This window comes from Staurois parvus, unplaced genomic scaffold, assembly GCF_062004578.1.
Source record: "Staurois parvus isolate SC_StPar_1 unplaced genomic scaffold, SC_StPar_1.0 ptg000392l, whole genome shotgun sequence".
In the NCBI taxonomy this organism is placed as follows: Eukaryota; Metazoa; Chordata; class Amphibia; order Anura; family Ranidae; genus Staurois; species Staurois parvus.
In genome coordinates this window covers 6,739,218-6,871,875 of record NW_028318188.1, presented here as the reverse complement: position 1 = coordinate 6,871,875, position 132,658 = coordinate 6,739,218, and the positions used below count along the sequence as shown (strand labels likewise).

At 42.1% G+C, this 132,658-nt stretch overlaps 1 protein-coding gene across 1 annotated transcript; it reads left to right on the top strand.

Moving 5' to 3' along the window:
* Positions 1-18,669: 18,669 nt before the first annotated feature.
* FCHO2 (FCH and mu domain containing endocytic adaptor 2) lies at positions 18,670-92,044 on the top strand (the record flags this gene model as incomplete). The annotated part of the gene is made up of 21 exons (XM_089686188.1): positions 18,670-18,768; positions 20,873-20,969; positions 27,346-27,390; positions 27,500-27,572; positions 32,413-32,437; positions 43,483-43,543; positions 44,368-44,540; positions 47,318-47,329; positions 53,589-53,613; positions 53,710-53,749; positions 56,768-56,853; positions 58,071-58,538; positions 61,748-61,863; positions 64,368-64,497; positions 69,949-70,060; positions 70,181-70,336; positions 72,062-72,194; positions 77,604-77,803; positions 79,448-79,512; positions 82,503-82,667; positions 83,758-92,044. Coding segments are annotated over 21 exons (2,304 nt in total), but the record flags the coding sequence as incomplete, so codon positions are not given.
* Between the last annotated feature and the right edge of the window lie 40,614 nt (positions 92,045-132,658).

The following is a 132,658-nucleotide window of genomic DNA, read 5'->3' as shown; positions in this document are numbered from 1 at the left end:
GAAGAAAAAAAAACTGTTAGCTTTAGTAGATTCAAAGATGAAACACATGTAAAATGATGTGTAATTGTCAACTTTCTTTAAAAATTAGGTATAGTCCCACCCCTTTTACATACCAGGGCTGGTATTGTGTAAGTCTTAGTGCTGCCAAAATCACAAACAGAAAAATCCCTTGTGTTGGTACCTCCATCTTACCTTCCCTCCCCCCCACCCTACTTTACTTCACTGCCACAGACTCTTATCAAGAGAGCCTGACTATGTTCGCTTTTACTGCCCAGCTGCATGGAGGATTGGAAGGTCTGCTCCTCCATTCATAGATTGTGTTTTCACACATAGCTTTGGTACTGCTTCTGTGAATTGAGTAGCTAGGTGAAAAGGGCAGGCATAATCATGATTTCTTGATGAGAGCCTGTGACAGCCCATTACTTGTATTAACGCCCAATGTATCGGAAGGTTACGATGGCAGAGGGAGATGAGGGTTGAGGCATGTGAGAGTACAGAATTTAGAAAGATTTTCATCAGCAGAAAGCACTGTTGTGGTGGTTTATGTAAGGATATATATTATTTATAAAGGGCGTGTCCCTTTCCCTTAGATGAAATATTACAGTGCCTCCAGCCGTTAAAATACGGCAAATATTTAGTAAACCAATAATTTGGACACCTTGATAATTTGATCACCACTTATTATTATACCTTGAATTCTTCTAGCCAATATGATTTCGTACCATACACACAAAATTTGCCTTATAATAGATAAATATAAAAATTTATTTATGTACAAAAATTATATATATATTAACACAAAACACAAAAGACTGGTGATAAATGAATATTGGTACACACAATCAAAAATATATCCTACCAATGTAAGACACACTAATAATGTCTCTAACTAATTACATCAATCACAAATTTAAATGATATGATATTTATTAAATTTATTAATAATTAATAATTTCGAATATCTCAAAGGTTATATTCTTACATGCCGTGGCCATAGGCTTGCAAGAAGTAAGCCCTTGATATATGATACTCTGGTTATTAATATTCAATAAATTATGAAATATGGAAAAAATTTATAATATGGCAATAAAACAATTTTTTTAACAGTAACACAGTATCTGACTACATATATCTAACTATCCAATATTGTTGTAATACACTAAGGTAATTTTATGATTCTACACAACAGAGAAAGTAATTAATACAAATCAAATAAACATCTCACCACACCCGGACGTCAGACTAGGCAACTCTCCCGTGGATTTAGCTGGCAGTGGAACGCCTTTAGACTGATATATAGGCAAGTGAGAGATTCAATAGGGGAGAATGTAGGAAGTTATAAGTTTAGAGGTTTAAAGTTTTAGGAAGTTTGAAAAGATGGAAGAGTAGTTATTTCAGCAGAGATCTTCTTCAGATGTCAGGTCTTTCCATGAGGTCTTATGAGGGTTCTTCTTTTTCATGAGGTTTTTTTTTTTTTGTTACAGCACATGGGCTTTTTATATCCACTAGTCCATTGTTCTAAGATACCTTCCCACCAGGCTTCCTGATTGGCTAGTTGAGAAATGTGTGTACATAAGCTATTTCTCACCTGCCCGCCAGGTGGCGGTCATGTATCACAGAACAATGTGAGTATTTGAGATGACTCATACCTTGGGTGGAATCTTCAGGTAATTTCAGGAATAAAATATACAGCACTTTCCAGATATAGCAGTGATCATACCTATGATATTCTAAATAGGGACCATGGAATATAGGTGTATATTCGGTTATTCCTCCTTGAAGTACCATCCTGTTTGTTTCCTGATAAGACATGTAACTAATGCTAGTTTATAATACATCTTACTTCCCATCATCTCAATACTCAAGTTAGTGATATATATAGTTCCCATTGCTGAGTATTTAATGGTGTTTTAAAGTCTATGACATCTTATTTATAATCTGTTTTTGTAGTACATTTTTGTAATGATATACAGTGAACTTTTAGACTTAAATGTCCTGAATTTCACCTCTTGGTTTCAGCATCAACATTTCCTCTGTGTAGGGGAAAAAATTCTCTGTTTGCCTAGCCCTTGTATTGGACTCATGGTAAACAATTGTTAATGCTTTCACCCTTGGTGAACAATAGTAGATGGTAATAGTTTCAGAGGTTTGTTGGTTCATCACACTCTACAGGTTTTGGTTAAGCTTTCAAACAGTTGAGTTCCCGTCTCATTATTGTTGAAATGTTTACAAGTCAGAATCCTATGTGTTTGACTTTCTGTAGATGCATTCTTCTCACTTCCATATACAAATAGTCTTTGTTGACAGTTTAAACAGTCCCATTGTCTTGGAAAAGTCTTAATTCCCTGTTCTCTTCAGTTCTTTAACTAGAATTCTTGAAGGTTCAATCAAGACAAAATTAACTCTTAACATACGGTTCTGCTGAGCTGTTTGCTATATAACATTATGTCTTGATAAAAGTCATATTCTTGAGACATGATTCAAAAGCCCACAACAAAATCCCCCTTTGTTTTTGGGGTATAGGCACGCGTAGAGGGGTGTCTGTATCGAAAAACATGAGTGAGGCTTTTAGCTAGAGTGATTGTTCGTCTTCTCCGGTGAAGGGAATGAAATAATAAAAAAAAAATTTCCGATAATAAAATGGCAGCGGTCATGCTGGTTGTTCCTCAACTTGACTCGGCGTCTTTAGATGGACACTTCCGATGACGATCCTGGTCTTGTGATGAGGCCGGCCTGGCCTGACACATCCACCTTGGGGTCCATGGGTCCTCCGCACGACAGGTCTCTTAGACGGTCTCCTAGGCGGGTCTTTTCCTCTGGACTGGCCCTTGGTGGCCTGGGACATCAGGTTATCGTCTCCGGATCGATCTCTGGCATCTGGTCTTTCCCACAGGACATTATAGCTTCCTTCTAGGGTCCGGCCATTGACACCTCCGATCGCCGGTCTGGTCATAGTCTGGGCCTTCCTTTCTAAATTATTAAAATGAACAGTTTGAGTAATGGATATACATAAAATTATGTTACTGGATCCTGTAAGGCAACAGATGAATTATATGTTTAAAGGAAGTTTAAGAATGATCTCAATATCTCCAGATAGGAATTGGTGGGTTTAGTCTTCCAACAACTGCAATTGAGACTTCGGATGGCAAGCACGTAATTGATTGATGTGCACCCATCTATCACTGATTTCACCATACCGTGTCACCTGCAATTTATATGCGACCGGAGAGATTTTATCAATGATAGAGAACGGACCTTTCCAAGATGGAAGGAATTTCCGTTCCTTGATCTGGTCTCTTGCAAAGTTGTATAGATAGACCTTGTCACCAATCTCATATTCCTTCTTGGAGGTTTTGAGATCATAGTATGTCTTAGCACTAGTTGCAGCTCTTTCCAAATTTCGCTGGGCAAAGGCAAAAGCATATTGCAGATGTTTACGTAAATCCTCTATGTACTGGTGTGTGGTGGTAGCATTGATCAAATTTTGATCTGTAGTGCGATACAATAAGTGCTGGGGCAGTACCATCCGTCTACCTGTCATCAGTTCAAAAGATGACATTTTTGTAACTGTATTCGGAGTAGCCCTCAACGCCATCAGGACCAGTGGCAGTTTGACATCCCAATCTTTGCCTGTTTCCTTAACAAATTTCTTAAGGACATTAACGATGGTCTGATTGTATCGTTCTACACCACCACTAGAGGCTGGCCGATAGGCGATATGCAATTTCCTTTTAACCCCCAAAATTTTCCACAATTTGGCCATCACTTCGCTAGTGAAGTGCGATCCTCTATCAGACTCTATCCTCTGAGGTAAACCAAAACGTGAAAATACATGATTCATTAACAATGCAGCACATGTCTCGGAGCTATTATTTGGTGCTGGTATACATTCGACATACTTGGTGAATAAACATGTAACTGTTAACATATACCGATTTCCTCGTGAAGATTTTGTTACTGGCCCAATAAAATCCATCTGAAGGTCTGACCAAGGCATACATATCCCCCTCTTCTGGAGAGGTGCTCTGTGAGTTGGCTTGGTAGGTTGAAATTGGGGACATATTAGGCAACCTTGGCAGTATTCCTTCACATCACGTAACATATGAGGCCAGTAGGCATAATCCCGCAGGATCTCATACGTGATCTTCTCTCCACGATGACCGGAAGTGGGAGCATCATGGGCATGCTGTAGCATCAAACCTCTAAATTTAAGTGGGACGACCCATTGTTGTACGCCACCCTTTGAGGTTCGTATCAACAATCCCTGGTATAAGGAAAATTGGGATTTGGATTTCATTAAGATACGTAAATCCTCCTTCCCACTACATACTTCCTTATTTATGGGATTTTGGTTGGGATCTTCTATATGACTATAAAACAAGCCAATTATTGGGTCTTCTTTTTGGGCAGTAATTAAATCCTCACTAGGAGAATCGTGACTCCACTGTATTGCATTTGGATCACCAGCTGTTCTGGCCTGTTGCCTGGTGACAGCTTCAACCTGTACGGTACCTAAAAATTGGTCAATGTCTATCAGTTCACCGGTGATTGCCCCTTCCTTGGCTAGAGAATCGGCCAGATCGTTCCCTTCTTTCTCGGCACCTAGAACCTTGGAGTGGCCTTTGGTCTTCTTGAAGTGCAGGGTGAGATCATTGGACCTTACCAGTTCATCGATGTGACAAAAGAGCTTACCATGTTTCACGGGTTTGTGATTACTCTTGTTCATGTTGTTTCGCTTCCACCTAGGAAAATACTCCACAAAACTATTCCTGACATAATTGGAATCGGTTATGATGGCACACTCTCTGATGTTGAACTCTATAGCCATCTCAACTGCTCTAAGAATTGCAGTAAGTTCAGCAACCTGACTGCTTTTTGGTCCAAGTTTGTATCCCACAGAAATTGGGGTGACACCTTGGGTCCAAACGATTCCAATACCTGCCACTAGTTGGAGCTGTTCCCCATCCTTGTGATGAAAAGCACAACCATCCACATATACACACGGCAGCTGTTTACAGTATTCTTCATCATAAACCTTGTAGGGAGAGAACAGTTGTTCTTCCAGAAAGTCAGTGTCCGGGGCCTCCATAGCAGGCGTAGTTGCGGAACAATCATGGAGCTCGGCTAGGCCCTGGGCTACTGGACTTTCCTTGTTCTGTTTGTACCGAATTTCAAGAGGCCACCCTTGCAAAGACAAAGTCCAAGCAGTGATGCGGCTATTAGACACATTTCCTCCCTTGATACGTTCACTCTTTAAATACTGTAAAGGCTGGTGTGCCGTTTCAACAATGATTCTCTCTCCCTGAATGTAACTGCGAAAATTCTGTAATGCCCACACGGTGGACAATAGAGCTTTTTCACAGTCACTGAACTTTACTTCAACCGGGGACAAAGTTTTACTGGCATAGGCAATCACCTTACTGACATCATCACGTTTCTGGTAAAGAACAGAACTCATACTTACCTGCGTAAACCCTGTCTCTAGATAGAAATTTTTACCCCCTTCGGGATATCCGAGACACGGCGCTTGTGTGAGACGTTCCTTTAATTCCTTCATGGCGTCCTCCTGTTTCTTACCCCACGACCATTCGACATCCTTCTTCAGTAGGTGAAGCAGTGGCTTGCTTATCTCGGCGTAATTGTCAATAAACTTACGCGAGTAGTTTACCATACCTAGGAATGATCTCAATTCTTTAAGGTTAGTAGGGACTTTACAGTTCAGAACCGCCTCAACTTTCTTCTTTTGTGGGTTCAAACCTTCAGCAGTAACTTCATGGCCTAGGAAGTTTACCTTCGTGCGACACCACTGGGCTTTTTGTAAGGACAGTTTAACTCCTGCTGCTTTTAATTGGCCCAGGACATGCCGAAGTTCTGTAATATGTTTGGTCATATCTGTACTTTTGATCAGGATATCGTCCACATATGCCAACGTCCCCCTTTCAAAGGCGTCTGGCATGGCCTTGTGCATGAACACAGCAAATTCATGTCCGGAATTTATGAATCCGAAAGGCATTCGTACCCAACAATATTGTCGATTCCCAAAACTGAAGGCCAGTTTGTATTGGTCTTCCTCACTCACCTTTATGGTCCAATACCCCTGTGCACAATCTAAAGCTGTGAAAACTTGGGATCCTTGGAGCTGGGCGAGACACTGGTCTATGTATGGGACAGGCCATCCTGACATGTACACACGTTTGTTTAGCTGACGGAGATCAGCGCACAAACGCCATTGTCCATTGGGTTTTAAGATACCCAGGATCGGGTGGTTGTAGGAGCTGTGGATGGGCCTAATTATACCCCTTTCATGTAACTTCCTGATAATCTCAGCTAGAGATTCATAGGAAGCTAATGGTAACCTATACTGTCTTACGAATACTGGTGGGGCATCTGGATCTGTTTGGATCCTAGCGATGTGTAGGTCAGTAGTCCCACAATCGTAAGAATCCTTGGCAAAGATCTCTTGGAATTCAAGGAGAAGCTCTCGGAGCAATTGTCGGTCGAGATCACTGGCACACGCGTCGGCGAGGGCCACCATCTCTTCCACTAACTCCTTGAATCCAGGAAAGCTTTCCGGCTGACCTATCTCATATGCCTCTTCAAGTTTCGTGGTGAGGTCATTGGGTATGTGATGTGTGTGTGTGTTCTCCTGCCATCCAGGTTCTTTGGGGTACTCTTGTTCTTTGATTGGGTGATCAAAGACAATTGATGTCTCTTCGATTCGACAGGTGCCATCTTTAGAATCGAATGGATAAATGGACTCTATGGTGAAAATACCCTCTGGTAATGAATGGAATGTTTGTTCAATTAATTGTTCCTCCGACAAATATTCATCGGGGATGAGTCCAATCACCTGGTTAGTAACCCCAAAGGTATAATATTCAGTCTCTACCGCTAGACCAATAAGGGTCTCTTTGGGTAAGACGATGTCCTGATTGGACAGATTATGTACGTAAATGTACATCGGGGATTGATGTGTGTTGACTAGGGGCGTGTGTGTAATGTTCAGTCCCTCCCCCTGCATTTTATGGGAGAGGCATACTAATGCATCTGACCCCTTCAGTCTATGTCCCTTTTTAACTTGGATGGGGAGTATGAAATTATTTATGCCCTTAGGAATTGTAATCTTTTGGGCTACCTGGACTTCAACAGCATAAGGCATCTGTTGCTGGGATTTTAAAGCTAAGTCCAGATTTTGGTATTTTTCGGGGTCCCCCTTTAGTCGACTCCATAAACAGTCATTAATTAGGTCGACTTGCATTGCAAAGCGATGTAATATATCGTTGCCAAAATCAATTTTAGTTTGGGAATTATCCAAGACTAGGAACACATGGGCGGCTGTTTTGTTTCCTACAGTGACGTTTAAGAGACACCTAGCCATTGAATTGTGATCATCAGAGTCATCAAGGGAGTCTGAAATCCAATGACGCTGAGGTGTGGAGAAACGGATCATTTCCATTTCGGTCAGGTGTTTTATCAACCCATGGCTTACAAAGCTGTGTTCCTGTCTCAAATCTAGTTTGGCATATTTTGACCTATTAAGACCATTTATCCGGATGGGGATAAACAAGTCGCTGTTAACCCTTTCAATACCTGTCAAGAATTGGGTGTGATCTCCCCCTTTTCTTGATTTATCCTCCTGATGAAAAGATATCGTAAGGATGTCATCTTGGAGGGAAATATCTTTGATTTTATCTTGGGGAATTCTAAAAATGTGTTCCTCATCTCTTCTGATAGGGTTACAGTCATCAGGTTTGATAACCGTTACATCAGGAAGTTGGCTGTTCCTGAAATGGATTTCTAATGATCCAGGCCTTTCTTCCACCAGGTGGCAGTGTTGTCGGGAATGGGGAGTTTTAAGTTTCCCATATTTAATTGGGGTATTTACCTGTGACCACAGGACTTGGTTCACACAGTCAACTATGGTGTTCAGCCTTTTTAGGAAGTCCATCCCAATTATCATGTGGTGCTGGGAGATGCTAGCAATGATGATGGGGTGTCTCAGTTCCTTATTACCCAGTTTTAGTTTAAGCCAGGCGGTACCCATGACCTGTAAAGGGTCTCCACCTACACCAATCAATGAGCTGTCAAAGCTTTTAAGTCTCGGCTTGGTGGGCATGACATTCGCCACTTTGTCAAAATGTTCCTGTGACATGATGGTTGCTTGGGATCCAGTGTCTATTAAGCCGACAATCGAAAGATCACTGGCATCCTGCACCTGCACCGTGGCATAATATCTCCCATCAGATTCAGTCAGCTCACACATGAAATTAGTGTGGTTGAAGATCCGTGGGCCCTTCAATAACATATGACTGGCTCTTATCTCACCGCATGTGGTGGACACATTACCCTTATCCTCCCTGGTGGGATTCTTGGACTGTCTCAAGACAGAAGCACAACTAGAAGTTGGTGCTCCGTCTGGCTTGTCAATCCCGACGACTTCCGATGCCGCGACTATATTAGGGGCAATAGATGGACACTGAAAAACAGGAGAATCATTAATAACCAACAACTGGTCCCCCTTTGCCTGAGAACTAGCTTCTCCATTAGTAGGCGTGTCAGGGACGGGGCACACATCTCCTGTCATTTGACTCAGTGTCCTCCCCTGTTGGTTTAAGGCTTGGTTGCCTGTTAATTCTGTGACCCTTGGTTGGTCACAGGAGCTGCTCCTAAAAAAGGATTGGATGGAAATTGAGTGACAAGCCTGTCCATCTGTTCAGCCATTTTGCTGACCTGTGCCTCTATTTGTCCAATACGCTCAGAGGAGTCATTCTGTTGATTCTCCCTCTTCTTATACTTGCGCTTGTATTTTGGACGAGACTGGTAATGAGACTCAGAGTCAGAACTACTGCTCTGGTCCCGACGCCATTGTTCTCTCTGAGGTTTTGGGGTCTCCCTGTTATTAAAGGGAGCCTGGGGTACTGTATCCCCCCTTTGAGCCTGAGGGTGTTCTTGGCGTGGAGGAAATCTTTGGAAATCGGAGTTTTTATTAAAATTGGGATTCTTATTGTAATTATGGTTCCTGTTGAAATTGGGGTTCCCATAAAAATTCCCATGTTGGTTTTGGCGAGGATAATAGAACCTCTGAGGATACCATTGCCTCCTTTGATTTTCATCACTGTACTGGCCCTTACCATACTTTTTATTCTTCTCACTTCCACTACCGTAGTTCCCTGGCTTTTGCCTATCCTTTCTCACCCACTGGTTTTGGGGTGCAAAGTTATGGACCTCCTTCACTTGCTGGGTTTGAGGTGCAAATCTAGGGGAACCATTGGTTTTACCCCCACGGACTACTTCCGCATATGATTTCTTCTCTGCCTGCACATTTGGATTTGGAGGGGAAACGGTAGTGGCTGCTACTATCTTGGGGCTATTTTTAGGTTCTCTTTTTATCCCGCCCTCACTGGACTGTTGGATCGAGAATAAATAGTCACTCTCTCTCACCAACCAATCAAGAGAGCATCCCTTTCTGTAATCCTTTGCAAGTCCCAATTTTATGTAAGCAGGTAATGCTTCATAGAATAGTGTCTTGAATTCTGGCTGGTTAGGATTGGGATCCTTTTCAGCCAGGAAATAGGCATTTCTGAGGACAGCCAGAAATTCTGCAGGGCTTTGGTGAGGACCACACTTTAAATTGTAGGCCGCAGCCTTGGCAGAGGTTACAGTTTTATAAGGCCCAAATTCCATGTGGCACTTATGTTTAACCTCTCTCCAGGACTGATTGGAATAGGCCCTCAAGGTCTCAAAGAATTGCCGGTATTTCTCTTCAAACACCCATGGCAACAATTCTATTTTGGTGTGGTCATCTCTAATGCCCAGAATCTCTAACGTCTGTTCATATGTTCTCATGTGTTCGGTGATCTCAAGGGACCCTTTCTTAGAAAACATAGGAACAGTGTCCTTCAGGAACTTAATGACCTTTGGGGTGTCATATCTCCTGAATGACCCCTGGGATTTCCCTTCCTGCCTATATGAAACCTCATATTTTTCTTCTGAGCGCTCTGGAGTGTATCTTGAAAGCCTAGGAGGTGACCTATATTCTGACCCTGACTCACTATCAGATACTTCGCTGTGATGCGGGTATCTCCGCTCATCAGCCTCTGGCTTGACTGGGTTGGTCCGTCTTTGGACCCCAGAATTTATTTGGGCCGTCAACCTTATAATCTGCTCCTCCAGAGTTTTCTGCTCAGATTTTATCAAGGTAAGTTCTGACTGGTCATGCTTATCCCCTGGGTGAACTTTAATTTTGACAGGAGATAACCTCTCTGATCTGAAGTACTCCACCTCATCTTTCAAGTTCTGATACTTCTTTTGAAGTTGTTTTAATTCCTGAAAGTTTCTTTCATACAGGTCCTGAGCACTTCGAAAGTCTCCGACCAATCTATCATAATGTTTCTCGGATTCGTCTAAACGAATACCGGCATGACCAAGCTTCCCTTTCAAAGACTCAATGTCCTGATTTTTGCTTTCTAACAAGAGGCGGGCCTCTGACAACTCTTCCCTTATAGTCATGGTCCGCTGGGCAGCTCCAGCGGTCATGAACCATAACATGGGCCAAGCTTCTAGGAGAAGTCTGTCACGGCCTCTATCACTTTCTGTTCCAGCAAATGCCATTAAAAACCCAACAACCTGGCCCTTTTGGTTAAACAGGTCCTCAAAGGTGCTCATGGCCTGCTCTTTTTCTTCATCCACAAATTCATTATTACTATCCCCCAAATTCAATCTCTTGCGGAGATAATTTATTACTTCATTTTCAACATACTTCTGCCAAGCACCGGCAGCTTTCCGAGCTGGCTTCATAACTTCCTGCTCAATGCCTTGAGCCGCCATATTTTCCTCGTTATGCTTGGAAGAGGTGGATCCGTGATTACTGGATGCCATTTTGATACAAAATATATGTTTGATAACGTGTACAAATATACAATCACCAGTGCGTTTTGTGTTATGGTACGATTTCTATGGATCTCAGCAGTGCCTCCAAATTTATGTTGTGGTGGTTTATGTAAGGATATATATTATTTATAAAGGGCGTGTCCCTTTCCCTTAGATGAAATATTACAGTGCCTCCAGCCGTTAAAATACGGCAAATATTTAGTAAACCAATAATTTGGACACCTTGATAATTTGATCACCACTTATTATTATACCTTGAATTCTTCTAGCCAATATGATTTCGTACCATACACACAAAATTTGCCTTATAATAGATAAATATAAAAATTTATTTATGTACAAAAATTATATATATATTAACACAAAACACAAAAGACTGGTGATAAATGAATATTGGTACACACAATCAAAAATATATCCTACCAATGTAAGACACACTAATAATGTCTCTAACTAATTACATCAATCACAAATTTAAATGATATGATATTTATTAAATTTATTAATAATTAATAATTTCGAATATCTCAAAGGTTATATTCTTACATGCCGTGGCCATAGGCTTGCAAGAAGTAAGCCCTTGATATATGATACTCTGGTTATTAATATTCAATAAATTATGAAATATGGAAAAATTTATAATATGGCAATAAACAATTTTTTTAACAGTAACACAGTATCTGACTACATATATCTAACTATCCAATATTGTTGTAATACACTAAGGTAATTTTATGATTCTACACAACAGAGAAAGTAATTAATACAAATCAAATAAACATCTCACCACACCCGGACGTCAGACTAGGCAACTCTCCCGTGGATTTAGCTGGCAGTGGAACGCCTTTAGACTGATATATAGGCAAGTGAGAGATTCAATAGGGGAGAATGTAGGAAGTTATAAGTTTAGAGGTTTAAAGTTTTAGGAAGTTTGAAAAGATGGAAGAGTAGTTATTTCAGCAGAGATCTTCTTCAGATGTCAGGTCTTTCCATGAGGTCTTATGAGGGTTCTTCTTTTTCATGAGGTTTTTTTTTTTTGTTACAGCACATGGGCTTTTTATATCCACTAGTCCATTGTTCTAAGATACCTTCCCACCAGGCTTCCTGATTGGCTAGTTGAGAAATGTGTGTACATAAGCTATTTCTCACCTGCCCGCCAGGTGGCGGTCATGTATCACAGAACAATGTGAGTATTTGAGATGACTCATACCTTGGGTGGAATCTTCAGGTAATTTCAGGAATAAAATATACAGCACTTTCCAGATATAGCAGTGATCATACCTATGATATTCTAAATAGGGACCATGGAATATAGGTGTATATTCGGTTATTCCTCCTTGAAGTACCATCCTGTTTGTTTCCTGATAAGACATGTAACTAATGCTAGTTTATAATACATCTTACTTCCCATCATCTCAATACTCAAGTTAGTGATATATATAGTTCCCATTGCTGAGTATTTAATGGTGTTTTAAAGTCTATGACATCTTATTTATAATCTGTTTTTGTAGTACATTTTTGTAATGATATACAGTGAACTTTTAGACTTAAATGTCCTGAATTTCACCTCTTGGTTTCAGCATCAACATTTCCTCTGTGTAGGGGAAAAAAATTCTCTGTTTGCCTAGCCCTTGTATTGGACTCATGGTAAACAATTGTTAATGCTTTCACCCTTGGTGAACAATAGTAGATGGTAATAGTTTCAGAGGTTTGTTGGTTCATCACACTCTACAGGTTTTGGTTAAGCTTTCAAACAGTTGAGTTCCCGTCTCATTATTGTTGAAATGTTTACAAGTCAGAATCCTATGTGTTTGACTTTCTGTAGATGCATTCTTCTCACTTCCATATACAAATAGTCTTTGTTGACAGTTTAAACAGTCCCATTGTCTTGGAAAAGTCTTAATTCCCTGTTCTCTTCAGTTCTTTAACTAGAATTCTTGAAGGTTCAATCAAGACAAAATTAACTCTTAACATACGGTTCTGCTGAGCTGTTTGCTATATAACATTATGTCTTGATAAAAGTCATATTCTTGAGACATGATTCAAAAGCCCACAACAGCACACATCCTACTGACTATAACTTATGTCCCTTAACTTATGCAGATTTTTCTGTTTTTAGTGTTTGGGCTACATTTAGGCTTTAAAAGGTGCCTCCGTTATCAACAAAGAAGTTTTGAGTCAGGTTTGAGATTTTCAGGAAAAGTTGAGATTTTCTTAGAACTTTAATTTCCTTTGTTAGAATCTAATTATCATTTTGAGATGCGGTTCTGACCTCCTTGTAATGCTTTTTGTTCCCCTTTTATGTACTTTTCTCAAACCTCAAATGATTGTGATATTAATCATTTTCTTTACCTCCATTTTACTAACATATAGGTATTAGTTTATGATGTAAGTTCATGTGTTGATGCATACCTCTGTTTACCCTATAAGCACACATAAACATGTACTGTGTGAGTCCCAGCCTCTCCAGTCTCGGTATGATCTGGGCAGTGCTTTGCTAGATTCTGTTGTCATATCTGCTGATGTTGTACAATTCCTCTCACCCATCACATGTTTCCTGCAGACCTTTTCCTGTTTGCTAAGCTTGCATTTATTTATTTATCTGCAGTTGGCTCCCATCAGTGTTCGCTGTACAGTACAGACCTTTCAGTGCTTTCCTTTTTTATTCCGTATGAAGTTGCAGGATTTCCCTTATTACAACACTTGCTGTGAACATTTGCAGACGCAGAAACATATAGGCAGTTGTGTGCACATTATAGTGCTTATTTCAAACGTACAATAGTAAGACAAAACGTTAGCATTGAGCTCAGATTGGGGCCAATGACAGCTTGATGGGTGGCCTGTGGTAATCAGAGAAGTAGATATCGAACCGTTTCCTGTAGATTTGTTCTCCTGATCTTATAGTGTGAGAGTTGAAAAAGGATTCTGAACAGTTGCTGTGGGCAATGCTTTTACTTTCCTTTGCTCCAGTGTTCAGAAATTGGCCCCTATGTCAGCCATTGTTTTTTGTAGAATACTTTGACAGTGACAGTCATTTAAAAAGAACTGCTGCTGTTAAAAAAAAAAAAAAAAAAAATTTCAACCAGTTAATGCCTGTAATGTCTCCAAAATCTATCATTAAGGTTTCTAATCTGATTTGTAAATATTAACACTCCATTCCATATGTTCAGTTTCTCATCAACAAGCTGAGCAGAATAATATATTATTACATACTACTGAAGGAGGGTTAGGCTACGTTCACACTAGCCTTGTTTGCAAGCGGCAGACAGGCGTTTGGGAAGCGTTTTTACCGCTTCCCAAAGCCTAGGAAAATTCTGCACATTGCAGCACATGGTGCTGTTCACACGGGAGCGTTAGCGTCGTGGAAAACGGACGCCTCTGGTCGAGTCAGGAGGAGTTGAAGCCTCCTATTCAAGTCTATGGTACCGCTCCACAAACGCCCGGCCGGCGGTTGCGACGCAGTTGCGGGGCGTTTGCGGAGCAGGAACACCATTCAAACTTCATTATAGGCATTTGTGGGGCGTTTTTAATGCTTTGCAAACGCCTAGCAACCGCCGCTAAACTGCGCATGCGGCGTTTGCAGAGCATTAAAAAACACTCCGCAAACGCCGGACCAACGCTTGTCAAATGCTATAGGGGCGTTTGACAAGAGTTGGAAAAACAGTCAAGTGTGAACGAGCCCTTAGTTGGTTACAGGGCAATCCGATTACAATATTATGTGTGGACTTTCAGCTAATACCAAACCATTCCCAACTGTGAACAAATACTGCCATTGATTATCAATTAGCAATAAGATGAAACTGACATAAAATGTTCAATGAGAATTTGTTAGGAAGCTGTTTAGTTTCCATGAATTTATTGTAGAACATGCCACAGTCTCTCTGCTAATAATGTAGGGGTGACCGTTTCCTCTGTACAGATTACATAATAAACATTCACAGGGGCACATGAATGAACTTGAATGAAGTTCAGAGCAAGTGTAGTAATGGGGGAAATAACTGCTCTTCGTCTTGCAACATGTATGACACATTCACCAGCGTCAGAGCCGGGGGGGGGGCGGAGTTTAGATCATTGCTAGAAGTATAAAATACTGCAGAGGAGCAGTGTCAGTTTACAAGCTCTACACTAGGAAGAAAATTTACCAGCACCATAGCACACAGAATCTGAAGCAGCTGTGCAGGTCAACCAATCAGATTCTGTCTTTCATTTTCAGAGCTTGAAGTAATTGTAAACGCATATTTTTTTAAAAAATAACAACTATGTTATATTTATCTGCTCTGTGCAAAGGTTTTGTACAAAGCAGCCCCAATCCTCCTCTTCAGGCATCCCCCCACTGAAACTCCTGGCTCCTCACTCCGCTGAGTGCCATTCATAGCAAACCGCTTGCTATGGGGGCACTCATGTGTGCTCGCTCACTAGGCAAAGCCTGGCTCGGCCCGCACCCTGCTCCTTCCTCACTGACTGAGATTGACAGCAGCAGGAGCCAATGGCTTCCACTGTTGTCTCTGAGCCTATGAGCTAAAGTTCTGGGGCCCAGTGCTGGAGATCAAGCTCAGGTAGGTATGGGGGGGGGGGGGAGTCTGGGGAGGCAGCTGCACTTAGAAGGTTTTTACCTTAAAGCAGTAGTAAACTGCGATCTGCAAGACAATGGCATAATGTGCTAGTGTGCGCTCCATACTAGTATGGATCGCATACTAGCACTTTATGTGAATCTTACCTTGAAACGAAGCCCTCCAGTGGCTCGCTGTCACTGCTGACAGAGCTTCCATCTTCACTCGGTCCTTCTTCCAGGTTCACGAGCTCCAGCAGCTTGAATGGCCGAGCCGCGATGGCGTCATTCCCACGCATGTGCATGGGAGTCACTTTCTACAAATTTCATGAGGCATTGCAAAACTGACAGCTACAGGCATGAATGTTGAAGGCAGAGGTAAGATGGGATTTGTAGTTTCCCCACAGCTGGAGTGTCAAGGATGCCTTACCCTGCACAACACTAAGCTTGTCATCCAATCTCTAAATTATTTTATTTAATTTAAAGAGGCAGTATAAAAGAATAGTGGTGAAAAAAGTCCTAGTGGGTTAAAGGATAAGTTCACCTTCAGTAATATGTTAAATGTTACACCCATATGTGTAACATTTAACATATTGTAACATGTTACTAAATCATGTGCCACCACCTGTTCTGATCCCCATTATGACAGCGGGAAGGGGATCCTCTCCCTGCACCCGCTCTCACAGTTCAAATGCACTGCGGGGCCCCACAAGTTGATGGCTTGTAGTTCTCAATGAACTATGAGGGTGATGGTGAGCGCTCTTGTAGTTCATTGATCTGCCTGCCTGTATTGGAGGTATGGGCAGACAGCTCTACTGACAGTCTGATGGTCTTGGGTTCAATACTTTACAGGAAGAAACCAAATAATAATAAATGCACATTTTTTTTTCACCTGCAAAAAAAAAATGTGCATTTTTTTTTTTCTTTCTTTAAGTGAACTTTAAGCAGTGGTGAAAGGTGAGCCTTTAAGCAGTCATTTTTGCATATGCATTCTTTGAGATCCTGTGTAACTGGTGCATGGCAGCGGTGTGTTCTTTGCCTACATACTTTGCACTTTTGAAGGTGTCCTTTTTCTTCATGTTTAAAGATAGGTAGTTGTAATGTCTGTTGGTTTCAGTAAAAGGATGAGGTTCTCAGTAGTCGGGCTGTATAAGATGACTTGACACATCTTGTGTGCCATCTAGTGTTTCCAGACCATACTGCACTTATACAAATTTGAGTACGCTAACACTTTTATTGACTGTTATACTGTATTCTAGTTTTAGTGGATCATGATTATCTTTTCAAGCTTGACAGCATTTTCAAACAATGTAACAAAATATGTATACGCATTTAGGCTCTGTGCACACTGAGCAGCTCGGTGTTATCCTATCTGTCCATGCACATGCCAATGTTTAGAGGCATAGTTTACCTCAGAATTTAGAGGTAGTAAAAACCCTTCTGGTTTACATTTTTGAGAGAAGTTTTCTGGCAGAAAAAAACGCTAAATGCTCCTAAACACATGTATAAAAACGCTCTAAGTATTTTTTTTCTGCCAAGGGAACTGGTGTTTTTCTAAGCCCAGTGTGCATGCAGCCTTACAATTTAACTATATTAGTTTAAAAAAGGCCCTTTCTCCTACATCTGCAGTTGGCCACCAGATGCCATTGTTTAAATCTGTCCATAAGCTAGTAGTTTTTGTAGGGATGCACCGAAATTTTGGTGGCCGAAACGTTTTGGCCGAAAACACCCCTTTTTGGGTGTCAGCCCATCGCCGCCGCCCGCGGTTCAAACCACACATGTGAGGTATCGCCACAAACGTCAGAGCAAGAGCAATAATTCTCGCACTAGACCTCTTCTGTAACTTTACATTGCTAACCTGTAGAAATTATTAAAGCATCACCCATGGAGATTAGGTACCACAGTTTCACGCCATTCCTCGAGCGTGCGCAATTTCAAAGTGTGATTTGTTGGGTATTTATTTACTCGCCATAACATTCTCTTTCATATTTTATCAAACAATTGGGGTATATATTGTTTTTTTTGTTTTGTTTTTTTTTAATCAAACTTTTTTTCCAAAAAATATATATATTCATTTTTAAAAACTGCGCATTTCAGTTTTAGGCCAAGTCCATATTGTACACTTATTATGCATAAGTGCATACCACTCCATCCCCCACAGCCACTTCCTCCTGTACCACTATCCCCTCCCTCGATTGTAGGCTCGAAAGAGCAGGGCCCTCGAACCCCTCGTGTATTGTTTTGTTACTGTATTGTCTCATGTACTGTCCCCCACTATAATATACAGCGCTGAGCAAACCTTTGGCGCTATATAAATACTGTATAATAATAGTAATAATAATATTGAATTTTTGGTTTCGGCACCAGAATTTTCAGTTCGGTGCACCACTAGTTTTTTTAACTAAACATTAGTACGAAAATTCTCAATACATTTAAGATATATGAAGAAAGTACTTAAAAATTGTATTTGCTATCACCATTTGATTTTGGAATAAACGGACTTTCCCAAACGAAAACCACACACATTGGGTGTGGTAGCATTTTTCAAGCTACAGTGTTTAGGAGCAGAAAAAAAAATTTTTGTAGAGTTTTTGGAAGCATTTTTCCGGCAGAAAAAAAAACGCTACTAAAATGCTCCTAACCTTCTTTCTAGGGTTTTTTTTTCCCCCTACATGTGCTGTAAAAACGCTAACGCTTTTAAAACGCTACTAAAACAATTCTATTGCCAGCAGTTTTTTTCCAGCATTTTCTTTTTTTTTAGCTTAAAAAAAAAAACCGCTAGTGTGCATGAGTCTAAATCCTGCATTTTGCATTGCTACATTTTTGCCTGCGATAAGCTGTTCAGCTGATAAACATGTTGGCGCAGCTTGTGTATCCTGTTTCTCTGGCTGTGAAAAATGTCAATCCATTACTACAGTAATAGTCACCACGCCCAGGATGTGGGTCATTACGAGATTTTAAGTATTTCATTGGTTTGCTTCAGTCAAGAAAAAAAGAATTGGCATGCTTTTTTTTTTATTCTCATAATTTGTGTGGATTGTTGAGCTACATTTCTTGGTTACTTTGTAACTTTTTTAGTATGAAAGCGTATTCAAGTGGTATAGCCAAAGATACCACACGTTTAGTATGCTTAGGGCTTTAGAAGGCCTGCTCTATCTAAAATAAAAACAAGAATTTGTTTTCTTTTTTTTTTAATATGTTTTATTGCTACTGTGTTTTCTTATTTTCAGAAATTCCAAGACATCGAAAAGGCACATCTCATTCGGATTAAAGATATCATTGGTTGCTTTTCTCATTCTATCAGTGAGGTTCATATTCAGATTGGCCAGGTATGTTTTGACTATTTAATTTTTTTTTTCACTGTCCCCATTACACTCAGATCTCCCTGTGGATATCCAGCTTTACTATGTAGTAGACACATCCCCTGATTCACAGCTGGAGCTCTCCAATCAGCAAGAACCGCAAACTTTGCTGATTGCAGAGCTGTAACTCTGACTAGGGAGCATGTCAGACCTCTGCAGAAACACTACTGTTGCCATTGGGAGAGAAACATTGTTTTTTCTGTACAACATGCTGGCAGAATGGCAGGCTTTTCTTACTATTCCTACTATTTAAAGATGATGGACTGGAAGACTTTGGAGAATGTTTGTTTTGATGAACCTGGAATGCATTAAGCTGACTTAAACTGAAATATCAGCTGGGCATTAAAGTGCTGATACATGTTGACACCGCAGACCTGGTCTAAAAGGTGTTTCTGTGTATATGTATTTGGGCATTTGTATGAGCTGCTTATCCCAGTACCTTGGGATGGGATACATTAGGTGAAGCTACAAGAGACTACACAGAAAACTCATTCATTTTCTGACATTAGCACAGAGTGTTTACCAGATAGGATTCGTAGGTCACTGATGTATAAAATTGCTGTTCAAGTAATAATGCTTATAATGATTTTGCTGAATCTTAAAGTTTTGTGGGGATTACAGAGATCACTTATGTCTGTGAGTATTTATTAATTTCTGAAATGTAAATACATTTTCTAAAAGACCTTGTGCCTCTCTTCCCAGTCCCCTAAATTCACTAAGCTGACGATTCCCCACCATGTTTTTACTTCTCTCCTCTGACGGGAAAACAGTTAGAAGGCTCGACGCCTGCACACTAATGTCCTTTAGACTTAAATGGGACATTAGTCCTACTATACAACTGCATACAATTTATTTCTCTGGGATGTTAATGTTCAAGTATCTGCAGCCCGGCACTGGATTTTTATGGCCCAGACTTCTGGAAGGATGTTGCTGGAGGTAACTATGCACCTAGGCATGGGAATACACCTAGTGTATTTATGAGGTTAGAGAGAGAGAGATTTCCTAAACTTGACCCTTATTGGTGGTGGGGATGGCTGGGTTTTTTCCTTCCCTGAAGGGTTTGCTTCAAGAGAATTTTGTTCCCAACACTGTAAAGTGACAATCTTGAAAGTTGCAATGTTTTAGAGACTTGGTGGAAGAAAAACAAGGATTAGGCATTTATTAATCGATTGCTGCTCAGGCATTTTGGGTCACAGACCCAGAATAGGTGGCAGATTAGATAAAAAAAAAGTCCTTATCTGCAGAATTGTTTTGAGTCTGTGAGTCAAATTAATGAAGAAAGAGGTTCAGCCGTACAGCCAGGCACCAAGCATTTTCTAGCATAAACAGTATTAGCCACCCTATTTCTCTAGCTACAGCTTTCCTTTATGCTACACTGATGTATTGTGTTTTGTGGAGTGACACCCATCTTGAGCGAAATAATATGACTGCCATTGCTGTAGTATGTAATATAATATACGTCTGAGTCACAAACGTAAAACAAGCATGCAGGGTGTAAGTCAGAGAAAGTTAGCATTTTTATCCTTTCCTATTGGTCATTGACTCAGAAAATACTAAAGCTACAGCATCAGCTTGACAGACAGACAGCTGTCATTTTCAAAAAGAGGGTGTAGCAGTCTTCATATTTCTTTCATGACAAGTTTCTGTTGGCTTAGCTCAGTCCACAGGGAAAAAATAATTAAATAACTTTTCCAACCAAATGGGAAAGACTGGTGTGTCCTTCTAGGGCATATTGAACACAGATTGCATATCAGACTTCTAAAGATAGAGTTGTTTTTACAAACCGTTTTCACAGCTGCTATCCTGGAATTGCTAGTGGTCTTTAATGCATAAGAAATGTCAGTTAAGACCATAATGCTTTGGCACTGTTGGATGGGAAGGACTGAGAACCCCAGATAGAACAGCGAGGATCACTTCCAAGTTAAAACAATAATACAATTAGTATTAGTGCCACTGCGGTTTCCATTTTTTTGTGATGTATGAAGATGTCTCCTTTAAATGTCATTCATAAAATGTCTGCAGAGAATATTGGAATTCACAGAAAATAATTGTTTGCGTTGTTTCTTTTCAGGTTCATGAAGAGTTTATAAACAACATGGCAAACATCACAGTAGAAAGCTTACTAGAACAGTTTGCGGAGTCTAAAGGCACTGGAAAAGAAAGGCCTGGTGAGTAATATGGTTCAGCAGTGGGCTTCTGGTTTATCAGTTTGTACAGGTCATGCTTACCACTTACTGCTGTGTGACAGGTCACGTTGAGTCAATTGAAATTGTGTACATGCTGGTTGTTTTTATTCCCTTATGGGCATAGTGCCTGGCAGATGTAATGTGCTTTGTAACACATTGATTTGGAACTGCTTGGTGCCTCCGTCCCTCAGCCCCTCACTGCTTTGCACATCCTCTGCCATGCCCAGTCAAGCTGCTCATATCATGGCGATCACGGAAATGTCAAAAAACGTTTAGCTCTGATTTGCAAACATTGCTCATGTCGAAATAGTCTTTTAAGCGTCATTAAGATTCATCCCTAGAAAGGCCTCTGTAAAACTTGCAGGAATCACTTTTCTTGGCTCCAAGAGGATCTAGTATACTTTAGATCAGCTTAATGTACATGATGCCACTGTGCATGATTCAGATTGGAAGAGAACTGGGCAGTACTGTAAGCTGTAAGGCTTTGCACGTTGCACTGGACACCAGTAGCTGGTTAACAGGAGGGGAGTGCACAAGACTAACCTCATAAATGTGTTTCTACTCTGTCACAGGCTTTGACCAATCTGTATTGCTGTAACTGCAGTACAGAAAAAGGAGATCGGAGCTTGACAGTGATGGTCTTAGTAGCTCAATTGCCCTAATCAAGCCTATTATGCCATTGAAGAGTTTGCTGTTACCAGCAGCTAGTAGCCAGTTTTGCAGCAGGTCTGGCTTTATATGTGGTTACATGTGACAAATATTGGGATCTGTACAAAATGTTACATATTTGGTTTGAATTCTACTTTAACAAGTTGGAAGGACTGTTTACAGGCTGGTTATTGGCAAAAACAGCCTAAACCAAGTTTTGCAGGCAGCCTACACATGCATGAGCACCATTAGTAGTAAGCAAGTAGTAGTCTTTGTTTCAGTGGCGTGCAAGGTACATCACTGGTTGTACAATTAACAGCTGCTAAATTGTTGTTTTCTATTATATTTTTGAACCAGTAGCCTTCGCACTCGGTGCAACCCGTTTGGGTAGAATGCTGAAAAATAGCTTGATTGTGTACTCACAGGCATGACCTTTGTTGACCTAGCTTTAACATTGTAGAGCTAAGAGCAGCCATTTGTTTTGACAGCAGAATTAATTGAGGCTAAAACATTTGAAATTCCACTTGTATCAAGCTGTTCATTAGGAATTGCTCTGTGGCTTTAGTGCTGTCAGAAAAATAAAATGTCCCACTCTGATTAAATAGCAGAATGATGGCCGGTCCACTGAATTTCCAGAGAGAGGTTGAATAAACTTTCTACTGCGGAAACGATTGCGAAGTGACACGCCGCAGGAGGGAGGTCACGATGTGCACTGATATCCTGCTGGGCTGTCAACTGGCACCATGCCAGGCACGCAAAGCCTTGCCACTCACTGTGGCATGGGAAGCTCATGCAAGAGATGCAAAAAGAACCTCAAAATCCCTCTGTGGGATAATCCTGTTGCAAAATTAACTTTTTGTTTTTCTAATTCTCTCATACATTTTTAAAAGAGTTGGAAGTAGTTTTCTGTTGTTTTCTATAAAAAGATGATTAATTCAGATTGTATAGCAGCACGGTACAGTGTATCTGTTTTTTTGGCCAAAAAGCTTGCTTTCCACGTTGCGTAGTATAATTGCATTGCAAAACACACATAAACATTAGGCTATTACCTGCCTATATGTGTATCCAGTCATATAACTGCTACAAAAATGTTCAGACCGCCAGTATGAATTATACAGAAATCCTTTGGTTATGACTACTAATAAAAAAAAAAACACATTAAATAAATTCTGTACTGAAAAAATTATTTGCACTACCATTACCAAGCTTCTTATTGAAACGCTAGTTACCTGGCTGTCTCAGTACTCCAGTGATTCAGAACAAGTATGTAGCCAGAGAAGTCACCGTACTGATTTGCATACTTCTTGTCAATTTTTCAAAAATGATTAAAATAAGCGGATCAGTATGACAGCCCATCAACTAGCATTTTCACAAAGTGATCAACAATGGCAGCCATCACTTTTCTCTCATGTGAGATTCCAATAAAAGAGATATGTGGGTTTATAAAATAACAATCAATCACACTCTGCTAGATGGCTACAGCTTGGATCTGAGCTGCAGCAGTCCCCTGCCAGCTCTACACCAAGAACTGAGTGATCAAACAAATTGCTCATTTTTTGGTCTTCAGTGAGCAGAGAGCCAGATTTTTCATAGAAATGTGATCTCCGTTTGCCATGAGGTCTTCATCCAAATGAGGCTGGAGCCGGGGTGAAGGGATGACATGAGCAACGATTCAGTTTTAAGCTGTCCCTACACTGTAGGTTTTTGTTTAAACCTGCAGGCTGAACGAAAAAAAACTAATAGGTTCCTCCATACACACAAATGAGTTGGATGGAGGAATTCTCCCATCTGGGACATTTTATTCTGAAAGCGGCACCCTACCCATTTCAGGAATCATCGATCAACGGCTCCAGCTGAAAATGTGAGAAATTTTTCAAACATATAACTTTGATAGAGGTCAATTAAATGATCAACTTCTGTCAAATGGGGACTGACATGCACTGATTGGGATTTGGCTTGTCCATGCTGAACGGGAGAAATTTTAATCAGGTTATGGCTAGCTTTACAGATCTCTTAACCATTTTTCTTGGCTAAAGGTCTTCTGTCTGTGATCATCCTAGTACCATCAGACAAGTGGGAAAAGCCTTCATATCAGCACAGCACTCAAGTTACTTTCCAATAAATGTTTTAATGTCTTTGTTTACAGACATGCAGTGGTGAAATACGAGGCACTCAACAAGTGGGAAAAGTGGGAAATAAATACAAGGCACTCAATAATAGTTGCTAATTCTCTGCCCACTGTTTATCCTACAAAACATTTAGTTTACTGTTAACTGCATTTTTGTATTTTAGGTTTTTCTTGCAATGAAGCCTGCAGAGTGCATCACATGTGCAATTCACAGGCTTGTATTGCAGAATGGGGAGAAGAAGAAGGGTTCATAAGACAAGGTTATGGGAATGATGTATCATATCACTTTTCATGCTAGACCCTAATTATGAGTGTAACATGAAACATGGTGTAACATGGACTTGATCTTTAAATCAAACCTATTATTGATAACTCAAAGATAAAATAACTCCATTCTCTTATTGTAAGGGTCATTGCACACTGGCTTTAAAAAAATCGCCAGTTCTTTTGGTTGAAAAAAGCTCACGTAGAACATTTTTGTACAAGCATTTAGGAGCATTTAGAAGATTTTTTTTTTTTTTTGTCAGAAAACTCTTTTCAAAAACGTAAACCAGAACGTTTTTTGTTTTTCTGCCTCTAAAAGCTGAGCGTAATATATGCCTCCTAGTGTGCATGGACACATAGAATAACACTGAGCTGCATCTACAGGAAAAGCGCCAAACTCCGGTGGAAGCAGCAACTTTTAGACCAGTGTGCATGAACCCTTACTTGCTATCTGCAATTAAGTATGCCTCCCCAGTCTGCACTGCAGTCTGACTCTGAAAGTCCTGGTACTTCTGGGTATGGGTCACACATACATGCTACTCCTGGCCTTCCACAATTCAGTGTATTTAACAGTTAGGTCTAAGCAATGTCATATGGGATGTGGGGAGTGCTTAGTATTAGTTATTGACTTACAGAATTTCACTTTTAGATAATGTTTGTAATGGACCAGGGAAAGGATAGGAGTGCTAGTGGTAAAACACGAAAACCTAGGGTGCCTGCAGTTGGGTAGGGGGTATCATTTTATTTCATTTGCTTATGATAAATATATACTCCAAAGAAACCAGTAAAAACACAGAAATGATCATACCATTTACCAGCCAAAGGATTTGTAAGTCTGTATAGTCAGTCTTATGATTCAAATGTGTATTAAGCTTTTTGCCATGTAACTAAGGCTGGTAGTATGCAGACAATGTTTTTGGAAGAATTATTGAAACTTTGACTATGGGGAGGTATAATTGAATTATTATTCAATAATTATGCTGCAAATGGAATCACTGACAAAAAAAAAACTAAATCATAAATACTGGTCAGAATAATTTTCCAACTTCTTAGAAAATCATTCTTTGCAAACAATTGTTTTTACAAAATGTTATTGTTGTAAATGATCACTTAGGCTTCAATTCCCAGTTATGCAATGTGGGAACATTGGTGATATTGCATGTGTTCTCACAGCACATGAATATTAGCTGTTTCCTGGCAGATGCTCTTAGGTGCCTTTCTCTCTCAATCATACTCCAATTGCACACACACTAAATTTTACTGCAACAAATGGTAACTTGCTAGGCGCTGTAGTGTGATGCAATTTAAGAAAAAAAGGTGTCTGTACTTTTGTGCGATTGTTGTGTGTAGGGCAGCCCATTGATATGAATAGGTTGCCCTAAATGCATAGTTGCACTTGTGTAAGTGTTGTATTTAAATCACTCCCGATTAGAAATCTCACTCTAAAATTTAAAGATTTTGGTTTATTATAAAATATATTACATATTTTGTATAAAATATATAATATAATTCAATAAAGAATATTTGTACTTCCCGAGAAACATTACATGTGTGGCTAGGAAAATGTTGCCTACAGTGTTCTTTCCCGAGATTTACTGGTTAAGAAGTTGGTTATTCAGGATACATTTAGGTGCTGTGTTTTTTTAAAATCTTATAAATGTTTGATGCCTTCATTTTGTCACTGTTTTCATTAACTTTTGGGTTGACTGGCACTTCAGCCAGTTTTTTTTCTTGTACATTCAGTGGCTTGCACCTAATGTGCAGTAGGGGGCAGACACAACATGTGTAATGCGTCATAAAGAGCTTCCATTGGTATAGCCTTGGTTATATGTGTTCTACATAGATCCACATTTATTATGTATTTACCGCCAATGTTAGGCAACATGTGTCAGTGCATGTAATTCTTTTCTATTATAATTTTGCATGAAATGGATATTGGTGAATATGGTTATAGTTAGTGAGCTCATTTAACTCTATGGATGCTTTAGCTCAAAAAAAAAAAAATCCAATTCAAAAGTACAGTTTAAGCCTATGGACAATTTGTCATATCAATTGTTGAAGTCAGAGCATAGTATGATTATTCATAATTAATGCTTGTATCTGACTAAAAAAAAATCTATGCTCTAGCACCAGCTTTACTTTAAAGCCCAACTTCGGACAACTAAAGAAATCTCTCTTGCAGTAGGGCTGAGCCCATGCTTCAAGGGTTAATAGCTTGTTTTGTCATGTTTACTTGATCCTCCATGCACCTGGCAGATGGGGCTCCCACACTCTTCAGAAGTAAACTGTACCTTAGCATCATTGTGTCCAGTGCAAGGCTATGGCCCCTTCTTTGGTTTGTTGACATTAGGGCACTAGACTGCTGTAGTGTGGGGGAGAAGAAGCTGTGGGGACCTGTCTAGCTGCAGGAAGGACCAGAGGATCAGGTAAGTACATTTTTTTTTCTTCTTCCCCTAGACCAAAATGAGCAACAGCGAGATTTCAAAGGATATACCATTACTTACTCTTGCTCATTAAGATGTTTCCTCAGTCCTGCTGGGTAAGCTTCCTTCCACGCCTCCAAAACAGTGCATTACCAACATACATATATTGAAGTACATAAATCCAGTAAGAAATATTTGGGTCCTTGGACAGGAAAGTGGGTGGCTTTTGGTTATACTGAATATCATTTCGTTATGTACAGTCATCCCACATGAAAAGGACGTGATGCTATTGAATGAGCTCTTGGGAGAACAGGGGCTTTGCAAACAGGGGCTTTGCAAAAAAAAAAAAAACTGCATGATTTTATTGTGGATGCAGTTTTTTATATTGAAGCACAACAGTTTTGTGTAGCCAAAGCCTTCTTTTAACCGAAGATTGGTCTTGCCATGGGATGGGTGAAAGGAAAGAAAATTACTTGATTCCTCTATCAAGACAGTCAGTTTGGATGGGTAAAGCCTCACACAGCTCTGTTGTGTTCTGCTGGCTGGGAGCCTTCCGTGCAGATAGATCACAATGATTACTGCCAGGGGCTATAGCTGCTGGCAGTGATCACATACAAAATATAGAAGAATTGCTAGAGTGTTCATTAATCAGGTTTTTACTGAGCTTAGTGTGGTTGTTGGAATAATTGTAGTACATTCAGAAAGAAAACCAGGAAACAGGGCAAAGGTACCTCCAATAGTGTTGTCACCTTGTTTATGTTGGGCAACCTTTCAACACAGCAAGGGTGATTACATCATGATCCACCGAATATTTGGTTTCATTAAACAGTGCCTGTATGCTTTTCTGCTTTTCAAGAGTTTCCATGTTAAAAAATGTTTTTTTCATTTCCTTAAGGTCCCATCGAGTTTGAAACATGCAACACAGCCATTGCAGTAGAAGGTGAGTTATTCTGAGTTTGATTGTGCATTGAAGCATGTGGTTCTGTAACACACATAGGCTTTCATGCCAGATCCACCACAACTGAAATTTTATCCCGTTTTTTTCACAGGATTGAGGCCGAAGAAAAGAAAGCCATTTGGACTTCCAACGATAATAAAGAAGGAGAAGGATGCAGAATCTGTGTAAGTATTGTGTTGTGAGGTCATTTCAGCAAGAAATTAAGACCTTTGTCATAGTTGCATAGGCTACGAAATGTTTACATGGAAAGTAGGTTTTTACTATACTTCTGACACAGTTTAACTTTCATATCTTGAGTACTGATCTATGAAAGATCTTCCATGTCTCCCAGAAACTTTGTAGCAATAAAGCTTATCTCAGTGATGATATACATTCAATGTTTTCCAGAAACAAAGTGCAAAACCTCAATTGGATTAATGCCCAGCAGTGGGATAAGGGCCCCTAGCCCTTCACCAGTAATTAACTGATACGAATGAACATGTTGCTTTTGGTGGGGGATAAATACAGGTACTGGGGTTGATATACAAAAACTGTAGAGTGCAAAATCGTGTGCATAGAAACCAGTCAGCTTCCATTTTTTTTTTTTCTTCCAAAGTTTAAATGAACAAGCTGAAGTTAGAAGCTGATTGGCTACCATGCAGAGCTGCACCAGATTTTGCACTCTCCAGTTTTAGTAAATCAACCCCAATGTGTCTGCATTCTTGTTCATCAGAGGCAGACAGCTTTAAATGTCCAGGTCTAGTGGTGGGTTTCAGTCTACTGATTATTAGTAACTGGAGCCACAGAAGAAAAGATAAGCAAAATGCTTGTTTGGATTGTAAAAACATTTAGCTGGTATTAAAGATATTTAGATTTTTTTGTACTATAAACTCTCTTCCATATCATCATCACCATCAGAGGCAGCTTTTTATTATGTTACTCCACTCAAAATGATTTAGATTAAAAATGGAGTTTGAATTTTTATGTCAATATTCTAGTAATTAATTCTTGTAGCCATAATTCCCCACTCTATTCCAGTACTCATTCAACACATACTCATACAACAACTGACTTGGGGTCAACAGACCCACAAATAAACTATAGTGCTGTGAAGCATGAAGAGTTCCACATGTAAGGTGGCACTTTGGTTGGGGAAATGTCCCTCCAAACTGCATTCGAATTCGGCCTCTTTCACCCTAGTGCACCAATCAGGTCCGCCAGTACGTTTTTCAGATGGACCCCATCAGGCCTGCCATTCTCCTCTATGGAGCTGCAGGTGTAAACGGACATGTGTTCCTTTACACCCAACTACATTCAATTTGATCCACTAAAAACAAACGGTTTGGGATATGTCCCCCTCCATCTGACTGTTTCCAATCAGATGACAGTGTTAATGGACAGGCGGTCCATTTATATCCGACCGCCCATACAGAAGAGCAGGCGGTGTCCTTTATTTAAAAAAAAAAAAAGGGTGAACGTGGCCTTTAGGCTGCATGATTCATGCATTCCAGCCACAAGCTGCAAATCTAATGAAATTTCCTCACCATGAATGACTATGTAATATGAAGTCCTAATCTATCCATTTAATTTGGATTCACTCAGCCACACCCTTGAACTGCATAATTGTTGGTGATGTAAAGGAGATTGTACAATCATATTGTAATGTGTGTGTGGTAAGCTTTAGGTGAATCAATTTGTATGGTTAGCACGTTCGCCTGGCAGTACTAGGGTCATTGGTTCGAATCCCGGCCACGCCACCACCTGCCTGGAGTTTACATGTTCTCCCTGTGACTGCGTGGATTTCCTCCGGGTACTCCGGTTTCCTTCCACACTCCAAAGACATGCTGGTAGGTTAATTGGATCCTGTCTAAATTGGCCCTAGTATGTTTATGGATGAATGTGAGTTAGGGACTATACAATATATGTATATAAAGCGCTGCAAAAATTTATGGCGCTATATAAGTACCTGAAATAAATACATTTTGGTAACACTTCATTGAGAAACCTCAAAAAAGTGGCACATGAAGGGGGGATGATTAAACCCCCCCCCCCCCATCCTTTATGAAGGAGAGTGGATAAGTGAATAACATTGATCATCACATTACAATAGCATTTGAAAGTCAGTGGGATATATTAGGCAGCAAGTGAACATGTTATCCATAAAGTTGATGTGTTGAAAGCAGAAAAATGGGCATCACAGGTTATGTGTGGGGCTGCCTATCCAGCCACAACTAAAAGCACCTACAATGGGCTCATGAGCTGCAGAACTGGACCACTGAGCAATAGAAGAAGGTGGGCCTGGTCTGATGAAATCAAGTTTTTTTGTTTTTTTTTTACATCATATGGATAACCGGTGGATGTACAGTCAGGTCCATAAATATTGGGACATCGACACAATTCTAACATTTTTGGCTCTATACACCACCACAATGGATTTGAAATGAAACAAACAAGATGTGCTTTAACTGCAGACTGTCAGCTTTAATTTGAGGGTATTTACATCCAAATCAGGTGAGCGGTGTAGGAATTACAACAGTTTGCATATGTGCCTCCCACTTGTTAAGGGACCAAAAGTAATGGGACAGAATAATAATCATAAATCAAACTTTCACTTTTTAATACTTGGTTGCAAATCCTTTGCAGTCAATTACAGCCTGAAGTCTGGAACACATAGACATCACCAGACGCTGGGTTTCATCCCTGATGATGCTCTGCCAGGCCTCTACTGCAACTGTCTTCAGTTCCTGCTTGTTTTTGGGGCATTGTCCCTTCAGTTTTGTCTTCAGCAAGTGAAATGCATGCTCAATCGGATTCAGGTCAGGTGATTGACTTGGCCATTGCATAACATTCCACTTCTTTCCCTTAAAAAACTCTTTGGTTGCTTTTGCGGTATGCTTTGGGTCATTGTCCATCTGCACTGTGAAGCGTCCAATGAGTTGTGAAGCATTTGGCTGAATATGAGCAGATAATATTGCCCGAAACACTTCAGAATTCATCCTGCTGCTTTTGTCAGCAGTCACATCATCAATAAATACAAGAGAACCAGTTCCATACATGCCCACGCCATGACACTACCACCACCATGCTTCACTGATGAGGTGGTATGCTTAGGATCATGAGCAGTTCCTTTCCTTCTCCATACTCTTCTCTTCCCATCACTCTGGTACAAGTTGATCTTGGTCTCATCTGTTCATAGGATGTTGTTCCAGAACTGTGAAGGCTTTTTTACATGTCGTTTGGCAAACTCTAATCTGGCCTTCCTGTTTTTGAGGCTCACCAATGGTTTCCATCTTGTGGTGAACCCTCTGTATTCACTCTGGTGAAGTCTTCTCTTGATTGTTGACTTTGACACACATACACCTACCTCCTGGAGAGTGTTCTTGATCTGGCCAACTGTTGTGAAGGGTGTTTTCTTCACCAGGGAAAGAATTCTTCGCTCATCCACCACAGTTGTTTTCCGTGATCTTCCAGGTCTTTTGGTGTTGCTGAGCTCACCGGTGCGTTCCTTGTTTTTAAGAATGTTCCAAACAGTTGTTTTGGCCACGCCTAATGTTTTTGCTATCTCTCTGATGGGTTTGTTTTGTTTTTTCAGCCTAATGATGGCTTGCTTCACTGATAGTGACAGCTCTTTGGATCTCATCTTGAGAGTTGACAGCAACAAATTCCAAATGCAAATAGCACATGTGAAATGAACTCTGGACCTTTTATCTGCTCGTAATTGGGATAATGAGGGAATAACACACATCTGGCCATGGAACAGCTGAGAAGCCAAATGTCCCATTAATTTTGGTCCCTTAACAAGTGGGAGGCAGATATGCAAACTGTTGTAATTCCTACACCGTTCACCTTATTTGGATGTAAATACCCTCAAATTAAAGCTGACAGTCTACAGTTAAAACACATTTTGTTTGTTTCATTTCAAATCCATTGTGGTGGTGTATAGAGCCAAAAATGTTAGAATTGTGTCGATGTCCCAATATTTATGGACCTGACTGTATTTTGATTACCTGGGAAGAGATGACACTAGGATGATGTATTGGAAGAATGCAAGCCGGCAGAGACCGTGTGATGCTTTGGGCAATGTTTTGCTGAGAAACCTTGGTAATGCCATTCATGTGGATGTTACTTGACACGTACCACCTACTTAAACATTGTTGCTCATCAAGTACACCCCTTCATTGCAATGGTATTCCCTGATGGCAGCGGCCTCTTTCTTCAGGATAATGTGCCCCCCCTACACTGCAAAGTGGTTCAAGAATGGTTTGAGGAATACAACAAACCTGAGGTTTTGACTTGACCACCAAATTCTCCACATCTCAATTCATCGAACATCTGTTGGATGTGCTGGGAAACCAAGGCTGTGACCATAGATGCCCCACCTCACAACCTACAGGACTTGCAGTATCTGCTAACAGACACCAATTATGGAGCACTATTCCTCCCACTGTCACAATGATGGGGCACTATTCCTCCCACTGACACCAGTGATGGGGCACTATTCCTCCCATTGTCACCAATGATGGGACACTATTCCTCCCACTGACACCAATGATGGGGCACTATTCCTCCCACTGACACCAATGATGGGGCACTATTCCTCCCACTGACACCAATGATGGGACACTATTCCTCCCACTGACACCAATGATGGGGCATGATTCCTCCCACTGACACCAATGATGGGGCACTATTCATCCCACTGACACCAATGATGGGACACTATTCCTCCCACTAATACCAATGACTGGACACTATTCCTCCTTCCACTGACTACAGCAGTATGTCACTTGTTTTTACTCCTCCTGACACTGGAACATTCTCTACTCCCACTGGTCACTCTGGCCCTCCTAAAGTCTGAAGGACAGTAAACTGGCCCTTTGTTTAGAAAGCTTGGAGACCCTGATATATATTGTGTTCTACAAGATTTAACCTACCAGCTAAATTAGATAAATAAGAGTAGTGTGTTATTGCATTATGTGTTTGAATCTAATCTAAATATCTTTTTTGTTCTTTTTTTTTTTTCAGAGAGAATGCAGATTCTGATTCAATAGTAAGTACTGTTTTTTCATATGGTAAAGCTCCTTTGTTTCAATAGCTGTGCCTTCACCAAGTGTTGCAGCTAGTTTCAAATGACAGACATTCAGCTATGCCTAAAAGTGATATTAGAGACTTGGTATCCATTTAAAAATCAGCAATATGGCCTTGCTGCAGCCATATCTCTGCTTTGAAAAACAGCAAATGTATAATTCACAGAGAGGTGTGTTACAGTTTGTGCTTTCCTACTCCAAAGTACAACAGTGCTGATACAGTGGGGCAAAAAAGTATTTAGCCACCAATTGTGCACGTTCTCCCACTTAAAAAGATGAGAGAGGCCTGTAATTGGCATCATAGGTAGACCTCAACTATGAGAGACAAAATGAGAAAACAAATCCAGACAATCACATTGGCTGATTTGGAAAGAATTTATTTGCAAATAATGATGGAAAATAAGTATTTGGTCACCTACAAACAAGCAAGATTTCTGGCTCTCACAGACCTGTACCTTCTTCTTTAAGAGGCTCCTCTGTCCTGCACTCATTACCTGTATCAGTGGCACCTGTTTGAACTTGTTATCCGTATAGAAGACACCTTTCCACAACCTCAAACAGTCACACTCCAAACTCCACTATGGTGAAGACCAAAGAGCTGTCGAAGGACACCAGAAACAAAATTGTAGACCTGCACCAGGCTGGGAAGACTGAATCTGCAATAGGCAAGCAGCTTGGTGTGAACAAATCAACTGTGGGAGCAATAATTAGAAAATGGAAGACATACAAGACCACTGATAATCTCCCTCGATCTGGGGCTCTATGCAAGATCTCACCCCGTGGGGTCAAAATGATCACAAGAACGGTGAGCAAAAATCCCAGGACCACATGGGAGGACCTAGTGAATGACCTGCAGAGAGCAGGGACCAACGTAACAAAGGCTACCATCAGTAACACACTACGCCGCCAGGGACTCAGATCCTGCAGTACCAGACGTGTCCCCCTGCTTAAGCCAGTACATGTCCGGGCCCGTCTGAAGTTTGCTAGAGAGCATTTGGATGATCCAGAAGAGGATTAGGAGGATGTCATATGGTCAGATGAAACCAAAATAGAACTGTTTGGCAGAAACACAACTCGTCGTGTTTGGAGGAGAGAGAATGCTGAGTTGCATCCAAAGAACACCATACCTACTGTGAAGCATGGGGGTGGCAACATCATGCTTTGGGGCCGTTTCTCCGCAAAGGGACCAGGACGACTGATCCATGTACAGGACAGAATGAATGGGGCCATGTATCGTGAAATTTTGAGTGCAAACCTCCTTCCATCAACAAGGGCATTGAAGATGAAACGTGGCTGGGTCTTCCAACATGACAATGATCCCAAACATACCGCCCGGGCAACGAAGGAGTTGCTCCGTAAGAAGCATTTCAAGGTCCTGGAGTAGCCTAGCCAGTCCCCAGATCTCAACCCCATAGAAAACCTTTGGAGGGAGTTGAAAGTCTGTGTTGCCCAGCGACAGCCCCAAAACATCACTGCTCTAGAGGAGATCTACATGGAGGAATGGGCCAACATACCAGCAACAGTGTGTGCCAACCTTGTGAAGACTTACAGGAAACGACTGACCTCTGTCATTGCCAACAAAGGATATATAACAAAGTATTGAGATGAACTTTTGATATTGACCAAATACCTATTTTCCACCATAATTTGCAAATAAATTCTTTCCAAATCAGCCAATGTGATTGTCTGGATTTTTTTTTTCTCAATTTGTCTCTCATAGTTGAGGTCTACCTATGATGCCAATTACAGGCCTCTCTCATCTTTTTAAGTGGGAGAACTTGCACAATTGGTGGCTGACTAAATACTTTTTTGCCCCACTGTACAACTAATCATACTATTATACATGATGTGAATTAAGTAAACATGAAAACCAAGCCTTTTCCTTTTCAGGTATACTCTGCTCATTTACATTGAGAGAATGCAGGTGAAGGGACGCGTGCAATGACCTTTATGAAAATGTAGTCATGCTTAGTCAATGTATTTGCCTGCCTTCCTGGGTCATGCCGAGTTGTGGTTTATTGCACACTTCTGTTTGTAGATAATAAGCAAAAGAACGCATGACATGGAAAGATCACTAATTACCTGGTTTTGATTGTATTTTTTAAGGGAAATTATAAATTTTTGTTACCTATTATATGTGAAATTAATCAGTTTAATGTAAATAATCTTATCAGTGAGTTAATGTTTTAAAACCAGTGTGTGTGGGTGTCTGTCCGCACGCCTAGTGCTGTCAATATTTGCTCATTACGTACACAGGCTCTGTTTTCAGATTAGTAGTTCTGCCTAATGGCTGGCTTCGCATCTTTCAGTGCAAGTCCATGGGTCAAGCTCCAACTATTTTTTTTTTTCTTGCTTTGGGTGTATTGTATCAGGCTTTTGTTGTTTATTAGCTCTTGTTCTTATTGTTGTGTATTAAATCTTGGGAGATTCACTCTTTCTTTTTTTTCGTCTTGAAAATGAGGTAAATCCAAGCATTTTACAGACTTAGGCTGACCATAGATAGCTCAGTTTTTGTTTAGCCAGTGGGCTGAGCAAAATAAAACGTAACCAATTCCCCCATCCATACAGTTGAGGTGGATGGGGGAGTCCTCCCCATTGCGCTATTGTATTCTAACAGTAGGGTAACCCCTAAAACCTTTAGCTTTTAACCTCTTTACGACATCTCCCTATAATTCTTATCCATAGTCCCTTAATGGATAAGTTCACCTTAAAAATCAAGTGCACATTTTTTTTTTACCTGCAAAAAAGGGTCATTTTATTTATTTTTTTAACCCATAAAGCATTGCACCTACAATCAACAGAATACAGGTGCAATGCAGGGATCCTGCAGACTGTCAGTGTAAGGAAGATTCATCAATGTAGTCATTGAATAACATAAAGATCAATAAACTACCAGAGTTCTCGTCAGCTCCCTGGTAGTTCATTGAGAACAACAAGCCATCAGCCGCAATGGATGACAGTACGTTTAGTTCAGTCATTCACGGAACTCTGTGAATGAAAGATGTGGCCTTGTGGGGGGAGCCACACTCTTTTTTTTGAATTGTGACAATGGGTGCTGGAAGAAGATACCGTGCCTGCTGTCACAGGAGGTGGGGTGAAGTGGAGGCAGATGCTGAACATGTTACATGTGACACCCTAAATATGGGTGTAACACATAACATATTCACAAAGGTAAACTTATCCTTTAAACCTTACCATAACACTTAAAGCAAAATCAATTTTTGTTTTTCTTTTTATGGTCCTGTAGTGCTATACGCTATGGTTTTTGAAGAGGAACGTCACCTTCAACACACACACTCTCTCTCTCTCTCCCCCCCCTCTCTCTCTCCCCCTCTCTCTCCCCCCCCTCTCTCTCTCCCCCTCTCTCTCCCCCTCCCCCTCTCTCTCTCCCCCTCTCTCTCCCCCTCCCCCTCCCCCTCTCTCTCTCCCCCTCCCCCCTCCCCCCTCCCCCTCCCCCCCTCCCTCTCTCCCCCTCTCTCTCTCCCCCTCCCTCTCTCCCCCTCTCCCCCTCCCTCTCTCCCCCTCTCCCCCTCCCTCTCTCCCCCTCTCCCCCTCCCTCTCTCCCCCTCCCCCTCCCTCTCTCCCCCTCCCCCTCTCTCTCTCCCCCTCTCTCTCTCCCTCTCTCTCTCTCCCTCTCTCTCTCTCTCCCTCTCTCTCTCTCCCTCTCTCCTGTGTTGGCACTTTTTGGGGGGAAGGGGCACCTGGATTTGACAGGTACCCACTTCCAGTCAGATTGCCTCTAAGTCCACCCCCCAAACTTTGTGGGGAGTCTATCCTTTGTCCCATGTTATAATGTACAGATTGTGATATTACAGACCCTTATTGTTCACCTTCCCCTATGGGGTTCGGTTTCTCTGCCACACACAACAGTTTTATTGGATCATAAAATACTTAACTAAGTGGGCTTGTTATAACAACAGTGAGCATGCCATAATGTTGGCAATGATTACCTGAACTTGTTACCACTGCTCTGAATTCTTTGTCCTAAAATGATCCACGAGGAACCATGAAGGGTAGTATACTTTACATTCAAACTATGCCACCCTCTCTTTCACTTTAAAATATATTGTGTGAAAAGAAAAATTCCTGGGAGCGTTCGTTAACTCAGAACAGTCGCATTAATGAAGTGCGAGTTCTCGATAGCTGCAAGGTTAAATCGGTGAAGCAGGTCTTAATTGGGTTTGACTTACAATGTTTACTTTCTGGTTTGCTTGTTGTGGTGCTCAGAGTTAATAATTTATGAGGCACACTGAACTGGAAAGTTGTCTGTCTTTCGTGCAAAAACTAGAAAGTATTCAGTGTTTTACAGAGGTGCACTTAAAGCTACCTTCTCTTTTGTAGTACTTTGAGGAGTGTTATATAACAACACGTTAAAACATATTGTAACCCTTACCCACCGCCCAAAATTATGCCCACATTGTCAGAGGTAACCTATCTTTTTCCACACTTGATAAACACAGGTCACTGATAGGGCTCATAGAAAACGGTTGCTTTCTATGTGTCCTGGTCACGTCACAACACTGGTGTGATTTGCAGAGCAGTGTGTGAAAAATGCAGCAACACACCGCACCATGCAGTGACATGAATGAAGTGTCACTAAAGTATTTCAACAATAATTTTTCCATAAGAATATGCACATTTCATACCCGAAAAGCGCTCCATGCTCCTCTCTTACTTACACAAACAGAAAGCAGATGTGGTCTTTTTACAAGAAACGCATTTTCGCCAAGACTCCATTCCAAAGCTTTACAATTTCTGCTTCCCCACGGTCCTCCACGCCACCAACCCCCTGGCTAAATCTAAGGGGGTTGCGATACTGTTCGCCAGACACCTCCAGTTTCATATAACAGATTCCATGGTGGATCCTGAGGGTAGATACCTGTTTATAAAGGGAGTATTCGCTAACAGACCTATCACATTCGCCAATGTCTATGCCCCCAATGTTCAACAGGTCTCCTTCCTGCGTTCAATCGTCTCTGCCCTAGCCGCTTTCCAGGAAGGGTTACTGGTACTTGGAGGCGATCTGAATGTCCCTTTGAGCCTTCTGCTAGACTCCTCCTCGGGTAGTTCTTTTTTACCCTACAAGGCTCTCAGGCAAATACATATACAATTACAGCTTCTACAATTACATGACACCTGGCGTACACTTTACCCCACTGTTAAAGATTATACTTTTTTTTTCCCCACCACACAATAAGTATTCTAGGATAGACTATTTTTTTTTTGTCGCAACCAGATCTCCCTCTCCTCCATGCTGCTACCATAGAACCGATGGTCCTTTCCGATCATCATCCCATCACCATGACGCTACGGTTCCCCATCTCGCACCCGTGCTCCAAATACTGGCGTTTGGATGCTTCCCTTCTTGCAGATGCCGTTATTGTTCAAGAGCTCCGCTTTAATATGGCTGAATATTTTTCCTTGAATAGCTCGTCAGACACCTCACCCATCACGCGATGGGAGGCCCACAAGTGTGTCATTCGGGGCAGCCTCATAGCCATTGCGACGAGACGTAAGAAAGCCAAACAGGAGCGTCTGAAGCTCCTCTCAGATAGGATCCGCTCTTTGGAAAGAGTGCACAAACAGACTCTGGCTGCGTCGACCCTTTCGGAACTCACGCGTACACGCACACAGCTTCTCACGGAACTGGGTAAGGTGGTTAGAAAAAGATACATTCTTTCACATAAGCTGTATTACGAGTTCGCAAATAAGAGCGGGAAATTTCTAGCCAGAGCTCTTCGTGAGAAACGGGCTAGTATGACGGTACATAAAATCAGAGGCTCTGATGGCATTGAGGCTACATCCAACCCCGATATTGCCGCCCATTTTGAACGCTACTATAAATTTTTGTACAACCTCCCTCCGGAACGTCCCCCTATACATTCGGACAAATCTAGAACTGCCTTGATCTCTGAATTTCTCCATCTCTACGGTTCACCCGCCCTCTCCGAGGATCTGGTGCACGCTTTGGAAAATGATCTCACCTTACTTGAACTGCAATCCGCAGTAAAACAGATGAAACCGGGGAAGAGCCCGGGCCCTGATGGTTTTTCAGTAGCCTATTATAAATCTTTTTTAGATATACTGGGTATTCCATTTCTTGCTGCTTTTAACACTCTCGCTCAACCTTCAGGGCCGCCTAACCACCTGTTGGAGGCTCACATCACAGTTATCCCCAAAGACGGGAAGGACACCACCCAGGTCTCCAATTATAGACCCATTTCCTTGCTGAACGTGGACGTCAAACTATTCGCGAAGATCATTGCTAATCGTCTTCTTCCCTTGCTTCCCTCCCTGGTTGATTTGGACCAAGTAGGATTTATCCCTGGTAGAGAAGCAAGGGACAACACTATCAAGGCCCCTAATCTCCACCACTGGCTTCGCAGGTCTAACACTCTGGGTTTTCTCCTCTCCTTGGATGCAGAAAAGGCCTTTGACAGGATTGCCTGGGATTACTTGAACGCGTCTTTAGTGGCACTGGGTCTGGGTGAGAAGATGCTTAACTATATAATGGCCCTCTATTCTGCACCTACTGCCCGGGTCCGGGTGAACGGCCATCTGTCAAACTCCTTTCATCTACGGAACGGTACACGTCAGGGATGCCCCCTCTCCCCGCTTTTGTTTGTCCTATCCCTTGAGCCCCTGTTGCGGAAAATTCGTTTAAACCCTGATGTTAAAGGAATCACGGTGGCAGACAAGGAATATAAGCTTGCAGCTTATGCGGATGATATTCTCTTGTTCCTGGCGGACCCTCACATCACCCTCCCAAACCTACTGAAAGACTTTGCCCTTTTCAGATATTTGTCGAATTTTAAAATTAATTTTTCCAAATCTGCCGCCCTTAACATTACCTTGTCTGCTGAGCTAGTCTCTGCTTGTGAGGCCCAATTCCCATTTCACTGGGAAAGGGATTCCCTAACTTATCTCGGTATCCAGCTCACTAGTAACCTTGATGACCTTTATGTGAAAAAGTATCTTACCGCTCTTCGCTCTATGCAAGAAGACCTCAATAAATGGCGCCGTCCCTGTTTCTCGTGGTTTGGAAGGGCAGCGATCATTAAAATGAATGTACTTCCCCGTCTCCTGTATCTCTTCCAAACATTACCAATTCACTTACCTCTTGCTTTCTTTGCTTCTTGCAAAAGACTGTGTTCACTGTTCCTTTGGAGCCACAAACGTCCGCGTATTGCCTACTCCCAATTAACCCTCTCTAAACTTAAAGGGGGTATAGGATTTCCTGATCTTTACCGCTACTATTGGGCTTGTCATCTTTCCCGGATAGTTGATTGGCACGTTCACACTGCCTCTAAAGACTGGATATCTATAGAGAATGCTTGCTCGCCCTTCCCCCTGGCATCGATTCCTTGGCTTTCGCCGAAACACACGCCACAAGCTCTTCTCACCCATCCTTTGGTGGGACCTACGTTAAAAAGTTTCTGTTCGGCTTGTAGATCTGCAGCCATTTCTGACACACCCAACCCCCTGACCCCCATACGCCTCAACCCTGACTTCCCCCCTGGAATGCATAAAGACTTTTTAATGAAACACTGGCCACACAAACAGATCTTAGTGAAACATTTTCTCCACAAGGGCAAGGTGAAAACACTCCGAGAATTGCAGGAAAGCCTGGGTATTCGCGAATTCCCTTTCTGGGTTTATTTCCAGATCAGACATTATCTGCTCTCTCATAAACCCCCTCATAACTGGCATCGCTCTCTTACCCCATTTGAATCTGCATGCGCGAAGGCTGAACCGCGGAAACATCTGATCTCGGAGATCTACCCACTTCTAGTGGAGAGCCGGTCTTATGACTCCCTCCCCGCATTTCGGGCTTGGAAGAGAGATCTTAATGCTGAGCTGTCGGACTCAGACTGGGACCTGGTCTTCCAATACTCTCATAAATGTTCCCTCAATGTCTCGACACAGGAAAACAGCTACAAATTAGCCTCTAGATGGTACCGAACTCCCTCCAGAATTCATCATTTTAACCACGTCTTCCCCAACAGCTGCTGGAGATGCGGGACCCCAGACGGGTCCTTTCTTCACATATGGTGGTCTTGCCCGATTCTTCAACCATTTTGGCAGGAGGTCCATAGGTTAGTAGTGTCTATAACTACCTTACCCTTAGCTCTCTCTCCTGCTCAATTCCTCCTCCATCACTCTTCCCTTCCCAGGGCTCAGTACTTTAAATCATTAGCCATGCACATGATCAACGCAGCCAGACTCTGTATTCCGGTTCTGTGGGGCTCTACACGCTCTCCCTCTATACGTGAATGGCTCACCCGAGTGGGTAAAACGGCGGACATGGAAGAACTGGTTGCGACTGCCCTCGACACTCCTACGAAATTCTCTCATGTATGGGCTTGCTGGACCCATTTTCTGACTACCCCGGAGTATCGATCCCTCATGGACCAATCTGTCTAAACCTAATTTGGTCTTCCTGATAGTGTTATTTAGTGATATTTGACCTGAGGGTGCCATCATACTCCCCCCGTGTTACACACGCATTCTTTTGACGCCGATGATAGCTTAGGTTCCACCCACTCCCGCTACTGTTTGTATTGAGGATAAGATATTTTTGACGGTTGTCCCTTCTCTTATTTTACCCTCCCCATTTGCTTCCCTTCCCCCCCTCCCCCCCCCTTTTTTTTTCTCTTCTCTCTCTCCTCCTCCTTTCTCTTTTTTTTCCTTTTTTCTCGCCTTCTCTTTTCTTTTCTTTTCATATGCTTACACACGTTTCGGACAATTTTTCCAATAGAACACTGAGTATTCTGTCAGCATCACCTCCCGCAATTCGTTAGCGGTTCCCACGACAATTACTTCTACATTCGCACAATTCCACCATCGTATTCTGTAGTATTGACTCTCACATAGGCATCGTATTTGCTCTTCTCCCCCCTACAGATTTTTACCGCAAGACATTTATGGTGGGAGGCCAGACGTCTCTTTATTTTTAGCACTTGACAAGCATACCTAAATATTACAGGCACAACCCTGTCATGGCCTAGTTCATCCACACTGTTTGATCTTGCGTTGGACCTCATTTGCCTTTGTATGATATATGCTTTGCTGTATGTCCTAAGTGCACTTCATCTGTACATTTTCGTGTGATAATTTGTATCTTGTTTTCAATAAACTTTGTTTTTTGGAATAAAAAAAGAATATGCACATTTAACTTATTTTAGGCATGTTATTTACCCGTAAAAGCCTTGCTTGTGTAGATATCCAAATGCCTGCTGTTGGGCACTGCCATCTTGATGTGATGTAAGCAGCCCGAGCAGACTTGAAGCTGTCACTCTGTTGACACTCTGTAGTATTCCCCTTCACTGCCCACCAACAGGTACATAAAAGGTCATATACAGAAAGATAAGCTGGTGGAGCTGTGCCAGCACCGACTGTAATTTGACACTGTTGGAAGGGGAAGGAGGGAGAGGGAATTGTGGTTGTGCTTGGGTAGTAATTTCCAAACTGAGGCCCATGGGCCGTATGTGGCCTTTCTCTTGGCTTTATCTGGCCCTTAGAGCACTATTCCTCCTTCTGACACCAGTGATGTTTCACAATTCCTTCCAGTGACACCAAGGTTGTGGCATAATGTTTCCCAATGAGACATACAGTGTTTCTTCCTATTGACACTAAAAATTAGGCATTATTCCTCCCATTGATACTAACACTAATACCAGTGATGGGGCACTATTCTGCTTTCTGCTCACCACCAAGCCTGGGGCATTGTTCCAGTGATGGCATGGCATTTTCTACTCCCTCTGACCGCAGTCCAGCCCCCCTAAAGTCTGAAGGACAGTAAACTGGCCCTTGGTTTAGAAAGTTTGAAGACCCTGTGCTAGAGAATTGACTCTTCCTGGGCTGGTCATATTCCCTAGCAAGTAAATAAATTACTTCAAGAAAGAAAAACAGCACTGTTTTACTGCATTTTTTTAAGTTGCAGAGAGTTTCTCTGGTAGCTAAATGAGACCTTCATCTAAAGTCCTGCTGTCCAACCCACGTCCCATGGGCCCTTTGTATGCAGGTAGAGGAGTGCTGGGAACTGTGACACTCTGTGTGTGATAGAGACTGCACTGTTTGTGGCATTATTGTTGCCCACAGCACAGGTAAAGTCCTGGCCTGTTGGGGGGGGGGGGGGGGAGCATATGATAAGATAAGTGATCCACAGTGGGTTGGGAGGATGTAATGGGGTGGTTAACATTCACTGCCACGAGCACCAATGCAGGAAGTGGGGGGGATACGGGAGTTAACTTTTTCCGCTATGACTACCAGTGCAGTCAGTAGGGGGTGGAGCCAGAAATCACCACAATGCATCTAGAAGTTCAGCATGATAGCCAAGCAGCTTGCATTTGAAAAAAATAAGTCATGAGTGAATTTACCATTTTTCTATTGGGAAGTTTTCCTTTCAGTACTCCAAGGGACATCTCTACTCTACCTAGAGTATTGCTCTTACTCATTGAAAGGTTTTAAGAATATCTGTTTCGTCTTTCCAGAATGATCTATCCAATGCTCCAGGACTCTTCCACAGTACTTGTGCTACTGTGTTAGCACTAGCAATTAAAGGAGATGTCTAAAGTTGGCTATACTTAGATCAAAATTTGACGGTTCAGCACAGACTTGCTGAATTTCCATCCATGTGTGGCCACAGTGGTTGAACAGCAGGTGATCTACTGATCAACTTTGGTTCAACTGCCCTGTTGGTATTTTCCTCTTGATCAGTGCTGCAGGCAATAGGTTGCAATGCCGATCAGTGTATTCTGATGGCAGGGAAGTCTGCTTGCTGTCAAAATAGAAAGACACAGCAGGGAAGATTCCCACCATCCCCACATTCATCCAGTTTTTTTTTTCCGTTCATCCCATTGTTCTTGAGCAAAGGATATATGCAACCAGAGGAAGAATTTTGCATTGGCCTTAGACGCAAGGATTTTTTTTGTCTGTGTATAGAATGTTGTACTTCTATTACTGTGTAGTACAGTCTTTACATACATTTTTAATCACTCTTTTTCAGAATGTTCCTGCAGTTGATGATGAAGGGTACAGTATAAAACCAGAAGATAACCAGAATTATATCCTTTTTCTAGCATCATTTCTTACATTTTAAGCTAATAAGGTTTACTTTGTAACTGCTCAAGATCCTCAACCAATGGTGTTGGGCTCTGTGTCTCCTAAACCTCTTGCATGTGTTGTCTTAAATGTACAGTAATCATTATAAAGATGTTGGTCCCAGTGATGGATAAAATAGTCTTTGATAATTTTGTCCTCTTCATATAAGTACTCAGAAGATCATACAACTCCGCAATCACCGACAGCCTGGCTTCGACACCAAGCTATATGCAGACAGCAAATGGCAAACACCAACCTTGTAAAGCAAATGCTATTTTAATTTAAAATGTGGAACTCTCGAACTTAATGTTTGAAGGTTTACCTATTCAGTTTTCAAGGTCTTACATAATAAACTTCTCCAAACCGGAGAACAGTGCTAGGGAGCAACACACACTGCAGGGGGAAATAGCAGCAGCGTTGTGCTTCGGTTTGAAGTGCATTATTGTGAAAGACCTTAAGAAGTGGATGGATAAGTCTTCAAATAAATATTCTTATGAGCGTATCTTAACCTTTTACATTAAAATAATAATCGATGTACTTTACAAGGCCAGTGTACCGTTTTTGGTGTTTTCTTATTTTCTTTTGTTGTGAATACAAAGCTGTTTCTGATTTCTAAATGGCTGCTGGTTCCTGAATTATGTATCTTTCCACTTTGTTCTTAGTGGTTCACCAAAGGCATTTGTTTTTGTTCTAAATGCAGATTGCACTTGTCTCTTGCATTGTTAGGTTCTTTTTTATACATATTTTAATCTAACCTTAATCAGAGCTTTTCTTAACTGATGCACACATACCAAAGAAAATCATTTTTACTCTTCAAGTGATTCTGATGATGATGATGGGCCTAAAAAATTTCATGTTGAGATCAAACCTGTGCAGCCTAATAATGGCTCCCATCACACTATGGCCTCCCTAGATGAACTAAAGGTTTCTATTGGAAATATATCCCTTTCACCAGCACCTTCTGTGAGTATTATTATGACCTGTGATCTAAATCGTGTATAACATTCAACTCATGCAACTTGCTGATAGTAATCAACATGATGGTAATCCCTAGTTAAATCACTAAGTTAACAGAGCCAAGCATATTTTATTGCTGATCTTGCAGATGCTGTTATAGCATTTTGGAGCTTTAGAATACCAAGTATATAATTTCAAGTATCTTTCAGATATCCTGCTGCGTGAGTGTTCCAAGGCTTTATCATATGAGTTTAGTTTAGTCAATCTTTCAATAGGTGGATTGTGAAAATGTAGTAGACCTTAAAACTGAAGTTGAGGCAAAAAAAATAATTATTAAAATAAATTCCTCAATAATCACAAAGGATATAAATCCCCTTTGTGTGCCTGCAGATATCTACAGCAGGGGGTGGAGACCAGTCATCCTGCACAAGGAGAGAGAGCAGCAGTGACCGGTCTTTATTACAGGAAGCTCCTGCACAATGGCAAAGTTTCAATCTCCATGCACACTAGCTTATGTTTGAGCTCCTAGCAGCTACTTATGAGCGCTTTTTTTCCTGCCCCTAGAAGAAAATAGTGTTATCCTATGTGTCCATGCACACTGTTGTAGGCTAGAAGCGTTTTTTAAGCTTCAGCTTCTTGGAGCAGAAAAAAGCCTTTTTTTTTTGACAGTAGAAAAAAAAATCACTAAATGCTCCTAACAGCTCTTAAATGCTGCGTTCCAGCTGTTTTTCTTTTTCAGTGCATAGCTGACTGTTAAGGATCAGGCTGGCAAGCCGGCCACCACGCCCTTAACAACAGCTGTCAAAAAAAACCAGAGTGGGGGTCCCCCCTAATCCATATCAGGCCCTTCGGGTCTGGTATGGATTTTGAAGGGAACCCCATGTCAAAATTAAAAAAAATCGGTATGGATTTTGAGGGGAACCCCAGGTCAAAATTTATGGGTCTGGTATGGACTTCTGGGGGGGCGCCAATGTGTCCCCCCCCAATTTTAGCATGAGGTTAAAATCCATACCAGACCTGAAAGGACCCCTGTACTTTTTTTTTCTGAAGTTTTCATTGCCGGCGGAGAGCCCCGCTGGTGACTCCTTTGTTGTTAAGGACATGGCAGCCAGCTTGCTGGCCTGCTCCTTGACAACCTACTGGTCTTTAAGGCCGCCTTCAGCCACCGCCTCTTTACAAACACTAGCGCTCCTAAACACTGTAAAGACGCTGGCAAAAATGCTAATATTAGCTGTTTTTTATACAGCATTTTTTCTAGCGCTTTACCAGCTGCTAGTGTGCATGGAGCCTCCCAGTGGATTGCTGTACAGATCTGGAAGAAATACACAAAGCATACCAAGATACAAGTACACATACAACTGCCTCTTGTATTCAGACAATATTTCCTCATCCTTGGGTTCAACTTTATGGTTGTCCCAGTTGTATCATAATTGGTACTGGAGATTTGGAGACCAAAAAAAACCCTATTTTTACAACAATACCACAGATATTTGGAAACTTAATATGAAAATGTGTGACAGTATAGAGTAAATGCACATATCTTAAGAGTTACAATTGTTAGGTGATGGAATATATTAGAACTAATTTAAAGTGTTGTCTGCAAAGAGCTCAACATGCCATTGAGATGCATATATTCCGACTGATTTACCTGGAAAAAGGTGCCACCATTATTTTATCTTTCAGCTGTGCAGTATCCTATGTGCCTTGCCAGCCAGGCAATGGACCTTCATCATCAGTGCTAATTCACACCATTGCTCTACGGTAACGTGAGCTATGCTTGGTGATGTGATGCATTGCCATTCATTCTGCATGTCACTCCCAATGCTCCTTGCCAATGGACATGTGTCCAGTAGGCAGCCCTTTAGTATAACTGGGTTGCCTTAAATTGGCATATGTTGACATGCTTCATAATGCAGCACATTGGTGTGAATGGGCTCCAATTGTCGTTGGAGCAGGCAGGCGTCACAGGAAGCTGCATAGAATATAGGGGTGTTACCTGTCTGGCAGGGTTCAATAAATTACAATAATATCTGAACAACATTCCAAATCTTTTATCAGGTCAAGTACTGAAGAAATATTTATAGGTTCGTTTTGTATTTTAACTGTTTGACTACTCTGGAGGGGATATATGAAAACTAGAGCAGACAGAATCAGGAGGTGCTGTGCACAGTGACCAATAAGCTTCCATCTTTGGCTTGTTCAGTTAAAGTAGAACTATAGGCAACTTTTCTTCTTTTTTTAATGGAGCAAGGTAGGGTTATAACCCCTGGCAGATTTTGTCCATTGCTGAGATTTCCCTTCACCTCTTGTACAATAGCCAGACAGGCAGTGAGAGGACATCCCTACAAGTTAAGGGAATCCCTTGGGGACCCCCAGGTCACCAGAACAGGTGTCTCCATTGGAAGATTTCCCCTCTGACTTTTCTGGGGCAACCCAAAATTAGTTTTTTTCTTTTACTTTCACTTTCAATAATAATGGTAAACAAGACAAATAGAGAGGATAAATCTCCCTAACGGGCAAAGACAGCAAAAAAAACCTGACAGGTGTTCTAATAGCTCTACACTCTTTCTAAAAAAAAATGTTTTGCCTTTAGTTATACTTTAGGCTTGAAAATGAAAGAAGCTGATTGGTTGCCATCCGCAGCTGTTCCAAATTGTGCCTGCTCCAGTTTTAATCAATTCCCCTCTCTATATCTCACAGATTCCTACTGTTACTATAGTGTGGAATTTTTAGTGCTTTGTTAATAATTTCCACTTTCTTTTCTGTTCTTTTTCTAAATACAGAGGCAAAGCCCGGTGAGTATGTTGCAAAATTAACAATAATACTGACATCATTTTTAAAGTATTGTATAGTTAATGATTTGGTCATACGCCATTTTTACTTTTCCATTGAGGGCTGCTTCACACAACAAAAGCGCACTCCTGATCCGTTCCGGATGCATCTTTGCATGCGTGTTTTTGATGCGTTTTGGTGCGGTTTTATTTCATTTTTTTATGTGTTTCTGGATGTAATCCAGATGCTTTTTTCTTTTTTTTCACTGTACTAGGGTTCAGTGCAATTTTCATCCATTTTTATGCGTTCCAGAACAATACAGTCCAGTGCAGGAAAAATGCAGCATGTTCTCTTTTTTTTTTTTTTTTTTTTCTTTCTGAAACTGACCTCACTGGTGTGAACTATGGCATATACTTTCCATGCATTATACTATATGTATACTTTCCATGCTTTTCTTTCTATGCAGACAAAACACACTATACTGCATGTGGGCTGGTCCTGAAGGAGTATTTGTGTCAGTATGTGTACATGATAATGTAGGCAGAGACTGTTAAATAAATTACTATTTTTTGCATGCTATTCCATGAATTATGCACACACAGCTGACAATTCACAAAAAGGCATTACAAATATTGACTGTCTCTTGATAGACAACGGTATCATGATTTATTATGTCTGAAAATGTCATTGTATTGTCTTCTTTGTCTCTTATAACACTAGAATCATGTATCTTATTTTGATTCTATTGAGTCTGATTGAAGTTATTTGCAAACTCAGATCAACCTCTGTGTACTTTTCCCAGCTGCTTGTTTTCCTTTGTCACTATTTATAGTACATTATACTTCATTCTCATCATTTAGTGGCCATAGAAAATGTCTCTTATTTAATCTTTAAACTTATGTGAAATGTGTGATCTCTCATTGTGTGACATTGCAGCACAGCTATAAATATGTCTAATGAATGTTTCAGTTAAAGTGTTACTAAAGGCAATTTTTTAAATTAAAATAACAATCATGTTATACTTACCTGCTGTGTGCAGTGACATTGTACAGAATGGCTCTGAAGGGCCTCGAACCTCTTCTTCTTGGATCCCCCAGTGGCACTGTTTACTCCTCCTTTTCAGTTTCTGCCCCCATAGAAAGCTCTTGCAATGTTCACATTTCCCTATAGAATGTACACTGAGCTGCACATGTGCAGCTCAATTTACATTCTGGCATAGATCCTCTATGTTGGGATGAATGCACTCCCACGTGTGCGCTGGAGTGATTTCGCCTCATGCTGGCCAGTCAAGATGGCCAAAGACTGGCACCCGAAAGAAGCTGGAGAGAAGATGCCAGCAAGGGAACCTTGTCAGTGTCTAACCTTTTAGAGCATAGGCATTTGTGCCTGTAGTACTCCATTAATTGTACAGTACAGGGCAGAGGACCCTGTAGTTCTAAATGGTTACCGTATTTTTCGCCGTATAAGACGCACCTGACCATAAGACGCACCTAGGTTTTAGAGGCAGAAAACAGGAAAAAAAAAATTCTGAACTAATGGACTGCAGACACAGTACAGGAGATGACCAGAGACTGCGGACAGCACAGGGATGACCAGAGACTGCGGACAGCACAGGGATGACGAGAGACTGCGGACAGCACAGGGATGACCAGAGACTGCGGACAGCACAGGGATGACCAGAGACTGGGGACAGCACAGGGATGACCAGAGACTGGGGACAGCACAGGGATGACCAGAGACTGGGGACAGCACAGGGATGACCAGAGACTGCGGACAGCACAGATAACTGCTGACCTTTGGGGAGGTGGGGAGCGGGTACCTGAATTTGACAGGTACCCGCTCTTACTTCCGCAGAGTTTTTGTTTGATCTTACCTGTTCCTCGATCCAGCCGTGCGCTGTCTTCCCGGCTTCTGTAATGGCGCTCGGCATGACAACCGGGTGCCCAGTGCGCATGAGCGAGAAGCACTTGCGCTTTGTGATTGGTCCGGCGGCTTCTGGGATCTGTCATGTGTCCCAGGTACCGCCTTACCATTCACAAAAAGCACCGCTTCTTGCGCATGCGCACTTGGCACCCGGCTGTCATGCCCAGTGCCCACACTACAGAAGCCGGAAGACAGCACGCCGCTGGATAAAGGAACAGGTAAGGTCCCGCTGCAGAGCTGAGCGGCCGGCCCGGTATTCTGACACGGCCGCGGTGGAAATACCGGACCGGCCGCTCCATATTCGCTCCATAAGATGCACTGACATTTCCCCCCCAGTTTTGGGGAAGAAAAAGTGCGTCTTATACAGCGAAAAATACGGTAAGTAGATCCAGAGATATAAGCAGCTAAAATTGTATGGAAATCCTGACTTTTTTTTTCAGTTGACCCTACACCTACCTGTTTTTTTTTTTTTTTTTATACAATACGTAGCCTGTGTGACCAATACAATTATGCATGAGGTGGAGGAGAGCAGGACCGTATGCACACTTGCATGGTTTCTTCTAAAGATGACCTCATACCTTGTGAAACCAGGCAATTGTTAATTGTGTAGCACTTACAGAAACAAATCTGCAGCTGGAGTGGAACAGCTCTTCCTGTTCCAAGAACCAACCCCCTGATAACACCATCAATGTAATCTAATGATCAGAAGTAGCAGTGGGTTGTATAGTACAAAACGTATAATAGACACCTGTGAGGATCAAAGACAAGGCCTAGGCACTTATATATATACAGTCAGGTCCATAAATATTGGGACATCGACACAATTCTAACATTTTTGGCTCTATACACCACCACAATGGATTTGAAATGAAACGAACAAGATGTGCTTTAACTGCAGACTGTCAGCTTTAATTTGAGAGTATTTACATCCAAATCAGGTGAACGGTATAGGAATTACAACAGTTTGCATATGTGCCTCCCACTTGGTAAGGGACCAAAAGTAATGGGACAGAATAATAATCATACATCAAACTTTCACTTTTTAATACTTGGTTGCAAATCCTTTGCAGTCAATTACAGTCTGAAGTCTGGAACGCATAGACATCACCAGACGCTGGGTTTCATCCCTGGTGATGCTCTGCCAGGCCTTTACTGCAACTGTCTTCAGTTCCTGCTTGTTCTTGGGGCATTTTCCCTTCAGTTTTGTCTTCAGCAAGTGAAATGCATGCTCAGTCGGATTCAGGGCAGGTGATTAACTTGGCCATTGCATAACATTCCACTTCTTTCCCTTAAAAAACTCTTTGGTTGCTTTTGCAGTATGCTTTGGGTCATTGTCCATCTGCACTGTGAAGTGGCCTCCAATGAGTTCTGAAGCATTTGGCTGAATATGAGCAGATAATATTGCCCGAAACACTTCAGAATTCATCCTGCTGCTTTTGTCAGCAGTCATATCATCAATAAATACAAGAGAACCAGTTCCATTGGCAGCCATACATGCCCACGCCATGACACTACCACCACCATGCTTCACTGATGAGGTGGTATACTTAGGATCATGAGCAGTTCCTTTCCTTCTCCATACTCTTCTCTTCCCATCACTCTGGTACAAGTTGATCTCGGTCTCATCTGTCCATAGGATGTTGTTCCAGAACTGTGAAGGCTTGTTTAGATGTCGTTTGGCAAACTCTAATCTGGCCTTCCTGTTTTTGAGGCTCACCAATGGTTTACATCTTGTGGTGAACCCTCTGTATTCACTCTGGTGAAGTCTTCTCTTGATTGTTGACTTTGACACACATACACCTACCTCCTGGAGAGTGTTCTTGATCTGTCCAACTGTTGTGAAGGGTGTTTTCTTCACCAGGGAAAGAATTCTTCGGTCATCCACCACAGTTGTTTTCTGTGGTCTTCCGGGTCTTTTGGTGTTGCTGAGCTCACCGGTGCTTTCCTTCTTTTTAAGAATGTTCCAAACAGTTGTTTTGGCCACGCCTAATGTTTTTGCTATCTCTCTGGTGGGTTTGTATTGTTTTTTCAGCCTAATGATGGCTTGCTTCACTGATAGTGACAGCTCTTTGGATCTCATCTTGAGAGTTGACAGCAACAGATTCCAAATGCAAATAGCACACTTGAAATGAACTCTGGACCTTTTATCTGCTCATTGTAATTGGGATAATGAGGGAATAACACACCCCTGGCCAAGGAACAGCTGAGAAGCCAATTGTCACATTACTTTTGGTCCCTTAACAAGTGGGAGGCACATATGCAAACTGTTGTAATTCCTACACCGTTCACCTGATTTGGATGTAAATACCCTAAAATTAAAGCTGACAGTCTGCAGTTAAAGCACATCTTGTCGTTTCATTTCAAATCCATTGTGGTGGTGTATAGAGCCAAAAATGTTAGAATTGTGTCGATGTCCCAATATTTATGGACCTGACTGTATATATCTACAGTGGGGATCGAAAGTTTGGGCACCCCAGCTAAAAATTTGTATTAATGTGCATAAAGAAGCCAAGGAAAGATGGAAAAATCTCCAAAAGGCATCAAATTACAGATTAGACATTCTTATAGTATGTCAACAAAAGTTAGATTTTATTTCCATCATTTACACTTTCAAAATAAGAGAAAACAAAAAAATGGCGTCTGCAAAAGTTTGGGCACCCTGCAGAATTTAAAGCATGCACTGCCCCCTTTGCAAAGCTGAGACCTGCCAGTGTCATGGATTGTTCTCAATCACCGTCTGGGAAGACCAGGTGATGTCAATCTCAAAGGTTTTAAATGCCCAGACTCATCTGACCTTACCCCAACAATCAGCACCATGGGTTCTTCTAAGCAGTTGTCTAGAAAACTGAAACTGAAAATAGTTGACGCTCACAAAGCTGGAGAAGGCTATAAGAAGATAGCAAAGCGTTTTAAGATGTCAATATCCTCTGTTCGGAATGTAATTAAGAAATGGCAGTCATCAGGAACAATGGAAGTTAAAGCAAGATCTGGAAGACCAAGAAAAATATCAGACAGAACAGCTCGCAGGATTGTGAGAAAACCAATTCAAAACCCACGTTTGACTGCACGATCCCTCCAGAAAGATCTGGCAGACACTGGAGTTGTGGTACACTATTCCACTATAAAGAGATACTTGTACAAATATGGTCTTCATGGAAGAGTCATCAGAAGAAAACCTCTTCTACGTCCTCACCACAAAAATCATCGTTTGAACTTTGCAAATGAACATATAGACAAGCCTGATGCATTTTGGAAACAAGTTCTGTGGACCGATGAGGTTAAAATTGAACTTTTTTTCCGGAATGAGCAAAGGTACGTTTGGAGAAGAAGGGGCACAGAATTTAATGAAAAGAACCTCTGTCCAACTGTTAAGCATGGGGTTGGATCAATCATGCTTTGGGGTTGTGTTGCAGCCAGTGGCACAGGGAACATCTCACGAGTAGAAGGAAAAATGGATTCAATAAAATTTCAGCAAATATTGTATGGTAACTTGATGCCATCTGTGAAAAAGCTGAAGTTAAAGAGAGGATGGCTTCTACAAATGGATAATGATCCTAAACACACCTCGAAATCCACGGGGGATTACATCAAGAGGCGTAAACTGAAGGTTTTGCCATGGCCTTCACAATCTCCTGACCTCAACATAATTGAAAATCTATGGCTAGACCTTAAAAGAGCAGTGCATGACAGACAGCCCAGAAATCTCAAAGAACTGGAAGACTTTTGTAAGGAAGAATGGGCAAAGATACCTCAAACAAGAATTGAAAGACTCTTGGCTGGCTACAAAAAGTGTTTACAAGCTGTGATACTTGCCAAAGGGGGCAGTACAAGATATTAACTGTGCAGGGTGCCCAAACTTTTGCAGACGCCATTTTTTTGTTTTCTGTTATTTTGAAAGTGTAAATGATGGAAATAAAATCTAACTTTTGTTGACATATTATAAGAATGTCTAATCTGTAATTTGATGCCTTTTGGAGATTTTTCCATTTTTCCTTGGCTTCTTTATGCACATTAATACAAATTTTTAGCTGGGGTCTCCAAACTTTCGATCCCCACTGTATATATATATAGATATATATATAAATGTTCTCTGCTTTTTCTAATAAGGGATTATAAATTAAAGGTAAATTTTTTACGAATTGGTTACAATAAACTGTGCTAATGAAAGCCTGCTATAACAGCCTTTCAGATTTTAAGTAAAGGTAAACTGTAAATCTGCATGCACATGACCTATACAATTTGGAATCACTGTCACATTATGACAATGACATGAAGACATGCTTTTATTTACTTTTGCTTCTAAGATATATCATTTGTGTTCTTTTACGCCTTTGAAATAACTGTCTGCCTCTTCCCTAGGCACACATGATCCGGAATGCTTCAAGTAAGCATATTTTGGGTGACAATTTTTGTATTGTTACACAAATCCCTTATTTTTTTTTTATACATACTAAAAATTTTCTTTTGTGTCTATTTTTAGGCGAAGAGATGACCAAACTAAAAATGCCAGGAACAACCGAGTAAGTCATTGAAACTTTTATTTGGAATAGTGAGGTTGCCCCCTATAGATTCTGACAGATTAGGTATTTGGTAGTCCTTAATCTCTGTTATGCTGAGATGTGGATAGGGTCTGGCTGTTGCTTGTGACATGTGCTTGCCACTTGTTCTCCAACCCTGACCTTTCACTGTAAGCATGCTTTTGGAAGGAAGCAAACCTGTGTGCGGATAAATACACATACAGCAATAAAAATTAGTAATGGAACACATTTGGGGCCATACAGAAATGTCCCTCTAATTTCTGAATATGTCTTCCATACACAAATTTGTAAGATGTTAGAAGACCTCCTGGTCCTCCATTGCCAGTCATTATTTTTTTTTTTGTCACCTAATGGGAACACGGCTTTCATTATGCATGTGCAGCATCGATCTGTTTTCTGTATCTGATATATTTCTGGGTGTGTCTCAGCAGGGCAGATGTTTCCAGTCTTTGATTTGTAGAAAGAGCACATTGCCCAAGCCTGGAGTGTAAAATATTTTAGTGGGGTTTGGCGTGCACTCTTCCTTGTTTCGTTATTTAAAACAGTTCTTTTCTGCCTTTTGGAAATAAAACCTAAAGGCACATACAGCAATTTGTAATATATTATAGTCATTACTAAAAAATATATTCTTTTGAGTCTAGTAAAAACAAAAATATTAAATTTTTTTGTGTTTTCATGTGCAGTTAGGTGACAATTTAGGTGCTTTTTTTCCATTTTTCCAATTTCTCCTTACCCTTTTGTTTATAGAGCTCAGTTGCTCAAGCTGAAATTTGCACATGCAAATGAATGGGCCTGAGCAGCGACTCCTCCCTTTTTACTTTTGCAGGGCTCCATCAGAGGTTTCAGTAAGACAGTGAGGGGGATTTATCAAAACTGGAGCAAGCAGAATCTAGACCAGGTGTGCACAGGAACCACTCAGTTTCCACCGTTCACTTTAAAAGCTTTACCTGAACAAGCTCAAGATAGAAGCTGATTGGTTGCTATGCTCAGCTGCTCTATATTCAAGCTGCTCCAATTTTGGTAAATTCCATTAGTGTGTCTGAAAGAAAAGATATTTTTCTTTACTTTCCCTTTTATATAATCTGTAGTTCTCCGATAATCTTTTTATTTGTATGCGCTGTATTCAATGTTTGTCAAAGATTTGTATGTGAATGTTCTAAAAGAAAACCTACAAAATGTATAAACCTAAAAGAAATGTAAAAAATAAAATCAACACTAAAACATTGTAGTTTTCTTTTAAGGGCATAAAAACATTGTGATACATAGTGTACACTTATTATATCACTGCATTTGCTCAAAGTTTATAGGACCCTTCGACCACCTGGATCTTTGGTCACAGAGCTCCACACAGGAGGGTTGCAGATGGATATGAAATTGAAATCAAGACAGAGTAGTAATGTGCAGGACAGATGGTAACATACATAAACAGTAATTTAAAGGATAAGCTCCCCTTTGGGATCATGTTACATGTTCCATCCGTTTTTAGGGTGAAACATGTAAAATGCTCCTGCAGCTGCTTTCTGATCACCCCATCCCTTTGATAGCAGGTTGGGGATGTTCCTGAACCTGCTATCACTATTTGAAAAGAGCACGGCGGTGCGGGGCTTTGCCAACATGGCCGTGTCATTCATTCTGTAAATGAACTGCAAGTACCAAGACCCTTTGCGGCTGTTGGCATGTTGTTCTCAATGAACTACCAGGGCACTGTTGAGCAATGTAGGTAGTTCATTGATTCAGCCTGTCGGAGTGTAACTGCCTGTCCATACAAAGGTACCAGCTGACACCTTACACTGACAGTCTGCAGGAGCTCTGCTTTGCACCTGCGATCTGCTGATCTCGAATGCAGTGCTTGCCAGGCTCCTACAAAAAATGTTTAAAAGAATTCCCCCTTCTTTTTCCCCTGCAGAAAACTGTGCATTTATTTTTTAACCTCTTGCCAACCGCGCTATAGCCAAATGACAGCTACAGCGCGGTTATTTAATTCTGGGAGGGCGTCATATGACGCCCTCCCGCGCGCACCCGATGAACTCTGTGATAGCTGTGTCCTACGTGATGAGGTAAAAGGCTAATCACAGCACCCTTGTACCACGTGATCAGCTGTGTCCAATGACACAGCGGATCACGGAGTAAATACAGTTGCTATTTATCGGCAGCACTTTCCTCACGCTGTCACAGTGTGAGGAAAGTTCTGCCGATAACCGGCAATAGTCATAGAACAGATTGGCACTGATGATCAGTGCCACTCATCAGTAGTGCCCAGCAGTGCCGCCTATCGGTGCCCATCATTGCTGCATATCAGTGATGCCTATCAGTGCAGCCTAATCAACGCACATCGGTGAAGGAGAAACATATTACCTGTTTGCAAAATTTTATAACAGAAACAAAGAAAGACTTTTTTTTTTCATATGTTTTGCTTTTTTTTTTTTTTTTTATAGTGCAAGAAATATAACACCACCAAAAGAAAGCTCTATTTGTGTGAAAAATATTATAAACATTTCATATGGGTACAATGTTGCAAGACTGCACAATTGTCATTCAAAGTGCAACAGTGCTGAAAGTTGGCCTGGGCATGAAGGGGGTAAAAGTGCCCGGTAGGCAAGTGGTTAAAAATTTAAATTTATCCTTTTAAAGCCAAACTTGAGGCAGATAAAAAAATACACAAATTAATGCATCTTTGTATTCACAAATACATCATTAAATGTTTGTAGTTTAAATGAAAACGGTGTAAGTACCTGAATTTGACCTAATGCTGCCTCTTTCAGTTCCTGTACAGCAGCAGAGGTTAGACTGGGAGTGGTAGAAGCAGCACAAGGAGTCAGTTAGTTTTGCTGCAGTGCTGATAGGAGGAGGGGGAAGAGTGACAGGGCAATGAAGTTATCAGCCTGCTGCTTCTCCTTTAACTTTCTAGTCACAGGCTGGGGGAGGAACAAGCCCTTGCTTTAAGCACCACTAAAACTGAGCTATAGTCTTTCCAATCTTTACTGTTTTCACATTATCCAGTAGAGTCAACAGTGATCTTTTGGCCTGGGACCCATTGTTTGGCAACTCAGTTGAATCCTCTTCTCTCTCGTCATCCAGTTCTACAGGTAAAGTTCAGACTTTGTTTTCTTCCTTTATTTACGCTAGTCATAATTTGCAGTCATATCTGCATTTTAATGAAAGTAAGTATTGGGAAAAGTGTAGTGTTATTGTTGTGGTTCTGTATTGTAAAAAGTATGACCCTTCCTTTGAAAATCTAGTATTAGAACCTGAACTTGCAGTTCATTGTCCTATTAGGGCAAGTGTTTATTAATACTCGTGGTTTCAGTCATTTTATATAAACCCTTTTTCACTGACAGCATTCATGGAGAGCAGGTACTTATGGGTGCCTGAAGGTCATGGTAGCATACCTGAAGAATGTTGGGCTTACAGTGTTGGCTGCATTTGTTTTCTTTTTTTCAATTTCTTTTTCCTGTTTCCATCTGATTCTGCCAGTAGCACACTTCCTGTCCTAGGTTCACTGACTGCAGTGTATCTGTGCCTCCATACAGAGATGCAGCATTTTGTACAACAAAAACCTCTCCCTCTCCCTCTCCATAACATGGGGCGGGAGGGGTGAGTTCTGTCATTTACAAACTAAATTGGCCAGGCCAACATTGTCAAAGATTTCAGTGCAGCACAGGCAGGAAGGTACAAGCTTGCTAATTTTGTGGCATGATCAACAAGTTTTTTGGTTTTTTTAACACTTATTTAACTCTTATACAAAAACTCTTTCAATGGTATATTTTAAGCTGCAGTGTCTCAAGTATATATTTTGCCCTCTTTGTTTTTTTTCCTTCTCCCCTCATCAACATGCTAATGAGACTATTAAATAAACCTTTTCATTTATTTTATATGCCATATTATATACCCACATAATCACTAGGATGCTGTGAAAACGTCTGATGTTCTCCTTATCAAATTTGTAATGGTGCCCAGCGAAAACTTGTGGTTTTGTGTATCTAAAATGTTTTTAAAACGCATAAAAAAAATCTTTTATACTATTTTTTTTTTTTTTTTATGATTACATATCTATTGTCAACACCAAATAGAGCAAAATATGTAATGAAAGGCTTACCTGCCCTATCCTCCTCCATTGTAGTTCATTGGTATGTTAGGCACTAAAACAGTCACTTCACCCAAAAATGAGATTTTGGTAAAAGGTGTTCACGTCATTTTAGAGACACAAGACACATCAACGTAAGCATTTTGGTGATCGTACTAGCACTAGCAGTGTACATTCAATGTTTGTATGTTTGTTTTTTCTCCCCTATTTTTTCTTCAGCTGCACTAAAGGAGCCTTTTGGGAGTTTTGCTTTTTCTCCCACATCTCTGACCTCAAGTAATATGTCTGAGTTCACTTTTGATTTCCCAATGTCTGATCCCGGGGACTCAACACAATCTGATTTTGGTGCCAATTTTGCCCATAATGTTGGCACAATGAAAGCTCAGGTAGAAAACACACAACCTCAAAGGCCACAGATTGCTCTGTATGAGAGTAACAGCAGAACATACAATAGAGGTCGCAAGAAGATTCAGAGATTCCATAGCGCTTTTGAGAAAGTTGACAACATGCGGTATTATTTATCGGAGAGAACTTTGAGGAACTATGTTCTTGAAGAATATGTAGGTTTCTCTAATGCCAACTATTGTCTTGATGATGTATTTGTTGAAGAAAACTCAAATCCTTCTGACAAGTCTTCAAAGTCTGCCTCTATAAACTGTAGCCTACCTACAGTTCATACAAACAATGGTATGACAAGCATGCCTTGTGTTGCTTTGTTGTGCAGTGTGGTCCCCAAATAGTGGACTTCTTTTCTAGTCATTATGTGGACAAGTACCTCATATCCCTTTGTTCACATTATTTTGTGTCCGTTGCATCTTGTTATGCTTAATATGATTTTCGTTTTCCAAGCAGCTTGATTTGCTATTTTTTTTTAATTGGTTTGCATATGACATAAGCATATTGTGTGTTCAATGGATTTACATATGGATGTACTTGTGTATGCAAACTTGTATTTTGAAAATGGATGTTTTGTGCTGAAACTGCATGTGTTTATGTGCATGGAGTGAAGAGTTTTAATGTGTAAATGTTAATGAACATTTAGAGTTATTTTGCGTTGGTACTAAATACTTGTATACATTGCACTGATGTGTATATATAGTGAGCTCTTTTGAGATGTACAGTCATCTAATGTAGCCTTATTACATTTTTCTTTTATAGAGCTTTACAGTAAGGTATACATAAATCATAGATGGTAAAAGAATAAGTGCACTTCAAAACATCCTAGCTGCTATACAGGTGAAACTCGAAAAATTAGAATATCGTGCAAAAGTTCATTTATTTCAGTAATGCAACTTAAAAGGTGAAACTAATATATGAGATAGACTCATTACATGCAAAGCAAGATAGTTCAAGCCGTGATTTGTCATAATTGTGATGATTATGGCTTACAGCTCATGAAAACCCCAAATCCACAATCTCAGAAAATTAGAATATTACATGCAATCAATAAAACAAAGAATGTACATAGAACAATATCGGACCTCTGAAAAGTATAAACATGCATATGTACTCAGTACTTGGTTTGGGCCCCTTTTGCAGCAATTACTGCCTCAATGTGGCGTGGCATGGAAGATATCAGCCTGTGGCACTGCTGAGGTGTTATGGAAGACCAGGATGCTTCAATAGCGGTCTTCAGCTCTTCTGCATTGTTCGGGCTCATGTCTCTCATCTTTCTTTTGGCAATGCCCCATAGATTCCCCCTTTTGATTGACGGCAGGCATTGGACAGTTCCCTAGCCAATAGACAGCCTGCTATTGGCTATAGACTGCACCCACTGTCTATAGTTAATCACAAGGAAAGAGCAGACCAGATGGGAAACTACTCCTTCAGCATCTCAATCAGGCTTCATTCATGGTCAACGCCAGCGGTTGCTAGTTGACTGTGAATATGATAGCGTCCTAAACAACCAGTGAAAGGTGTGGGAGAGGAAGTGATAGCAGAGGCAAACATGCAGCCCTGCTGCACAGTATACAGAGAAAGGCACTTTGCCTATCTCTGTACACCTAAGCTACAGTTGGTCTTGATTACCTCCAATTTTGTTATACAAAACCTGGAGCTAAGTCATTTTGAATTTAGTGTAGCCATAGCACCACTTTTTGAAAATGATTCTCTGAAGGAGTACTTGAATCTGCCACACGTTTCAGTCAAACAACTGAAATTGGCGGCAGGGATTTTTAATCTGGAGCAGGCTTTTTTTTTGTAAAGGGCCATGCTGACAGAAAATTGACATGTGCTCTGTTGAATTCCCCTAGTCTTATTGTCAAAGAAGGCCTTCCCAGACTTCTTCAGATATGCATGCTCTGAAGGTTAGTTTGATTGGCTGTTAGGAATCATCAGGGAAGCATACACATCTACCTTTACATTGGTTATGATCTTTTTCATAGAACACCAATAAACTCTAAAGCTTTTCTGTTTCATCCCCTCTGTGCCCTCCTTTTGTAAAACTTCAAGATACTAGACTGATGGCATGTAATATGTAGGCTTTAAACACACTAAATAAACTAGTTACGGTGATCACTGTCACAATGTTAACATTATCGCAAAGGTGCACTTAGTCTTTCTTAATTCAGAACACTTACAGAACAGAAAAAAGTACAAAAATGTTGGCACTGGTTATCACAGTTTGAAAGCTAAATGCTACATCCTTGAAGAAGCCGCTGTATAAGCTGAGTCCTGATTGGTCACCATATGCGTCGCATTGATTTATAGAAACAAATGAACAGGCCTGTTAATTATATTGTATTGGCTGAGTTCAAACGGGGTTGCTTTAGGGCCTTGGATGAGAGAGTTGGTAGCATTTACGAATATTTCAGTAGGTGTAGCTTTGTAGTAAGTTTTATACTGAATTGTCACACTGAGTCCTACAAGTTTTTACATGAAATTGTTTGCATTTGGCAGTTTGCTTTTAGTATATATGTGGGGCCAGGAGTAACCTTAAGGAGCAAAAATGAAGCCTGTTGACCCAACTTGGAGCTTTGGTTATCGTGTGTGTAAGCACGTTCCTTGACATATTAATCTTTGTACTTTGTGTATATGCTAATAAAGCAGGAGTAGTGACAAATATAAAGATAAAAAAATACTTATGTTGTCCTGTGGCTGTAACCTGCAGAATGGAATGTTGAGTTTTAACTGGACCCAAGCTGTTAAGTGTCACCTAATATTATTTTGGCTTTGTATTTATTAAGGCAGAGAACTTTAGTCCATCTCAGAAAACCTCTTTGACTGGTCTGCCAAGACTGACTGGTCATTTTGAGAAGTTGTATGTCCTTGCTACTTTGTCTGGTAGGACAGTCATCTTGAAGTAATGTTAGGACAGTATTATGAGAGATGAAAAGACTTTCATGAGTTATTTCTACCCTGACTGCTGTTCATACTAGAATCCTGAATTTCTTAAAATGGAGAATTCTAAAATTTAAAGGGAACTTGTGCTTTGCCCCCTGCAAGCCAAAAAAACAAGTTCACTTAACTGCTCCTCTCCCCAACTTCATATGCTTACCATCCCTTTACTACCATGCCCCTTCTTTCAGGAATTTCTGGCACTTCTGCCCATGGGGAGCATGTGACTCATTTCTCCTACATGACAACATAGGTGATTGTTGGTAATTGCTGATTGGCTATTCAGCTGTCCATCTGGGGAGTGCACCAACTATGGGAACCTGCTTGTGGTCAAAGCAAAGAATCTAACCTATGTAGTAACATTCTGGTCAAAGAGTAATGTAGCATCTTGGAAAGCATATATTTTAACAATAAGCACTTTCCATCAAATGTATGATTTAATTCATCAGTTTATTTGCTTTTAAAAACTTTCTTTGGGGTCCTCTCAGAGTAGGAGCTAAACATTTTTTAGCACTGTAGACATTCGTTAATTGTTGCTAAAACCATGTTTTCTCTAACAGTGTCGCCACCTGCACGACCAACCACACCACTCTCGGTAGGCACAATTGTACCCCCTCCACGGCCTCCATCAAGACCAAAGCTTCCTTCAGGCAAACTCAGTGGAATAAATGAATTAGTGAGTATTGATAAAAACCTGGTACAATAATAATGCAGAAACATTAATTGGTAATATAGTATGATGTGTCATCTTAGACTAGGTGGATAAAGTAATGATTCTAAATTATAACAAAAGTGATTATTTGTCAGTTTCTGACAACATTATATCAGGTGTCATTCCCCTGAATGACAGGCAGGGAGACATCTGTCTGTAGAACTGGAACACACATCTTCTTTTGTGACTTGCCTGATGGCATAAGCAACACCTTTGCAGCTCTGTTCTTCCTGAAGGACTATGGAGTAGCCAGACCACAGATCAAACAAGAAAATAATTTACTTCTGTCTATGAAGGGGGAGTTAGCTAGAGGTATAATATTCGGACCCTTCTAAACCTCTGTGCAGGTGGTTAATGTACAGGAAATGAGCAATTTTTGCAAGTGGTAATTATAGGAAATGCTTTGTGGTACTAAAAATCCCATAGCATTCTTTTTATTGAAAATCGAAATGTATTCCCCCTTTAGGCCTTTGCATTACGGCTAACAAGCAGTCTAGATGCACTTGTGATCATTTCATGCATAGATTGCTGTTCTGTGGTTTTTATGTACTTTTAAGTGTCATCCTTCAGTTATTATTTTATGAAAGCGGACGTAAATCCTCCGATACTTTACAACAAAGGAAGTTGTCATCTTAGCCTCTGCTTGATCTGCAGTTGCCATGGTCTTGCACACGTGATCATCTATGACTAGAGATGTAACATTTCTGGATATTTTGAAGCTATGAGAAAAAAAAACTTTTTTCCTCGTTTTTTTTCCGGGAAAAAATTTTACTTTCGGAAAAATTAAAACAAAAACCTCAGTGTGGAGTAGTTTTACAATTTGAAAGTAATTTTGTTACACTAGGAACATAACATGCAGTGTATATAAAAGTATTATGCTTGAAATAAAAGTACAACTTATTCAGTAAGTAAACTGAACTTGCTTTTTAGAATGTGTAATGATCCAAAGCAGAAAAAGTGTTTCTGGAATGAGAACTCTGGAAGAAAAAGCTACTTGCACTTTCATTACAGTCCTCATCATTTCACTCTATAAAGTAGTATATATGGTCTTTAGGGCACCTCTGGCCTGCCAGGATGTGTTTTTTTATCTTTGAAGCATTTGGAAAAGAATATTTGCAGTTTAGCTCTCAGCAGAAATTGCACTGTTAAAATGTTTCTAAACTGTAGATGTTTATTATTTTATTTATTACAGGTACTTATATAGCGCCGTCAATTTACACATTGCTTTTACATATATATTGTACATTCACATCATTCCCTAACCCTCAAGGGGCGTACAATCTAAAGTCCCCAACTTACATTTATACACATACTAGGACCAATTTAGACAGGAGCCAGTTAACCTACCAGCATGTCTTTGGAGTGTGGGAGGACACCAGAGTATCCGGAAGAAACCCACACAGGCACAGGTAGAACATGCAGACTCCAGGCATGTGGTATCTTGGTTGGGATTCGAACCAACAACCCTAATACTGCCAGGCGGAAATGCTAACCATTTAGCCACTGTGCTGATGTTGATCTCAAAATTTGAAATGAGGAAAAGAAAAAAAACAATTTACTGACCAGACTATAGATAAACATTATGCTGTGATGGTGGAGAACATTGATAGAAATTGTTAAAGGTTATAAAGATAAACTAATTTGTTAGACAAATCTACCCTCCTACCTGTCATGTAAGCCCTGAGAGGACAGAAACTATTATCTACTGTATTCCAGCAATCACCCAACTATAGGAGGTACAAGATGGAGCCCACAAGCAAACTAAACTGGAGCCTTTCCCCTGCCGTGCTCCCTAGTGGCCCCCAGGCCTTCCCATCTCTATTGCCCCAAGTCATTTGATGGCTTAGTAGTTTGGTAGAGAACATACATTAGAACAACAGTAACTGTAAGGGCACAGTCACACCAGCCGCTGCGATGCAAAGCAGCAGCTGGTGTGTGTTGCGGGAAAGGCAGTGTTGATGCGCCGATTCTGGCGCCTCACGCTGTTCACTTTTTTCACTTTTTTAAAACAAACTTTATTGAAATGTCACAGAACGACATTTCGTAAAGTTGTTTCTGAAGGCATGCTGTAAGTGCGTTGCATGCAGTAATTTTTTTCAGCGCCCGTTTTCTGCACACCAGTGCAGCACAGTGATGTCAATCAGCCACTCTGGAGACAAGGCAGACTCGGACACCTGTATCATCACCTTGTGAACAAATATGCTCGATGTGTTATAATGTGACTGAAGCATAGACATTTGCATATGTATACATTGCAGCTATTTTTTCCTTCAATCATCCCAAAATAGTTTTATTTTGTTCTGTTTCCCTAACATTTCTTTAAAAAATGCTTTAAGGTAAGCCAAAAAGTGGTTTTCTATATTTGCCCAGGATTATTTTAATGAATAAGCAGTTTTCTTAGAAAAATATCAACTAATTAACTTTATTTTTTTAGTATTTCATTAGTTTTATTTGTGTTTCCTTTAAAGCCGCGACCGTTCAGCCCTCCTGTGACATCTAACACTAGCCCCCCTTCCTCTGCTTCTTTGCCTCGTGCAGAAAGCTCTTCTTCAATATCCTCGTCTGCTTCAATTAGTGCAGCAAATACTCCCACTTTTGGTAAGTGCTATGTGCATCTGTCATGTACCTGTCAAGACTTTTCCTTCATCGTCGTAACCATGGAAACGCTCCCAGTTCCTGTTCCACAAGGGTGTAGCATTATTCATTACAATAACATGTTAACATTAACAAACTATGATTTAAGGAAATTTCAAATGTATTACAAACATAGGGGAAACGTATTATTATCGGAAAAATGATTAATATAAAAAGTAATACATACTGTTAGCATATCATATTAACCTCTTGACGCTGACCTCACTCATACTAGCGGCCTGACAGAACTGGGCTTGTTTCCGTGAGACTGCTAATTTGTGCACCTGTCTTTCTGCTGGCGTGTGCGGTGTGGCGCGCTCCCAGCACAAAGACCAGGGTGTCACTGAGAGCCCCGGGTCCTGTTCTAACCATCGGGACCCGGAACTCTCGATTCCGGGTCACCTGATTGCTGTGAGTCTCTGTTTATAACATTGATCAGTCATTATGAAGCCCTCCCCTTGTTTCTCTCTCTGAATGGAGGAGAGAGATACATTGTATTTCTCTCTGTCCTTTCAGAGAAAAAAAAAAGTTTGTAAAAATAATTATTAAAAAAATAAACAAAAGTACCTACACCCTGTTCCAAATTATTATGCAAATTATAGTTTTCTCATTTACCTAAATAATTGATGTAAATAACAGTCAGCATAATTCTCATGTTATCAACTATTAAGAGTACAATTCAAATTTTATTGAACAAACCTCCTAATGATAACAGTATTTTTTTTAAACATAAAACACTTACAATGCACTATTCCAAATTATGGAAGTAAGTAAGTTTCAAAACACTTTATAGGTTGTAAAGAACTGAAAATTGTCATTTGTTGTGTTTGCAGCGTATTTACTGAAATCAAAAGATATTTCAATCAAACTTTTAACAACATTCTAATTTTTTAAACATTTTAACAGGTCATGTTACATTTTAACATAGAACCCCTTATTTGATAGCAGCTTCACAAGTCTTGCATCCATTGAACTTATGAGTTTTTGGACAAAGTTGAATTTGTTTGCAAGATGTCAGAATAGCCTCCTAGAGCTGCTGTTTGGATGTAAACTGCCTCCCACCCTCATAGATCTTTTGCTTGAGGATGCCTCAAAGGTTCTCAATAGGATTGAGGTCAGGGGAGGATGAAGGCCACACCATGACTTTTTTCCTTTTTATCCCCATAGCAGCCATTGATGCAGAGGTGTTCTTTGCAGCATGAGCTGGTGCATTGTCATGCATGAAGATGATTTTATTACGGAAAGCATAGTTCTTCCTTCTGTACCATGGAAGAAAGTGGTCAGTCATAAACGCCACATACTTTGCAGAGGTCATCTTTACACCTTCGGGACCCTAAATGGGCCGACCAGCTCTGTTCCCATGATTCCGGCCCAAAACATGACTCCACCACCGCCATGCTGACGTCGCAGCCTTCTTGGAACAACCAACCAGTACTCTATCCACCTGGACCATCCAGGGTTGCACGGCACTCATCAGTGAACAGGACTGTTTGAAAATTAGTCTTCATCTATTTTTCTGCCCAATGCAGCCATTTCTGCTTGTGAGCATTAGTTAGTGGTGGCCGAATAGAAGGTTTATGCACAGTTGCAAGACTCTGGAGGACTCTACACCTTGATGTCCGTGGGACTCCAGAGGCACCAACAGCTTTAAATATCTGTTTGCTGCTATGTAATGGTATTTTAGCAGCTGCTCTCTTGATCCGATGCATGGATCTGGCAGAAATCTTCCTCAATGTGCCTTTATCTGCACGAACCAGTCTGTGCTCTGAATCAGCCACAAATCTCTTAATAGTGCGATGATCACGCTTACGTTTTCGTGAAATATCTAATGTTTTCATATCTCAAGGCATTGAACTATTTCACTCTTTTCGGCAGCAGAGAGATCCTTTTTCTTCTCCATATTGCTTGAAAATGATGCTCTGCTTAATAATGTGGAACACCGTCCTTTAGTCGTTTTTCCTTAAATTGGGCTCACCTGCCAATCTAATTATCACAGGTGTCCGATATTGTTTTCAGTGATCAAAAGAGCCCTGACACACAATGCCATCCATGAGTTAAACTGAAAAACAAAATATTTAATCTTTGTGACACTTAAATAGAATTTGCATAATAATTTGGAACACGGTGTAGATCACAGTTTGATCTAGGTCTGTGCCAGGCTTAGTGTTTGGGTCAGGGTCAGTTTTTTTGTAGTTTTTTTGTTTTGTTTTTTTTGTTTTTTTTTTGGTCAGGGTTTTTTTTTTCCAATTAGTATTTGTGTCAGTTAGTGGCAGGATAAAAAAAAAAAAAAAAGCAAATTGCGCACTGTTGTTTCTGGGCTTTACTACGGGTACAAACAACATACACACATGGTATCGCTGCGATCGTCAGGAGCAGGAGAAGGTATTTTGGGTTGTTCTTTGGTGGTAGGTAATGGTAGTAGCAGGAAATATACAGCTAAATTTTAAAGTTTTTTTTTTTACTATTTTGGGCCAGTTTTCCTGTGGTATTAAAACAATCAGGAGATATCCATTACCATTTACCACCAAATGAAAGCCCGATTTGTGCTTGGGCGTTAAGGTTTGTTTTACCCTCAGGCACGAAGGGGTTAAGCATTACAGTGCTAAGAGACGGTTCTCACTAATTCCTGTGCGATTCAGTACAAAGCAGTTTTCAGCCCATTCACTTAAATGGGCAGAAGTCGCACTGGATCACACCAAAGGTAGCGCATGCATTACTTTTAAAAAAGCATTGTAACCATATTGTCTAGTGCTGCAGTACCATGGGACCCGATGCAAACGCACTGCACACCCAGTGGATTTTTAATATGGTGCAGGAAACGCGCACAGAACACAGATTTCCCGCACCGCTTTCTGGTATGAACGGACCTTAAAACAAAGTGGAACAATAAAGAAAGACAAATGCTACAGTAGTCATGACTTTCCAAAAGGCTTGTAGCATATCAAACAGCCTTAGTTTCACACGACAGTTAAAATCACATGTAACTAGTATCGCATGTATCTACAATAATAATGTCAGGTAGGCTCCTGTCCCATTGGTTTCACGTACACTGTTTTTGTGCAGTCATTACATATATGCACTGCTAAGCTCTGCTTTTTTTCAGGACACTTCTGGAGCAGAGAATATTTTGGTTGGGGTTATAAATAAATTAAATTGGTCAGGACAATATAATTGATTGCATATTAAATTAATAACAAACCCTCCATAAAACTGTGATTCTCCTTAAATACATTTAATAACACAGATTTTTTGATTTCTTTTAAATATGGGTTTAAAACGTTTATTTCACTTTCAATAGATGTCTCTTGCGCTGTCTTTCTTGCACACACAATTTTCAGAGACTGTTTATTGGCCTCTCGTCCCTCAGTTACCTGCAGTAGACAATCAACAGAAATGTTATTTTGTTTTCTTTCAGTAAACTTTAATGACATTCTTTTTCAAATTCTGTGCTAAATCTTTATGATGATATTTAACTGTCAATCAAAATCAGGGGGGTGTAGCAGACATCCTCCTTCACTGTAGCCTCTATGTGTTCCCTATGCGTGTCTGCACCGAAAACAACTTCACATATGTATGTAATCCCTGAGGGGAGCACACTTGCGACTTTATCTGGGATCCATAGAGACTCCAAAAGTGAACGTAGGGTCCCTAAAAGTGTAAGTCTTCAGCAATCTGTCAAATTGATTCTGAGCAGAATACATGGCAATGGAACAAAATGAGTGAGTATATAATAATCAAGCAAATGGGCCTGCAGAATAATACTTTTGTCAGTTGGGTTTTAAACACTCTCAAATATATTGCATTCTACTTTTGATCTAGTTGGTGGAGCTTTAGGCTTCTTTTTATTTTTCTCTGTTCTTGTTTTTCCTCTCTAATGTAAAAAGCGTTGAAAAAAACTCAATCCCTAGACTCAAAAGTGAATATCCTATTGTAGTGATTAATCATTTCGGTAAGTGGGTGCCGTCAATAGAAGAGCTGGAGAAGAGGGCAAAATAAAGTGAACATGCATGCTTTGCCCTGCATAGGCATATGTGCCCTGGTTCATGTTATGCACACAGTCCTGCAAGCACTAGCAGACATTTTAGGAAAATGTATTTGAAAAAGACAGAAAAAAGCATTGCAGTTGTTCACCCTGGCACAGGGAAGCAACACCAGTGAGTGTGCAGAGCTGCCTTCTGTAGGCTGTAATGGTTTAAGTACTCTAACAATGGAATATTCCTGGCTGAGCACAGCACATGCTGCATGTTCTTAGTTCTGCTACCATAATGTTAAATTAACCACCTGCCTACTGGGCACTTATACCCCCTTCCTTACCAGGCCAATTTTCAGCTTTCAGCGCTGTCGCACTTTGATTGACAATTGCGCCGTCATGCAAGATTGTACCCATATGAAATTTTTATCATTTTTTTTCTCACAAATAGAGCTTTCTTTTGGTGGTATTTAATCGCCGCTGGGCACTTTATTTTTTCGCTATGAAAAGAAATTTGCAAAAAAAAATTTTCTTTGTTTCTATTATAAAATTTTTCAAACAGGTAATTTTTCTCCTTCACTGATGTGCGTTGATGAGGCAGCACTGATGGGCACTGATAGGCAGCACAAATGAGGTGGCACGGCTAGGCGGCACTGATAGGAGGCACTAATGAGGTGTCACGGATAGGCGGCACTGATGATGGGTACTGATAGACAGCACTGATAGGTGGCAATGACTGGCATCACTGCTGGGCATGGACTGGAGGCACTGCTAGGCATTGACTGGCACAACTGCTGGGCACTGACTGGCAGCACTGGTGGGTAACACTGGTGGGCACAGGTGGGTGGCACTGCTGGGCACAGGTGGGTGCACTGCTGGGCACCGATCATCAGGGCACTGATCATCAGTGCTGATCCCTGCTCTGACAACTGCCGGTTCTCGGCAGTACTTTCCTCACGTTCTGACAGCGTGAGGAAAGTGCAGCCAAGAACCGGCAATTGCATTTCCCGGTGATCAGCTTGTCATTGGACATGGCTGATCATGTGGTAAAAGGCCGCTGTGATTGGCCTTTTACCACATCACGTGATCAGCTGTGTCCGTAGGACACAGTGTTCACAAAGATCGCCGGGGGCGCGCAGGAGAGCGCGTTCTGGGAGGACGTCATATGACGCCCTCCCAGAACTGGCCGGCCACAGAGTAGCCGTCATTCGGCTCTCTGCGGTTGGCAAGTGGTTAAAGAGAAATTGAATGTAATTTTTTGGAGCCACTTATAATGGCAATCATGGAGCACTTTCTTTCAGAGTGTGGTAAGAGATCAGTTGATCATTCAACCCATAGTTATCTACTTAGCCTTATCACATTTTGCTGAACTGACTGTTTAGTTTGGGGTTATGCTATCCTGACATTTCCATTCACACAGATGACTCATTTTTCACTTGCTTTAGGTATATCCCGTGGGCCAAGTCCAGTTACCTTAGGATCCCAGGACACTTTACCTGTTGCTGTAGCGATGTCGGAGTCTGTTAACGCCTACTTCAAAGGAGCAGACCCAGCAAAGTAAGGCAATTTTCATGGTTTCTTATGCTTCATTAAAGGTAAAATGTGTTCACACTTGAATACTGAGATTAAAAAAGTATTTATAATATTCCTGCATACAATACCTTTCTTTCTCTACAGATGTATTGTCAAGATTACTGGGGATATGACCGTGTCATTTCCAAGTGGAATTATTAAAGTGTTCACAAGTAACCCCTCTCCAGCAGTGCTTTGCTTCAGATTAAAAAACACCAGCAAGCTTGAGCAAATTCTACCAAATACTCAACTTTTATACAGGTGTGTATTAAGAGCTCCTTCACATTCCACAAGTATCTCTGTGATTATTTTTTTGAATCCGCTCAGTACCAGAGCTTTGGCAACATGCTCTTATGTGCCGTCTGTTTAGGTCTTACTGCAGCAGACACTCTTCTGTTTGCATCCTAAGCTTAATAAGTAAACATATTATATGAACTGGAATCAGCATGTAGCCAGTAAAATCAGAATCCCTTACCTGCAAGCTTGTTCCAGGTCAGTGATTTCTCAATGGTCGAGTACAGGGAAGAAAGCCCCGAAACTTGTACTTTTGAAAGTAAATTTGCATTGTATGCTGCAGTGTTTCTGTGTTGACAAACCTCGTTTAAGTTAACTACAGTATATTACCTCAATCATTTGTTTTACTGACCTGTGGTTAAATTAAGAGTTGAATCACAGGCAGCTATAAAGAAACACCATTTAATCTTAATATTGTATTCATTAAAGTGTTACTAAACCCAGGAGGGTGTATTCACTATATTTGGTTTCGCCACAGTACACAGAACATGGAAATGCAATTGTTTTAGTAAATATAAACTGCTAAATACCTTTTCTCATCACCAGTTTATAGCAGTCTTGTGACTGTTATCGGTGTCTGGCCAAGCACTGGTTAATCTTGTAGGAGGAGTTTTCATTCTTCTCTGACTGTTCTGTGAGACTGCATGACCCCTGACCCTGCCTGGACAGTGCTGATCGGCCCTGTGCTGATCACACAATCTCTAGCAATACACACCAAACTGAGCATGTGCAAAGTGCCTCCTATGGTTCTGTACTATCAGCAGATGGATTGAGCACTGTGAAGAAGGGGAGGGTCAGAGAAGACAGGATCAAGCAGCCTTTTTACACAATGCAGAGGATTAACCCCTTAGGTTCCACAGTGAGTATAACACGCATGCTTTACTGCACATACAGACTGATTTTACTGTTGTGGGTTTAGTAACACTTTAAAGATTCATTGATTGTAATTGTTACACAGACCCAGGATGCCATATACCCAGATTTGTTTTGATACCAGTCTCCTGTTTACACTGGGAGCTGTAGTGGCATTCATCGGTGTAATTCTGCCTCCACAGTCCATTCACTGGCTAGGGGAGAGTTTGTGACTTCACTGTATTGCTTAACTGAAGTACAGAAGTATGAGGTCACCAGCCTTGCAGTTTATGGATTTCTGCATCACAAAACTGGGTGAACAGAGAACTTTTGGCAGGTAAAATGATTCATATACTGAATGTGTGTGTCAACTGTGGTTTTAAAGTGTCATAAAAGTGTAAACCTAAAATATCTCTTTATTTATGTACAAGTATTTCCTCTGCCTGTTTGCAGAACCTTTATTCTGTTCATCTTTTGCTTTTTTGTAAGTATATGGTTGACCCTGCTATTTTCAACTCCCTATTGGTGGTTTTCTCCAAGTTTGTGGTTTTATTATTTTGAATTCATACTTTTATTGTCAGAAAAATTAGGATTTTAACAGTATACTGTTTCTGCCTCATCCTGAGATATGCTGATTTCTGATGACAAAAGGTAAAGAATTGTGTAGGAGTTGCCTAGAACAACCATATTCCAGGTGTCAATGTTTTATTGCAAATTAGGGGAAAAATGCCATTGCCTATAAATGTTTGGGTGGCATGTCGGCTTTTTCATTATTCCACTGATAAATTACGCCGTGTGTTTCCTGTCTGAGCCTTTTATTTTCATTCATTTCCTTTACAGTGATCCTTCCCAGAGCGATAACAACTGTAAAGACTTCTGGATGAATATGCAAGCAGTCACTGCCTACCTCAAGAAATCTTCTGAGCAGAACCCATCTGCCTCCTATTATAATGTGGACATCTTAAAATACCAGGTTGGGCACATTTATATCTTACTCATTTAAAAAAATAAAAAAATAGGAATGCTTGTACTGTATCTACCGTATTTGCCGGCGTATAAGACGACTGGGCGTATAAGACGACCCCCCTACTTTTCCTGCTAAAATTTAGTGTTTGAGCTATACTCGCCGTATAAGACTACCCCTCTTCCAATGCACACCAGTGGCAGGAATAGTGCCCCATCATTGGTGTCAGTGAGAGGAATAGTGCCCCATCATTGGTATCAGTGGGAGGAATAGTGCCCCATCATTGGTATCAGTGGGAGGAATAGTGTCCCATCATTGGTGTCAGTGGGAGGAATAGTGCCCCATCATTGGTATCAGTGGGAGGAATAGTGCCCCATCATTGGTGTCAGTGGAAGGAATAGTGCCCCATCATTGGTATCAGTGGGAGGAATATTGCCCCATCATTGGTATCAGGGGGAGGAATAGTGCCCCATCATTGGTATCAGTGGCAGGAATAGTGCCCCATCATTGGTGTCAGTGGGAGGAATAGTGCCCCATCATTGGTATCAGTGGCAGGAATAGTGCCCCATCATTGGTATCAGTGGCAGGAATAGTGCCCCATCATTGGTGTCAGTGGGAGGAATAGTGCCCCATCATTGGTGTCAGTGGGAGGAATAGTGCCCCATCATTAGTATCAGTGGGGGGAATAGTGCCCCATCATTGGTATCAGTGGCAGGAATAGTGCCCCATCATTAGTATCAGTGGGGGGTGGGGGGAATAGTGCCCCATCATTGGTATCAGTGGCAGGAATAGTGCCCCATCATTAGTATCAGTGGGGGGAATAGTGCCCCATCATTGGTATCAGTGGGGGGAATAGTGCCCCATCATTGGTGTCAGTGGGAGGAATGGTGTCCCAACATTGGTGTCAGTGGGAGGAATGGTGTCCCATCATTGGTGTCAGTGGGGGGTGGAATAGTGCCCCATCGTTGGTGTCAGTGGGGGGGAGGAATAGTGCCCCATCGTTGGTGTCAGTGGGGGGGAGGAATAGTGCCCCGTCGTTGGTGTCAGTGGGAGGAATAGTGCCCCATCGTTGGTGTCAGTGGGAGGAATAGTGCTCCATCATTGGTATCAGTGACACCAATGATGGGGCACTATTCCTCCCACTGACACTTGCTGACCCTGTTCTCGTATGGTGCTGCTGCAGCCAGCATATGTGGTTGCAGCAGCACCTCTACACTGACCACTTACCTGCTGGTCCTGCACTCGATTTTCGCGGGGCCGCTCGGCTCCACCCCCTCGCCGGTGATTGGCCGCCTGTGTGCCTTTCCTGAGCTACAGTTCTGGCGGCCAATCACTGGTGAGGATGCGGAGCCGAGCAGCCGCACGAACATCCAGTGGCCGAACTGAAGGCGCAGCCGCGCTTCCTGGACCGGATCGTCGTGGGACCGGAACCAGGTAAGAAACAGCCGCTGCCCACCCCTGTACTTAGTGTCCCTTCCATTGGGGGAAGGGGCGGCGGCGGCGGCAACGCGCCACCCCCCTAAAAAGTGACAGTATGCCGTATACTGGCGTATAAGACGACCCCCGGCTTTTGAGAAGATTTTCAAGGGGTAAAAAGTCGTCTTATACGCTGGCAAATACGGTATATCAAAAGGGCATGCTGTTCCTGGTAGTAGTCACCAGGTTTTGTTTCTGATGAACCATGGTTTAACCCAACCCGTCTGTTGCAAAAATTGATCTTTATGGAGGAAGTGCAATTATATTCTAACAGACCACACGCTAATTAGAAATAAATTGTATTGATCTAGGAAGTTGAAGCAGTATCAAAAACAAAAATGTAATATATTGCAGCACATCAAGTGTAGAGCAAATGTAACCACCCTCCTAGAGGATGCTGGAGCAGGGGAGATTTCAAAAATATTTTTCTGGATGTGCTTCCAGAATCTGCCATTTAAAAGGACACAAATCAATCCAAATGATTGCATGGCATGTCTCTTCTGCAATAAAGAGCCTGCATGCTCACATTTGTTGACAGCTGGAATTTAGTTCCTCTTTAGTGATTTTGGTGCTGACAATTTTTTTTTTTTTAAAGCTGCTATTTTTGCACTGTTTACAGGGTAGTTTTTAGTGTGTTGTTTTTCGGGACGTCTCATGGCATAGGTAAAGCTTGTAACATGTGCTCATTAAGGGTTTGGCTGTTTTTCTTTTGTTGGAAGATAGGGTGTCTGTACCTAATTTACTGGATTTGGGTGACTTGCTAGCTGAAGTTCATACTTTGCTTTTAGATTAGAGGAATGTAGCGGCAACCGTCATGATCAGTAAAATGTTTACATGTATAGTTGGTGGCATGAGTATGAAGAGAGCTCACTTGTGTTTCCAAAGTGAAGATGACTAGGTCGGGATCCAGGTGGCAGGGGATTAATTTATAGGAAGTTGTCATGAAATTTGTGTATTTTTTTTTCTTTATTGAGTTGGTTTATTTAACTTTTGTGCATGACTAACATGAACAAATAAGCATACTGATTACAGTGCTGTGCAATGTGCATCATTTACGTTTTCATGTAAATGTATGGTTGCTGTTATGGTCTATCACAGATAAGTGAGTTATGCAGACCCTTATGTTGCACAGAAACATATTGGTAACAGACGTTTATATAGGTTACTGACTGAAAGAGGGGCTGTACTTTATGTCCACTGAGAGACCAGCAGGCTTACATGTAGATGACTTTGCCATTCTGGTTTACAGAGGAAGTCTACACATGTGTATCCTCGTCCATTAAGAATAATGCATTATTCTTTCCCTGTATTAAGGTAAAAAAAAATAATTCTGATAAAAAGTAATAATAATGCATTTTCCGTGCATTAAGATGAAAAAAAAAATGTTTTGCCACTCGCTGTGCCACCCCTCCCCAATATCCTGTATCGATCCAGCTCTGTGCCCATCTGTCAGTTTTCTCTCCACTCTCCCCACTTTCACAAGCTTGGCTGAGAACAGCGGGAGTCCTTGGCTAGGCTGCACTGTGTGTGGCAATGGATGCACAAAGCCCAGATTTCAGATTACAGAGGAAATAGAATGTCTACAGCCTGTTACCTGTGGAAGAAGCTTAGAAGCAAGCTAAGGATCATTTATCATTTTTTATATAGTTAAATAGTGCTCTGTTACATCGGCAGTGATGTAGATTGGTGTAACTTTATGCATGGTAATATGACCCAGCTTTAGAGGAGAAGTGGCCACTCAATTTTTAAATAGACATGGCCGTATTTAAATACAGGCATCTATTGATAAACTTGTATTTGCAGTTTTGTTCCATGATGAGCAAAAAATTCCTTAGCACAGCATGTCTTTTAAGCACCACTGTGAAATTAGGATTTCAGAGGCAGAGCTGTTGGGAGCCAGAAATGACAGAGTCCCATGGAAACTGCCCATATGCTCCTCAATACAAGTGATTATTGGGGTGCATGGCTCAACAGCACCATACATAGTTTTCTTATTTCTTGTCTGAAACAGTCCTAACCATTATCGATACCTTCTGGATTTTGGATAAAAGCTAAAGTACTCCCTGTGATCTCTATGCAGAGTGTCAGTCTGCAAGTGAGTTCAGTAGGGACTTCAGGTCTGCAGTGGTAGTTTTTCAGTCAAGAATATGTGAGCTTTGCTCAAACTTCCTCTGTGTACACTGCATAAGTTTCATACTAGTATTAATACACTGCTCAAAAAAATGAAAGGAACACTTTATAATCAGAGTATAGCATCAAGTCAGTTAAACTCCTGGGATATTGATCTGGTCAGTTAAGTAGCAGAGGGAATTGTTATCAGTTTCAGCTGCTTTGGTGTTAATGAAATTAACAACAGGTGCACTAGATGGGCAACAATGAGAGGGCCCCCAAAACAGGAATGGTTTTACAGGTGGAGGCCATTTACATTTTTTTCCCTATTCATCTTTTCTGATTGTTTTTCACTAGTTTTGCATTTGGCTAGGATCAGTGTCACAACTGGTAGCATGAGGCAATATCTGGACCCTATGGAGGTTGCACAGGCAGTCCAACTCATTCAGCATTGCACACCAATACGTGCCATTGCCAGAAGGTTTTCTGTGTCTCCCAGCACAGTCTCAAGAGCATGTGGGAGATTCCAGGAGACGGGCAGTTACTTTAGGAGAGCTGGACAGGGCCATAGAAGGTCCTTAACCCACCAGCAGGACCGGTATCTGCTCCTTCACGCAAGGAGGAAGAGGATGAGCACTGCCAGAGCCCTACAAAATGACCTCCAGTAGGCCACCAGTGTGAATGTCTCCAACCAAACAGTCCGAAACAGACTTCATGAGGGTGGCCTGAGGACACCATCATCATCTAGTGGCCCCTGTTCTTACTGCCTGGTGCCGTAGAGCTCAATTGGCATTTGCCATTGAACACTAGAATTGACAGGTCCGCCACTGGTGCCCTGTGCTTTTCACAGATGAGAGCAGGTTCACCCTGAACACATGTGACAGACAAGAAAGGATCTGGAGAAGCCATGGAGAACGTTATGCTGCCTGTAACATCGTTTGGCATGACCGTTTTGGTGGTGGGTCAGGGATGGTCTGGGGAGGCATATCCATGGGGGGACACACAGAACTCTACAGGCTAGACAATGGCACCCTTACTGCCATTAGGTATTGGGATGAAATTTTTGGACCCATTGTCAGACCCTACGATGGTGCAGTGGGTCCTGGGTTCCTCCTGGTGCACGGCAATGCCCGGCCTCATCTGGTGAGAGTATGCAGGCAGTACCTGGAGGATGAAGGAATTGATACCATTTGAATGGCCCCCACACTCATCTGAGCTAAATCCAATAGAACACCTCTGGGATGTCATGTTTCGCTCCATCAGACACCACCAGGTTGCACCTCAGACTGTCCAGGAGCTCAGTGATCCTCTGTTCCAGATCTGGGAGGAAATACCCAGGACACCATCCGTCTCATTTGGAGCATGCACCGACGTTGTGAGGCATGCATACAATCACGTGGGGGCCAATCAATCTACTGATTACCATTTTGAGTTGCTGCAATGAAATTCCATTAAAATGGACTAGTCTGCTGCATCATTTTTTCACTTTGTTTTTTGGGGTGTCTTTGAATTTAGTCCTCTGTAGGGTAATAATTTTCATTTCCATAAAACGATGGGGCATCCTTACATTCCTAACACATTACCCAGTCCGTATCCTTATAGATATCCAGCATGATATTTTTTACTCATTGAGTTCTGATGTGTTTTCAAAGTGTTCCTTTTTTTGAGCAGTGTACATTTGTACATTTCATCTTTTAGTTTATGACTAGAAATCAGTGATGCTTATTAGCCTTTTGAGTTCATTGAGTTTTATGATGGGTCTCTTATCTTTTACAAATCTTTTCACCTAAATTGTCAGGGACTTAAAGGACCTAACATGAGTTCTCATTTCAGGTGTCATCAAATGGAATTCACTCCACACCTCTGAACCTTGCCACCTACTGGAAGTGTAACCCCACCACTACAGATGTCAGGCTAGATTATAAGTACAACCCAGAGTCCATGGCGGGGCCCAGTGCATTATCGAATATACAGGTTGTGGTTCCAGTGGACGGTGGTGTCACAAACATGCAGTCTTTACCAAATGCAATATGGTGAGCTTGTTTTATTGTCTTTTACTAATTTATTCATAGACCTGTTTGGTTCCTAAAATCAGATATAGAAATTTGACTAATTCCTAAAATTAATTAGACATCAAGTACTGTGCATTGCAAAAATCTGCTTTTTAACAACCTCTGGAATACTTAGTGTCCTAGCATCCCTGCTATTGACTTAAGAATTATTACATATTTTAAACAAGCCATAAAAGCGCTTTAACCCTTTGGCTGCCAGAGCCGTTTTTGCATTATTATTTTTTTTGTACACGTTTAAAAAAAAAAAATCATTTTAGGCCTGAAGATTGCACAAAACCCCCAAACATTATATATTTTCTGAAAGTAGACACCCTAGAGAATAAAATAGTGGTAGCTACAATTTTTTATGTCACATGATGTTATTGCAGGGGTCTAGGAAACACAAGATTTCAGTAAAAATCACACTACAGTGAATTTTAGGGCAAACAAACGCAATAAATGACCTAAATTTTTGGTAGAGGTTGTTCCGAGTAAATAGATATTCAGCATGCCAAACTTTAAATTTGTGTGCACCTATGAAATTGTGCCAAATTTCAGTACCCTATATTTTCTATAGACGACGCTTCAAAAGTCCCTATAGGTTATCAGTTTAGCATTACGGAGGAGCTCTGGTGCTAGAATTATTAGAGCAATAAGAGACACCAAGACATCTAACTGCTCGCCCTGTAAACTTATTCTTTTGCAAAGATCACAACAGATATTCTTAAGCTAGGTTTCAGGTCTTTTCCAACAGCTTAGGCCTCATTCACACAGGGTGTGTTTTTTATAGGTCAGAGATATCAGTGAAACAATATAAAAATTGTATATTCTACCATCTAATTAATGCGGCAAAAGGTTTAATCCCCAAATTTTGGCAGGTACAGGACCCTCCAATGAGGGACTGAATAGATAGGATCGAGTATATAAATAAGATGGAAGAGTTAAACCATATGGAGGAAGATGAAATGGAAAACTTTAGAAAGCATTGGAGTAGGTGGCATGATTTTAAGACATCTGAAAAATACCTCAAAGTGAGGGGTGCCCCAGTAATAGAGTTGGAGAATTAAACTGAATAACTGGATAACCGAAAAGTAGAGAGAAAATAGGGTTTTAGACATAGGTTGGTAAACAGGGAAAGAAAGAGATGGAAAAAATTACTTGGACAGAGGTAATTTAATGGGAGGGGAGGGACAAAGTGATGAGGGAATGGGTTAAAGAGGTTATTTGGAATGTATGTGTTTTGATAAATGATACATTGTTGATCTGTATATTGAAATAAAATTTAATAAAAGATATAAGAAAAAAAAAGGTGGACTTTAAGCAAGTGCATCCTGTATGCACCAAACATATACATACAAGCTGTAGTTTACAGAGCTGTTCACATGTCAGTTTTATATGTGCCATGTTATGCAGGAATATTGCATGCTACAATATGAGCAATGTACCAATTAGTAAGAGCTTTAGAGTCCTTTCTTCTCCATTATCTCTACCTCTGATCTTCCCTTATACAAATTATGCCATAGCTTATCACATCATAGGGATCAATATTTCTCTTTTTCTTTCAAAACAAAATAAATCCTATGTATTTTAACAAGATATATCTCACAGTATTTTTTTTTGTTCCAGGAATTCTGAACAGATGAAAGCCCTGTGGAAAATATCTACAATTTCAGAAAAATCTGAAAATGGAGGTAACTACAGACATATTCATGCATGTTTAAGGTGAATCTGCTTTGCCTATGCATGAAAAAACACAACCTAGAAAAAAAAAATTTAAAAACAGCTCTAGTATGTGAATATACAGTTGCAAGAAAAAGTATGTGAACCCCTTGGGATTACGTGGAGTTTTGCATGAATTGGGCATAAAATGTGCTCTGAACGTCATCTAAGTCAGAACAATAGAAGAACACAGTCTGCTGAACATAATACTACACAAACATTAGATGTTGCCATGGTTTAATTGCACATAACACGTAAACATTCACAATGCAGGGAGGAAAAAGTATGTGAGGCCCTAGCTTAATGACTTCTCCCAGAGCTAATTGGAGCCAGGAGTGAGCCAACCTTGACTCCAATCAGTGTGATGATATTGGATGTGTTGTTGACAGCTGTCCTGCCCTTAAAAAACACAAACCTGTTTTGGGTTTACTGGTTTCAAGAAGCACTGTCTGATGTGAATCATGCCTCACAGAAAAGAGCTCTCAGAAGACCTACAATCAAGAATTGTTGACTTGCATGAAGCTGGAAAGGGTTACAAAAGTATCTCCAAAAGCCTTGATGTTCATGTGTCCACGGTAAGACAGACTGTCTACAAATGGAGAAAGTTTAGCACTGTTGCTACTCTCCCTAGGCGTTGTCGTCCTGTAAAAATGACTGCAAGAGCACAGCGCAGTATGCTGCATGAGGTAAAGAAGAATCCCAGAGTGTCAGCTAAAGACCTACAGAAATCTCTGGCACATCATAGGGATCATTTTTGTTGACACATCTGCAATAAGGAAAACGTTAAACAAGAATGGAGTACATGGGAGGACACCACGGAGGAAGCCATTGCTGTCCAAAAAGAATATTGCAGCACGTTTGAAGTTTGCAAAAGAGCACCTGGATGTTCCACAGCACTACTGGCAAAATATACTGTGGACAGATGAAACCAAGATTGAGTTGTTTGGGAAGAACACACAACACTATGTGTGGAGAAAAAAAGGCACAGCACACCAACATCAAAACCTCATCCCCACTGTAAAACATGGCGGAGGGAGCATCATGGTTTGGGGCTGCTTTGCTGCCTCAGGGCCTGGACGGATTGTTGTCATTGATGGGAAAATGAATTCCAGAGTTTATCAAGACATTTTGCAGGCAAATGTACGACTATCTGTCCGCCAACTGAAGATCTGCAGAGGATGGGTGATGCAACAGGACAATGACCCAAAGCATACAAGTAATTCAACAAAACAAAACAATGGCTGCAACAGCACAGAATACGCCTTCTGGAGTGGCCCAGTCAGAGTCCTGACCTCAACCCGATTGAAATGCTGTGGCATGACCTTAAGAGAGCGATTCACACCGAACATCCCAAGAATATTGCTACACTGAAACAGTTTTGTGAAGAGGAGTGGTCCAAAATTACTCCAGATCGTTGTGCAGGTCTGATCTGCAACTACAGGAAACATTTGGTTGAGGTTATTGCTGCCAAAGGAGGGTCAACCAGTTATTAAGTCCAAAGGTTCACATACTTTTTCCTCCCTGCACTGTGAATGTTTACATGTTATGTGCAATTAAACCATGCCACATCTAATGTTTGTGTAGTATTATGTTCAGCAGACTGTGTTCTTCTATTGTTGTGACTTAGATGACGTTCAGAGCACATTTTATGCCCAATTCATGCAAAACTCCACGTAATTCCAAGGGGTTCACATACTTTTTCTTGCAACTGTATAGGCTGCCAGCAAAAAAGGTAGGTATACATACCCCAAAATGTCAAACCTAAACAGGTTTTGCAGTGCATAAAATATGATCATATCAATACAACAAAATGAACAAGTATCAAAAGATAAAAAAACAATTGTGTAGGTAAGCGTAAAAATTACCGTTTAGATCCCAAAAAAGTGATCTGAACAAATATTCTTTATATTAAAGTTCATCCCATTGATCAAAAACAAATCAATCTTAAACAGCCTGATTAAACAGTTGTTACAGACCAAAGCAATCAAAAGGGACCATAGTGTAATAACGATTGGATGAGGTGGCAAATGTCACAAGATTGACTTGTTTTTGATCACTGGGATGAACTTTGATATACAGAATAATCATATCACAGCCTTTTTTTGAATGTCACATTAAATAAATGCACAGATTTAAAATAAAAAAAAAACCTCTTCATTCTCATCTGTTGAGGGACACAGGAAATCATATCCTGTCCAGTTATACTGCTGCCTATAGGAGAACTGGACACTGGCAAACAAAATACGTAATGCAGCTCAGGGATAACCCCTTCTCTACCCAGCATGTATCTGCATTTTTTCGGTAGTGTCCTATGAGGATGCACATGTTTTCTTTAGCTCTGCTAAGAAAAATGTAACTTTTTTTGCTAGCCTTTTTTTTTTTTAATCTTTGAATTCTTCAGTTTGATTTCAATCAAGATTCATCACTACATTGCTGCTTGAGCTGCTCTTTACATGGCATCTATCTGCATAAATTGTTGTGGGGTTAGTCTGGAAATGACCTTGGGCCCTGCTCTCTGCTTCTGTGCTTTCCCGGTGCAGAGCCACTGGAATCGCTTCAGCCCTTGCCCAATCTCTTACGACTTCCTCTGTTGAGTAGGCCAATTAAAATGAGCAATGGGAGCTACCTCATCGTTTGCACCATTGGCCACCCTTCAAATGTCCTGCTACCGCAGGTTTCACCAGGGAAGGGTTAACACTGAGGGGCTGAACACTGTTGTCTAGGAAGCTCTAAGTGTGCTCCTGAGTATGTTGGTAAGTTTTCAAACTGTGGTCTGTACCCACCAAACATCTGCTAGTGATATACCTTAATAATAATATCACTGGGCCAGTAGAGGGCATGGAATCCATTATCCTGTAATTAATATGTAGTAACATGAATACCTTCCTTGAAAGTGCAGGTTTTAGTAAAGACCAACCTTTTATGACTCTGAAAATATGATTTTGGTTTTGTAATTTGTTAGGATCTGGATCACTCAGGGCAAAATTTGATGTCTCAGAGGGACCTAGCAACCCGAGCACTGTGGCAGTGCAGTTTGTCAGTGACGGCAGCACCCTGTCTGGTGTGGACATTGAACTAGTGGGCACAGGTTACCGCCTTTCTTTAGTGAAAAAAAGGTTTTGCACAGGTACAGTATTTTTTTCTTATTTTTAATTTTACCTCACCCACTGTAATTCAGCTGTCATCCCAGAACTTAAGTGGGTTTATCATTTAATAGTCAGATGATAAGGGGGCATTGCTTAGAACCATAAATTGTGGGTGGGGGCTTCATGTCAGCTTGACCAGAAATCAAAGCTCCATACCCAGCAATGGGCCTAGAATTCATGTAAAATTGATATCAATATAACTGGTACGTGTAGACCCCAGAAATGCTAAACATTCAGCTTGATTTATTCTATAATGTCAAAGACATTTTGTAGCCTATCATCAAAGCTGCTGCAGTTAGACCTGAATAAGAAGCTTGAATAGACTTCAGAATGTCTTCAGCATTTTACAACATAAACATTTTAGGCTGGGTCATGGAATGGAGAGATGGCAAACCTACACAGCTCCAGGTTATAATAACAATACTCTGTATAAGTCTACATTTACATAGCAGATACTTATCACCTTCTATACAAAACCAAATTGTTTTCTATAATATACCATTACATCAAAATCACGTTTATATGACATCTGTAGGGCTGAACAAGCATTGCATAATGACATTTTTAGGAGTATGTGACATATAAAAGGTGTATGTGGACAGAAAAACAACTTGTCCCTAGCAGCCCCTTGTCTTCTCGTCCAGAATTCACCCTCTCTCCTGAAAGCCATTTGTCTGGTGTGCTTGTTGGACGTTCTCTTCTGTGGTTTATGTTTTCTGGAGATGATAAAGGGATGGAGAATGAAAGTGGACTTGCTTCTGTAGGCGCTGGCTTCATACACCAATTCTTCCATTCCTGATATCAGTCAGCACTTTTGGGTTACCCATCTATCTTCTCTGACTGTACTGATTTTTTTTTTTCTGGATTATCAAAAAGCTTGCAATAAATGTGTTAGAATGCCTGCCACCATGCATTAATACAACACCCAGATGTAAAGCAGACAAAATCTACAACACATTGCTACCCCAATATTAATCAGTATTTACTGTAACTATAATATATAAATGTTAAATTATTTTCTCATTTTGATATATGTTGATATTCATTCTCTGTCACTGTTTTCTCTTCCAGGAAGATACATGGCTGACTGTTGATGCTTTTAACTTAATTTAATTTTTAATCATGGGATGTAAGCAAGCCGCTTTCCTGTTAATTTATCGGAAATCTTCCACATGCTGTTTTAATTATAGATATATATTATATATATATTTTAATTCTTGACTTGTTTAGAAGGTATTTCTATATTGCTGCCAACTACAGAGTATACAAATGCACTTTTTATGAGTCATTTTGTGGAATATCTCATTGATTTATGTTGTAGCACTGATATGTTTTCTGCGGTCGTGGTAAAAATTCAGCTGTAAAAAAAAAAAAAAAAATTCTGCTTTTGTGTAAAGACAAAAATTTCCTATACAAACCACCATGAACTGTTACCTTTTGTAACAAACCCCCAAACATGTATGAGCAATCGTATACATTTGTACAAGATTTTATACAGTTGTAAATAGCCAAGGCATTAATATTTAACAATACCATTTTTTTTTGACAAGCCTCCATCTGTGAGCAATTCAGGGTAATGTCTAACCGCTTCTTGTGGACCTATTGCTTAACACATTATGGAGTCAGCCATTTTGTGAATGGATCTGTTTTCATGAGAATGCAGCCCAGTCATTTTTTATTGGCTTAGTGAAGACTTTAAGGGCTTTTGCTAACATCAGGGAGATTTTGCATTCCTATACAAGTTTATGGGAATGCAAAGCCCACTTGAATCAAGCCAAAAGGAGGTTAAATACACCTGTTAATGAATTTTGAATAATCTCAGATATGTCTCAAGTTGAGGCTATCCACACAAGCCCAAAGCTCATTGATACAGGCCCATGTCTTGACTGACCCTGGCGTCCCGTGATTCTTTGTCTATCACAATAAATATTTATTTGTCTGAATGCATGTAAAATTGTTAGCTCATTGTGACCACGTTATATGTACTGTTAACAGGCCACTACCTAAAATTTCTATACTCCTCTGAGTACATAATTGATAAGACAATCTCTACATCTTTCATGCGTTTGTTACTTTTTATCATTGTAAGTATTGTGCTCTATGTGGCAAGTGTTTTAAACAGGGGATGAAAGTAGCTCAGGCTGCTCTGCCCATAGAAACCAGATTTTGTGTTTTCATGTCCAAATAAACAGTAAAGAAACCTGGGGAATCTGGTGGCTTTCACTAATGTGGTCTATCCTTCATTATTTGATGTCATGCTATTAATATGTATCATCAATCAGGTATCTTAATGGGGAGTAGTAACCCTTAATAACCAGTCAGTCTGATAACACCAAACTTCTAATAGCAAAGTTGAAGAGTTCAGTATTGCATGCTCTTAATAATACATATGATTAACAATAGAAAATAGGCTTTTCAGATTATCCAGAATCGGATGCTTTGACCAAAGCCTTCCAATATGCTGGGTAATTTCTGCTGATTGCTTAGAATAGATTCTTCTGCAAAAGCATTACTATGCACAATGCTTCCCTGAAAATGACTAAACAAAGCAATTTTAAAACGGAACTTCACCCAGTGGGGAAGTTCCACTTGTTTGCATCCTTCACTGCCACATTTGGCACTTTTTTGGGGGAGGGGGGGGAGCGGGTACCTGGTATTGACAGGCGCCCGCTCATACTTCCGGTCAGATGCACCTGGGCAATCCTCTGCTCACAAAATGGCTGCTTCTTTATAGTGGTGGCAAAAGGTCCACTGGGTCACCAATATACTTAAGTCCTTTTCTACAAGACAGTTGTCATTGATTTATCCTCCTAATGTCAGGAAGAACAAGGTTTTCTCTTAGCGAAAATATCTTCAAGTCTTTATTTTGCTTTTGTATTACTTTTTTGAATAAGTTCAGCACAAGTGCAATTACAAAAAAAAATAACGGTAGGAGTTTTGTGAAGTCTGTCAGTGAATTTATTCTTACAGGCAAACTAGTTTTGTATATGCCTTGACATCTGTGCCTTTCCCAGCCTGCTCCAGTCACCATCATTGTTACTTGAGAATTGATTTAGTAACTAATATATAAAGGGCTACTTCACTCTGATTTATGCAATTTCTGAAACGCCACGCACAGACCTCACCTGTTTTGGCAGACATTATTCACTAGGAATTTTCAGGTTTCTTTGCACTGGGTAGAGAATTGGGGGAGCAGCACAAATACACTGACGAAACTTAATCAGAAATTCTGGAGTGAGTGGAGAAAATATGCCTGATGAAATGTATAGATATATATGGTCATTATTGAAGTACTGCCCAAAGTGTAATCCTAAAGTGTGCATAGGTACATTTCATTGATTTTGTTTTTAAGACAATACACAAGTCCACTGCCTGATGGAGTTAACCTATGTAGCAGAAGTTGTTAGTGACTGAGCACAAATATAGGAGAATTCTACTTTCTGTATTCCCTATGAGCTTTATTTTAACAACCATGAACACAATAACCTTTGTAAATTCATAGCAAAATGTTTGACTTCTATCTGTGCTCCTGGTGACCAGCAATCAGCATTGCAAGCTGCCAGCTATTTACCAGTGAAACCATGGTGTCACTCAGTCCCCCATTCTGTCTTCACCATTGACAGCATCAAGGTACAGAGGAAGCATTCCTCAGTCGGGCAGTGATATCACAAGACATAGAAAGCAGTGAGATTACAAAGCCTGACTAGGAAACCTTTCCCTCTGTGCCATGATGCCATCAAAGATGTAGATAGGATTGGGGCTGAGCAACACCATGAGTTGTATGGTGTCACTGGCAAATGGCCAGGGGTTTCCAATGCTGATTGCTGGCCGATCTGAAAATGGACAGAAGTCAAACATACGTGTTATATGGCTGTTAAATGTTCATATTTATAGTTATTCTAAGGCAGGGATCTCCAAACTATGGCCCTCCAGCTGTTGAAGTACTACAAGTCCCATCATGCCTCTGGGTGTCTTGCCTGTGGATGTCAGAGTCTTGCAAGGCCTCATGGGACTCGCAGTTCCTTAACACCCGCAGGGCCATAGTTTGGAGACCCCTGTTCTAGGGTATTTTAACTTTTTTTTTTTTTTTTAATGCACACTGTTTGAATTTTTTATGGATGTATTTAACAACTGTTGAGATTTGTTAAATAGACTGTCCAGTTACATATATCAGCTAACAAAAAATGGACTTTACTAGGGCTTTACAGGTAAAACCCTCTGTCATACATCTAACAAGTGCCCATGTATACTGTTTGCAAGAATGTAATTAGTTCCTTACATCCCTTGGTGAGAGAATACATAGGAGATCTTCTGTCCATGGCCACAGCCATTATTGTCTGCTTATTGGAAGTCACCAAGTTTCTGCCAATTAATATACAGATATCCTGAGCATGACACTACATGATGGAAGTCCTAATAAACAGTGTATGTATCGTAAACAGATTGGGGTTATTCTAAAATCCTATGAATAGGAAAAGGTTTCAGGCATTGTGATGGTTCAGTTAATAGGTGCTGCTTTATATAACACTGCTTGTAATATAACACGTGTAGTTATGTCCATATATTGATTCAACTGGAAAGCTATAACACTATATTAATCATTGCCTTGCAGCATAAAGAGTTAGTGTCAGTAAAACTCGAACAGGCTTGGTAGTTGACAAATACTGAGGTCAGCTATGTGTGCATTTTTTAGTAGCATTTTAAAGTCAATGTTTAAGAAACTTTCCATACCTGTCAATCATTATACTCATTCCTTGCTAAGCAGGCTAGTTATGTAATGTAACACATGCATGAGCCTACAGTGAGACTGTATAGAGAAATGAGGAAAGGCCGGCCAGCCGTGTGCTCAGAAAGGGGAGTGTTCTCGTATCTGAAGACATGCTGCCTGCTCATTTTATCCTATGCAAACTATCAAAGTCAGAAAGAAGTAGTTGTTTATTTTTAAGACACTGCATACTCCCTGTTTACGTCTGAGATTTAAATGATAAAAAGAGTTTCTAAAAAAGAATTCTGTTTGATGCTACCCATGTAATGTAATTTATTAACCTATTTTCTGCACATATTGTACTCCATTATATAGGAAGTAAATAATAAAATGAAGTTTAATCCTGAGCATTGTTCTTTCCCTTAGACCAAATGTTCCCCATTCACTAGTGTCAATTACAGGGAAGTAAATTGTCCTTTACTGCTAGTATGGCCTGAATCCTAACTGCTAGTCTAATAATCAACCATATACCTAAATATAAAATGTACCTTGTATTTTCCTGTAACACTATCCATAAGTCAAATCCTTTTTTACCTGCCAGATTCTTTTTTCTGTATTGCAAAGATCACTCATCTTTGCTCAGGCTATTGTAACCTAACCATTATTCTTCAAAAAGAAAAAAAAAGTTCTCAGGATGTTTGCTAAACTGGTATTAAACATGTAAGTAGATCATCCCCTCAACATGATGATCTTGTAGAAAGAACAAATATTGATCACATTAAAAAGAACTATGCAGTATACTGCTTTTCCTATATAACCAGTTAACTCTACAAAGACATTAACCACTACAGTTTGTAAATTCTACACATACGTAAATACTTTATAGCACAAATCTTCCTTCCACTACTTAGAAATATTCATTGATATCATATTTAGTCAGTATGAAACGTCTGATTTTTTTTTTGGCAATAAAACTAAGCAATACAAACATTTATTGTGCTTTTATTTTGGGGCAACACTTTTTTCTATAACTTTTTAACAGTTTGAAAAGCTAATGGCTGACACTTCTGGCCATCTCTAATGTAACCTGTTTAACATTCTAATCAGTGTCTGCTTGAATCAAACCTAGAGAAAACATACACATATGCATGGTTGCCTGTAACTCCTGCCGTTTAGAAAATATTATGTTGTAAGGCTTGTTAGCGGAAGCCAAGTGGTGTTTTTCTGGTTCCTTTATGCTTGGATGGGCTCTTGAAGTAGCTTTTTATACCCAGTGCACAATGTTCAAATTTTGCTGATTGCCACATGAAAACTTTGGATCAGCACTAGACAAATCCCAGTGAGACAGATAGTCAATGCACCTAAATTATGGAGGCCTCCATTGTTGAACTCTCCATAAAGAAATTGTTAGTTGCCTGCCATGTTGATCCAGGAGCTTCAGTACTTGGACGAAGTGACCTTGAACAATTGTGCAGTCCAGGAGTTCTGATTGCTCTCCTGATTTCTGTGTTTGCTCAGGGCCAGTGACTAAGAAAGTATCAAAACTAGAGACATCCAGGCAACTAGTAATCCTAGGAGATTGGACATGACAGTCCTCATAGCTTTCACTACAAGTTTCCTTTAAGACTCTCTATTGATGCCAGTGGAAGCACATGCTCTGGCTTCTTAAAATAACTTGTCACCCACATTCAAATCTAGCTTCTTATCTGCACATTACTTTTTACAGCTTAGCAGACAGATGGAATGCTTTGTAACCAATATAATGATTTCAATGCAATGATTTCTGCTAAGCTGGAGTATTTAAGCTTGTTATGCACAGTAATGTTCCACAGAGGAAAGCTAAAATACCCAGCTGTCAATTCTGCTAAGTGAGAGCATAGGCTGTTTTTTGCAAATGTTGTTCTTTAGTACATGGTAACATAGTCATACTGGAAAAAACACTAAAAAAATGCATCATATGGATAGAAAAATTGATAGAAGTACCAGCGAGACCTTTTTTAGTTTTCTAATCCTGTACCTAGTGAAATAAAAGTCAAATCAAATGGGACTGTTTTCTCTATTCCTTAGTCATTTCTGTAATGAAATGACTGAGTGGTCTTTGGTTATCACAGAGGACATTAGGAGGTGGTGGGAATTGAGGGATTTTATTGTACAGTTAGTGCTGAACTCAGGGTTAAAACCGTTCCCAGGAAGTCACACACTGGCAGCTCCGAAATGTGATCTGTAAAGCTGAAGGGAAATCAGAGATGCTTAGAGTTCAACAAAAACTCTTTACTACAAAAAACTTGTACTAGAAATTTCTATAACATGTAGAATTCTTACACAAGCCTATCCCTCACTGAATGTACATCCAGCTGTGATTCCCTAAAATTGACCAAAAATGACAGTGTTGTATGCACCCATGACAATGCTTGATGGCATTCTGTGTACATGCCCCTTAGGGTCAGGTCACACAATGTGCAGTTCAGCGCTTTTTTTTTTGTTTTCTACATCAAGATGTCATGGATTGTAGGTGTTATAGTTTGCAATTCACACCGGTGTGGTCAGTTCCAGTTCTGAACTGTATTGGGATGTGGTGAAATGCACACGTCCATATTAAAGTGAAGAAAAAGAGGGAAATGCACCGGAATGTATCAAAAATGCACCGGAACGCGTACAAAAATACGCATGCAGGAATGCATGCGAAACGCATCTGAATTGCGTTTCTATAGTGTGATTCAGCCCTTCATTCATATTTTTCTATTGTGTGAGTGATTCCGTTGCATGAATTGAGATAAAATTTCAGGTATCCCCAGTTCTATCCTTATCTTTGTTGCAGTGAGCCTTTTATCTCTAGTGATCTGTTCAATTTTTCTGCATGTCAGATTTTCTCTTTATATGACACTGGAGCTAGAAGTGTGCTTGCACCAAGCAGATTTTCCCCCCTTACCAATCATTTTGTGACAAGTACTGTAATGCAGGCCATAGAGGGGCAGTTTATCGGCCAAATTTTTGGCCCAATAAACGAAAAATCGGTCCGCCCCGTTGCCGCCACCAATGTCCATGAAAAACGTCCGTTTTTCGTGGATTTTCCAGCATGACCAATAAAAATAAATGTGAAGATCCGCAAAAAACGGCCAACGGGCTGGCCCCACTAACGGTGTGAATATTGGCCGATTTTTCATGCGGACGAAAATTTGGCCGATAAACGACCCGTCTATGGCCTGCATGCGGCAAGCCATGATTTTTTTTTTTTTTTCTCACTCAACCAGCAGATTGAACGGAAAAGAAAGAAAAAGAACAGATTCCTCCTTCCACACATTCGATGTGGATGAGGGAATCACTCCTGTTAAGTTTTTGTATTCTTCTGATGGGGAGCCCTCCCTTCCGACCGCATTCAATGATCAGTGTTGCCAGCTTTAGCTGGCAGCACTGATTGATTGAGAAACACCCAACAGGCTGGTTGTACATCAATAGGTCAACTCGTGTACAGCCAGCTAGACTGTGCATGAATCAAAATTCGGCCGGTCCCTGCTGAACTAGCCAAATTTCTATCCATGTGTTGCAGGCTTAAGTCTATTAGTATCTGATATCAGATGCAGGTAAGGATCTGCAGTGTAGAAGTGCGTAAAATCCTTGAAGTGTATATAAAATAGCCTGGATAGACGTTATTTTTTTAAACTACAAAAGCAGAGCTCTACCGTAAAAGAAGAAATCTGGCTTCCTTGGATAAGTGCTTCAGTTTTGCCCCAGTGTTTGCAAATTATGAAATGATTTGTCCATGTGAGCATTCCATTTTTATCTGTAGGCAGCTGTAGTCAGTAATCCATAGCAACCAGCAAAATTAAACATTTACTGTTAGGTAGAATCACTATTTCAAACATCTCAACAGGTATAAATGCATAACAAATTAAATGAATATGTTGTGCAAAATTCATTATTTGACTGTCCTAAGAAAAGCTATTTTTTGTCTGAAAGGAGTTATGGTAAAACTACACATGGGATTTTTAACACTTTGTTGACAGTTGTTTCTTTATTAACACGTTACTATCAAGGATAACATGACGGCAAATGATTAATCATATTGTTAAGCATTAAAAATGTAGTTAAGCCCTTTTACCTTCAGTAATGAAACAGCTTTGGGGTGCCCTGTTGTCTGCTAACAGCTGACTAACTATAAGTTTTAGCATGATTGCTGATTCTTGTAGTTCACTAGTTGCTTGAAGGCATTGGTGGCTCAATTTGGAAATACTTATTTGTAACATTTAGCACTTTTTATCCTTGATATTCAGAAATGTTATTGGTTCAAAGAACAGGTTACAATATGGAAGCCATCCAGATTTCTATGGGAATTTTCATTAGGAATGAATGAACTGGGATTGTATAGGTCGATGCTGGTATCTGCCAAGTGTAATGTTTAGCGAGCTGGCCCTTGCTTTCATACACAGTGATATCCTCCTAGCTGCCTCTTGTTTAGATGACTTTGTAAACACTGAAAAGCTAAAGTACACCAGAATTTTTATGGAATGTTCTTACTTTTGATTGTAAATTAAAACAAAAACATGTTTATCTTACAAAAGACTTATGTAAATATATTTGATTTTTTCATAATGTAAATTTTACAAAATATGTTGCATCTGTAATAAACATGTAATATATACATAAATTACGAAACACTGCATCCTTTGTTGTGTTCTGTTCATTGTTACATTATACTGTTTAACATGTCAACATTTCATGGCATGAAGGATGGATACGAAAAGGGCATGGTTTAATACACAGGCTAAATCAGAAAAGAGAATATTCATGTGTATTATGAATAATGAACACTGTTCAGTGCAATGGCTAGCAATAAAATGGCACTGCCTGGGTTTGCATTTGGTGTTTTATTCATACAAAGGGATGTTTTGATCCTCTCCTGACCCTTTCTCCAGTTAATGGCACTTAAAAATTTAATTGAAAATGCTTTTAGGGGCAAATCATTGGTCAGAGATGTTCCAAATTCAGTGACAATCTGTAAGTGCCTATACAAATATTAAATGATAAGTTCACCTTTTGGACAAAAATAATGCACAATTTTTTTGCAGGTAAAAAAAAATGTACTTTTATTATTTTTGCCCAAAGGAGCCTGTAAAGCATTGCACCAGCGATCAGTAGATCACTGATGCCATGCAGGTCTCCTGCAAATACGTCAGAATATCTGTTTACCGTACAGGATGTACGAGCAAGGAGATATACTGACCTGAAGCTTCAATAAACTACAAGCCCACAGCCGCTAAGGCTGTCAGGACTTGTAGTCCCTCATTCACAAAACACCGCGAATGAGTGATGCGTCCATACAGGTGGAGCCCCACACCTCTGCTCTGTTTTCAAATCTGACAGTACAGGGAGAAGTTTCCCTGTACTCTCTGTTAGAGGAAAGGCAGCAGGCATGGCTATGGGAACATGTTACATGTTCCACCCTAAAAACGGGTGGAACATGTAAGATGTTCCAAAGGCAAACATATCCTTTAAAGTGTCTCAAAATGTTTTTTTTTTTCTTGTCCATTGAAGGACACAGGATTTCAGATACTGTCAGGTTATACTGCCACCTACAGGAAGATAAGACTGCAAACAAAATTGCAGGTCACCCCAGGATAATTCCTCCACTATCTAGCATTTATGCTGTCTCTGAAGACTCCTGTGCAGGCCTGTCGGAATTAATATCAGGATCTACTTTTCTTCTTTTTTTTTCTTTTTTATCATACATAACAGGAAAGTAAATTCTTAAGACTATTGGGTTATGCTTCCCTGTCAAATGATTGGACATTGGCAAATGGCAAAGCTCGATACCACCCAGCAAAGTCCTAGAGTGGCCCAGCCAGAGCCCTGACTTGTACCCTATTGAACATCTCTGGAGAGACCTGAAAATGGCTGTCCACCGATGGTCCCCATCCAACCTGACTGAGCTTGAGAGGATTTGCAAAGAAGAATGGCAGAGAATTCCCCAATCCAGGTGTGCAAAGCTTATGTCATACCCAAAAAGACTTGAGACTGTAATTGCTGCCAAAGGTGCTTCAACAAACTACATGGTCTGATTACTTAAAGCCGAACCTCACTCTTTTAATCAACACTTACTATTTTAAATCCATATGCTGCTAGCATTAATAAATAGATAGGAAAGTATGTCATATTTATTTGTTAAACTTTTTTTTAAACTTACTTTCTGGTTTCCATGCCTAAACAAAAGGATGTCATACATCCCAGGAGAGGAGGAGGAGCTTTCCCAGTTAAGCACACCCTCCTGCCTGCATATCTGTGCTAAGGGCAGATGGATTCCAGGAAGTAAATGCTACATGAATCATCTGCCCTTACTCAAGATGGCCATGACCATAAATGCTAGAGGGGTGTTTTTCAGTGATTTCTCAAAATATAGCATGGAGACATGGATGGGGGGTTTGCGTCGAATCTTAAAAATTGATGGAATAGTGTTTTTGGTTTATAGTGCTCAGATGCAGTGAAGTTCCACTGTAAGTACGTTATCTTTCAGTTTTTTATTTTTAATTCACGGACATTTCTTAAATTCTGTTTTCACTTTGTCATTATGGAGTACTGGGTGTAGATTAATGAGGGAAAAAAAATTATTGAAACAATTGTAGTGTCCAGAAGAAGTCACGAGTTGCTGAGGATCTTACCCACATCATGTACACAAGAATTTGAGAGTTTGAACTTATTGTACACACTTGTTCGGAAATTGAAGAGACTGGTTTTGGGTATTTGAAGCACTGGACAATTTGGATTGAAAAAAATTGAAACTCAACAAGAGGGTGTTAGTATGATGTCTGGCTGCTGAGAAACTTGTGCGCATCTGACGTGCTGTGTCTTCACCACCATTCAGGGTGGAAGCCCTTCCTATATCAGATGTAGTCTGGCACCTGTGCTAGACAATACTGTGAGTCTCTTTCTCACCTGCAATCATTTCCTTAAGGGAAGTTACCTAAAAAAAAAAAGGTTAACCATAACCTCCAGTCATGAAGTAGAAGCTCATGCGTTTAGGTATACCTCTGTACCACATGAAAATGGCCTTCTTATCTCCCTGGATGGTCAGTGGGCAGAACACTCTAGTTTCTAGTTTCTTGCTGCAAGTACCCTCTGACAGAAACAGGAAATGCCTTAATAATTTTGGAGGACCCACCCAGAGTTATATCCTCTTGGGTGATTTGCAGCTGCTCTAGGAAGGTCTTTTGGGTACGTTCTGTTGTTTTGCCTTATGTTAGGCAAATGTTTTGTGCTTTGTTGTTAAGGACCTGTTCCAGGTCCTTGCTTCACAAATTTCGAAATTTCAATTTATCTGAGGGTTCAGTGGCATTTATAAATCTTTGGCTTGGGGATAGGCAGGATTATTCTGCAGGATTCATTTGGAGTTGCACCAGAGGCACCGTTTTTGTACCAGAGGTGTATTAGATTCATCAGTATGGTGATAAGGTCTAATTTCCCTCTCCTACCTACCCTTGTGAGAGTGCTTGTAGCGGATTCAGGGTTTTTCCTGATAAGGCCCATTTAACGAGATTAGTTATCTGGTCAAGCAATGCCTTTAGACAGAGTTCTTCTCTTTTGATTCCAGGAGTTCGGGGTGTAATGGTTTAGGGCCTTCCCACTTAGACCAGCTGGTCTTCCTCACGTTCGGGGGCTTGCCTCCACTCTGTCATCAGGTTGTTGGTCTTTCTTCTGTACATAGGAATTTGTTGTTCCACCTGTGTGGTGGGTTATTTTTTATCCACTTCTCACTGTTTCAGGTTCATTATTTCCTTCCAAATCTTTTTCCCTCCGGTATTGACCTTTTTTTTTTTTTCTTTTTGTTAAGGCTGTTAGCGGTGGTTATTATGTTGCCAACCCCTTAGTTGGACTGCTTTTGGACAACTTGACAGTATCTGAATTCCTTTGATTCTCAATGCGCAAGAAAGAAAACCTGTATTTTTGCACTCATCGTAAAATCCTTTTCTTGGAGTATAGGTGTACGCAGCCAATTAGGGTGTGCACCCTAAAGCTCAAACACACATGCGCATGAGTGTGTGTATGATATATATATGTGTGTGTGTGTGTGTGTGTGTGTGTATGTATGTATTGTAACAGGGTTAGCTCGGCAGCGGGTGTGTGTGACCCCCTGGATGGGTGCACAACACAAAAAGATAGGCACAGCACAACAATAGTGGAGGTGAAAACAAACAGGTGCAATTTATTTACAATATTTACAGAAAAAATGATAAACCAAAAAGAAACATCAAAATAAATCCTGGCCAACTTGGCTACTTACTGCAACAACAGCTTTTCCCTAGCTACCCACTAGGTACAGCCTGCTGCTATACCTAGTTGCTAGTACTGGGAGGTTAGCCACACAGGCTTTGGTCTCTCTGCACACAGATAACAGGTCAGCTCCCCAGACAGTTCAGGCACAGATCTGGTTCCAGGGTGGAGCAACTCCCTAAGCACTCTGGGAAGCTTTATACAGGTGTTAATGAGCCCACTACCTTCAGCTGGGCTCATTATCTCAGTGCTGAAGGACTCAGCACTTCCCTCTAGTGGTACAAATCCCCATAAACCCTGAACCTCGGACAAATATATCGTCCATCCAGGACGCAACCAGGTGATTTCACCTGCCTACTGTCACAGTATATACAGGTGGGAACATCCAACTTCTTTTGCAATTACCTTTTTGAGGCTTTCCCTCCTTATGGAGGGTGTCAATGATGGTTTTGTGCAGAACTGTCAGGTCAGCAGTCTTTCCCATGATTGTGATTCCTACTGAACCAGAACCAGACTGAGCGACCATTTAAAGGCTCAGGAACCCTTTGCAGGTGTTATGGCTTAATTAGCTGATTAGAGTGGGACACTTTGAGCCGAGAATATTGCACCTTTTCACAAGATTCTAATTTTCTGAGATTGTAGATTTGGGGTTTTCATGAGCTGTAAGCCATAATCATCACATTTATGACAAATCACGGCTTGAACTATCTTGCTTTGCATGTAATGAGTCTATCTCATATATTAGTTTCACCTTTTAAGTTGCATTACTGAAATAAATTAACTTTTGCACGATATTCTAATTTTTCGAGTTTCACCTGTATATAGAGCTTTTTTTTCGCAGAGAATAAGTGCAGGAACTCAACCACACACCCCACTTTTCCCCAGGTGGAGCGGCAGAAGAGTGTGCAGCAGCAAATGGGTGTGGTCAAGTTGCACTAAGAGTGGGAGGGTCTTAAGCATTTCAATTCTGGGCACTTTTAACCCCTTCCTGCCCAGGCCAATTTTCACATTTAGTGCTCTCACACTTTGAATGACAATTGCACGTGGGAGATGTTCTTCCCAGGCTTCTCCTCATGGTCTGTCATAAGGTTAAGGTTAGAGCTGAGGGAGAATCTAGTGGAACCTCTGTTACACTAGTGTGACAAGCAGCAGTCAGCGGGGAGAGATGCTGCAGTTCGGTGCGGCCTCAGAGAAAAGCGCTGTCACTTATAAATACAAAAGCCAGGCTTCTGTGCTTAGAAGTGACAATAGTAAGCGGAAAACAGGGCCAGCGCGAACTGGTGGCGGAACTCTGTTCCAGCACATTCTGGCTCAAAAAAGATTCCTGTGTGTGTGCGTGCACAGGGTAATTAGAGGGTGCCTAGGCACACCCCGTGTACATGCCTATGTCTTGGAGTCGGTTGAGAGACACAGGCCCCACTCGACTGTGTTAATAGTCACGCTTTTGATACTGCTTACTACACAATCAAGGGTGCTGCCTACAGGACTGACCTACAACTTTTTTGCTTGCCAGTGTCCAATCTTCCTTTAGGCAGCAATATAACCTGGCCATATCTGAATTCCTGTCTCTCAATGGACTCCAAGAAAAAGTACACATTCAGTATTTTAAATTTTGCTGTCTGTATCTCCACTGGGGATAAAATGTAAATGTGAACAAATGCCTGACACCCTCCCCAGTCCCCACTGTACATACCTCTGGGGTTGCCTAGCTGTCAGCACCATTGCAGCCACTCTTAGCAGTTCGGATGTTCTCCAAGAAGCACTTCCTGCACGGACCAGACTCATTCTGACCAGCATCAGAAATTCTGCTCAGTGCCATCTCATTGATGCTGACCAATCGGAATCCATCTGGTTCCTCCCTGAAGCGCTGAGGAAGAGGGGCAGGGATTTCAAATTGCTAGAACGCCAGAGCAGCGTGCAGCTCAGCAAACCCAGTGGGGACCAGGGTGTTGGGGCGGGTGTCCAGTGTTAGTTCACCTTTACATTTTTTTTCTGCAAAGGTGAACTAACCCTTTAAGGGAAAAAAAAAAAAGATAAAAGGGTAATATTTAAAGTAGGACACCTATTCCTGTGACGCATGTCTTAAAGCATTTCTCATGTCTTATGTCACTTTTTTTTAATGCCTTGAGATAAAAAAAATGAAGAAAATCTCCCTAAGAGAGAATAAAACTGATTTCAACCATTTTCTACTTAAGCCGAAAAGAGAACAAATTGTTTTTAAGTGGAACTAAAGTAATCTCAGTCAGCAGACCTCTCTTGATATTTGTGCATTGTTGCAGATTTACCCTACATGGTGCCCTCATCCTGTGAAGTGTCTGCACTTCCCTTCATATCACTGCCATGCTCAAATAAATGAATGGTCTCTTCACTTGTGAATATAGAGCCATTGATTGAGATTCTTAAAACAGTCAGGACTGTGACGGAGGGTTTACTAATTTTGCTTGTTTTATGTAAACCTTGTGATCTGCATAGGTTCCATCACAGCTGGAAAATTGCCTGCAGGATTCATGTCAACATTTAAGTGACAATGGCCAATGGAAAATACATAGTTTGGGTATTTGACCACCGTTTTGAGGATTTCCAAGCCCATCACAAGAATTATCACTGATAAAACTGCTTTTCTAAATCTGTGAGCAAATGTTCTGAGCAGCTTCTAAGCCCCACTGGTAAAAATTGTGGTATATTTCTCATTTGACATTGGAAACTACATGTAAAGTGCACCTGTTTCAAGGTATAGTGAAGGTAGCCAGATATTCTGAGATTCCAAGTAAACTGAAACTATCATTTTGCCTCAGGACTCATCATTATCAGTATCTCCTTATGATTCAATACTCTTAATTCAGTGAGCTCACAATATGATTTCACTGTGTACAGTTGACAGGAGCACACAAGGCCAGGAAAAGGGGGAACTAATGAGGGTAGTGTTGCATCTATGAGTTTATTCTATGTGCTCTCACATTAGGACTACTTCTGATAAGACATTTTTCCAGGGACATGATTTGGAGAGAGGTGAAACATCTTCTCTTACTTTAAACACTGGAGTGGCTTAGTACACACATTAGTGCTTTTATACAAATGTAATGTATTTTCCACTTGGTGGCTTGAAAAGAACATCCTCTAATGGTTTATTTAGTCTCAGATGGATGTAGTAGAGCACATGACACTCAATTCTTACAAGAGTAAATATTACTAGGGCTTTCCAGTAATCTGTTTTAACACACTAATTTTATAGCCACTCCTATCATACAAACTAGTTATTAAAAGTTATTGTAAAGCTTTGTTTTTTTAAATGAAAATAACAAACGTTATACGTACCTGCTCTGTGCAATGGTTTTGCACAAAGCAGCCCCAATCCTCATCTTATTGGGTCCCCTGCCTGCACTTCTGGCTCCTCCCCCTGAGTCCCCACCATAGCAAGCTTCTTGTTATGGAGGAACCCATGCGTGCTGGCTACTGAGCCCTGCTCTGTGTGTCCACAAGACACACAGAGCGGGGCTTGGCCTTGCTCCCTTGTCACTGGCTCTGATTGACAGCATCGGGGACCATTGAGGGAAGAGAGAGACTCCTCTCTCGTATGCATCACTGGATTTAAATCGGGCTCAGATAAGTATCTAGGGGGAGACTGTAGGGGAAACTGCATTTTTAACCTTCAAAGAATAAAATAAGGTAAAGAAAAAATCCCCTGCCTTTACTGCCGCTTTAAATTATATCCATTCAGAAGGCTCACAAGTGAGGTGGAAGATATGCTCCTTCTACTGCCCACCTTGGTCCTACGTTATGGCATTAGGTATAAGTGACGTTTATTTCATTACTGGTTCTCAAAGGATGTATGAATGCCTTGAATCATGGGTGCTCAACCTGTGGCTCTCAAGCTGTTGTGGCACTACAAGTCCTATCATGCCTCTGTCTTTGGAAGTCATGTACCTGTCAGCCTTGCAATGCCTCATTTGTAGTTCCACAACACCTGCAGGTTGAGCACCCATGCATACCCTGAAATTTTATACATTTCTTCTGCAGCAAAATAAATCTTTTTTGGAAGGTGTAACTAAATTCCTGATATGTACCTGTTGTACCAAGTACTTGTATGAAAAAGTATCCTGTTCTCTTTGTATTGTTTCCTTTGTGTGAAATCCCTGGTGTTCCTGCCATTGACTGCTTTCCTATTAAAAACTGTCTACTCTAGGCATGAGAGTACAGTGTGGTCAGTTTTCTAGCTATGCTGAATATTCAGCCTGCTCTCCTCCAATAATTATACTTTTGTTGACAACCCCTGCCCCCCTGTACAGCCATTCACTAGGAAGATCAGTGTGCCCCCCCCCCACCTTTCTAAGCTCCTATTGCAGCTGACATATATTACTAATGCGGTATATACATATGTTTTGCCTTTTATTTCTATTTTAAACTAAATGGGTTGTTCCCACCCAACCTATTGTACAATAATAGTCGGGTGGACTGCTCTCGTTCTGGGAGGACGTCATATGACATCCTCCCATTTTTGCCATGGTTGAGTACCTCCAGGGGCACACAGCGCAACAATTGGTGGTGAGCTGTGTCCCACCGAATCCACCCACTGGCCATCCCATCGAGTCCTTCAGTGCACCCACTTTTATCTTAACACTCTTATAACTTAATATATAAAATTAAAAAATGTATTTGGGCAGCACAGTGGCTTAGTGGTTAGCACTTCCACCTGGCAGTACTAGGGTCGTTGGTTTGAATCCCAACCACGGCACCACCTGCCTGGAGTTTGCATGTTCTCCCTATGCCTGTGTGGGTTTCCTCCGGGTACTCCGGTTTCCTCGCACACACCAAAGACATGCTGGTAGGTTAATTGGCTCCTGTCTAAACTGTCCCTAGTATGTGTATGTATGAATGTGAGTTAGGGACCTTAGATTGTACGCCCCTTGAGGGTTAGGGACTGATGTGAATGTACAATATATATATATATATATATGTAAAGCGCTGCGTAAAATTGACGGCGCTATACAAGTACCTGAAATAAATAAATATTCTAAGCCATCAGTGCTTTCAAGATTTAACAGTAATGAATTATCTTTTGGACAAATAGCAGCAAAGAGCCCCATATATTCAGCAAAGCGATGGCCCAATCCAGCAAGACATCTCCATATATTCAAAGAGACATCCCCAAATACTCAGCAAAGAGCCCAATCTAGCAAACATACAGCTCTGTCCTACAAAGAGACATCCCGATCCAGCAAAGACACAGCTACATATAGCAAAGAGACATTCCAATCCAGCAAAGAGACAGCTCCATATAACAAAGAAATATCCCCGTCCAGCAAGGAGACAGCCCAATCCAGCAAAGAGACAGTCACAGTCAAACTGGCAGCAGTACTAGCACCTACATTCAATAGGCAGGCCGGTGAAAGCTCATACAGGCACACACTACTGTTCTGCCCTCATATCTGTCTCTCTCTAGTCTTCTGGCCTCAGTTTGACTGAACTGCCTTCTACCACTGCCAGTCATGTGACCTGCTCCCCTCCTGCCTGCCAAACAGGAAGCTGCAGGTGAGCTTAGGAGGAGCTTGTCCGTTTTGCTATCTTCCCTAATTACTGAACAAAAATACAGCGGAGTGGGCAGCTGGGGATGTCCCCGCTCTGGTGGGTGTCACCCAGGTACGGTCTACACACCCCCATAGTGACACCACTAGGTATACAGGGGTCAGTAGTAGGTAAGGCAGTGTACAGAGAACGGTGGGATGTAAAGCAGTGTACAGAGGTCATTAGTAAGTAGGGCAGTGTACAGAGATCATTAGAATGTAGGACGGATCAGGAGGGCTGGGATGTCAAGAGGGCATTGCACAGGGGAAGAAGGATATGGCTCTGGGGAAACAAGAGGGCTGGGGTGTCAGGAGGGCACAGAAATTGTTTTAAATGCAGAATGTGGCAGGAAAGCTTCAGTGGCAAACCTACATTTTCTATCGCTGATCCCTGCCAGCAAGCCTCTCATCTTTCCACATATCTTCCACAAGCCCCTTGAATCTGGGAGGAGGGCCAGTAGAAATGAGCACACAACACTCAGGGGAAGAGCTCAGGTGTGTTCAGACAAGAGCCCAAACCCACCTGAGCTATCTGGAGGCTTTCCCCACCCCGCAGCTGCACATATGCAAAGGGAAAGGCCTGCATAGGATTGGGTGGGCGTGCGCCTCTGCCAATATGCAGCTCCAGGAAAAGGACTGGGTCGGCAAAAGCTAGGATGTGTTCGCTATCTACCCATCACCTGCTGGTGGTCGGCGGTAAATCTCAGTCATCTGGTTGCCAACCCCCGGAGTAGATTTATTCACTTTAAAGTAGAATTCCATTTGAAACATAACTAGTCTTAAAAATGGCACCTCCTAACACTTATGCTGACTAAACTATGTAAAAAAGATGTACATACATACCTATTTTTAGCCTGGTCTGGTCACATGGCCCTGCTCTCCTGTATCAGCCACTGGCGAATGCAGGGAAGAGGAGGGAGCACTGATAACGGCTGGGACATGGGAGTTTATAGGTGAAGTCCCCGCTCCAGGCTTTACTACCTGTTGTCAATCGCTCTCTCCTCTCCCCTGCAGCCATCGCTGGCTAACACAGGTATCAAGTGATTGGACTGGAGCAGGCTGAAAATAGGTAATTTATACATCTTTCTTTTTATAACAGTTAGTCAACATAGGTTGGGGGGGAGAATGGAGCGCAGTGTCATACAGCTAACTTCCTGTGGGCCCAACTTCCTGTTTTGTCAGTGACAAACCCCTTGGGCTAACCTCATCATGCATTCTGGGGGCAGAATGCATGATGCTACAGCTGACACTGGAGCAGGACTAACATAAGTTGACTAAAAGGCATATGGAAATAAGGTATTTATGCTTAAAATGGAGAGCTGGAAGAAGGGGGGAGGAGCAAACTGGAGTTATAGAGGAACTGAACTTTAGAAGCTGTACCCAAAAAAAGGCAACCATAGTGCCAGGGACTAGTATTACCCACAGTCTCCTTACAATGGATCTTTTTCCATTAATAATTTACTGTGCCTTGTTCACACTGTGGAGGCTGCCATCTTAGTAGAAGCAGGATTTTGTTTCTTTATCCAGCAAGGAGAACAGTGAGCAGCACAGTAGAAACATAGTCAAATCTCTTTCTAAATCTGCAGTTAGAGGCAGCAGTACCTTATATCTCCCACTGCAAATATAGTTTGTTTTTTTTTTCACAAAGATTGCAAGACAAAGGATATGTTTGGGGTGGAGGTGAGCGTATGCTTGGGTACAGTTAACTAAACTTTATAGTTCATTTCCACATGAGTCCTAAGAAGGAAGATGTTACTAGGTTCAGGACACTAAACGTGACTCTTTTTCAATATACACTATATTGGCAAAAGTATTGGGACACCTGCCTTTACACACACATGAACTTTAATGGCATCCCAGTCTTAGGCCATAGGGTTCAATACTGAGTTGGCCCACCCTTTGCAGCTATAACAGCTTCAACTCTTCTGGGAAGGCTGTCCACAAGGTTTAGGAGTGTATCTATGGGAATGCTTGACCATTCTTCCAGAAGCTCATTTGTGAGGTCACAGTCTCTGCTATCATTTATCCCAAAGGTGTTTTATCGGGTTGAGGTCAAACTCACTCATCCATGTCTTTTTGGACCTTGGTTTGTGCACTGGTGCGCAGTCATGTTGGAACAGGAAGAGACCATCCCCAAACTGATCCCACATAGTTAGGAGCATGAAATTGTCCAAAATGTCTACGTATGTTGACATCTTAAGAGTTCCCTTCACTGAAACTAAGGGGCCAAGCCCAACCCCTGAAAAACAACCCCACACTATAATCCCCCCCTCCACTAAACTTTACATTTGGCACAGTGCAGTCTGGCAAGTACCGTTCCCCTGGCAACCGCCAAACCTAGACATGTCCATCGGATTTCCAGACAGAAGCGTGATTCATCACTCCAGAGAACGTCTCCACTGCTCTAGAGTCCAGTGGTGGTGTGCTTTACACCACTGCATCCAACGCTTTGCATTACACTTGGTGATGTAAGGCTTGAATGCAGCTGGTCGGCCATGGAAACTCATTCCATGAAGCTCTCTACTCATTGTTGAGCTAGTTTGAAGGCCACACAAAGTTTGGAGGTCTTTAGCTATTGAATCTGCAGACAGTTGGTGACTTCTGCGCACTGTGCGCTTCAGTATGCGCTGAACCCACTCTGTCATTTTATGTGGCCTACCCACTTTGTGGCTGAGTTGCTGTTGCTCCCAGTTGCTTCCACTTTGTTATAATACCACTAACAGTTGACCATGGAATATTTAATAGCAAGGAAATTTCATGGATGGACTTATTGCACAGGTGGCAACCTATACTGGTACCATGCTTGAATTCACTGAGCTCCTGAGAGCAACCCATTCTTTCACAAGTGTTTGTAGAAGCAGTCTGCATGCCTAGGTGCTTGATTTTATACACCTGTGGCCATGGAGATGATGGGAACACCTGAATCCAATGAGTTGGAGGGGTGTCCCAATACTTTTGGAATTATAGTGTAATCAGTATACAGAGCAGGTGGCAAGAGAGTCAGCTTTTGTGAAGTAGCTGGATGTCCATCAACATAAAGATTCTAAAGACTGCAACACCGGTAATTGCTCCATACAGTACACTGGAGAGCATGTATCAGGGACTATAGAAGATAGAACCAGGTTATATTTGTCAGCACACTAAACTTTCACTGAAGTGTTGGCAGATGTGGTTGTGCACAGTTTACATAAATGTACCTAAGATCCTTCCCTTGGAACTGGAGATGTTGAAGGGTTAAAAGCTTTTAGGCTGAAGAGCAGCAAAGAGACTGGAGCTAATTATTTATATATGAGGCTGGGCACACTGACCATGTTATTTAATATCTCTGCAGTCTGTTCTGTTTCATATTGAGCAGAAAACAGCAATTTGCACTGCAACTGTTTGTTTCGTATCATTTACACACAGTGCCATGAGCCTATCCCTTTTTCATGACAGTCTAATGAGTGTTTGTTTTACAGTAGAGAATAAATGCATTATTGCTGGGGAGGAAGCCTATAAATATAACTAATTACCATGCATAATTACTTGGATTTTGGGTCCTGTGCACCATATGTATGTGTTTTGTTGAATGCAGTTTTTTTTTTAATTCTTACACAGTCAAATATAAAATGTTTGCATTCTAGCTGACTTGGACTATCTCTTAAATGTCTGTCATTTTCATCCTGTCATAAACCTGGATGTCACAATAGCTAAAGCCTTTCACCTGATGATACTCTAACCTGAATTCGGTGTAGCACCCTCCTAGATAGTGCAGGGTGATAGGTAAAGTTAGATTAGCTCCTCTGTAAATAGTGGAGCAGGGGTTGATTGTTATGGTCTGCTCAGTGTCTCACAATCTGCTGCTCTGATTACGTCTCTCTATATTCTAGAGGATTCTAGTATCATAGTGGGGGAAGAACATAATGGGCAGCCTGAATATGGTGAATCCAGCTAATCCCTGGGGATGTGTGCTCGGGAAAACCATAAAAAGTCTGAGGCCTAAGGCAGGGAGAGAGTTCCTTGGTCCAGTCCTACTGGATGAGACAACTGTGTACCTGAGGCAGGATTACTGGAGGTGCCACCTAGAAGACATTGAGGTCTCAACTGGAGCCTTAGCTGGGAGCCTGTTTTGCAAAGCCTAATCTTGGTGTTGGCTGGGGGGAAAAGTGTCCAGCTGTCCTATGGTGGCCTGAGTCTGCATCTCTCTCACTGAAGAGTGCTCAGTAGATATCGGAAGGAGGCAACTGTTGATCCTGTGGCACTGTGAGTAAATGACCCAAGTGCTGGAAGTTTGTGATTGTGTAAGCTGTGTACCGGGGTGGGCTCCCCAGGATACAGTGAAGTCACGAACGAGGAAAGCAACCCCAACACCAGCTTTTGCCACAACAGAATTTTACTTAGATGTGGCAAATAAACACAACCACAAATGCTGAGAACATACAATAAATTTACATACACCCAGCCCAAAGGCTGAGACCCTTGTGCTGCACAGCACAGCGCCTCCTGATGGATGAAGGTAGAAGGTGTAGTAATTTACCTACTGGTGGGCACAACTAAGCTGCCACACCTTACCCATTATTACCCCAAAAGAGCAGAAATCAGTGTATGGTTGTATAGAATGGGCTAGCCTGCGGTGCAGCACAACAGCTTACAATCTTACACAAATCTACAGTATTCCCCCTCCCATAGCTGGTCCTGTAGCATGTGCCTGAGTATTCCTTCTGAGCAAAACTCCAGTCTGGCTTGAGTTTGTGGGATGTTATCAGCTCTCCAATGTGAAATGTCACTTTAAGTTATGGAGTCCTTCCAATGATCAGTAATAACACTTGTGGCCTGACACAGAGACACTAACTAACTATAGGCCTGGACTCAGTCTCTAGGCGCCAACACTGAAAAGAGGTGCGTGCACGTCTTACTGACCCGGGTCTGCTTTGCATGCGCTGGTGACTCTGAACAGAACAAATGTCTCTCCAACAAGCATGCAGTATCGCATTGTATGTTGCTTTGTTCCTCTGCTCTCATCAGCATTCCTGGCAACAATCTTCCTTTCTCTGAACAGGATCAGGGTCTTGGACACGATCAGCTTCACTTAGCTGCAGCTCTGGCTACTGAGAGATGTTCTCACACCTGGATGCCATCAGATTCTCTGCTCACACGGCTCCTGCACTCACCATCCTCTAAAACTCTCTCCTTCCTGTTCTCTAAACTTTTTGTGAAAAGCCCCACCTCTTCATTAATATAGAAATATCTATGCAGTCTGAGGCTGTGTTAGGAAAACAGTGGCATCTTGTGGCTAAACCGCAGAATGTCACTCCAGAACATTTAATTTACTCCACACAATAATTTACTGTACACAAACAGTGTTCAAACAATGAGAGCTGTTTCCCCATCTCACAATTGTGTGAGCTTTTTGGTCTTTTGGGAGAAGTCATAGTCGCCCGTCAGCATTAGAGATTCTGTAGGACCTTTTTTTCAGCTCCGCAAGAAAGAGAAAAGTCCTCAGAGTTCAGTTCACCAGTTTTGGGGTATCCCATACTTCAACCCATCCAAATTCACCCAAAAAAAGACACCCCTGGACTGTTCATTCAAGCCCAAGAGAGAATGGAGAAAATTCTGTGTGCCTGGGTGGGAAAAAGAAAACAGGTTCACCTGCAGCTCCATAGGGGGTGTGCTACACCTGTAAAAATGTTTCCATTGTACACTGCCTGTAAATTGACCCAGTCCCTATTTCAACAGAAATTAAATAATGCCATGTAAAGGTAGCAATGAATACCTACCTGTCCTGCAGCATACATCTTCAAACGTTTCAGATGTAAGCTTGTTATTATTATACAGGATTTATATAGCGCCAACAGTTTGCTCAGCACTTTACAATATAATAGGAGACAATACAGCAACGATACAGTTCAATACAAGAGGGTTAAGAGGGCCCAGCTCCTTGGAGCTTACAATCTAAGAGGGAGGGGCTAGTGGTACAAAAGGTAATAGCTATAGGGGATGAACTGATAGGAGGAATAGAAGATTCCGTTATTAGCTGAAGGCAGGATAGGCTTCCCTGAAGAGATAGGTTTTCAGAGATCACCTAAAAGTGGGAGTAGGCGATAGTTGGATAGATTGGGGTAGAGAATTCCAGAGGATGGGGGAGGCTCTGGAGAAGTCCTGGAGATGAGCTAGAGAGCAGGAGGTCATGAGAGGAGCGGAGAGGACGGTTTGGGTGATATTTGGAGGCATGATTGGTGATGTAATTTGGTTCAGAGTTATAAATGGCATTATATGTTGTTAATGTTTTGAATTTTATTTGTTGGGCAATGGGAAGCCAGTGGAGGGATTGGCAGAGAGGGGTGGCAGATATGGAACGGTTAGTAAGGTGAATGAGTCTGGCAGCAGCATTCATGATAGACTGAAGAGGGGATAGCCTGCGATTAGGTAGGCCAATGAGGAGGGAGTTACAATAGTCAAGGCGAGAGATAACCAGAGAGTGAATAAGTTGCTTACTGGTTTCAGATGTTAAGAACGGGCGTATCTTGGAGATGTTGCAGACGTGAAGTCTACAAGATTTGGACAGTGATTGGATTGGAGGCTGAAAGGACAGATGGGAGTCTAAGATTACACCTAGTACCCTGGCATGAGGGGAGGGATTGATGGTTGTTTTATTGATCTTGATTGAGAAGTCAGGGGAGGTGGCATGGGCTGGAGGGAACAGTATGAGCTCTGTTTTGGAAAGATTTAGTTTGAGGTAGTGGAGTGACATCCATGCTGATATGTCACTTCGTAGGTTAGTAATGCGAGAAGAGACTGAAGGGGTGAGGTGAGGAGTTGAAAGATAGATTTGTGTGTCATCAGCATAGAGATGGTACTTAAAGCCATGGGAGTTTATCAAGTGACCAAGGAAGGAGGTGTAGATGGAGAAGAGTAGGGGTCCAAGGACAGAACTTTGAGGGACCCCTACAGAAAGATGGAGAGGAGACAGAGTTATAGGTAACGCTGAAGGAGCGCTGCAATAGGTAGGAGGAGAACCAGGAGTTTTTTGAGGAGAGGATGGTCAACAGTATCAAAAGCCGCAGAGAGGTCAAGTAGTAAGAGTATGGAGTAGTGGCCATTGGTTTTAGCAGTTAGTAAATCATTAGTGAGTTTTAGTAGGGCAGTTTCAGTGGAGTAAAAGCCAGACTGTAAAGGGTCAAGAAGGTTGTTGTCGGTGAGGTGGGAGCTCAGGCGATTGTAGACTAAGCGTTCTAAGAGTTTAGAGGTAAATGGGAGCAGGGAGATGGGTCTTAAGTTGTTCAGGTTGGTGGGGACCAGTGAGGGCCTTTTCAGTATGGGAGTGATCTGTCCATGCTTTGGAGGGGTGGGAAAGGCACGATTAGAGAGGGAGAGCTTGAAGATGTGAGTGAGGGAGCATAGCACAGAAGAGGGTGACTGTAGTAGTTGTGAGGGGACAGGATCCAGGGGGCAGGTGGTGGGACGGGCTTCTGAGAAAACTTTAGTGACCTCTTCAGTAGTAGCAAGGTCAAAAGAGGAAAGTGTTGAGGGAGGTTTAGTATAAGGTATGCTAAGTGGGATAGTGGGATAGATGTCTGTGTAGCGGAGATGCCCCTACGAATTGCATCAATCTTGTTTTTGAGATGATCTGCAATCTCATAAGCAGTGAGTGAGTTACTGGGTGGAGGTGGAGAAAGTAGAGAGTTAAAAGTAGAGCAGAGACGTCGAGGACTGGATGACAAGGTATTAATAAGAGTGACAAAGTAGGCTTGTTTGGCAGCATGGAGGGAGGAATTGTATGTTAAGAAAGCAGATTTATTTAGAGTGAATGCTTACTGAGATTTGGTTTTTGTCAAGGTCCTACCTTTTCCCTGAGGTTATCTTACTCCATGTGCTGGCGTCCATCTTGGATTCTGCTGTGCATGGTGGGAATCCTTTTATGCCTTCAGGTCTCTGAGGTCCACCCCCCAGAGGGGTGTGGCTGATGACATATAAGCCTGTGGCCCGCACATGCTCTTTGCACTTGTGTCTTGTGTCTTTGTGTTGCTATTACTCTGTTCTGACTTTCGTGACTCTCCTGGTATCTGATTCGGCTTGTGACTCGACTATTCTTTGTATTCTCCTTTGATCTGACCCTCTGTTGCTGAACCCGGCTCGTGACCTGTGATTCTCGTCTGCTGTCCTGTACTGTTTTGTCCTGTTGTTGACCCGGCCTGTCTGACTACTCTTTTGTCTCTTCCACCAGCTACACGCCATTGGCGGCGGCCATTACCGCAGCTGAGGTGTCTCGGGGGCCGCGACCTGGTTCCTGGCTGCGTCAAGTCCATCCCCACCATCAGGGGCCCTGGTGAAGGGCAGCCTGGGACTTAGACTCCGCGCCCTGAGGGACTTCGGTCTGTGGGTGGTGGTTGTCGTCAGCCAGTGCGTTACATTGTTAGGCCTGCCTGTCTGTTCCTCGGCCCCTGCCCTGACATTACACAAGTGCCATGAACCCTGACGGTGCAGGCACGCCTTCGCTCCCAACGCTAGTCGCCAGACTCGATCAACAGGATCACCTGTTGGATCAGTTCGCTCAGGCGTTGCAAACTCTGCTTGCACGCACTGCACACCTTGCTCCTGGTGCTATTAGGCCGGTAGTCACTCCAGTGGTCTCTCCTGCTGCTTCTCCGCCTATTGCGTCCACCACCTCAGCGGCTGCATCAGCGGCACCCAGAGGTATGACTGGTTCTGCCCCTCTTCCACGGCGCTTTGGGGGTGAGCTGAGTCAGTGTCGTGGGTTCCTCAACCAGGTGGGTATTTATTTTGAATTAATACCCCACGCCTTTCCGTCTGAGAGGTCAAAGGTGGGGTTCCTAATTTCACTACTCTCAGACAAGGCCTTGGCCTGGGCAAATCCCTTATGGGAGAGGAACGACCCGGTGATTCAAGATTTTTCCGGTTTTGTCGATGCCTTCCGTAGGGTATTCGACGTACCGGCTCGTTCCACCTCGGCGGCCAAGCTGCTCATGACCATGCATCAGGGTTCACGGACCGTGGCCAAGTACGCCATAGACTTTCGTACCCTGGCGGCAGAGGTCGGTTGGAACAATGAGGCTCTGGTGGCTGCGTTTTCCCATGGTCTTTCTGACACATTGAAGGACGAGATTGCAGCTAAGGAACTGCCTGTGGTGTTGGAGGAGCTCATCTCTTTCCTGATCCTGATTGACACCAGGCTCAGGGAGAGGCCTTCACTCAAGGAACGCCTGCGAAGGCCTTCCAATCGACTGGCACCTGCGTTTTCTGTCCCACCCGTTCCTCCCTCTCCTCCCACGCCTCCTGGGGATAGCTTGTCTGGTGGGGAACCCATGCAGCTGGGGTTTGCTCGCCTTTCAGAGGGAGAGCAGGCCGCTCGGCGTCGCGAGGGTCGCTGCCTGTACTGTGGCCTCGGTGGGCACTTTCGGCAGTCTTGTCCGGTCCGTCCGGGAAACGCTCGCACCTGAGATCATGTCGGGGACAGATCTTGGGTGGAGTTTCCTCATCCCCGGCGTTCCGCAAGGATAAGCCACTGATCACCGTGGTCCTTTCTTGGACGGAGGGCTCGGTGACGGCCCAGGCGTTGGTAGACTCTGGGGCCGGTGGGTTGTTCTTGGACAGCTCGTTTGCTGCACAGCACTCCATTCCCCTGCAGGCTCGTGCTACCCCATTGGTTCTCGAAGCAATAGATGGCAGGCCCCTGCAACCGCTGCAGGTTACCCACGAGTCTCTGCCGATAGAGGTAGCCATTGGGTCTGTTCACAGGGAGTTGGCCTGTTTTCAGGTGATTTCTTTCCCACACTATTCGGTGGTTTTGGGGTATCCCTGGCTCCAGAGGCACAATCCAACCTTCAATTGGCAAACAGCCGAGATTCTCTCATGGTCTCCACAGTGTGGGGCCGGGTGCATCCAGGGGCCGGTTAAGGTACTGTGTGCCTCCTCGGACTCTGCGTTGCCCACCGACTATGGGGAGTACTGGGACGTGTTTGATAAGGTACGCGCTGGTACCTTACCGCCGCATCGTCCTTACGACTGCGCCATATCCTTGCAACCCGGGGCCACTCCTCCGCGTGGCAGGGTGTACCCTCTCTCGGTTGCGGAGAATAAGGCCATGGAGGAGTACATTGTGGATGCGCTTTCCCGGGGGCACATTCGTAAGTCCACTTCTCCAGCAGGAGCAGGGTTTTTTTTCGTAGAGAAGAAAGGTGGGGAATTGAGGCCCTGCATCGATTATAGGGGTCTCAATCGGATTACCATTAAAAATGCATACCCAATTCCTTTGATTTCTGAGTTGTTCGAGCGCCTTAAGGGAGCAACAGTCTTTACCAAACTCGACCTTAGGGCGGCGTACAACCTCGTACGGATCAGACAGGGGGATGAGTGGAAGACCGCGTTTAACACCAGAACCGGGCACTACGAATACCTGGTGATGCCCTTCGGATTGTGTAACGCGCCCGCGGTTTTTCAGGAATTCATAAACGATGTCCTTCGTGATTTGTTGCAGCAGTGCGTAGTGGTTTACCTGGATGACATCTTGGTTTACTCTACCTCCATGGAGTCCCATGTCCAGGATGTCAAGCAGGTGCTGCAACGATTGCGTGAGAATGAACTCTTTTGTAAACTCGAGAAGTGCGAGTTCCATCGATCCCAAGTTGCCTTTTTGGGCTACATAATTTCCGCGGAGGGATTTTCCATGGACCCTCAGAAGGTTGCGGCGGTTCTGCAGTGGCCTCGTCCCAATGGTCTTCGGCCCATTCAGCGGTTTCTGGGTTTTGCCAACTATTTACTACCGGAAGTTCATCAGGAACTTCTCCACATTGGCAAAGCCTCTCTCTGACCTAACCAAGAAGGGGAGTAACCCTCACGAGTGGCCATCCGAGGCCATCATAGCTTTTGAGGCTCTGAAAGCCGCCTTTGCTTTGGCTCCGATTCTTTCGCATCCCAATCCTGGGTTGCCCTTCGTCCTCGAGGTTGATGCTTCCGAGACAGGAGTAGGGGCTCTTCTGTCTCAGCGTCGGTTGCCCGATGGACCCCTACTTCCCTGCGGGTTCTACTCCAGGAAGCTTTCCTCTGCAGAGTGCAACTACCAGATTGGAGATCGGGAGTTGTTGGTCATCATTCTGGCTCTCAAGGAATGGAGGCACCTGCTCGAGGGTTCCGCGGTTCCGGTCCTCATTTTTACCGATCACAAGAACCTGACTTATCTTTCGGAGGCCAAGAGATTGACACCCCGCCAGGCCAGATGGGCTCTGTTCTTGTCACGCTTCAACTATGTGGTTTCATATTTGCCTGGTTCCAAGAATGTCAGGGCTCATGCGTTATCACGGCAATACTCTGAGTTGTCCAGGGAAGACTCTGAGCCAATCTCAGTTATTCCTCCAGATCAAATCCTGGCTGCCATTCGCACCAGTCTGACCTCTCCTCTTGGGGAGCAGATTTTGGCGGCTCAATCTGATGCTCCTCCCGGGAAGCCGGAGGGTAGATGTTTCGTACCCGAGGGATTGCGCACCCGCCTGCTGCGCACCTACCATAACGCCAAAACTGCCAGGCATCCGGGGAAGAACCAGCTGTGTTGGGTCGTCTCTCGCTTATTCTGGTGGCCAACCCTCCGTGCTGACATTGCCTCTTATGTAGCGGCATGTTCGATCTGTGCCCAGAATAAGTCTCCACGGCATCTCCCTTTGGGTCTTCTGCAACCCATTCCCAATGGGGAGCGTCCTTGGTCACACCTAGGTATGGACTTTATTGTAGACATCCCGGTGTCTCGGGGTCATACGGTCATCCTCATGATCGTCGATCGGTTTTCCAAGATGTGCCATTGCATTCCACTCAGGAAATTACCCACAGCGCAAGAACTGGCCACGGTCTTTTCCAGGGAGATTTTTCGCCTGCATGGGTTGCCTAAGGTGATTGTCTCGGACCGCGGGAGTCAGTTCGTGTCCAGATTCTGGCGCGCCTTCTGCTCCCAGTTGGGTATTAGTCTCTCCTTTTCCTCAGCCTATGGGGCTGCGGAGCGTTCCAATCAGGCCTTAGAACAATTCCTTCGGTGTTATATTTCAGACCATCAGGACGATTGGGCCGATCTCCTGCCTTGGGCAGAGTTTGCCAGGAACTCGGCGGTCAACTCCTCCTCCGGGATGTCTCGCTTCATGGCCAACTATGGGTTCCAACCCGCGGTATTACCTGAGAGGTTCTCGCCACAGGACATTCCGGCTGTGGAGAACCATCTTGCTGCCCTGCGTTCTTCATGGGGGCAGATCCAGAGGGCCTTGAGGGACTCAGCTCAGCGCCAGAAGTTCCAGGCTGATCGCAGACGGTTGCCTGCTCCTTCATACCAGGTCGGCGATCGGGTGTGGTTGTCTACTCGCAACCTCAATCTTCGGGTGCCCACACCCAAACTAGCTCCCCGTTTTGTCGGTCCTTTCCGCATTCTCCGCAAAGTGAATCCGGTGGCCTATGCCCTTGCCCTTCCGTCTGGGATGCGGATCTCCAATATCTTTCATGTTTCCCTGTTGAAACCTCTGATCTGCAATTGCTTCACTACCTCTCTGCCTCGGCCCCGTCCTGTCCGGGTTGACGGTCATGAGGAGTATGAGGTGAGCCGGATCCTGGACTCTCGATTGGTGCGCGGTCGATTACAGTTCCTGGTTCATTGGCGCGGTTATGGTCCCGAGGAGCGTTCCTGGGTTCCTTCCGCGGATGTCCATGCTCCTGCCCTCCTCCGAGCTTTTCATACCCGCTTTCCTCAGAAACCTTTTGTTGAGCCGCGGAGGGGGAGGGGCCCTTGAGGAGGAGGTACTGTCAAGGTCCTACCTTTTCCCTGAGGTTATCTTACTCCATGTGCTGGCGTCCATCTTGGATTCTGCTGTGCATGGTGGGAATCCTTTTATGCCTTCAGGTCTCTGAGGTCCATCCCCCAGAGGGGTGTGGCTGATGACATATAAGCCTGTGGCCCGCACATGCTCTTTGCACTTGTGTCTTGTGTCTTTGTGTTGCTATTACTCTGTTCTGACTCTCGTGACTCTCCTGGTATCTGATTCGGCTTGTGACTCGACTATTCTTTGTATTCTCCTTTGATCTGACCCTCTGTTGCTGAACCCGGCTCGTGACCTGTGATTCTCGTCTGCTGTCCTGTACTGTTTTGTCCTGTTGTTGTTGATCCGGCCTGTCTGACTACTCTTTTGTCTCTTCCACCAGCTACACGCCATTGGCGGCGGCCATTACCGCAGCTGAGGTGTCTCGGGGGCCGCGACCTGGTTCCTGGCTGCGTCAAGTCCATCCCCACCATCAGGGGCCCTGGTGAAGGGCAGCCTGGGACTTAGACTCCGCGCCCTGAGGGACTTCGGTCTGTGGGTGGTGGTTGTCGTCAGCCAGTGTGTTACATTGTTAGGCCTGCCTGTCCGTTCCTCGGCCCCTGCCCTGACAGTTTTACACCACAATCGCTCCAGTGTTGTCGGTCTGTCATGATTGGTCGGGGCCTGATACTTCGTGTAGTTAGAGGAGCAAATGAGTGTAGTGTGGATGGAAGCCAACTGTTGTAGACAGCACTGGCCAGGTCAGGGCAGGACAGGAGAGAGATTCTGTCATAGAGGCAGTCAGTTGCAGAGTGGAAAAGAGAAGTGTTAAAGTTGTGAAGGTTTCTGCAGGTTTGAATACGAGGACACTGTGAAGGTGATGAGATTGTGATCAGAGAGAGGAAAGGGGGTGTTTGTGAGGTTGTAGGGAGTGTAAAGACGGAAACAATGTTGAATAATCTTTACCAGCCCACAAAATTTGTATTTATTGTATACCTGGTCTCTTGTTGCTCCTGATTTTTTTTCTTTCAGTCCTTGTGTCTTGCAGTGATGTCGGTGTATGCATGTTTTTACACCCTTACCCGGGTTTAGTTTGTGGGCTTTTCTGGGTCCAGCCGCCCCACTCTGGGTGTTTATAAAAAGGGAAAAGAGTTCAGATCCCAAGGGTTGCCGGTGAGTCTCTGGGGAGTCTTCCACCAAACCCAGCTTGAGGAACTGTATTACACCATCATGTAAAAGGGTCTGCCGGAACTTGTAGTCTGCTTTGAGGAACATCAACTCATCGGGATACGGTTGTTATGGACTCCTGCCATTCTGGACATACCACTTATGGACTCTACCTATGCAAGTATGCTGGGGCAGTCACAGGGTTAGTTAGGGAATAGATTTTTGCCTATTAGGTGTTATGCTAAGTTTTATCAGTAAAGCTTTTGAACTGTTGTCCTGCCTGGTCTGAAGTAATTCTAAATGGGTGTATGCTATACCTAGCTTATTCATTCACATGGCACTGAAGAACGTGACACAGCTAGACACCAGGCAGTCCTAGCAACCAATAATACAGTGGCAGGGACAGTGGGCAGTGGCGGCCAGCAATGGAACCAGCAGAACCGAGTCTTGGCTGGGAGTTGGACTAATACAGTACTGTGAGGGGAAATGCAGCATGCTTATATGACAGCAGGGAGCCTCCGTTTGTAGAACTACGAGTTATACTTAATGTTCGTAACTCGGGAACTGCCTGTACTTCAAAATTAAATGTTAAAAGAAAATTTTTGGAAGCGAGAGTGGGCCATGTTGTGGAAAGGATTTTAATATGACATTTTGGTTCTGCCCCACAGAAGCAAAGCATGGGATTGCTTTAATAATAATCTACTGTCTTGTGCTATTTAAAGCAGTACTAAACCCAAAAGCAAACATTTATAATATTGCAGCTTACCAATTCTTAGATATGATGACTGTATTAGTTTTTTTTTAGGCTTTCTTTCTTCTATTTTCATCTGGTAATTCAGCCAGTAAGTCTGCTGTGTTTCAGACGCTCAAGCTCTCCCACAGGATGTATCAGTTTACATGGATGAAACCATTCATCGCTGACAGGGGTGATTAAAATGGTCAGTTTTTATTTAAAAATATAAACCCTTTATCCAAAAAGGAAAAAAAGCGGTTACTGTAACTTATTATAAAGTGTTAACTAGAGTTTGGCTTCAATTTGTTATTGTATTTAAATCTGCTAATACATTTAACACTGTCATCCCCCCAGACTGACAATGTGACTGTCTGCTGTGTCCTGTACTCATACCTCCGGAGTAGTGTCTCACTGATGCAGGAGGTGTGTTGCTGGCCAGGTCCTCAGGTGAAAAGAGGGAAAAAGCCCAAGAAAAAAAACTGAAGCAGCCACCACATCCAATGATTGGAACCTTGCAATATATTACACTTCTGGTTTTTGGTTTATTACACCTTTAAGCAAGTCATATGGAGTAGCACTCATTTCTGCTGTCTTCACTTAGATCATATCTAAAAAATGTGATCAGCTACACTCTAAGCAACGGAGCCAGCTCCAAAATCCAGAACTGGAACCTGGCCAACCCCAGTGAGAAGGAAGATGTTATCTTGTATTGGTTATGACGGTTACCAGTTTTCCTTAACTAGTTCCCAGCTATGGCTTGGTAGTGGAAGACTGAATCTTTCACTGTATCCTAGGCAATTCTGCTACCAACATGTTTGTGTCTAACTTTCCTATTCTGCCCACCTGTTACGGCCAATACATTTTTGCCTCACTTTCCCCTTTTTGTATTATATTTATGTTGGGATCTGCTGCTCTCTACTATCCGAATTTGTAAATGCCTGTAAATATCTTATGTATGCATTTCCTTCCCCTGGTTGTTGGCGTTGAAACTCCAGAATGAGGATGCAGAGAGAGAGAGCGAGTCTCAGCCACATGTTATATCCATGCTGCTAAATCCTGGATCAGAAAAGACTATTAAACACTACTAGGGAGTAGATAGACTTACTCTGGGTTCCAGTACCACAGTACAGTTTCTGCCAATTAAAAATTCCATACCAGGCTGGTTGAATAACATTTGGCCGATTCCCCTGTGACCACTGATTTTGTGTTCAGGTCTCCAACACAAAGACAGATGATGGATCACCTTAGGGATTCCTGCAACTGAGCTTTGCTGCAACAGTCATCTGGAGGTATCTGTATTATATATACCCAGATATATGTGTACAATTCCACCAGGACTCCTATCGGGCCCTTTTGCTGATAATACTTGTTTGCTGTTATTAATCTCTTCCTATATAAACTTATACAGGCATGGTACATAGGCTTGTCACGCCGCTGGGGGTGGCATGTATCTATGAAGCCAAAAACAATGCCGTTGGTAGATTTACTACCAGCAGGGCCTCCCAAGGTGGAGAAGTTTCAGTGGAGATATCAAACTAATGATGTACCACCTGTCTGAGCAGCAGCGAACAGGCAGTGTTGAAGGTGGAAAATCACGTTTGACATGACAACATCAAATTTACATTGCTCAAGTGTAAGTTCTGTATTATGCCAAGAAAACTTGATTATGATGAGAAAACTAAGAGGTATATAATGCTGAAGGATGGTTCCCTAGGTCGGAATGCACTCATCATGCTGCTAGGGAATAGCTGATGGTCACCAAGGGTAAGCCTGGTAATTATGAAGCTAATGGATCAAAACCAATGGGACATCCTAATGTTGATGTTGCTGGACAGAAAAAGGAGATCAAAAGCTGTAAAGATATTAACATAGGAACATGGAACGCACATAGTATGAACCAAGGGAAATGATAAATTGTTAAAAAATCAAATGGATAAAGCCAACATCGATTTATTAGGAGTCAGTAAACTCATATGGACAGGACAGGGACACTTTCAATCAAATGAACACTGGATATGCTACTCTTGTCACAAAACGTATAGGAAATACGATGTGGCATTTATCCTCAATAATGGGTTCTCAAAGACAGTGCTAAAATACAATACTATCAGTGATGGAGTCATTTCAATCCATCTACAGGGAAGACCAATCAATTTCACCCTGATCCAAGTGTATGCTGCAACAACAGATGCAGAAGAGGAAGATGTAGAGTTGTTTTATGAACAACTTCAAAGTGCAACAGATCAGTGAATCAAGATCTACAAATCATCAAGGGGGACTTCAATGCAAATGTAGGATGTAAATCTGAAGATGCAGAGGTTGGAAAGTATGGCTTAGGAGAAAGAAATGAAGCCGGTGATAACTTCGTACAGTTTTGCAAAACCAACCAACTGTCGATCATGAATGCACAATCCCAGCAGCACAAGCATTGGCTCTACGCATGGATCTCTCCAAATGGCATGCATCGTAATCAAATTGTCTACATCTGCATAGGACGGAGGTGGAAATCTGCAGTTTTGGCAGCAAAGACTAAACCTGGAGCTGATTGTGGCAGCAGCCATGAGCTTTTGACATGCAAGATCAAGGTATAGCTTCACAAGCAAAAGATTAGAGGCCTTCCAAGATATAATATTGAAAATATTCCACAAGATTATTAGATTAAATTTAACAACAGATTTGCAGTTCTGGATACAGGAAATAGAGAGCCTGAAGAGTTATGGAACAATATCTAAACGATTATTAGTGAAGAAGCTGAAAAAACATTACAGATGAAAAAAAAAATCCAAAAAGTCACCTTGGATTTCAGAAGAAACTAGAAAAGTAGCAGAACAAAGAAGGCAAGCCAAACTTTCTGATGATAGAGTAAAAGTATGTCAAATTAACTGAATGTTTCAATGTCAAGTTTGGAAAGATAAAGAAAGATATCTCAAGGATACTTGTCAGAAAATTGAGGCTGAGCACATAAAAGAAAAAACCAGACTAGCTTTTCAGGACATTAAAGTGTTACTAAACCCAGGACCCTGCATTCACTATATCCGGTCTCCTACAGTACACAGAACATGGAAATGCAATTATTTTAGTAAATATAAATTGCTAAATACCTTTTCTCATCAGCAGTTAGAGCAGTCTTGTGACTTCAGCTGAGCACTGGTTAAAGCTTGTAGGAGGAGTTTTCTTTCTGCTCTAGGAGGATGCTGATCACATGCACTCCCCCAAGAAAAAAAAAAAACTCTCTAGCATAACACACTAAACTGAGCATGTGCAGAAGGGCTACCGGTTCAGTCTGTCCTATCAGCGTGGACATTTGAACAAGAGGAGGGGCAGAGAAGTTAGGATCAAACAGCCTTTTTACACAAAGCAGAGGATTAACCCCTTAGGTTTCACACTGAGTATAACAAGAATTCTTTACTGCATATACAGACTGATTTTACTGTTGTGGGTTTAGTAGCCCTTTAGGAAATAGAGGCAGAAATTTCAACCTAAATTGGGGATGCTTAAAGACTCTAACGGACTAATCCTAAATGATCCAGAGAACATTAAAAAGAGATGGAAAGATTATACTGAAAATAGATGTAAAAAAAGCAGTGTGGATAACATTGTAGAAAGTGAACCAGACAGTGACACCGAAGATGAACCAGATATACTAAAGGAAGAATTCATAGCAGCAATTAAAGCTTTATCAAACAATAGGCACCAGATATCGATGGGATTCTAAATTAATCTGAGGCTCTGAAGGTGCTATCATGGCCCTTACTCAACTATTTCAACGGATCTGGAAGGAAAAAACATGGCTAACCGACTGGAGAAGATCACTCTTCATTCCTATATTGAAGAAGGGAGATGTCAAACATTGTAACCATTACAGAACGATTGCATTAATTCAGAGAAGGCCGAGGAACAAGAAACATTATTGCCAATGTTAGATGGATATTAGAGATGGGCAAAGAATACCAAAATACTGTATACTTTTGCTTCATTGACTACAGTCAAACGTTCAAGTGGATCATGATAAATTATGGAGGACTCTGTTGCAAATGGGAATGCACATTATATAGTTAATAAAGAACCTGTACAAAAAATTAAGCTGCAGTGAGAACTGAATACAGCAACACTGACTGGTTTCCCATAAAACATGGTGTCAGGCAGGGATGTATCTTGTCACTTTACCTGTTCAACCTATACGGTGAAGCCATATTCATAAAAGTGAATTTGGAAGAATAATCTGTCAGTATATAGGTTGGCGGCCGAAACATAAACAACCCGCACTATGCAGAATGCACAACACTCATCACCAGCAGCAAAGAAGATATGCTGTATCTACTGAGAAAAGTTAGTTGAAAGTTGTAACATGCCATAAGAACTGAATATAAACAAGATGAAGATCATGAACACAGAAAATGATGACAATTTTGAGCTTGATGGTGACAGAATAGAAGTTCTCATAAACAAAGAAGCAACCAGCAGTGCTGAAATATTACACAAAATTACACTTGGTACCTACACAGTGAAGTGTGTTCTCAGTTGTCATTTACGAGTGTGAAAGCTGGACACTACATAAACCGAATAGAAAGAAGATCAACTCATTTGAGTTTTGTGCTGAAGGAGAATTTTATGTGTAATGGACAGCCCATAGAACTAATAGATCGATTTTGGAAGGGATCAATCTGGCTATGTCATTAGAAGCCCAAATGATGAAGCTTTAACCGTCCTATTTTGATTACACTGTCAGAAGGAAGAGATCACTGAAGAAGGAAATAATGTTTGGGAAGAGTGAATGAACAGGCGAAGAGGGAGACCAACTATTAGGTGGTTGGACACATATACTATAGCCGTGGGTAAGACACTGGAGGATTTCACAAGACTAGCACAAAGCAGTCTTCTTTTTAGAGCTCTTATTCATCAAGTCTCTAGGACTTAGACTCGAGTTGATGGCACTTAATAATAATAATATAAACTTATATAATTTCTATACTGGTGTGCATCTGTATACTTATGGTTAATATATGCTGATTGCAGTAGATCATATGTTTAGTTTAGATTACTGATAATTTCCCAGAAAGTGAATCCCCTCACAGAGGCACTGTCCTGGGTGTAAGCATTGCCAACTTTGTTATCAAACCCACTCTTCTTCCTAGCAAAGGTTCTGCTTCTCTATTTACTTACAGGTTTACCACAATATCCTGTTTGGGGGGCTGGGCAGGATCTAGTCAGTCTGATGTGGGGGTGCAGTGAAATATGGCATGCGCGGGCAAAGGAGTGGAGGTCAGCAGTTTGCAGGGCATTTTACAGGGGTCAGCAGGGCATTGTACAGGGGGTCAGCAGGGCAAAGGATGGGAGATCAGCAGAAGAGTGTATAGGAATCAGTATCGTAGTGTACAGGGGTCAGTAGTACAGAGTACAGTGGTCAGAAGGGTAGTGTACAGGGGTCACTGCTGGCAGGGCAGAGCCTGGGCACAGGGAGCAGAACTCCTCCTCCCTACACAGCACATAGCTGAAATCGGATTCCCTTACACACAGTCACATTCTGCACGGCAGCTGCACTGACATTCGGACCTGGGAATTTCACAGGTCATAACTGCAACATAGCAGCCAGCTACATACTGTGCAGATCATGGATGTGTAAAGGAATCTGATTTCAGCTGTGTGGGGAGGAGCTTAGTTGCCTGGCACTGCGTCTGGTGTGGTGGGGGGGGGGGTAGGGTTGCCAACCCTTAGCATCTTTTTTACTGACAAGAAATTAAAAGTTTACTGACAGATAAAAATGTTTACTGACAACCTGTACAAATGACAGAACAGAATAATGGCACCCATATGCACGGTGCATATTTTGACGCACTTTGGAATCATGCTCAGAATTGCAGTGATTCTGCCTGCAATTCCAAATTGCCTAATTTGAACAAGGCCTAAATGAACATTCCAGCTGCTTGGGTGATTACACATTGCTATGACCTCAATGCTTAGCTTCATGTTGCGGTAATTTTAGGTTTCAGAGGTGGCACCACCTGTTAGACTTGCCTATTGAATTCAATGGGATTGCGCTGCCACAAGCCAAAGATTGGCTTGCAGTCCCATTTGGCTGGAAAAAAACTGACACTCAGGAGCCAGCAGTATCCTTCGGAATGCCTGCAAGCTTCCTCTGCAAAGTGCTTTATAAAGCAGTGGTAGGGACCAGGCCCAGACTGAGACAAAATATAGGCCCAGGCATTTTAGACTGAGCAGCCAATTTTTCCAGGGGGGAGGGGCGAGGGGCTGGCATTCGTGGGCTAGTTGGTGATAGAATATTCAAGGAGTTGGTCCTGTGCACTGTGAAATAAAGTGGACTGCACTGTACAGGGGCACTGTATTGAATTGGCTGTGGAGGATGAAGTGGTAGGAGGAATGGAGGAGATCGGCTGTTAGGTGAGGGTGGGGGAGGCTTCCCTGAAGAGATGGGTTTTCAGGGTGCATCTGAACGTGAGGAGGGTAGGTGACAGTCTGATGGATTGGGGTAGTGAGTTCTAGAGGATGGGGGAAGTCCTGGAGAAGTCCTGCAGTCGGGCGTGGGAGGAGGAGACCAGGGAGCTAGAAAGTAGGAGGTCTTGTGAGGAGCGAAGAGTACGGGTTGGGTGGTTTTTGGGTATGAGGTCAGTGAGGTAGTTTGGGGCAGCGTTATGAACGGCTTTGTATGTCAATGTTAGTAATTTGAATTTAATGCGTTGGGCAATCGGAAGCCAGTGGAGGGAATGACAGAGGGGGGTGGCAGAAGTGGGGCGGTTGGTAAGGTGGATGAGTCTGGCTGCTGCGTTCACGATAGACTGAAGCGGAGATAGCCTGTGTTGGGGTAGGTCAGTGAGAAGGGAGTTGCAGTAGTCCACGCGTGAGATAATAAGTGAGTGAACAAGTTATTTAGTAGTGTCTGGGGTTAGGAAAGTACATACCTTGGAGATGTTGCGGAGGTGGAGCCTGCATGAATTTGCCAGCGATTGGACATGGGGTTGGAAGGACAGGTTTGAGTCTAGGGTAACACCTAGGACTTTGGCTTGCGGGGTGGGATTGATGGTGGCGTTGTTGGTCGTGATGGAGAGGATGGGGGGGGCGCGGGCTGGGGGGAAAACTAGGAGCTCGGTTCTGGAAAGGTTCAATTTGAGGAAATGGAGCAACATCCAGTCTGATATGTCGTTCAGTAGGTGGGTGATACGAGCGGAGACTGAAGGGGTGAGGTGAGGGGTGGAGAAGTAAATTTGCGTGTCATCGGCGTAGAGGTGGTAGTTGAAACCGTGGGAGTGTATCAGTTTGCCGAGGGAGGAGGTGTAGATGGAGAAAAGAAGGGGCCTGAGGACAGAGCCTTGGGGGACCTCAACGGGGGGAGAGAGGGGGAGGTGGTAGCGTTAGAGGTAACGCTGAAGGAGCATTGGGATAGATAGGAGGAAAGCCAGGATTGAGTAGAGTCTCTGATGCCAAGGGAGTGTAGTTTATTAAGGAGGAGGGGGTGGTCAACTGTGTTGAAGGCCGCAGAGAGGTCGAGGAGTAGGAGGACTGAGTAGTGGCCATTAGCTTTGGCGGTTAGCAGGTCGTTAGGGATTTTGAGTAGGGCGGTTTCGGTGGAGTGTAGGGGACGGAAGCCGGACTGTAGAGGATCGAGGAGGTTGTTGTCAGTGAGGTGGGAGCTTAGGCGATTGTAGACTAAGCGCTCAAGGAGCTTGGATGTGAATGGCAGCAGGGAGATGGGTCTAAGGTTGTTCAGGTCGGTGGGGTCCAGGGAGGGTTTTTTGAGTATGGGGGTGATGTGCGTGTTCTTTAGGGGGGAGGGGAATACGCCAGTAGAGAGGGAGAGATTGAAGATGTGGGTGAGGGAGCGTAGCATGGAGGAGGAGGGTGACTGGAGGAGTTGTGTGGGGACAGGGTCAAGGGGGCAAGTGGTGAGGTGGGCTTCTGAGAAGACCTTAGTGACTTCCTCAGTGGTAGCAGGGCTTAAGGAGCGGAGTGTTGGGGAGGTTATAGTGTGCGGGATGATAGGTGTGGTGGGGGCAGGGCGGTTGCGAGGTTAGAGGAGGGGAGAGTTGATGGGGTAATGGTGGGAGGGAGGCTAGGTGGGGAGGTAGATTGAGTATTGGCAATGTCCTTACGGATTGCGTCAATCTTGTTTTGGAAGTGATTGGCAATCTCGTGGGCGGTGAGTGAGGTACTGGGTGGGGGGGGAGAGAGTAGGGAGTTGAAAGTGGAGAAGAGCCGGCGAGGACAGGAGGAGAGGGTGTTGATGAGGGTTACCAAGTAGGCTTGCTTGGCGGCGTGGAGGGAGGAGGTGTAGGTGAGTAAGGCAGATTTGTAGAGGGAGAACGCTCAAGGGGATCTGGTTTTGCACCATAATCACTCCAGCGCGTGACTGCATCGTTTGAGATTTTTTAGTGTGGTCGTTCTGCCAGGGTTGAAGCGGTCGGGGTCTAATGCTACATGTGGTTAGGGGTGCTAAGGAGTCTAGGGCAGCTGACAGCGAGTCATTGTATGCAGTAGTGGCCAGGTCAGAGCATGACAGTGGAAGGATACTGTCGTACAGACGGTCAGCTGCCGAGTGGAAAGGGGCTGGGCTCAGGTTGCGGAGGTTGCGGCTGGTGATGGTTTGATGTTTTTTTGGGGGGGGAGAGTTAGAGGAAGGGGAGATGGAGAACGTAATGAGGTTGTGGTCAGAGAGAGGGAAGGGGGTGTTAGTGAAGTTGTGGAGGGTGCAGAGATGAGAGAAAACGAGGTCCAGGGTATTCCCATTGGTTGTGGGTGGAGGACTGTGTACACTGTGTGAGTGCGAAAGAAGAGGTTAAGTGGAGGAGTTGGGATGTAGCCGGGTTGTTGACGTTGATAGGGATATTGAAGTCACCAAGGATGATGGTGGGTAGCTCAGAGGAGAGGAAGAAGGGTAGCCAGGCGGAAAAGTCATCGAGGAAGCGGGATACGGGTCCAGGAGGCCAATAGATTACTGCAATCCTCAGAGGGGTGGGAGAGAAGAGCCGGATGCAGTGGGCATGACACAAGACTCTCTATTCTTCTCCTCCTTCGAGGCCAACAGTAAAGCATCCTGAGACCATTCATATGTGGGGTTGCTTCCTGCTCATCACTGGAGCCATCTCTGCCACACCTCCTGGCGGTCCTTGCTTTAGGCATAGCCGCATTACGGGAATGAGTGGCAGTCGCGGTCTGTGTTAGCTCTGTCCAGACTGCGGTTGCCATTTAGCTCCTGCTGTGGAGCCCGGTCATCAACAGGCCGCTCTTTTTATACCATGTGGCCCAGCATCCCTGGCCCACCGGGCAAATACCCAGTGTGCCCTATGGCCAGTCTGGGCCTGTTAGGGACAGCAGCAAGTGTGAAAGAGCAACAAAGGGCTTATTCTGACTCTCATACACTTATTTACATATTTACTTCCATTTATTTTGTGGACAAATAGCTTGGTTTGAGACTGCATCCCAGTGATGGTCAGCTGAGGAGATTTTGGGGGCCTCAACAGCAACCCCTGACACACCAAAGTGATGTGCATGATATTTAGTGGCAGAACATACAACAGCAGATGGTCAGAGAATGCAGAGGTACTACAGAAGATGGTCAGGGATGATGGTCAGGGACTTCAGACATACTACAGGAGATGGTAAAAGACTACAGACATACTACAGGAGACGGTCACAGACTGTAGACATACTACAAGAGACGGTCATAAACTTCAAATGTACTACAGGAGACAGAGACTACCGACATACTACAGGAGACAGTCAGAGACTGCAAACATATTACAGGAGACGGTCAGAGACTGCAAACATATTACAGGAGATGGTCAGAGACTGCAGACAAACTACAGGAGACGGTCAGAGACTGCGGACATACTATAGGAGACGGTCAGAGACTGCGGACACACTACAGGAGACGGCCAGAGACTGCGGACATAGTACAGGAGACGGTCAGAGACTGCGGACCTACTACAGGAGACTGTCAGGGACTGCAAGCATACACGTGTCCTAATGGTGACTGGTGTTCTCAAAGTATGGAAAAATGCCAGTCACCACACTGTGTGAACAGGGCCTTTCAAAATATAAGAAAGTTACAGAAAGCACAGTTAGGAGCACAGTAAATGGTTAATAAGTCTGTGAAGCTGCTAGCCTGACCAGACTAAATCCTGGAAAAGGTAACATAAAAGGAAAACATACAATATATCACAGAGGGCTCACACAGGACTCCAATAAACAGTTTTATATAAAAAGCTGAAAGTCCTCACTAGTGATGTGTGACACAGTCTCATGTAATGCCGGCTGCAGCCTCTTCCAGAAGTCTATTGATCAGTGTGTTCACCTGTCCCATATGCAGTGTGCAGCTTACTAGTGTAAACAAATAGAAAAGTAACCAAGTGGGATAAGAGTGAGGGGAGTCATTCCTTAATCAGAGTGAACATTGCCTACGCTGGATGGGTGAATACACTGATCAGTAGACTTCTGGAAGATGCTGCAGCCGGCACATCGGTCTGTGACACATTGTTAGTGATGTTTATGTAGAGCTATTTGTGCAGAGTCCTGTGTTATTAGTTCTGTACTTCATGTATTTTTCATTCTCTTCCTCCCACCCCCATCGAGCCCTGCTCTGACTGCCAGCATCTTCTCGCCTGAGTCAAATGTAACAGGCTGTCAAAGGGGCAGGTCATAGTGTTGTGTGATTGGCTAAGGAGGTGGCGGGAAGTGGAGCAACTCATTAGCAGTCCTTCCCTCCTACTCAGATGAGCAGAGCTAGTACTCTACAGACAATTGGCAATACCAGGGGAGTCGCAAATAAATCTGGGTGGGCACAGCTAATCCAAGCCCCCACCCTAGATCCAGCCATGGAGAAGGGCCATTTCTCATAAACCCCTCCAAAAAGAGCTACATTTATTTTCTTTTATATTACAGATATGACTGCGGGAGAATGAAGAGATTTGCTTTCATCAGAAATGGAGCAAGGCTTTTTTTGATGAGCCAGAAAATTATTTTGGAGATCTCATTGCTGTACAATAACACGGTGTTTTTCAACCTTTTTTTTCAGTCAAGGCACCCTTTAGAACTGTGCACAATCCTGGGGCACACCAGTTTGAGGGCTTGTTCACATTCGGTGGTGTGTCTGAGCGCACTTTTCTTTACTGAGTGTTTGCACACAATTTATTTTACTGTTCAGTGATTTTAGGTTGTAACTCTTTTCCCTCCAAATTCCCCATTCTAGAACAAATCCCCTCTCCTAGGAGCCCCCCACCCATTCCCCCTTCTAGCACAAATCCCTCACCAGCCTCCCCCCCCCTCCCAAATCCCCCCTCCTAGCACAAACCCTCTTGCTCCCAAATCCCCACTCCTAATACAAACCCAGCTCCAACCCCCCCCCCCTTTTCCTAGCACAACCCACTCAAATCCCCCTCCTAACACAAATCCCCCACCAAATCCTTCCTCCAAGCACAAATCCCCCCTCCTAGCACAACCCCCCCATCCTCCCTCCTGGCACAAACCCCCCTGTTCTGAAATCCCACTCCTAGCACAAACCCCACTAAACCCCCCCCCCCCCTTTGGGAAGAAGGCAAAGTCTGCAGGATCCAAATCTAACGAGTAGGCTGGGTGCGGAAGCGAGATCATTACAGCCTGGGGACAAACTTGGCAGTAACATGTTCAAATCACATATGAGGATTGCCTGGACTGCTCCATATGACACACCGACAATGGCAGCAACATTGTGAATAGTTCTCTGACAATCATTATGCAGAAATTCCTGAATGGTTTTTACATTTCAGCATTTTTGGGGGTTGAGCTCATTGAAGTTCTTCCTGGTCTCTCGCTGTCTTCCAGTGATGTTTTTCCACCCTTGAAGTGTGCGTGCCAATCAAAACACCTCGAATGACTCGTTGCAGCATCACTGTAAACTTGCCTAATCATGTCAAATGTCTCTGTGGCAGATTTGCCCAGTTTCATGCAGAATTGCACATTTGCTCTTTTTTCTAACTTGCTGTCCATGATGAAATAGCAGGCGTGGTAACGCACATGGTCAGAATAGCACAGGACGATGTCTTCTGGCACACTGACTTATGGAGGTCGGTGCTCCCTGTGACTGTGCATGCAGCCTCGTGTTGTCATCTGTTGGAGTGTTACAAAATGAGTTTCAAAACGTTTTTTTTTATTATACCTTGTATAATGAACCAGATTTTCCAGCAGTTCCTTTATAATGCATGCTGTTTCCTCCCCTTCACCCTCTCCAGTGATCCCCCTAGTATTACATTGCTGTGATAAGTTTCTTCCTCCATAAAACTCTCAGACCATAAACCAGTTATGCAAATACTTTGATAGTGAAACAATTCCTGAGATTAAGGAAATATTTCAGCAGTGTGAACTCTGTACCAACAGATAAGATTTTTGTTTTGTTTGGTTGCAAGTCTTGACATGACTGTATAATGTTACATTCAGAGAGCCTTTCAGGTACAAAATACCAATTCACATGTACTACCTCATCCAAGACACAACCTTAAAGTGAAACTAAAGGGTTTTTTTTGTTTTTTTTTTATAATAAAAACGTTATACTTACCTGCTCTGTGTAATGGTTTTCACAGAGCAGCCCTGATCCTCCTCCTCTGAATCCCCTGCCAGCGTTTCTGAGGCCTTCTCTGTGTGTCTATTGACACACATAGTGCTGCACAGCCCCGCCCCCTGCTCCCTTCTTACTGGCTGTGATTGACAGCAATGGGAGAGAGCTGGGAGAGACGCTGCTCTCATGCACATTGCTGAATCGATATCGGACTCAGGTTGGTATTTTGGGGGGAGCTTCACACAAATTTTTCTTTTTACCTTAATGTATAGAATGCATTAAGGTAAAGAAAACCTTCAGCCTTTTGAACCCTTTATTTGCTCGTTCATGTATGTGCATTGTAACAACATATCTTCTCCAAGTGCTTTGTAGCTGGTCTAAATCACCAGACTAGACTCTAAAGCCACTTTCACACTGCTTTCCAGCAAAAAACACGGCAAAAATGCATATGCATTTTTTGCACATTTCCGATGCGTTTTCTGGGTGCCTGACTCTGGAAAACATGGAAATGTGACTCAAAAATGCTGCAAACATGCAAACGTTTTTGATGCATTTCTGTCCATTTCAATTGCAAATAATAACCTGAATGAATCAATTTCAGTTAGTTAAATGCTTGCTTGTAGCAAAGAAATTATTTGCTATAAGCAATCATAATGTGTAAAAAAAAAAAAAAAAATACTTATCACTTCCCCAGAGTAGTACAATGTTACTATGGTAACATTATACTACTTTGGTCACAGTATGTTTTGAAAAAAAATCATAAAACAAGGAAAAAAATTATTTAACAAATTTAAAAAAAATAAAAAAAAAATAAATGTTTTTTTTTTGTACTGGTACAAGTCAGTGTCCCTGATCACCGTCACACCAGTTATATGATGACACTGTACTTCACTGGTGACATTTGTGTAATTTTTTTAAATTTAATTTTCCAAAAAATTATCACAAAAAATTACAACTCACCAAGCCTCTTACTAAATATCTCGGGTTGTCTACTTTGCAAAAAAGCATCATTTGGGGGGACATCTGTACTGTCCTGACATTTTTGGGTCTCAAGAAATTAGATTGGCTGTCAGTACTTCAGGACTGATAGATTTTCAGATATATACCACAGTTTGTGGACTCTATAACTTTCCTACAGACTAAATAAATACTGATTTGGGTTATTTTCACCAAAGAAATGTAGCAGAATACATTGTAGCCTAAATTTATAAAGAACAATTATTTATTTGCAAAATTTTATAGCGGAAACAAAGATAAATGTGTTTTTTTTTTTTGCAAAATGTTTGGTCTTTTTTCGTTAATTTATTAAAAAATAAAAAAAACCAGTGGTGATTAAATACCACCAAAAAAGCTCTGGGTCTGTGAACGAAATGATAAAAATTTAGTTTGGGTACAGCGTTGCTTGAGCACGCAATTGTCAATCAAATTGCGAGAGCGCTGAAAGCTGAAAATGTGTCTGGGCAGGAAGGGGGTAAAAGTTACTAGTATTGAAGTGGTTAAATAGGGAATGTACAGTGTGGCGTGTATGGTGGTCAGTAGTATGTGCAGGATGGTATTAGCAGTTATTTTTATTATTTTATTTTTAATTTTTTTTTTATAATTTACATTTTTAAATGATTTTTTTCAAAATGCTTTTTGGAGGCCAGTGGATGGTGTCAGTAGAGCAATTTTTTTTGTTATTTTTTACTATTTTTGTATTATTTTTTCACAATTATTTTGATGGGGACAGTGGACAGCATCAGTAGGGCAGTGGATGATGTCAGTAGTTTTTTTATTTTTATTATTTTTTTACAATTTTATTTATTATTTTTTACAATTTTTTTTCTATGAGGACTGGAAGGGAAATGTTTGGATTAGAGAGGTAAAACGGAGATCATCAGCATAGGCTGACAATTTGTGTTCAGTAGAGCCAATAGTGATCCCTGAGATATCCCTATTGCTGTGTATTAGCTGTAGGAAGGGTTCCAGGACAAGGTAAATAGCAAAGGGGACGAGGGACACCCCTGCCTGGTCCCATTATCAATATTAAGGCAATCAGACAATGTGCCATTCACTTTCACCTGAGCCCTGGGTTTCTGACATAAGGCCCAAATCCAGCCCAACATCCGGTCACCAAGCCTGAGTTTGCGAAGTGTTTCCAGCATAAAAGTCCAATTTACTCTGTCGGAGGCCTTTTTGGTGTCCATCGACAAAACCACATAAGGCTTCTCTGCAGGACCATTTCGGGTCCAGTGCAAGACATGCAAGGCACGGATTGGATAGTATTGTCCCTGGCCTCACAGCCTACCATGTCTGGTCCATATGAACAAGGGCCTCAACATGGTCCTGGAGTCGAACCGCTAGGAGTTTGGTGAGCAGCTTGGTGTCAGAATTCAGAAATGAAATGGGTTTATAATTAGCACAAAATTGAGGGTCTTTACCTGGCTTTGGTAGCACCGTGATATGAGCCAGGAGCGTTTCCAGAAGCAGGGTGTTAGTGGCGATAATGGAATTAAAGTAGTGACATAAGGGTTCAGCTACGATGGGGAAGAATTTTTTGTTATATTGGTTAGTAAAACCATCCGGGCCCAGACTCTTGCCCAGTGGGAGGTCAGTGACAATGGCACCTAATTCTTCAGTGGTGATAGCTCTTTCCAATTCCTCCACAATTTCGAATGAAAGGTTGGGGAGAGCAGAGTAATGTAAATATGCCTGAACCTCAGCAATCTGGGCCAGATCAACCCCAGTGGAGGAAGTGGGTGGGAGGTTATAAAGGGAGGCATAAAAGCACTGAAATTCTCCAGCAATGGACAGTGTATCTACTACTTGTCTAACCTGTACTGTCAAGCTATGAGCATGGAGGAACAGTTGTCGTTTTTTCAATTGTCTGGCTAGGAGGCAGCCACATTTATTGTCGTGTTCGTAAAAACAGTAAGTAATCTAAGCTTGTCTCCAGAGGCGGACTGACAACTCATGGGGCCCCCGGGCAATAGGGGATCATGGGGCCCCTGCGTCCTCACCCACACTCAAAAAAGCCTCTGAAAGGTACCAGGGACATCTCATGGGGCCCCCTACTGACCCTGGGCCCTCAGGCAGTGCCCAAGTTCCCCAATGGTCAGTCCACCCCTGCTTGTCTCAAGCTTTGTGATCTAGACACTGGGATAAAGTCATGCGTAAGGCCTCCAACTGCTGGAAATCGGCTGGAGTAGAGTGAGCCTTATGTTTAAGTTCTAAAAGGTGGATTTGATCCAATACGTCCGCTATGTCCTTCTGTTTCTCCTTAAGTTGAGAACCATAGGCAATCAATTCCTCTCTGATCATACCTTTATGCCCCTCCCACACAGCCTGTATGGACATGTCCTCCGACAAGTTAGTTGCAAAATAGGACTGCAAAGACTTAGTCACAGCCATCATAATAGTGGGGCCATCAAAAGATTTTCATTAAATCTCCACACTCTCTCCACCTGGTGTACAGTCGGGGGACAAATGAAAATTGTCACTGGGGAATGGTCCAAAATCGTAATTGATTCTATGGAGGAGGAAATAACGTTGCTCAGATAAAATTGATCTACAAAAAGAAGGTCAAGGCAAGAATATGTGTCAAATGTCTTCGAATAATAACTAAAGTCCTTGACCCGAGCATGTCCTCCAACTGTCCACCAGGTGCAAGTCATGCAGTAGCCTTTTGACATGTTTAAGTGTTTGGAAGGAGAGAGAAGTCTTACTGGAGGAGGTGTCCAGACTGGGGTCCAGGGTAATATCAAAATCACCCCCTAAAATCACTATACCTTCTTTGAAAGTCAGTAATTGCCTAAGGATGGTAGAAAGGAAATTGACAGTACAGGAATTCGGGGCATAAATCGTGGTAAAGATATATTTGTGTCCATGGATCGATCCTTTGAAAAAGAGAAATCGGCCCTCCATATCTGTAAGCGCAAAATGTAGGAAGAAGGGGTATGATTTTCACATTGCAATAGATACCCCTCTTGCTTTAGAAATGGGAGAGACACTATGATACCACTGGTCAAAAGGGTGGAGAGAAAGGCAGGGAGTGGAGCTAACAAGTGAACTGCATCTCCTGTAGAAATAAAATATCTGGAGACAGGTGGAGCAGTTCCTGCCAGAGGCGACCCTGTTTCTGAGGGGAACAAAGTCCCCGAACATGGTAAGACAGGATTTTCAGTTTGGAAGCCATAATGAAAATCGAGGGACAGAACAGGAATCAGACACTGAAATGAAGTACTCAGTAAAGTAGTAGGA